Source organism: Vanellus vanellus (genome assembly GCF_965231255.1).
Source record: "Vanellus vanellus genome assembly, chromosome: 5".
Taxonomy (NCBI): Eukaryota; Metazoa; Chordata; class Aves; order Charadriiformes; family Charadriidae; genus Vanellus; species Vanellus vanellus.
In genome coordinates this window covers 59451830-59596008 of record NC_138910.1, presented here as the reverse complement: position 1 = coordinate 59596008, position 144179 = coordinate 59451830, and the positions used below count along the sequence as shown (strand labels likewise).

At 39.0% G+C, this 144179-nt stretch overlaps 3 protein-coding genes across 5 annotated transcripts; all 3 read left to right on the top strand.

The window, feature by feature from the left end:
• Positions 1 to 55259: 55259 nt before the first annotated feature.
• On the top strand, positions 55260 to 71085 carry RNPC3 (RNA binding region (RNP1, RRM) containing 3; the record flags this gene model as incomplete). The annotated part of the gene is made up of 15 exons (XM_082483685.1): positions 55260 to 55481; positions 56528 to 56575; positions 57726 to 57844; positions 58983 to 59063; positions 59560 to 59671; positions 60162 to 60230; positions 61677 to 61825; positions 62783 to 62908; positions 63802 to 63938; positions 64766 to 64927; positions 65105 to 65199; positions 65278 to 65336; positions 65855 to 65987; positions 66963 to 67035; positions 70881 to 71085. The coding sequence occupies 14 exons, from the start codon at positions 55260 to 55262 to the stop codon at positions 67020 to 67022; spliced, it is 1572 nt and encodes a 523-aa protein (XP_082339811.1). The 3' UTR covers positions 67023 to 67035; positions 70881 to 71085.
• A 2911-nt stretch (positions 71086 to 73996) lies between these two features.
• On the top strand, positions 73997 to 88711 carry LOC309672701 (pancreatic alpha-amylase-like). 3 transcript variants are annotated; one of them, XM_082484275.1, is made up of 11 exons: positions 73997 to 74050; positions 76554 to 76769; positions 78318 to 78464; positions 79951 to 80148; positions 81359 to 81589; positions 82501 to 82634; positions 82722 to 82844; positions 82990 to 83089; positions 83301 to 83422; positions 83532 to 83657; positions 88665 to 88711. In XM_082484275.1, coding segments are annotated over exons 2-11 (1350 nt in total). In that variant the 5' UTR covers positions 73997 to 74050; positions 76554 to 76601; the 3' UTR covers positions 88666 to 88711. The 3 variants fall into 3 exon arrangements, with proteins under 3 accessions (XP_082340401.1, XP_082340399.1, XP_082340400.1); XM_082484273.1 differs by lacking the exon at positions 88665 to 88711 and adding an exon at positions 84857 to 85755; XM_082484274.1 differs by lacking the exons at positions 78318 to 78464; positions 88665 to 88711 and adding an exon at positions 84857 to 85755.
• Positions 88712 to 92384: 3673 nt separating this feature from the next.
• LOC309672702 (pancreatic alpha-amylase) lies at positions 92385 to 98964 on the top strand (the record flags this gene model as incomplete). The annotated part of the gene is made up of 10 exons (XM_082484276.1): positions 92385 to 92552; positions 94298 to 94444; positions 94647 to 94844; positions 95572 to 95802; positions 97229 to 97362; positions 97450 to 97572; positions 97721 to 97820; positions 98032 to 98153; positions 98263 to 98388; positions 98698 to 98964. 10 exons carry the CDS (start codon positions 92385 to 92387, stop codon positions 98885 to 98887), a joined length of 1539 nt encoding a protein of 512 aa, XP_082340402.1. The 3' UTR covers positions 98888 to 98964.
• Between the last annotated feature and the right edge of the window lie 45215 nt (positions 98965 to 144179).

The window sequence follows — 144179 nt, the reverse complement described above, 5'->3', positions numbered from 1 at the left end:
CTATGGAATGACAATAGAGGTGATCCATAACTTGAAGTGGGCACTTGTTCTTTATTATGAAATACAGATATAGTGACACAAAACATTGCTTTTCAAGTAAGTGCAGTCTAAGTGCTCAGCGCAGTCTAAAAACACAATATAACTGCATGCCAGACATTGATTTTCTCTTGCCAGTGAACATCTGCTTGATATTCACGGACATCTTGTGATTAGGCTCCACTCGGTAGCTAGACCAGCAAATGAAAGGGGTGGAGGGGAGGAGGATGAACAAGCTTTCTTTCTGCAAGCAATAAACAAACCATAAATGTGTTTATTTCCATAAAGAGTGGAAATAAAGATTCAGACTTCAAAAAGTATTCGCTTTCAGCGCATTTCTTCACTGGAGCTGTCTGTTTACTTTTCATTGGCAGTCATCTGTAATCAAGTGTATTTTCTGAAGGAAAGAGATTTTCATCTGCTGAATTTGAAGACTTAATGAACAAGGAAACAACATGCATATTAATTTATTATATGCATGAATGACAAAAAACTGACTTATTAAACTAATTATCCATAGCAGGACAGAATAAAAATGTTGTAATCTATTGTTCTTAATAATCTATTGTTCTTAAGAAATGTTACATCTCACCAGGGTTTTTTAAATCTTCTAATGCCTGTGGGTTGTAATTTCCAGTTTCAGAAATATCTCCGTCAGCTCTGTACGTCATTGCAATAAAATCCGGTCGGGGCTAGATTTTACCATGATCCCAGTTGCTGTTCCTGAGTGATGCTCAGTGCTGCTAAACAAACTGGACACAGTCTTAATTTTGCAGGTCCAAACCAATGTATTTCAGTAACTATAGTAACCAAATTAAGTATCTACTATGGTCTGCTAGCTAATTCATACATCTTATACTTGCAAAGATCTATTAGCTAGCTTATTTTCCCTTTGGGTTTGTTTGCTACGCATTTTGGAAAGAGGACAGGAAATCTCCCTCCAGTTAAGGCATTGGTTAGAAAATTAGGAAGCGGGGGTTCAGTTCAGAGATTTGCTGAAGATTCCTAACCACAGTTTTATAGGCACATCATCCTCCTCAGTTAAATAACTGAGAAACTCTTTTGCTAATCTCATTTCTGCCTGGGGCATTTTTGCCACTTGAGAGGATGTTACATTCTATAGAGCCACGAGGGAATCTTTTGCTTATCTAGTCTGTCTTGCCACATAAAATGGCCAAAAGAGCTCCCCCAATTAATTCTGGTAGAAAAAAAGTTTTATTTTTAAAAATTCTGTAAGCACCGACATGAAGAAGTAGGGAAAATCATTCTATGCTAATGAGGGGCCTTTTCATTATTCTCAGTGTTTGCTGTCTCTGTACTCTCAATGTCTCTGTAGTTTACCATATGACTGGAAGAATCCAAAAGAGATTGAATTTATGTTTATTTCCTTGCTGAAGCATGCCCATCTAACTGATTCCTTGTGGTGGAAACATTGTATTTCTCCAAGTTTTTATGATTTGAATGCTTTTCTCCTGATATCTAACCAAAATCATCTTCTCTTTGAAACCAATTAGTTGTCATCTACCTTTTTGTCCCTTGCTGGTAAAAATGTTTAACGCAACATCAGAAACTGATATCTTAGCAGATAGCATTACCTAGTTTAGTAAAAGCCTATTGCCTTCCTAAGTAGGCAAATGCTATTGAATTTTTGGGTGTTTCTGGTAAACAGACATACGTCTTTCAGAAGAGGTATTAAATATTGAAGATCCAGCGTAGGACTATACATTTTTGTCATTTCAGTGTCATCTCTTCCATAATGTATGCTAAAAAACACCATTCTGCATCTCATTAATACTTTCTTCTAGGTTACTTTATATCACAGCAATGATGAATTTTGTGCTTACAGAAATCAAGGAAATTTTGTTCTACCCAATTGGCAATAAAATGACATATAAAACATATTTCACTGTCTATCAATTACTTGACTGTTTCCAGAAGGCTAGGAATGAACAGGAGAGGATTTTTTATCCCTCTAGGCAATCTCAAGGAGATATTGAGTCTCAAAGAACATTTGTTGTCTCATAAAAAATACAGCAAGCACCCGTGCCATACATAGCCTTTCTAGTAGTGACTTATGGAATATCTCCATATTATTCTACAACTGAATGCTTGGAACATAAAATAGAATGAAAGATGCCAGAACTTTATACGTGGTATCCAGAAAATAAAGTTTTAACAACTTGTTAGAGCATACTGCAGTGCATTTAAAAAAATCTTAGATTTACTACTAAATGTTCATCAACCTATGTAGCAGTAGTCTAAAAAGAACCCATAGAACAGTCATGTTTTAAATATATTGTTAATATTTGATGAAATTGCAAACCAGCCAGTGAACATATAAGATAATTATGTCCAGGTATTTAGTCTTGAATCTTTCTATCTTTTGGTTTTAGCCATCTCTGCACTTTTTCATGGAACATTAAAAAAAAAAAATTATGCACATTCAAGCAAAAAAAAATTGCACTGAAAATGATTTCTAAAAGATTTCATACTTAGGAAAACAGCACTGCTGGAGACTTGCATAGCATTTCTTTTTGTTTTTAAAGGCCTAATCCAAAATCTATTTAAAGTTGATGAGAATGTTTTTATTGAATTCCATGTGCTCAGAACTGTGTTGTAAATGCAAAAGAATTGCTTCCAACTAGAAAGAGAAATATTAGATACACATATATATTAACTCACATGTAGAAGTAAATATCAAGATTTTTTCGAAGAGACTCAGATTCTTTTTAATAGGCTATTTCATAGCAGCATTCTAACCAATTTCTCCTTACTAATTTATTAATATTTGGGTAATGAAACAGTATCTTTTCATCAGAAGAGCAGAGTATAATGTAAATGATACAATAGATAAATTACTATTGTTAGGTTTCAGAACATGTAAATTACACTTCTCTGAAATTAGATTCATTGTCTGTTGTGTATGGTTATATGGAACACATTCAGTAGAATCAATAAATTATTATTTTTTTATTTACAAACGTTGTTCTTGAGAAATTCCTGTCACTACTGCAGTAGTAATTCAATATGGATTATGAATATTAATACGTGAGTCTGTATTCTTATGAAAGATATTCATACTGCCAGTTAGGTATCTCGTCATTTATTTTGAATACCCTTTTGATGAGTCTATTCCCACTTATTGACATAAGAAGTCTAATATAACCCTACACTTGATAGCTATGTGCCATGTGTTTCATTCATGCCTTGGAGGGAGGGGGGGGAACCAAAGAAAACATAAATGTTTAGAAACATATCCAGTAATTAAGAGTCACAGGAGTTGTGGCAAAGACATATCTGGATGAGGCACCTCCATGAAAGAGGCACCTCCATGAAAATGGCACCTACATGAAATGATTATTTCTCCTTTTGTGAGAAATACCGGAAGCAATGGACTGTAGTCCTTTTTGTATTTTTTTCCTTGATGAATGGTTCCAATACCTGGATAAGCATAAATGTAAATCTGCCTTTCTATTATCTCCTTGCTTCTTATTCCACCCTCCATCTGCGCCATTCTGTTCATTGTAAGGTTAGAGCGTAGCTTCAATGCATGAGAGATCTCAGAGGTTAACTTTTGCTCCTTCTCCACGCTCTCATTCATCCTTGCCAATTTAAAGCTCCTCGTATTAATGTATCCTGAACATAGTTGGCTTTCAAAACATTTGTTAAAAATATTACTAGGCAACAGAGTTTCCTTCTAACAATGGAGGATAAACAGATATTCTCTGTGGAAGAATCACTCTTATAACATAAAGAATCTATAGACTTACATATGCATTGTATTATATCATACAGAATATAAAAAAAAATAACACAACAATGAACTGAGAGGAAAAAAGTATTCATTCTGAACTGGAAAGTGGTCTTACTAATTCCTGAATTCAGACTAACTTCAATCCAACGTTTTACTAAATAATAAATCAGTGAGTGTTTAAGGGCTAAGTAAATTGAGGAGTTGCTTTTTTCAAATCCGCCCCCTTTTTTTAAATAATACTGCACTTTTTGTTTTCTTAATACAAACCAATAGGCTGTAGTAAAAGCCTTTGTGCATAGTTATAATAGAAGCTCTTCTCACAGAACAGAAAAAAAAAAGATGGAAATGTTGATTCTGGCAACCGAGAATATGCATTTAATCTGTGACCTTTCAGGCAGTCGTCTATACAGGTTCAAAAGTATGTTTGTTGCCCAGTCAGAGACTGTGTCAAGTTCTCTGAGGTCCTTCATCTTTGGAGGCCTTTATCATGAAGACTGTTTTATTTCTTTTATCTTCCTAAAAAATATTTGTTTTATTATAAAACAATAAAACAATGCATGTTAGGGCACCAAAACTTTATGTTATTGTTCCATTATTGAACAACTCTCAATCCGGAGGAACTTGTCTCAACTTAAAATCTTAAACGTAAACGAATAGGAACACTAACATCTCTGAGAGAAAAGACATCGTGAGAAAAAGAAAACATTTTGATAGAACTATATCTGAACCAGAAGGTCTACTGTAGTTTTGCAGGAGTGCTAAAAAGGCCGTGCACCCTTAGATACATGTATTTGGGGTGATGAAGTCAGAAAAATGAGTAATGTGAAGCAAAGGTAGATGCTAGTAAGGACAGGTCAAATGCAAGGATAAATTCTGAGTAGGTAGTGTCTTTTACAAACATCTTCTGATGGACTCTGAAAGCTGCTGCCACAGAAAAAGGCTACTTGAGTGTTTTTTGAGGTAATCACCTCAAGGATGGGGAGAGGAAATTCCACTTCAAGGCTCTGGCTGTCTCAGGAACTCATCTGAGTAACTATGGGATTTGCTTAGACTTAAGTACAGTAAATTATATATTGTAACCTAATAGAAATACAAGTGTCCTACAAGCTTATTATGCAAATAACATTTAATATGAAGTTAATATCAAGTTAACGGTCATTGACTGTAAAGTATCTGGAACTGGAAATAGCACAGTGCCAAAGTACCGTACTATAAGACTGACCTCTGAATTTATCAGTGCAAAGGTCTACCTGGTCCCATTGGCCTATTACGTTGTTTTTTGCGTGATGCTATAAAACATGAAAATGATGACCCACAAACTGACAAAGTTAACTAGCACCAAATTTTAGACTAATTCAGGAAAAATTAACTATCTGTGATGGATTAGATTCACCAACTGTGCATCTGAGCATCAGACCTGTTTCAGACCAGGTGTTTCATGACCTAGAATAGTTCGGATGCCACAAAATTACCTGCAATCCCTGTTTATCTGTAAAGGGTGTTTATCTGTGAAAGAGTATGAATATCTGGAATACAAATACTTGGAGTTATATGTGGGTTTATCCTGGTTTTAATTTAAATTTGTTGCCACTTAAAACAAAGATTTACTTCACTGTGTCCAGAAAAGCGTCTGGTCTTAAGGCTGAAAATTATTGAGTGCTACTATACACCACTACACCATTCTTCAAGCTGTGCTGAAACCAGCGGAAGAACGTACTATGGGAAAGCAACAGATGTTAGCATTTGTAAATGCCAGTGTGTATTCCATGTTGAAGTGCGTTATTCCAGCCTTACACACTGAAATAAGGAATAATGTAGCCTATATGGATTTTGCCGTACGTGTTCTGACTCTCAAAGTCCCCATAAGTTAGGAAATGTATTCTGTGTCATTCTTAGAAGGCTAGAGTATGCTTTGCGTTTCCAGGTACTAAACTGCTAAGCAAACATCAAGAGAGAAAGTATTATCTCATTTCAGCCACAAGGGAAACAGAGGAAAAATACTGTGATTAGGCCTGAGCGACCAAAAAAACAGCAGGACCGAGACTGAATTTTAACAAACTTGAATGAAAAAATTATATGAGAAAATTTCATCACCTCTGTCTCACTGAATTCACAGAGTATTCAACAACTTGAGTGGAGGTAGACAAAAGAAATCAGAAATTTGTGGCTTGTACTGCTTGTAGCCTGGTTGTTCAGTGGACTGTGAGCACTACCATTGGTGGGGGCTGAGACTGATTCTCTGCAGTCAGAGGGAAGGAGCTTTTGCTATTGGTAATAGTTTTTGCACTTAGTGCCAACTGAAAGCAATAGTTGTGGCAGTAGCTAATGGCAGGTATATTGCTCTCTACCAGGGCACAGGCAAAAGCCTGTTACTGTTTATTGTCCATTTTCACCCAAATGCGTTGAAAGCTTTCACCCTGGCTCAGTGTTGATGATAGTAATGCTGGTTTTGCACTTGAAGTAGGAACTAATTCCCTATGAAGACAGGCAACAAATAGGAAACAGTGACTATATGGGAACAGAGGGCCATGCGACTTCTCTACAAAAAGAGAGTTCTCTGCTTCTTTTTACTGATATTCAAATATGCATTTAGCTTTTTGATGCTATCCAGTCTCACAAAATGTATAGCCTTTTTCTGCTTAAATTTATTTTGCAGTTTTACAGGTTGTTCCCTCACAGTGATACTAGTCTGTAGAAAACATTTGGGACAATACAGGTAATGGGACCTACAGTTAAAATTACCCAATGTTTTCCATTATAATTCCCTGTTGCTATAAGAGATTTTAGCTTTATTGTATTTCTGTGGATAGTATGGAGATTATTTATGCTGAGTATCAACAAACTGAAAGTGGTACAGTTTCTTGGAATGATATTAGATATCTAAGTGATCCTATTGGTGATAAAAGTTTATCCCTTTTATTGGTTCAGTTTCTTATTCAGAATCTTTTGGATACATCAAGGTAATAAGAATTGAATAAAAGTGCAATAGGTACTTATATATTAGTCCACTGGCAGGAACTGTGAGGTGCCTCATGGAAAAAATGTACTCAGCAACTGTGGAAACTAAAGCTTCTTTTTTTTGCTGATGGCAGCAAAACTGAATCAACTAATTGACTCCGTCTATATTTTTACAGTTGGCTTCTAACATATTCTGAAGTTGGTTTTTACACTGCCTTTTTGAATTTCTGTTTCTGCTTCAAGAATGCACTGCCTTTGAAAATGGGCTGATCACCGTCATGCTACAAGTAATAATCAATTTACGGTAGAATAGAAACACAAACAGAGTCTAAATATACTCTGCAGAAATATGGGAGTTCTCTAACCTGGACAGTTTCTCTGCCTGGAACTGAGAAATAACACACAAAAAAGAAACTGCAAACAGATGGTATTTGGCATGCCTTTAAATATAAAGATGAAGTAAACACAAATTATTCATGTGTAAAACCAGTGTGAAACTGGGAAATTTGACATTTACAAAGTACTATCTTTGAAATCACGGTAGGCTGTTGTTTTGGTTTTTTTTCCAATTCTTTTCTTTTAAGCATTTTTGGTTCAAAACAACGGAAAACAAATTTAATGGTGTGCCAGATTTTTATTTTTTTCAGAGCATTAAAATGACTCCTCAGAGATTCCAGGAAATTATTTATTCACAATAAATTAGAGCTGCTGAAACTGCCAGCCAGACTGTCTGCAGCAAAACTTACAAATGTTTTATTGTCTAGCATCATTGAAGTCTGCCAATAAAATTGGGCTTCATTCTACAGTCAGTGAAATATTTTACTCCCTCTCTATAGGGCTGTTTATTTAGTGTCCACTCACGTCGTGTGTGTTTGTGCATGTGTGTGCATGTACTCTGACAAATGTGTGTTATCTTATAAAGAGGAAAATCAAAACAGACATAGCTGAAGACAGAGTACGGGGACCTTGTATTAACATATTTTCATTCTGAATCTTATTTAGAGACCTGATAATACATATTCTCTTCCAGCATTTATGGTTTACAAACATATATAGCCTTTGCAAAGGTACAGTGGGCTAGTAAGCTGCACAAATGAACTTTTCTTGAAGACTTTTGGTGTTGCTGTATTTTTACCTCTGCATTCAAATAATGAAAAATTCATTTAGAAAAATAATTCGGAGAGTTCACAGAGGAACAACGAGGGACATCCACAGTATGCTCCCACATACTCCTTGGACAGAAGGGCTAGCCTCATCTATATGGTGTTTGTTTCAATATTTTTCTGGAAATATTACTTACAAATTGAGAGAAAGAGGTTTGCTCAGTCTTTAAAATAAAAGAAAAAAAAAAGAAGACAAGGCATGGAAATTATAATAAAAGTAACTTAACAAGCACGCAGATCAAAGTTTATGCCATGTGCCTATCTTTCAGGTAGGAAGCAGACTGAACACAGCTCATCAGATAGTAGAGATTTTTAACAATTATTGAGGCTTCTTCAAAAACACCCCTTGAAATGAACTGGAATCTTTTGACTGGCCACATCAAAGTAGTTTTGGATCAGGCATCCATTCCATTCCCATACTGGGCCCATACAGACCCAGAGTACAGAGGGAAAAGGTCCATGCAGTGTCTTCTACTGTACAACTACTTCTGATGAATTGCTTTCCTTTAGACATTCCTTTTTACCATGATATTCTCTCAACTCTTGGAAGCTTTTTCTCTTGAAAGCGTAGTTAAAGAAGTGTACAAATTTCACTTTTTAATCCTAACAGTTAAAAATAGGTGAAACTACAAGGCTGAGTCACAAATTTACCATCTCTGTTAGTGAAATTACATTTCCATCTCCCCGCTTTGCGCAGAGACAAGTAGATCATCAGCAATACTGAAAGGGTTATTGTCGTGGTTTAGGCCAAATCCACCACTGGGGACCCGAGGGACCCCAGATGGGACCGACAGATGCTCCCCTCTACCCCTCTACAAAGAGAGAGGCAGAGGAGGAAAAAAAGACTTAAGAGTTTAGAAGAAACTAAACTACTTTAATGAAATATTAATAATAACATAAAAAGAAATAATGAAAAATATATACAAAACCGTATCAAGCTCCCAAGATGACAATCACGTCACCGGCTGGCACTGGGGCAGTCCCAGGCTGGACTCAGTGGCGGACGGGAACTGGATTCCGGATCTGGAGTCAGGATTGGGATCACAGGCAGAGAGAGTCCTCCTCAGACGTCGGCCATTGAAGGAAGAGCCCGTGACCCTTTGATCCCTCAGCTTTTATACTGAGCATGAGGCAGATGGGATGGAATACCCTGTTGGTCAGTTTTGGGTCACCTGTCCTGTCCGCTCCTCCCTCCAGGTGGGACCCCACTATGCTTTTCCGCTTCCGACCCTCCAACGTGGCAAATAACAAAGTTGGTTGGCCTTGGCTGTTATGGCAATAAGTATAAGCAAGAGCCTCTCTGCATACCATGCCTGGGCATCAGCTATAAACAGTTGGCCTTATCACTCTGAGAGAGTGAACACTGTCTGCACAATATGCAGTTAATTTCAGTAGTTAGAAGAGGCCCAGCTAAGAAGCGAAGTTACTGAACAAAATTGGTTCTGTTTTACCTCAAACCAGGACAGTTATTAAACATTGGAATAGGCTGCCCAGGGAGGTAGTGGATTCGCCATCCCTGGAGGTGTTTAAAAAAAGGGTAGACATGGTTCTTGGGGACATGGTTTAGAAAGGGTTTTCTCAGGTTAGGTTAATGGTTGGACTTGATGATCTTAAAGGTCCCTTCCAACCTCAGTGATTCTATGATTCTATGATTCTAATACATTCACAGCACTGCGAGAATAAAAGTAAAATGTTTGCATTTATTACACTGCATGGTGAAATCTGTGGTTTCTTAAATTTAGGTCTATGACTTTCATAAACGGAATTAAGTGGAGGAGGGGATGAAGATGGAAGGGAGCCTATGACATTTTAAAATGTAATTTAAGGGAGTTTTCTGATTCTGTCTATGTCAATCAACACTCCTGTCTCCCAGGTACTGGAACTTGGTGTAGCTTTGCTGCAGTGTTCTCACAGAGTCCTCTAAAAGCCCAGCTGTGAACCTGATAGAGGAAAAGCAGTCTAAATTCTTCTACAACTCAGGCTGCCCAAAGAGTGTTCCCTGAAGGGAATTCCATAATGAACAGGACACATCATAAATACTTCCCAGGGTATTTGCTCTATTTTCCCCTACAGGTCTGGAGAAGAGTGAATCTAGAGATGCTCATTTAATTTCCCATTTCAGTGGATCTTTGCGAAAAGTTCCTGAAGGGGCTTTGCAAGACCTGGGTAGGCTGGGGAGAACCATGCTACATTTCTAGAAAAGTAGGTTTTAGCTTCCCCTCCTGGGATGGGAGGTCGTATACACTTATGAAGAAGAGGAGAGAAAGGGAATGAATAACAGCCTACCCAAATTCTTGTAGTCGTGACTCAATTAAAACCTTTTGCCTTGCATTTGTTGCTTAATTTCATACCTCAAAGGATTTGGGCCAAGAATCCCACTTGTTTCAGAGGTCAGACTTCCAGTTGCTTCCATTTGCCCACACTTATTTTTCTTTTTTTTAAGTTGGACATTATTGCCTCTGTGAACTTTCAAAGTGAATGGGATCAAGGCTTTAAGGCATATGTTCTTCTACAGTTTTCAATGGCTCTTAAGGTGATGGCAAAACATGATCTGAAAAGTCCCATTACTTTAAGATTATAATACCATGTTTTCTGAGGTACAAAAGTGAGATGGATGCTTAAAATACCTTTTCCAGAGAGCAACACAGGATGCTTAAAAGAATAACACAGAAAAATAGCAATAAAGGGGCATTACTCCTGTTTCCAGTCCAGTTCCATGCTAGCTGTTTAGTTCCAATTCTACTGACAGCATGTTTTTAATAGCGTAATCAGGTTTTTTACCAGTGATAGTGGACATAAATGTGGTCATAAGGTTAGAATAATGATCTATTTTCCTTCAAATGTGTTATGTTGAAGCATCTCTATTTCCTTTTTGTTAAAAGGTATGCATCACTTCAGGTTTTGCTTGCCTATGCATGAGGATATTCATTTATTTGCCACTCTCGTAGTTGGAATTATCTGGTAGACCATGTAATCCATCCTGTACGTACTTCTTGACTTGAGTCAAAAGAAGGGCCCTAATGACATAAAAAATTTTTGGATCTTTCTAAAAACATGTTTTGTACATGCATCATTGGAAATCAGTTACCATATTTCATTAATACAAATGATGCACGTTGAGTGATAATGTAATCGAAATGGGACTGATGTGAGTCAGAAGAAACTCCAGGCGTTATTTTTCATTCCTGATCTGTAGAATGTCAGAAGATACATTCCAGACCACGCTACATGTCCACCCCTCAACACAATGTTTCCTTTAAAAGGTGTCATTCATGACTAGATAATTACAGCAACCTTCCAATATAGTATTAACATAATAATAAATAGTCGAGAGCAGTGTTAATTGTTCATTCATAGCTGATGTCCTAAATTTCACATCCTGTCACATAAAACATAGCTGAAATTCCATGGAAAGAATGATAATTATAGAAAACTCAGGGAACAAATATACTACATAGAAAAATCCTTATCTGAACATTCTGATTACATTTTCTGTCCTTTTCAGGAGAAGATCAAAAGCAATTCCCACCCCTATTATCTTAATAAAGCATAATAAAATCTTAATGCAGTAAGGAGTTACTATTTAACTATAAATTTAAATGAGAACGTAGGATAAAAACTTCATTTTGTGAATATTTGTCACTCCTCTTTAATGAGTCTTCACACGCCAAAATTGTTAATCTGGGATGCTACATAGGATGCTACATGGACTCCATTCAACCTGCATTACAAATTTATAACAGATTGTAAACTCTATAGCATATGACTTACATAATGGCTTTGCACAAATTTGAATTACGTATAACTCTGCTAACTTCTGTGGAATTACTTCTATTTTACAAAGCATAAATGAAGGAGATGACTTCTATAGCAATTAAAATATGTCTGCATGTTTCTCAATTCATTACTGTTCAACCTTGGAAGACTTTAGCTTTAACAAAGGATTACTTGTTTGTTTTCAACAAACAAAATGATTTATGTTAGGATCGTATTTGACTATTAGTATGATGGAAATTACAGATCTCTCTAATTCAGTGCTGGACTGCTCATAATGTGAGATCCCATTAATACCGTACAATAACGTATCTTTGTCATTCTTTGGAAAATATACTACTTGTTCTGTGAAGCTAGCAAGAAATGTAGTATTTGATTTGCTGAGCCATTACCAGTATATTCCTACTAAAAACATGACTGGTGGTATAATAAGAATTCTAAATTGTTATTTTCTTGGACAGTAATGCAACTTTCCTTGTAGCTTTGTTATAATTAAATTTCATCCTAGCTATTTTGAAAAAAACTAATTATGAGACGGTTTCTGCTGTTGACAAAGAATGAAGTTCAGTCAAAATGTCCTTGAGCTTTTCTAATAAAGTGAGATTGTTTTACATCTTAAATTGATTCAGAAATTGTTTATGTATTTCATTCCTGCAGAGGGATAAGAGGATTTTAGTCTAATGTTGTTTGCTTGGAACTGATGAAGATTGCTCGGTGGATCAGCTGTGTCCTGCTAGTTCTTTCTAGTCCTATTGTCTGGGCAATGTCTAATTGCAGTGCACATCCTCTAACAGATTTCCTTGGGTTACCAACGGCTCAGAATTAACAAATTCATTTTTCTTCCTTGTTTTCTTTCCATTTTCTTGTTTTGTGAGGGCGTTGTTTTTGCAAGGCTTCATAGTTAAATCTGACCTATGAGATAGGAATCCACTTGTTAAGTACCAGTGCAAATCTGAATGGGAATTAGACAAAAAGCAAAAATACTCACTCTTGATGAAATGCTGTCATTAAAAGTAAACCTATATGTGCTAGATAATATCTACCCTGGTTCTATGCTGAGGGTGTAACAGGAAGGAAGTATTACCTTTCCCTCCTTCTCCCGTCCATGTTAATGAGCACTTGGCTTGATTCCTTTAGCACTCATTCAAGGAGACACCATACGTTTTCTTACCTATCCCACCCAGTACCGTGTGTGGTTACGATTATAGAATCTGCTGAGGAGGATACTAATATTACCTGTCCCTAAAAATATTATATGAACAAGAGCAATCATTCTTGTCAATAACTCCGAGTGAAACCCTCCAACCATAGAATCATAGAACGGTTTGGATTGGAGGGAATTTAAAGATCATCTAGTTCCAACCCCCCTGCCATGGGCAGGGACACCCTCCACTAGACCAGGTTGCTCAGAGCCCCATCCAACCTGGCCTTCAACACCTCCAGGGATGGGACTTCCACAACTTCTCTGGGCAACCTGTTCCAGTGCCTAACCACCCTCACAGTAAAGAATTTCTTCCTAATATCTAATCTAAATCTACCCTCTTTCAGTTTAAAACTGTTACTCTAGGCTCCCTTAAGTACTGGAAGGCTGCAATAAGGTCTCTTTGAAGCCTTCTCTTCTCCAGGATGAACAACCCCAACTCTCTCAGCCTGTCTTCGTAGGAGAAGTGCTCCAGCCCTCTGATCATCTTTGTGGCCCTCCTCTGGACCAGCTCCAACGGATCCATGTCCTTCTTATGTGGAGGGCTCCAGAGCTGGACACAATATTCCAGGTGAGGTCTCACAAAAGCGGAGTAGAGGGGCAGAATCACCCCCCTTGGCCTGCTGGTCACACCTCTTTTGGTGCAGCTCAGGATATGGCTGACCTTCTGGGCTGCGAACCCACATTACCGTCTCATGCTGAGCTTCTCATCAACCAACACCCCCAAGTCCTTCTCCTCAGGACTGCTCTCAATCCATTCTCTGTCCCGCCTGTATTTGTGCATGGGATTTCCCTGGCCTGCATGCAGGACCTTGCACTTGGCCTTGTTGAACTTCATGAGGTTTGCACAGGCCCATTTCTCCAGCCTGTCCAGGTCCCTCTGGATGGCATCCCTTCCCTTATGGCCATATTTAACTCTATCTGTGTTTCAACTCTCCTAACCTGATCCCTGGCTGCCCAGACAATTGTGCGGTATTCCTCCCAGGCTACCTGTCCTTGCTTCCACACTTTGTAGGCTTCCTTTTTCTGTTTGAGTTTGTCCAGGAGCTCCTTGTTCATCCATGCAGACCCCCTGGTGTTTTTGCCTGACTTCCTCTTTGTCAGCATGCATTGTTTCTGAGCTTAGAGGAGGTGATCCTTGAACATTAACCATCTTTCTTGGGCCCCTCTTCCCTCAGGGGCTTTATCCCACAGTACTCTGCCAAATCCTGTGTTTTCTGCCAGAAAACATCTAGAATCCAGCTTTGTAAGGGCTGAAGATATCCAGCAAAATTGGTAAAAGTTAACAGGACCATAATTACTGTACTCCCTGCCCTATCATCAGCGTTGATTTCTTGCATGGCTTCCAATGGGGAAAGGAAGGAAAGAATAGAGAAAGGACAAGTAAGGGAAAATTAGAAAGGCATTTTAAGCTTTAAAGCATCTCAGTAGGAAGGGAGCAGATCTTGTGAGCAGAACCATTTCTGTTCGCTTATGGCCAAAATGTTATACCAGCCCCAACAAACCCACATGTGAGTTGAATAATGGGCTTTCGTTGATATATCTTAGACTAGACACTTCTGCAGGACAGTCTTATTAATATTTTTAATATTGGTCACATTAAGCCTAGCTCTGCCTACATACGCATACAGGCAGGCACTATCCCATGATTGAAAGAGACTTTAGAGTAACACGTTAAATAATACACAAAGAGAAAGGGAGAGGGACAATTAAAGTGCAATGTACTGATGGAATATATAGTGTTACGTTTGAAAAATGACTATGTGTAAGTTCTAAAACATGATTGGAGAAATCTAATGGCAACTAGATCGAATGGGAGTTTTACCACTGACTTTAAGCCTCACAGAGGCTTAAAAAGTAATATACAGTAAAAGGGATGCCAGTTTGCACATGCAGGGTGTAGCTTTTTCATCATTAGTATGCTGGTTAGCACTGTAGGAGGTATCATTACATACCAGGAGTTTTTTATAACTTTCAAAATTCTTTCTCTGTCTCTGTTGTATGAATGGCCCTATTTACTCCTCCAAGAGTTGGGGAGAGCTGGGGAAGGAGGTGGGGAAGACAGGGCACATTTCAGGTCTGAGCAGCAAACACTCAGCCCTGGCGTTTTGAGGTTCTGTGTGGGTCAGGTTCCATGTGGAACACTTTTTTCCATGTGGAACTCTCTTTACAGGTAATGGGTACTACGAATTTAGCCCATCTCCAGTGGTTGGCACTTGAAAGTGAGAATAGCTGCTTTTGGGTAGCCCAGTGAAGGAAAAAGATCCAAAGTATTCACTAACAGACAGGCATTGTGTGTCTCACCGAGAACGCTAATATACAGTACATTCTGCCAAAGTTAGTACTGATATCATCAATGATATTTGTCTTACTCTTCCTATTTTTAACTCCTACAAAACCTTGAACCTATCCTTTTTGTTGTTAAAACTATTTTTCCTTCTTTTAAGGACCTCCCCCCACAGACACACACACTTTTCCGTTACTTTAGAGGAAGGAAAATGAAAAGGAAACCTGCATGCTGTAATCTGCTTTCTAAAATTTTTAATTTTTAGGATTTAATTCTATAATTGATGAGTACAGAAACACATAGCATGAAAGGAAGATATGTAATCAATTCCATGCTTCTGAAGTAGTGGGAACTTGTGAAAACAATAAAAATAGAGAGATAAATCAGTTCCTTTAAGCAAAGCTCAGCACAATCTTGCTGGTTAGTCTTGCCTGTAAGAAGGAGTCATTTAGATTTTAGCTGCTAATCAGGAAGATATATCATGGGATTTTTTTTTAAGCATCCTATGATGTTTATTTTCCCTGAAAAGAGTAGACTACAGTGAACCTTCTATTTCTGTTTCATCAGTTACTGGACCTATGTTTGTTCTAATAAAAAGTATAATGCTGCCAACACAAACAGCAGTGTGGTGAAACAGAGTTCCTTTAAATGAGCAAAAACCAACTTCCACACATACAAATAAAGGAACTGAATGGGACTAATGATACCCCAAATAGCAAGGTACTCCTCCTCCTGCTTTCAGTACTAAAAGGAAGACTTGCAGAAAAACTGAAAGGGAACTCCAAGGTGTGACAATGATGGAAAGGTCTTGAGGATTTCTTGTGGTAAAGCAAGACCAAGGTTGCCAGAAGAGCTATTCAGATCATTCTAAAGTCCTTGGTGTTACTCAATATCATAGTTATTAAATTCATTTCTATAACAACAAAAAAAATTAGTAGCCTTACACCATTCTTCGCCGCACATACCTCTCTGCAAGTGCTTCCAGCCTTTTCAGTCAGACTTGCCCCAAGGATAGCTGACCACCAACTAGTCCTTCCCTGTGCCAATAAGCCCTGTTTCTCTGCCAGTATGGGTGGAGCGCCTGTGTAAAGCAATCTTGTCCCTGTAGAAGATTGTACCAGTCTGTGTGAGGGTGGCATGACTGACCCACTTTCTTTGGAAAGCACCTCAGCACAAGTCCTGTGAGCACATTCCGGAGCTCCCTTGTTCCCTGTTCACCCAAGAAGCAATTCCTTGGCAGCTTCCCCCCGTGCTTCACCCTGCCCGCACTGACTGTCTCTCTCAGGGCCCCCTTCCGAATACGCTCCTGCTAAGCCTAATGATGTGGAGGCAACTGTCAATAATGGGAAAAGAAACCTGGGGTGTGACTTTCAGCTTTTTGGTGTCTGAGAAATTAGGCAGGATGCTAGATATATTTTTCCAGTAATGGCAAAATATGCTGGGAAGAGCTCAATGAATACAAGACCAAATATAATAATTTTCCAGGTATTCAGCGACAGTAACATAAGCACCACTGATAATGTTGCTGGTATCCTCACACCAGCAAAACTAACAGCTGAGAATTTGCAGCATAGGCCTAGCAATATTCTAACCCGTACTGTGAGGCCTGAGGCAGGGCAGTGTGCCCATGCCACGTTTACTGAAAAGTTTACATAGCAATGAGCACCAATGAACAACTCTGCCCCAGTGATTTTGCCTAAAAGAATCAAAAAAGGCCATATGCATGTGTGCTGTGAGAGAAGAGGAAATGAAGGATGGAAATAGGAAACAGTAAGTTATAGAAGTTTTGCCTCCCTTCAGAAATTCTTCTGAGTGGTTACAGCCCACTTTGGCTTAAGCATCTCAGTGAAATCACAGAATCATAGAATGGTTTAGGTTGGAAAGGACCTTAAAGATCATCTAGTTCCACCCCCCTGCCATGGGCAGGGACACCTTCCACTAGACCAGGTTATAAATAGCTATGTTGTAAAACCTAGATGGACTTAAAATGGAAAAATATCCTCCACATGCTAAGTACAAACCTGCACTTAATTCCTACAGGTTACTCAAGGTAATGGCTTCTCTTCTTAGTCACATGAACTATCTCAAATTTTAACTATTCCTTGATCGGCTTACCTATGAACTTGACTTTTCCCCGAGGAGAAAAGGGATTTATTCTGTTAATGATACGGACCAGAAAAACGAAGAGGTAGACCTTCATTTCGTCAAAGAGCAAAATTTGGACTCAAGATGGAAATGAAGGTTGGCCGTAGTGTTAAAACGCCTTTTATTGTTTTTCACCTCTCTCTACACTTGAGAAAATGTGTTTCTTCATTGATTCTCACAAAGAAACGTTAAACAAGACTCTGTTCCTTGGCAGAAAGTTGGATTTTTTTTTTATGGGAGAAAAGCAATGAAACACTTGTCTTCATTATGGTACACAGACAGAAAGTGAAGGAAACACTGAAGCAAGTTTCCCCTTGTAATACAAGGAAATAGCTGTTTCAAAATAAACATTGAATAAAACCAAGGCAACTTTTGCCTGCCTGGATGAGTTAGGTCAGAGGCATGTATGAAATATTGGTCTCTTACTTACTAGTCAGTCATTATTTAGCTTGTCTCAAGCATGTATATTGTCCCCTTGCTGGTACTTTTGCTTATCAAATGACCTGCCTGGTTAGTTCACCCAGGTTTGCTCTCAGAAAGTAGTTCAAATTTGAACTCTTTAATGAGTTTCAATATTCAAGTAACCTTCAAGTTCTCCTAAAAAAGTCAACAAGCATGATATTCCCTATAACATGCTGTAGGTAGAGAGCGCATAAGTTCTCTTAATTTTAGAGGCAAAATACTTCTCAATATAACAATTACTAAATGAAAGTGAGTTAGGTTCTTTTGGGGTTCTTTTGTTGTTTGTTTTGGTTTTGTTTTTGTTTTTTTTTTAAACTATGGGAAGAAAATAATCTCCTATAACATGAATTGTTGACACATTCCAGCTTAAGAACTGCTAATTCTGAATATTTACCTCCTATCCCTCAGATCATCTGGGAGGCTTCTGTCATTCTGCGGTTCTCTTCACAGAACTGAGAGCCGTTGTGTCCCTTCAGAATATTGTGTTTGGAAGTTTGAAGTAAGGGGGATCTGCAAATCCAATCTCTTTATGCTCTGAGTGCATTCTATTAGCAATAGAATGCTCTTGTACCACTCATAACATCCCATTCCTATGTTTTCTGAATATGCTTCTGAACGTTTACTGATGAATTCGATAACGCTGTTATAACCAATCAACTGGAGTTACTGTGATACGCTTGTCTTGCTAACGTAAGGCCACTAAAGAATGTTTCAAAAGCCTGAATTCACGTATGACTTGTAAGTGTTCTCCATACACGATACTATATCCCGGCAATGGCTTCCTTTAGTTTGTACTTTCTCAAAGTGAAGTTCTGGCTAAAGGAAGCATAAAAGCCACAGCTCCAAAGCACGTGCTACAACTTAGAGAGCTGTCTTCTGAGCTCTGTGGGCTGCGTAGCCCATGCTTGAAAAAATTTGAGAAAGAAGTTGTGGCATGAGGTAAAAGACAAGCTGATTTATGCTTCACAGGGCTCTCCTGAGCTGTGAGTCTAGGTTGCCTTTTTCTGTCACTAAGCAGTTTTGCCGGTGCTTCCATGATAGACTCTGTCTTCCCTTCTTAAAATGCTAACAGGGTCCTTGTGGATGGGATCAAATGACTGCCCTGTTCCCTTCACCTGTGAAATTTCAGAGACAACTTGAAAAGGGCCATTGTTTCCCAGGAATGCCAGGCCTAGTCCAGGAAAGAAAGTCTTCATTTCAGCAGGAATTTGGAGTCTGCTTGAGAAGGCCTTGCAGTTAGTAGGTGAAAGCTATGGCACATTCATTAAACAGCTGAACATTTATAGTGACTGGGCCTCACCCTTTCTGGGTTCTTTTGCTTACCCCTGCTGAGTGGGTGGGAAGGAGAAGGAAGGCTTCACCACTAAAACCATTGGGTTTGAACTATGATTAGCCCTCCACACACAGGTTTCTCTGTTCTTGGTTCTATCCTAAGCATTTATAGCACTTGCGTGCTTTCATGTGAATAAGCCTGTATGTTTAACGAGCGTTTTGAAAAACATTTCGAATAGAATATGCTTGTACTTGAATACAAGGAAAAGATACAGTGAGTGTATTCAAGTTCAGACAGATGTTGCCTGCTTCAACAAACTAAAAGTCACTTCTAGGGTGAAAACTGGGAATAGAAGCTGCGAGAATACTCTGGTATTTTTAAAACCATTTGAAACACGAGCACATAGGCAAACCACTTTTACAAGAATATGCTGGGACTGGCCAACAGTTTTACTAAGAGTCCTACTTGTTAAATTTCTGGGATATTTTCCGCCGAATGAGTTGAGAATGTTGCCAGGATGATGCTAATTAGGTGTATAAATTTTCATAATCCTTATTAGGATTGTTTGATCTGCTGTCATGAAATCTTCAATGCATTGCACAGTAGATGCAGAACGTGCAAATATGAAACACAAAGCAATGATGAATAATATTAGCAAATTTGTAACCAGATGGGTAAGAGGAAGATGGGAGAAGTCTTCAAAGGGTTTTTCAACCTGTTTTTCAAAGGAAGGAGGAATCTGACCTGAATATGAACTGATGATAATAAGTACTGTGCTCAGTGAGCCGAAGCGCTGGAAATTTTGTTTTTTGTACAAATACATTTCTTCTCTGTTTTGGTTTCAGACCTCATTTAATCTCCAAATGGTAACACTCTATTGACATTAAATGTTCAGATTATAATAAACTTACTGCGACTGTTTTCTGAAAGTATGGACCGGAATGTAATAATAAAGCTAACAAATAATGTATCTTAGAAAGCTCAGGAGTATAATTTATGACATTTTGAATTTTACTTCTTTTCTTTTTAAAGATGTTTCCTGTGATCTAGCTGAAAAAAAAATAAAAAAAAGTTGTAGCACTATGTGTCCTTAGACCCTGGTATAGATGGCACACAAAAGGAAGCTTGTCCTTTTGGGACCTGGCTCTGAATCAATTACAGACGACAGAGAAATACTCTTTTGTGGCTGCTAAAGTTCAGGAATGAATTCTGGCAGGCTTAGCCAATTCCCTAATGCAGCATCCACGTTACCAACATCAAATTGGCAGCTTTTGCCTGTCCCAATGGGGACAGGGTAATGAATGGATTTAGTTAAGGTGTCCTGACTCACCTACAAAGTGCCTGGTATATGCACCAAGGCTCTCCTGTATAACTTCCAAAAAGCTGTCATTCAAAGAAAAATGAAGTTTAGAAAGTTTGCTGGCTAACACTAGTAGAGCACACGACCGGATTTCAGTCTGCCCTGAGTGCCCTAGAAAAAGCTACTGTTCATTTTCCTTTTAACTGGTAGATGCTAAGGCACTATAAGAGAAGCGCGTTTGTCATAATCTATGATTTTTCACTACATTTTTAAGGAAGATAATTTCTTTCTGATCTTCACATTTTTCTTCCTTTTTTTCACCATCTCTTCAAAATAATTGACACCATACGAAAAGACCGCTTGGCCTAATGATAATTTTAAGTGACACTCCTTGGAATAAGGCACTGTCATTCTTGAGTCCCCAGGCAGTGTGTTTATGAATTTCCAGAGAGTGATACAAATACACTTTTCTGTGAGGCTCTTACCTCTACCTGACTATGCAGTGAAGATTGAAAATGGGTCCAAAAGTTAATACATCAGAAAGGCCACTGAAATCCAGATTCTACATGTACGATCTGCCTGTTCTTTTATTTTCTTTCCGTGAGTATTTCTAAATCTTTACTCTTTTTTTTTTTTAAGGGCTATTCTTAGAAATTCATTACATTTATTTTTAATGCAAACACGAAGAAATGGGGAAAATTTTTAACTCCATTGGTATTTCAGTTTTTCTGTCCTCACTCATGTCCCTAAAATCCATGCCAACATTCAGGGGAAAAAAGCTAATAAAACAAGAGTGGGAGTTTGTTCTCCTTATACAAACTTTTCTGTTTAACTTTACCTTTTCCTTCATTGAGAAAAATGAAATAGGAAAAAAAAAAAAACAGGTTAAGTTCACGTTTCCTTGTTTATTTTGGTTGCTTCAGCAAAGATTGGTAACATTCATGGACTCTAAATGCACAAGTGATCAAGTGCAGTAGAAAGATAATAAAAAAGTAAACTAATTTGAGTCATTGGAATGATCTATTTGTTTCTTTCAATATGAAACTCAACTCTGATGGCTTGTGTCAGACAGAAATTAATTCTCATCTTCACACTACTGTAAATCAGATTATATTTCACTGCACAAAATTGCATCGGACTGGTGTCTAACATGTTAGGAACTGAGCCCATGCGTACAAGTATAAATATGCATACATGTATGCATGTAGAGTTTCTATATGGTTTGTTTATTCTCTCAGTACTTTCAAATTAGTAATTGATTTGCTGCCGTGCATAGGTTCCCCAAGGAATTACATTGGAGAATGATTTAAAATACTTGCAGAACCTCCCAAGCAGAACATGTTATAAATGTTACATGCGTAGAGAGATATCACACATTTTTCACCCTGGCTGTGGTAAGCAATATGGAAAAAAAGAGAGAGAAAAAAGTCTCAATAACAAAATCCACATTGAAAAGTTAGGCACTTTGAACTTTCCCATCACCTTACCAGTGTTTCCCCACAGGCTGTCTAAAAGACAACTCAGCAATGTCTGAATGGAACTGCACACAATAGCTCCTTCACAAGTAGGTCTTTAATTGATTACGGCTGTGTTTATAGAAGCAGAAGAGAATTTACTCAAAATGACAGATTGCCTTTAGTGTTAAAATAGTTTAGTAATGTTAATGGTAAAGGAGGTCCCCGCTAGCTCCTCTTCAGCTGCATGAAGTCCTAAAGATGAGTGCTTTGTTACTTCAGCCTCCAATTGCTTTTTTCTTTCCCTCCTCCCCTCACCGCTTTTTTCATTCTTTCAAAGTAGTGATATTCCTAAACTCGTGAATTGCATGAGCTGTGCAAATTTACATAGAGAATAGCAACTGACTGACTCTTGTAAAGTTAAAATCCTCCAAAATTGCAAATTCAAATTTTAAATATGAGAAAGTAGAAGAATAAACAATACAAACCTAGAGGAACTCATCCTTGCTGCACCCCTGCCTGTGTCAATTTGCTCAGATAATCACACGGGCACTGTTTGAGAGTACAGTCAAAAGGTTAATCCAAATCAAGTAGTGGGAGTAAATTCTTTTTTTTTTTTCCTTTTTTTTTTTTCTTTTTTCCTATTTATATTAAAAGAAATTCCCACCTAACAAGTTAATAGTGCAGTGGGGGGAGGCGGCTCTGAGCCCCGGGAGCCCCCGCGGGTGCGGGGATGTGCGTGGTCCCCTTTCAGCGGGGTGACTCCCGCCGCGCTCCCGGCGCAGCGACCGGCCCCAGAGCCCGCCCGCTGGGGCCGCACAGCCCCCCATTAACCCCCTCTCCCTCTCCTCCGGGGGTACCTCTCATTTCCCTGTTAATAGTGACCTCTAATGGCTGCAGGCTTGAATATCAGGGGCTTTTTTTAACTGCGAAGGGAGGAACTCGCGGTCGCCCAATAAAGAAGATTATTGGACCTTCGTAACGCAGGGTTTAGCTTCAAGACAGATGTTTAGTTTCAGAACTGCAAAACTGCTTAAAGCCTTATCACAATTTCCAAGCCTAGAGAAAGATGTCATCTTTGCTTTTCTGATATTTTAAAAATATTTTTAATATTTTAAAAGATATTATAAAATTTAAAAAAAAACTGATATTTTAAAATCGCTTTTGACTAGGACCTGTTAACTTCTCAAGTCTCAGATTAATTTGACTGAGAATGATTCTAACCTCTGAGCCATGGAGTTCACATGCCTGCTTTCTTCATAAAGGGGAGATAAAAATCTAAAACAGTGTTTCTTTTGTTTCTGATGCAGATGAATTAGTTGGTGCTTGAAGTAAGCTCAGGCAAAAAAAAAAAACCCAAACTAACAAAACATTAGGGATGATGCTGTGCATTTACTATGTATTTGGAAGGCATTGTTAAAACTGTCTCATCTGACACTGTATTTGGTTTAACACAAAAGATACTTAAAATGGATTCTTTCTTTCACCTGTATGATTTTAAGTGTCAGGAGAGAGCTGTCATAAGTAAAAGACAGCATTTGAGAAACACAGGCATGAATAGATCAGGTGGATATGATCAATATCAAAATACCCGCAAGAAGACTCAGGGGTCAAATACCTTCTTAGCTACGATTTCGCTGAATGCCTCTTGATTGGAAAATATGTTGTTGTGATGCTTTTTAGTGAGATTTGTCTTTTCCAGGTTCTGAGGCTTGACTTGCCACTGGATGATTCATCATGCTGCCTGCTTATACTGTCATGCTGAAATATGCTACTAGTACAATTTAACAATCTTCTAGAGAATAGTAATATCTCCATTGTAAGAACCCGTTCCCAAAATTAGCAGAGAGAAGAAAGGGGTGGGAACAAAGGGACAGGAAGTTCTTTTTTTTGTTACGGTGCAAATTCAGAGCAAATCTCCTATCTGTAAAATTATTCTAGTTTTACAGAAACTAAGAAAAGAAGAGGTTTGGCAGATGTCATTAAAAATTACTTTTTCAGTGTCACTTTTAGTTTTCTAGAATCAGGTCAAGTATTTATGAAAGTGTTTCTACTTCTTATTAACTAGAGCTTTAAAAAACCTGAACTATCTGAAAAGTTATTCCTTCACATTTCACAACAAATTCTCTTTGACTGTGCTCTCAGCCATCCCACATCTCCTTTCGGTAACAGAAGATGCGTTTGCTCGGTATTCATGGAAGCAGTTGACTTGAAGTGAGCATTAGAAAATACCTGCAATAGCGAAAACTCTTTCATGAGGGATTTGAAAGAAAACTTACCATCAATTCAAGGTCTAACGACAGATGTACTCTCTCCTACTAAACAGTAAACCTTAGTTTACTGTTCATAAATAGGAAAGGGGGAAAATGCATTGGAAAAACTACATAAAGACAAAGAAGGCAGCAGTAGGCCAAAGTCTTTTCAGTCTGTACCTTTACAAACCTTGGGATGCAGGTGTTCTGAGAAGGATGGAGTGCTTGTGAGTGCTTGTCACCACAACAGGAGAAGAGGTGTGGCTGCTTTTGCCAGGACCACCTGCGCCAATGAGATCAAGCCCTGAGTGAGCTGCCAACCTAGGTGCACAAGAAAGCAATTTGGAACTATGAAGCAAACGTTGTCAGTGACATAATAAATAATTCATAAACAATACCCTTAGTTTTCAGATCCTAATCTCCTTCAGCTCCCTTTATATTCAGAGGAAAACAAGGTCACCCGGAAAGGTCAACTAAGGAAGCATTGCCTACTAAGCTTACAGTAAAGCTGTAAACTAACACATGAATATAGGTTTCAGCTCACTTCTCAGCTGTGCCATTAATGCACCACAAGAGCAACGTGTGGCTATAATGCCTTCCTACCCCTTTAACTGCAGCGTTGAGAAAGCAAATGGGAACAGTCCCTGTACAAACTCAGGTTCACGTGACTCTTCCAAGTCTGCTCAGGAAGGGAACCTTATTTTTGTCTTTCATCCTCCATTAATTCAGCTGAACCTTGTGCAAGGAAATTATACTTCCTAGCTCACTTCTGAGACTGAGGCATAATTTTTCTGAAGACTCAACAAACAACAGAACTACTTATATGAACCTGGAATACTGAAAAGATGTCTTCTTCTTTTAAAACTTTTCCAGTTGCCACTTTTGGAAAATGCAAATCACCTGATGCTGATGAAAACACGGACATATTCGAGATATGTGGGAAGGCCAAACCCAAACATTAGCAGTCAAGCAATAGGCTTACTGCAGTCTCATACAGAGTACATATTCATGCAAGAAATTTGTGATAGAAACAATACATCTTGTGCGAACTCATGGAGATACAAACACATGCTCCTTATTTAAGCCACAAGAAATGTCAAAGTTGTCAGTTCCCAGTGCAAAGACATTCAGAAATTCAAAAAATAACAATATGCAACATTTGCTTTTGCAAATGTACATCCCATTCAGGAGTCACCTCACAAAAAGTGGGACTAGCCCTCCAGTCATCAATACAGTACACCCAGGTAGACTGGAAAAATCAGGAAATGAAATGTAGATGTGAGTTTATGTGCCTGCTCCTGAGTGTGTGAGGTAGTGTGGCTCCATTAACATCAGTTTGGCTAATAACAAATTACTTTAACTCAGTTTCCGTCTCTCAACAAACAAAGTGGCCTTTGCTATATATGTGCTTACCATCAGTGTAGTTAATAGCCCAGAAAGGGAATCTGGCCTTTGATTTTTAAACAGTGAAAAGGCCGATAAAATCTTGTGTCCAGCATATAACTAAGCTATGAAATTAACTGGCACAGGCTACTATTCTGACAGATGCAAAAGCTGATTAAAAATCAAGCTCAACAAGGATAACACTTGCAGTAGCAGTAGGTAGGACAAAACTTATAATAAGATCCGTCAATCATGAGACTTTAAGGAACATATGTCTTCCTTTGCACGGAAACAGGAGTGTTTATACAGCGTTATACAATCTAATGCTTGCGACTTTTCCTTAAAAACCTGTTATTAGCTGGATACGAAGTGGTGAACAAGACGGAACAATTAGTCTGCTCTTGTTAGACATTTCTTACGCTCTTTTGCTGTTAGAGAAGACCCTGTAAGTGGAGTCAAAGAAGCATTGATGAGTTGCCTGGGGGCTGTTTTAAAATGCAATTAAATTCTTACAAGTGCTTCAAATTATTTTAGCGGATGCTAGATGATATGAAAGCTGAGACTGTATTTAGAAAATTAATTCTTACTTTTATTCACTTTATTTAGGACAGTATCTTCTGCAGAGCTGACTCGGTGTACCTGTACAGCTGGTGGGATTTTTCTGAACCATTCATTTTGTTTACTAAACATATCAAAGGCAGTAAACCTTAATAAAAACACAAAACCTCATCATTTAAAAAATCAATTTATTATATTTTACTTAAATAAAATAAATAACATCTGTAAGACATATATCACATATACTTTATAGATAATGTGAGATACATATATATATATACACCTGATATATATACCTTATCTATAATGTGATATATGTATACACAACTGATACATATATCATATATATCTTAGATATATTGTGACGAGTGCTGTTCAACATCTTTGTCAGCGACATGGACAGTGTGATTGAGTGCACCCTCAGCGAGTTTGCCGACAACACCAAGCTGTGTGGCACGGTCGCCGTGCTGGAGGGAAGGGATGCCATCCAGAGGGACCTGGACAGGCTGTAGAGGTGAGCCTCGCATATAGTAATATACCAGAAAGCAAATTATTCAAAGGAAATAAATAAAGACTTATTTGATATTCCAAGAACTTTCTGTCTGAAAAAAGTAATTATTATATAGCTATATAGGCCTCAGGACATAGCATGCTAATGGACTGTCCACGCTGTCACCAGAGTCTATGCAGGTATGAGACTCTGTGAACTACTACGACTATTATTAGAGTCTACCCATGCCCCAGAAAGAAGCATAACTTTCACCTTGGAGGCCACATAGAGAAGTTGTGTTTCTCTATAAGTAAGAGACCAAAGGAGAAAGACTTCTGTCTGACCACTTCGTCTTAAGTCAGTCTATTTGATTCATGAATTTAAACAAAAAGTCATGGGCAATAATAAGAAAAAGCAACAACAGCACAAACTAACTGCTTTTGCACTATGGTAATATCACCAAGGCTTCAACAGCATTAGGGAAATAGAAGTTTGCCAAAGCATTGTCCAGAGATTTTATTATTTGTAGTAGATGGAATTTTAAATACTGTTTTAAAGTATTCATACCTTTTTTTTGATTAACCAGTGTATACCTGGAAATGAGGCATAAACTGATCTTGGTAATCAAAGAAAATACAAAGGCTTTTATAAATTTGCTTGCTTCAAGGTGACTGCTTCAACAGCTTCTTATAAACAAGACTATTTCCTTTGATTCATTACATTATTAATATTTTTGTCTTTGCCCAGCTATAACATACCTAATTATAGGGATGTTATAGGTTTTCCTTATGTTAGAAAAAGCATCCAACCACTAAACTTGTTTTCTTTCCTATACATTGGTTGGTACCATGACACAGGGCTCATTCTGGTTGGAGAATAAAACGGTTTGGTACTTTCTTAACTTGAAGACACAGTACCTAATAAATGTTCTCACAGTAGACCTCTCTTAAAAGTGTCTAAATGAAGAGATACAGGAAAAAGAGTGGATACCCTTCTTTATGCCTGCTTCCATTCTCATTGTTTCATTTTTATTTTCTTTTAATAAAAAATAGGTAGTAATCACAATTATTTTGCCTTTATTTATTGCATTATTGAAGGCATGACAACAGTTTCGGGTGATTAGTACAGCTACCAGCACATCACAAATTAATATTGGGAAAAGCAGTAAGATCTGCCCTTCATCCCCTCTCTATTTAGTTACTCTAGCTTACACATTTTTGATAATTGGCAAGTGAAAATAATTAGCATTCTGTATATTCAAACAAGTCTTTCTACCTCACCTTGTACTTAATTGCAAAATATTGATTCTTGGAGGTACATTTGTATATGGTTAGCACTTTTATGTACTTCATGAAATTGTAATGATCTATATTCATAGTAAATTTAGTCGTAATTAATTTAAGGGTTCTGGTCTGACACTGTACGTAATGATAATATGTTTAATGATTATGTTCTGGTATTTTATGTTCAATCCTTGCTACTGATTTCTCATTTCCTACTCTGCTGAATCTTCTTTTCTTTCTCTTTTCTTTTTTCCTTCATATGTCATTCTTAATTCCTTTAGCTGGTTTTATCTGCAAATGTCTGCTTGGCAACTTTTACATACCAAGCATTGCAGTTAACAAATGCATTCATTTTTAAAGCAAAAATAGAAGCTCTTTGCTTTGGGTGCTCTGAACCAACATACATGCTCTAATCTATGCTGAATAAATACACAACTTGTAAAGACACTGACGTATGGTTTCTTGTGTAATCATGCCTCTACCTTTCTTCTTCTAAATGAAATCAGATTTATAACCGAACTGTATCTTTCTGCTACTGTCACTCCAATGTAAACATTTTAGACCAGAAAATTAGTAAGGACCTAACGTCAGTGAAAAACTAGCTGATGATCTGGACAGTGGACACAGTGAAGACTATGAAATAGCTTAGTAAGTCCTAAGTCCTCTTGGAACCTCAAAACATTTAAAAAAGAAATATTGTATCTGAGTACAACTTTATATAACGTATACAACTTTATACAACTTTATATAATGTATACAGCTATACCGTGTCTGACTTATTTCTTCTAAAAGTACAGTAGATTATAGAATTAGAAAATTAAATTAAAAACTAAGATGCGATACCCAGAAATTTAATTTTAAAGGTTGAATTTTGAACATTCTTATTGAAAAAAAAATCCCAGATTCTGCTAAATTTTAGGGCTTTAAAACTCAGCAGGGTGTCAACAGTCTTAAAAGATTTAATTTACAGTAACGTAGTTGCATTACAGTAACTTATATTTAATGTTTGAGCGACCTTCAAATTTCAATTTGCTTCTCCCAAACAAGGCTTTAATAATATAAACAAACAGGTTTGTCATTAAAAAATGCATAAGAACTGGTGAAATCTGAATACTTGCTGTGATCTACTAGATGTCATTTACCTGGACATGTGCAAAGCATTTGACACCATACCACACAACATCCTGGTCTTTAAATTGGAGAGACTTGGATTTGACCAATCGACCACTCAGTGGATAAGGGACTGGCTGGATGGCCGCACTCAAAGAGTTGCAGCCAACAGCTCCATGTCCAAGTGGCGAGCAATGACAAGTGGTGTTCCTCAGGGGTTGGTATTGGGACTGGTGCTGTTTAACATCTTTGTCAGCGACATGGAAAGTGGGATTGAGTGCACCCTCAGCAAGTTTGCTGATGATACCGAGCTGTGTGGAGTGGTCAACACGCTGGAGGGAAGGGATGCCATCCAGAGGGACCTGGACAGGCTGGAGAGGTGGGCCTGTGCAAACCTCATGAAATTCAACAAGGCCAAGCGCAAGGTCCTGCATGTGGGCCGGGGAAATCCCATGCACAAATACAGGTGGGGCAGAGAATGGATTGAGAGCAGCCCTGAGGAGGACTTCGGGGTGTTGGTTGATGAGAAACTCAACATGACACAGCAATGTGTGCTCACAGCCAAGAAGGTCAGCCATATCCTGGGCTGAATCAGAAGAAGCATAGCCAGCAGGTCAAGGGAGGTGATTCTTCACCTCTACTCTGCTCTCATGACACCTCACCTGGAATATTGTGTCCAGCTCTGGAGCCTTCCACATAAGAAGGACATGGACCTATTGGAGCTGGTCCAGAGGAGGGCCACAAAGACGATCAGAGGCTTAGAGCACCTCTCCTGTGAAGGCAGGCTGAGAGATTTGAGGTTGTTCAGCCTGGAGAAGAGGGAGGTCTCTGGGGAGACCTTATTGCAGCCTTTCAGTATCTGAAGGGGGCCCACAAGAAGGCTGGAGAGGGACTTTTTACAAGGGCATGCAGTGATAGGACGAGGCGTAATGGCTTCAAACTGGAAGAGGAGAGATTTAGGATAGATATTAGGAAGAAATTTTTCACTGTGAGGGTGGTGACGCACTGGAACAGGCTGCCCAGGGAAGTTGTGGAGGCCCCATCCCTGGAAGTGTTCAAGGCCAGGTTGGATGGGGCTTTGAGCAACCTGGTCCAGTGGGAGGTGTTCCTGCCAATGGCAGGGGGGTTGGAATTAGATGATCTTTAAGGTCACTTCCAACCCACACCATTCTATGATTCTATGATCTCTGTTAGCAGGATACGACTAATGAAAATGTATTTGTAACAAATTGAGCTTCTTGGCTTAACAAAAGCAACATACTAAATATATTAAAAATAACGCTATAACTTTAAAGATATGTGTTAGTCTAAATTCAAAACCAGCAAACCAGAACATATTCAGCTATTATGTACTTACGCAGGACTTCATTTTCATTGCAGCTTTACATCTTGAGTGCACCTGACGTTTGAATTTCCTAAAAAGAAAAAGATGAAAGACAAAAATATACCACAACTACAGTAGGGCCAGATCTTCTAGCAGTATTAAACTGGCACAGATCCATCGTCAAAACAATGTCAATACATAACAGCACTGTAAATCAGCTGAGTAACTAAGATTTTAAAGTAAACCAAATAAAACACAATATAGTTGTGTTTCAGTGTATAAGCTTTATGTATTTTGCTATGGTTAACGAATATTATAAAACTAACACTCCTGAAGCACAGCAGAATTATTGGCTGGCAACATACTTTGTATATTGTATGTTTAATTGATAGCTGCTGTGCATAAAACTAATGTCATTTTTATTCCAAACTGCTAGTATACTTTTACCATTATCATTAGAAATCTGTTATACAGCTTTGTAAGTTACACAGAGTGGAAACAGATAAAGCAGGAAACTTCACATGTCACAGGATGATTGAATTTGGTTTGCACATTGTGGAGCAATTCAATTTACTAGATTGGCACCAGTTTCATATCATTCGATCTGGTGATTGCACATTTGCAGTCAGCAGTTCAACTTGTGAAAAGATGAATACAACTACTTTTTAATCTAACCAATTAGAAAACAATGACATAGGAAAATTTTAATCACAGCTCATTAGGTCCTCAAATTCTATCAACAGTCCTGTGAAAAGGTGCAACTTCAAAATAACCAACATAGCAATCACCTGAAGGCAAAAAAGTTGAATGTAGACATATTCTTTCTTCCAAAAGGTCCTGAAACAAGATCTCCCAGCGCTCAAATCAACACCATAAGACCTTTACTGTTCGGATAAAAGGGTATAGTTGAGCAGGAAGCTCTGGTCCCAAACACAGAATTACATCCTGAACACAGAGAAGACTATAGGTTTGCCCTTTGGACATGCGGAAACAAATGGGTTTGCTGGAAAACAAAGAGAAATAAGTGTTTTCAAAAAGATCAAAGATCATTCTGAAGCAAAAGTACAGAGCATATAAGTCTAGTACAATGGTTGTATAGATTAGGCTATTAGTGGTAAATAAGCAGTGGAAAGTGTTACAGAACTCATCTATGATAAAATCATACATTTTTTTTCTAAGAATATGTCATGGTTGTCTGATGAAGATGTCAATTCAAAGAATATCTTGAATAATAAGGTTATTTTGGATTTAAATCTAACAGCATGGGCTGTTAGCTTGCTTCAAGTCCAGGATGCTGAATAACCTGCACGCTTCTCTGGGTAAGTGTTGAGATGATACACAAAACAACCTTGCAGAAGGTATGGTTACTTGTCCTCTGCCATCATAGTTGATGATGATGAAGAAAACAAATCTTTTTTATTTCTCTGTCATATATGTGTATCTGCTTGACTTGTTGTTCTAGATTTATAGGTTTTTTAAAGCCATATTTAAAGCAGAATGTGAGAGCCTGGATAGAACATGAAAGATATGATCAAAGACTAGTGATAACAAGAGTTCTGTCAGTTGAGAAAACTGATGAACTGAGAAAAAAATAGAAGATTACTTGTTTTCCCAGTCAGCACTTTTGCATACTTAAAGCAAAACTGTATTTCACAGAAGCTCTGATAAAGTTTTTAAGATAATGTCTTAAATCTTCCAGGGAGTAAAGATTAGCTTTCTTTAGGTAAGTTTCTCTGCTTATTTAATTCTATTAGAAATGAGCTGAAACTTATTTAACCCATATTTATACTAGTCTTCCGTAAAAGCTGGATCTTCTTGTGATTAGGAGCTTAAATAATAGTAAAGGTGATAAAGGTAGGAACAGTTGTCTTTTATGGACTGTGGGTGTCCTGGAACACAAACAGCATCCTCCAGTTTTCCCAGCAATATGCAAAGTGATGGTGCTCAATAAATATTTTTCATCAGTTATGTCTGAATGCTTGGTTCATAGAAAGCCAGTTGCTGTCAGAGACTGTGGAACACTTGTCATAGTCACATAAAGTTCATGACAGGTTTTTTCCCCTTCAGTTTCTCTGTCTTTGGCAGTAAGAGAACTCATTCAGACAGCGCTGCAAACCCTTCAGGGCTGTAGGTCTCCCATTCCAACAAGCAAGGCTGAGAAGCTATCACAGTTATGAAGTGATACAATATGTAGTGGAGTGTGAGCTGTTTCATAATAAATGGCTAATTTTGTGAGAAGAACATAAAAAAAACCAAACCCCTATTGTTTTAATAAGGCACTGATGTCCTCCCTCTCTAGATTAAATCCTGTCAGGAATGGAGCAACGCTATGGCACTCGCTGTTGTTCAACCAAAATTGAGCATGAAGAGAGCTACAGCAAAAAGAATTTCCTTGGGAAAATTTCTTTTCCTTGGAAAAGAATTTCCCTTCTGATCCAGGCAGTAACATGGGCGTGCGTTAAATTAGTATAATGTGTGGCAATCCTTTAAACCTGCTGTACTGGCATTGTAGTCGGAGCACTGCCCATCACTGACCCGTAGTGCCAACCTGGCAAAACAGGGAAGCTCTGGGACAGCTGGAATTCCATGCAAGTGGACTTCTGATTTTGGGTCAGAAAATAAGATTATGCTCACAACTACAAATATGACACAGCTAAAGAATATCTCTTACTAATCTCTGCATTGAGTTCCTCAGCTGGGCACTGAGCCTGATCCAGCTCCTGGTGACAGCTGCAGGACTTTTTGAGCTGATCTAAATGGATTATCTTTGATGTTAGGTGCTTAGGAGAGTAAGCGGGGATTTCACTGTTGTTGGGAGTGACAGTTTCTCATACAGTGGTTTGCATGGATTTTAGTTACTTTTGCAAGATCCCTTTAGGGGATAAGAGTTCCAGTGAATCAGCACAGCTTACTGCACCAGCACAGCTTGCTCGCAGCATCTGGGCGCACTTCGCCAATTCAGTGTCTCAGAGAAAACTCAGTCCTCATTTACTGTGCCTGGACAGTGCTCTAATATAGTCCACAGTCAAAAAACAATCAAAAAGAGGAAATGGCATGGGACAAATGTACTTTCCATACTGCAATAGCTTACAGTTAGTGATTGCTGCTCTTTCTTCTGTTACAGCTTTATTTTGAGTAAATGTTCATATTCAGTAAAATTTTAACACATAGGGCTTAGTTCCATTCTTAGGACTACACAAACTTAACATAAAGAAGATTATCTCTCAACATCTGCTATTTATAAGCACAGCTTTGTCAGAAGACTTTCGCTTCTCTACAGTACGTGCTGGAATTGATAATCGGGCTTTACTTTTAAAAAGTGGGAAAGCCTGACTCAAAAAAAAGTTCCATGCCTTGCCTAGCCTGACTCTCAAGAGCTGGTTTTGTAAGGATTGCATATTGCTTATACACACTTGACTAGTGCACCTTACATGTTGCAATACATGTACACAGCCTAAATTAGTCTACGTAGAAATCCTGCGGAAACTCATTGCTCCTTGTATTTACACGGAGCAGACTTCTGGCTGTGGCCAACATCCCCAGCATCAGGCATGTTCGTAGCAGCTTGTTTTAATCACCTTACTTAGATGCCATTTCAGGTGCTAGTTTCCCTATGAAATGACGGTCTTGTCTGTCCTGTAAAAGTGACTTTTTATTTCGTTGCCTACAAAGAATCCTAAGCTCCAAATGTAAGGACCTAAGGTGGACACATAAATGGAGGGGATAATGATCCCAAAGTCTGCCTCTAATAATGCAAGCTATTCCTTAGTGAGAATCTTTCTTCACATAATTCCCTGGTGTTTTCATAGTCTGAGATACTTATTTTAAACACCAGAGCAGTCTAAATATATCAGTGGACACAGATGTTTTCCATTCTCCGCATCCTCTGCAGGCTTTATTAAATTGTCTGTAACTAAACAGTAGGAGTGAGCCTCCTAGTTGTGTCACGCTTTTTGTTTGCTTGTTCTAATTGGCATATCTTGGTGGAATGCCTCAGTTAGGCATGCTTTGGGCAAACCCTGCAACACAGGGAACCCTGGTGTGCCCCTCCACATTTACTTTCCGCTTGCTGTATGCTATAGAGGAAATTTCAGGGCTGAGAATTCATATCCCAATATGCACAGTTTATGAGCATCATAATCCTGTTTTGTACAAAGCCCTAATTAAATAAAAGCTTACTGTTGGCTCATAACTACCTTGTGACGTCCTCACATGGCCATCAACTTACCTTCTCTATTTTGCTTTTATTTGCCTCTTCTTGCACGTTCTGCTTTGTCAATAGATGCCACTGGTAGCTTGCCAAATTGCTATTTGGAAATTGCATTTACCTTTTCCAAATTATACGTTAGGTTTTTGTAATACCTTAAATAGACAAACATTTGAAGAAAGTGTCAACAATACATTCTTATAATTTCCTGCCTAATGAGGTGATTTTGCCAAGTAAACTGGGGAAATACAAGGGTTTTGGATGCAAATCAGGTCTTCGTTATTTACGTAACTAAAGTCCTTGGTCCTGTTTTTCATGTAATGCCTGAAGTTATGCAGGCATAAAAAAATAAAGACAATAGGTTTCAGTGGAAATACACCTAATTCTAAGCACATTTCCAATGTAATGACATCTTGTACATGGAAGAAAGGGAAAGCTCATTTACCAATAATAAGAATATTTTATGTACATAAATCTATCTATACACAGTGTTACTTGGCAATTTACCAACTTTGATATGAATAGCATCAGATGAAGTAAAGCCATGCCAAGTATAGGGAGATTAGGACTGTAATAAATTTGCTAGAAAACATTAACATGAGAAATAAAAAATTTTGGTTCCTCATAATGAATGCAATCACTTATGTCCTGATTTGATACCACCAAAAATCACTGATATGGAAATGATTCAGGTCAGAAAATTCCAAGATAATTTTCTTATTCTGTGGTCTATAAGACTCTCATTTTTGGATCAGGAAAACAAATTCTGACAGCCTGTCTGTCCAAATACCCCAGGCAAAGAAATTTAATTTCTCTTTTGTCATTTTGACAGGTAAATGATTTTCTGTTGTTCTCAAAATTCTACTCTACTGAGTTGAAGAGCATAAAATGTGAAGATTATTACACTTTTACCTAACAGGACCGATTGTTCTCCTGCTATCATATATATGTGATACAACCCGTAATATGAGGGAGTTGGAATTTATAAATTATAACATAGATTTCTGTATGTTTCTCTATAAAGGAGTGAAAGACTTCATAAGGGGAAATAACGCTTATTTCTTTGTCAAAACAAAATGGGCAGAGATAAACCACTTTATGTCACCTGCTGAGATAATTGCAGACATGCTGATGTTTTAAACGCAACCTTATACATATGTCAGGAAGTCTTTTCTCTCTTAAAACTCTGTTTCTCTCTTATCACTCTGTTTTAACTGCAGAAACTTTGAGCTTTGTGAATATGGATGAACATGAATCATCCATGTACACGAGCCATGTGTATGTCCTTGTGAAAGACTGTATCGCAGAGACAGATGGATAATGAAACTGAATGAATAAGTGAAGTCAAACAAATAATGCAGGATTCTACAGTGAGTAGAACAGAGACCTACTGTTAGTTGAGAAAGCCAGTAGGGAGTCTCAAAAGTGGACTACCCTGCTGTGGCCTTCTCTTACCACTTTCTGTGCATTCCTCCCCTTTGGAATTTTCATCCTTGCTGCCACATACCACCAGTGCCAGCAACTGGTGTAGGCAGAAGTCTGAGACCCAAATGATGCGACGAATGTCTTTTAGGGCTAGGACAAGTCAACGAAGCTGTTACGGCATGTAGTCCTGCTCGCCTATAATTTGGCACAGGCTGGGTGACACGAGGCATTTCATTAATCAGAAATGTTTTGATGTTCCATCAGTTCCTGTCTTTGTCAGTATTCCCAGTTTTGTAAAGGATACATTATGTTCTTTCTTATATGTTCTGCAGTATCATTAGACCTCCTTCATAACAGGTATATTTCGTATTAAATTTGCCTGCCTATAGTCAGCAAATTCATCCAAACTGGAAATCTTTCTGGATCTGTATTGACATTAACAATCAGGCTCTGAAATCAGAATATATTCTGTTTCTTGTACAGAAACCATTCATTTTCAATGGTAGGACAGTTTTAAATAGGGGCCAATGAGATTCATTTAAATAGTGTTAAAATACTGCTAAGTAGTTTCTGCTAAAAAGTTTCTCAGAAGAGATTTATTTCACTTTCCATCAGATGTTGGCTCAAAGGCTGAAAAGTCATCAAAGTAAAGATTAAAGCAGAAACTTTATCACTTTACAGAGTGAAATTATACACTCTGTTCTCAAGCAAAGACAAGTTAATACACACGTGCATTCCCTTTAAGCACATATAATATCTCACTAATACATAATTAATTTCAAAGAGATGTTGCACATTGGTAGATTTGTTAAAGGCAAGCTAACATTTTCTTAGAAAAAATGGTAAAAAATATTCATAATAAACTAATTTAATTTTTTTTACGACTTCCCCAAAGTTTTATTCAATGTAGTCACACTGTCTTGATCTTTGGATTAGACTGGACACTCTGCTGTGAAAATTCAATATTGACAGCCTGGAGTTTAAGCTTCCTTTACATGATACTGTTCGCTTGTCTCAAAGCAATACCTACAGACTGTAACTGTCTGTGACAGATTCTGTAGAAACATAGTGTAAAAGAAAGTCTTGCTTCAGGATATTTAAAACACATACAACTTTTCCAAAATTAATTAAAACAAATGGAAGGAGCCTTTTATACTTAAACGGACAGTGGATGAGGCTCAGTAGCTTCAGTCTCACTATCCATAAATGGTCCTCTACCTCTGTGCTATTCTGATGGTAGGACTATGGCTTAATTTCAGATGTGGCATCACAAACTGGCAAGGTAAGCACGCCAGAGAAGAAAAGGTCTGATAAGAAAGTAAATATACAAGGACTAGATATGAATAGAATTCACAGGTCAGGGGTATTTTTACATTTACACTTAAATAAGATAAATTAGTGATAGCACCAGACTTAGCTACCTGCCCGTGGCATTTGCTCACACTTAGTGTGTCTGTCACAAACTCATTAGACTTGTTGTAAGTGCACTTGATCTGCACCTTCAAGACACTGATTCCCTGCTGTCTTGTACCTTGTGTAGACACTTGTCCCAGTGCCAACAGGCTTAAATTGTATTGGATTTGATGGATGAGCTTTATTTGCAGTAGCTCTGTCCAGATTGCTGAGACATCTTTGATCTTTGTTGGGCTGTACCTGGTCGGCAAAAGAGAAGCATCAGCAAGACACAACTTTGTCAGCAGACTTTCTAGCTGATGTTACATTTTAGAAAATGATATCTGTTATGTCTGGTTTCACTCAGATAACTGCTTCCTGATGCCTTCCTCAGTTCTTAGATGTGACGTTAGTTTAGGCAAGCCCACAGACCCAATATCCTGTCTTTTCTGGATGCCTGCAGCATAAAGGAAGGGAAAACCAGCTTTTTTCCTGGATGGACTAGAAAATATTGTTTAATTGGATTTTTGGAGCAAAAGCAGCAAAGTTCAGTGACAATTCAGTCCTATATTAAAGCAAGATGAAAACTGATTACAGACTTTGTTTCTGGTGACATGTTAGCTGTAGCATGATTTTGCTGAAGAACGGGAACAGGGACCATTTTCTGAGTGCTTTAAAATTAAATTATAAAAGTACAGACTGTACTGGACACTGTACAGGAGAAGGGCTTAGCACAATCCGATGATCATAGAAAGCACAGCTGTCCAATATAATTAAGAAAATCCTAGCAGATCTGCAGCATGGTCAGTCTAGTGTATGGTCAGGACATTGCAGTGCTGCATCTGAAGGTTGATCATGTTCGCACTCTTGTCCTCACACTTTCCGGCTAAATAGTAAGAGGAAGCAGAAGAGATTATTAGAAGATCGGAAATCAAATTACATCTGTCCCCCTGTTTTCTAGTAATATAGCACTAACATGAGACACAGTGCCTTCTAGACTCCTGCTTCTCTTTAATTTTCTGTAATAACAGCTCTCACGCTATAAAATAATGGGGAACTATACCATTTTTACTTCACTGACTATTAGGCTTCTGTGAATTACTTCTATTTCTCTCATCTTTGAATGAATTTGCCGTGTGCGCACTGTAAGTAATAAAAGAAGTACTTTTATATATCAAACTATTTGAAAGATCTTAATTTTAAATTTATTTTTATTTAACTATAATCATATGGAAGTATGATTGCTAAAAAAAAATTCCCGTAACTCATTTCCGTATCTTCTTAGTAAGCCACGCAAAACTTACTAAAATTATGTCTTTGATGGTAACATCTATAGTTAGCAGGTCCATTCCTGTTGTTGCACAGAACTACAGTGTTAAGTGCTAATGACAGATTTATTTCACGGTATAATACACCAGGGAATTACTCTAGTTCAGTGATATTCACTGGGAATTACTCTTTAGTAGTGAAGGATTTAAATGCAGAAAGTCTGTGTCTTACACCATGTTAATGAAGAAGATAAGGCTGGTACTAACTAGCTAATGTCATAAGATGTGCTACACCAATATACTCCTTAAGGAAAATATACACTTTCTTAATTTCAAACCTACTGTTTGAATTTAAAAGATCAAACTTATTCTAAGCCTTACAATGTCTGTGGTGTAGTGAGCTTTTTCTGTTTTTCCAACTAGATGACTTTTATAATGCTAGAATGAAACAAGCCAAATCAATGGATTCATAATGGGAAGGCATCTACAGAGAGTGCTGGCATAAAGTAAAAATATAGCTAACAGAGATTTTTTGTTCACTGGATCTCCACTGAGATTTTTTTTTTTTTGCTTATATTGTTTATGCATTGCTCTGAGAGATTTTTTTTTTTTATCTAAGACTAATATAACTTGTAAAAATACAGCTTGAGAACTAGCGAACACACTTGAATATATATGGTAAAATCTATATGGTCACTTTCTGGAATATTAATCTCTTAAAGTCTGTTGTGATACCTGAAAGCAATGAGACAACTCAGTCTGCAACATAAACTATGTTTTTTGGTTTTTCTAAGATAAGGAACGTGGTGTTAGGGACATATTTTAGTGGTGGTTTTGGCAGTGTTAGGTTGATGGTTGGACTTGATGACCTTAAAGGTCCCTTCCAACCCAGACAATTCTATGATTCTATGACACACTGCTATAACAAAGTCAGATAGATGTACAACAAAAATGTTGAATTATTGTTTATTGCAATCAAATACAAGGTCACCAAATTCATAAGTGGGTCTTATCCACAGTTATGGATGGAATCTAAGCAACTTGGTCAGTGTTTTCTTATTTATTGTTTGATATTTATTAAGGAACACTTGTATAGAGGTGGAAGGTTACCTCAGCTTTTTACATTTTTACTGTAGGATATGTTCCCTGTCTGGGAGACATTACAGCTTAACAGATGTCTCCCAGATGATCATCTGATACAAAGTCATACACAGAAGTCAGGTCAGCAACTTTGGAAATAAAATCCAACTCACAGGAAATATTTATAGTTGATTCAGCATGCAGCAATATGACCTTTATTAATGTTTAAGGAAAAAAAAAGAAAAAGTTTACATGCTTACAATAGAAAACTTTTGGTAAAAATGTCAGGGAAACGTTTAGTTTGGCATTCCTAAAGCCTACCCAAAGTTAAAAAAGAAAGAAAAAAAGTTTAACACACTTAGAATAGCAAACTTTTTGGTAAAAATATTAGTGCAACTTTTAGTTTGCTATTCCTGAGGCCTACTCAATGGAAAAAAAATACAGAAGAACTCATAAATATCATATCTGACATTTGCTCAAAACAGATGGTTCAAATGGATTGTAAAAAACTTATGAATTGGAAACAAAATACATCATCTTTCTCATAATCTAAGTGCCCACCCATAGTTATCCAATTATTTCTCTAAAAGCCATTCAAGTCTTTTGGATTGCTGACACACAATGACCTGTTATGTCTATTAATTAATAGCGAAGGATCATCCTTCTTCATGAAGGGAAGCAGAGGCTTACAGCATGAGTACAGCATGTGAATTGCCTGTGAAACTTTGATGGAAAACTGAAACAACTACCAAGGGATAGATGACATTAGCATAAAATAATTTTATCTCAGAAGAACTGTCTCTTTTTTTCAACATGTAGACACCACCCATAGGCACTCTGCAAACACTATATTCAAAATGACAATAAATATTAATGTTCATTGTTATCTATTTGAGGGATTATTCGCAAAATCTAACATTACGATCCCTAAAGCCAATGTAGAAAAAATCTTCTAACTTAAAAGTGGTCTGCATTACCCCCGGAGGGGTAATACTTCTCTTCTAGGACAGGGAAGATTGTTTTGTAGCAGAAGTGTCTCAGTTAACTGCCTAAAGTTAAACAATTCTGCTCTTGCTGGCTTAGCTTTCAGCCAGATCAGCAAGCAGAAACATGCAGTGGTAGGACCGTATCTGCAGTCTGCCAGCACAGGGTAGACAGCAGAACACGTGGCCTAAGGTGGAGGGAATGCCACTTCTGACAGCAGCATTAGTTAGCGCAAGCTGATTATGACACTATAACCCTTTCTTGCCAACCTGCCAAAACAATCATACAAATCACACTAGAGTACTTCCAGATAACACACTGGAACTCTCCTTTCAACATTAGAGATCCAGCCAGATTATTTGCTATAACATTTCCTTTACTCTGCTTTGGATTGCATAGGAAATTCCTATTTCTCTCCTGGCAGTTGTTTGTCACTAATCTGTGTAGAATATTTCACTCTCAAAACCAAAAGTGTATGGTGACTTCATACGTTTGAAAAATGATTTAAAGACTGAAAAAGGTGGATTGTGATTTCTAAGTCTGGTTCTAACACCAGTTTTGACAGTTTGCTATTCTGCACACAGTATAGTTTACCTCAGTCTTCTATAACTGCTCTGAAAAGCATTTATTAGGAGACTGCTGTAACACTATTTCAAGTGACAGAACTTCTTACTATGAGTAGCGTGCTGGTTTAAAGCTATGTCTGCACTGTAATGCAGTGCCTTCCTTGACTACAAAAGCCAGGTGGGCTGAATCTCAGGTGGGCACTGCCAGAGCCTTGGAGAAAATCTCTTAGGGCTTTCAATGCTTTTTAATTCTAAATTTGCCTTAATCTTATTTTGGGTCTGAAATAATTTATTTGTCACAATTTTTGAATTACAGAAGCTTCTAAGGTACTTCTAGTCATATAACTTTACTGCTCGTTATCTGCCTTTATAAAAGGGGCTACAGGATTTCAGGCACAAGAGGCAGTTTCTCAGGTTATCCTTTTGTGTAAAGTGCAGTGATCTGCTTTCTAGGATTTGGTTGAAGGATTTGTTCTGGTTCTGGTTTTGGTTTTTATTGTGATTTGTCAAATACACAGGATGTAAGTCAAAGTGTCTTCTACTTTCCCCAGGGAGACCATCTGGGGTTTGTGGCAGTCCTTGGTTCTGGAAGAACAGTATGTAGCACGGGCCGGACACCTGCGCTGTGTCATGACTTACATTGGTTTTGCTTATAAAGATTGCAGAATAGAATAGAATATTTCAGTTGGAATGACCATCTAGTCCAACTGCCTGACCACTTAGAATTACATAATCTGGTTTTACCATACAGACTCAAAAACATTAAGAAATATATTTGCCTGAGATTTACACATTTCAGGTCCAGTTCCACTGTCATTACATGACCTCAGTAGGAATACCTCCTGAATGAGGAGTGAAATCTTCAGCTTTCAACACTTGTAATGTATAGAAAGAAGACACAGAAGAAAACAGATGACTAAAACTTGCACTGGTATGCAGTTTCAGTTACTAATATCATCTTCAGTTCAATGCCATTTGATATGTGCTCCATTTTTTAGGATGCTTTGAAGCATTCTTGCTGCACACCAAATTAATTTTAAATTGGCTAGAGTGGTACCTATTAGTGCCTAACGTAAAAATTAGTTCTAAAATGGATTTTCATATCCTGAGGGTAGGTGGTACATTTTAAAGGATTTATAAATGTCAAGGTCACTGTAGCTTTTTATTTATCACAGTCACTTTGAGAAGTAGAACGTGTTTTCCTGGAGGTGTTACAGCTTTTCACAACAGAATTTTTGAATAGAAATTTACCTTTGATGTTATAAGATTCTATAAAATAGAAAGGAAAAGAAAATAAGTTTACTTCTTGACAGCAGAAGTGTGACTCGGGAGCTTGGCTATGCTACATCAGTTTAAATTAATCTTTCTCAGCAGGAATGTTGCTTGAAATTTAAACCAGATTTTTTTTTAAAAATCAAATTGAATAATCTTTAGAAAAACTGACATAATCCATAATTAACTATGGGACATATTATTTTTTAATCTGTTATCATTAAGGGGCAAGGAGGTATTTGTACAGCATTCAGGTGTTAGCACACAACACAATCCCAGTTCCATTTCTCTACTGTAAACTGCAAAGTTTTTCGGTTGGTCCACTTCAAGTATTCTTGAAATACTTGAACATGTTGATTTTGGTACTCAAGTAGAAAATGTCTTCTTCTGAATCAGAAAAATTTCTCTCGCACAGAAAACATCCCTTTAAAGCTGCCTGCCCAACACCTCTTCGATTTATGCAGATGACATGACCCTTCTGCAAAACTGGAGTCAGTCTAATATGGATCCACTCCAGATTGTTCCTCAGTTCTACCTGTTCTTGCCTCCACCAGGTGCATATAGGTTGACATACCGGTGCTGCACCGGTAAAGGGACATGTATTTTAATGTATTAAATGATCCATTTATCTCACAATATATGGTTTGAGAGTTACAGTTCAAAGCTCAATAAATGCATCCAAGATGGGTATAGTTTACAATTCTAATAATTGCAGATACCAAAAAAAACCAGGAATGTTTAACAGCTGTCAAACCTTCCATCCAGTCTAACTGATTTGCACGTATGGTATTGGTCTTGGTATTGGACTTTGAGAGGGTACACAAATATGAGAAGCTTGAAGAAGTTAGCAACACGCAGCTGTTCACCAATGATCACTGAAAACGTTAACCATGTGAGCTCTTGGTTAAATGAAAAGCCTAATAATCTGCCTCTTAAACCACAAAATAAAGATATTTAACAGAGAGTAGATTTATTATAAGGAAGATCCAGAAGAAGAAGAAAATACTACAGAAAATTTAGGATTATGCATATCTCGGAGGCCATCATAAGCAGGTGGCGTAAACCACTGCAAGGAAAAATAAAACAAGCATAATCTTAGTACATATAGTTTTAGGGAAATAAGGTATCTCACAACTGACTATATTAAAAAAAAGTCATCTAAAGAAAAAGCAGTAGTAACAGAAAATTCTTGTTACTAGAATACAGAAACAAATGCAAGGGAAAGATTCCATGAGAGAAATTCATGTAAGAACAACATCAAAGATCTTCTTTTTGTATTCCTTCCTTCCTTACCATGCATCTTCCACTTCCCTCTTTGAAAATATTTTTACACAACTTAACAGAAAAAAATAGATGTTAATAAGTAAAAGAAGAAATTACTGCAGTTTTCCCTCATGAAATTTCCTTCCAAAACTTCATGGATGATTTTTGCACTAAATTCACCTGCAGTTCTTAAAAAAGACAAGTAGAAAATATGCAGGCAGCAGTTCATTGTCAGTAATACTCTCTAGCCTCTATTAACCTTTCCATTACTGTGTAGAGTTTCAACTAGTCACATCTCAGTCAGCCTTACTCTTCACACTGTCACCATGCTCTCTTTAGAGAAGAAAGAAATTGCCTACCCTTACTGCCAGAGCCCTCAGGGCAGTAATAGGCTTTAATGGCTCTGACCAGCCTCAGCTGGAGCCTCCACTCACATCCCTTGCCCATGGGCCCAAGCGCTCTTTTTAAGCTCAGCTTTGGTCCTTCAGTGGCCTGAGCCATTCTGGTGGAGGAGTGCTGGTCTCAGTTTTGTGCTAGTCATACATATGCTCGGCTATTGAGCCCCTTGATTCAGGCCTTGACCTACAAACTGACTTCCTGGCTTCACCTTGGACTACCATGCTGCTGTGGACCTGCTTGGCAGCCACTGGAACAAATCCTTATGCGTATGGATTGACTCTCTCCCTTGATCTCAGACCTGCCTCATCACAATGAACTTGTCTTGTCATCTGTACTCTTGGTTGGGTATGATGACCATCTCTGGACGTGCCTTGCTTACCTTACTCAGGTACTGTGGGGCTGGGCCCTGGCTGTTGAGGCTATGACAGGAATCAAAGCACAGAAGCTGATGTCTTTACAGTTCCAAATCTCTTTCCACTATCATTCTGATTGTCAAAATAGCTATTTTTATGACCTGACTGCTATCCTTCCAAGGCTGTGTTCAACAGTGCCTTTTTCCCATTCCGTTTAATTCCCACTTCATTTCATTGCTGTCTCCCTGTAGCAGACAAAGGTCATTTGAGTATTAAAAAAGGCAGTATGTCCTTTCTTTCTCCTAAGCTCAGAAGCCAAGAGTAGGAAATTCCAGTGATTCCCTACATGCACATGCCATATGCACGTTCTCCTTCAATATAGAGTAAATTTAAATTGCAGTTTTCCCAGAGGGTTTCAAAGTCTGAACTATATTGAATACTTAGGCCTCAATCCTGCCAGTGATTAATAAGACTAACATGCTTACAGCTTGTGCTTAAAGTGCTTTACTTGAGATAGAGTGCTCAGCACCATACATGTAGAAGCTTTTAAAAGGCAAAGTGAGCAATCCATGCGTAACGCATTGCAACTACAGCGGTTCAGTGAAAATGCATGGAACGGCCTTGGCCTAGGGTAGCCTGGTCCAAAAAGCGTTAAGCTTATAGGAAAAAAGGTCTAGTAAGATGATGACGACTTCTGCCAGATCATTCTGAAAGGATACAGATGAAGGCATTGTGATGCTTCACTGCATAGATTTTTATCAAAGTTACACTACAAAAATATTGTTCTGAATGTATAAAATGCTTTGTTAGCCCCATAACTCTTTTTAGCTAGTGTGGAAAAGAAAAAGAGTGTTTGTCTCAAGGGGAGAATTAATACTTAAATATGATCCTATAAACATAAAAATCATTTGCTTTATAAAAGCCAGAAAAAAAACAAGTCAACTTATGAGAGTGTGCACTTGAAAGCCTTCCAAAACAGTCATGCTCTTATTTAGTAGAATCAGAATAATAATACACTAGATAAAAACTCTAATTAGGGTACAACAAGGAGAAGAACCTAGGGGGAAATACAGCTTTTTATAGTTGTGTCTTAAATGAAGTAGAGCTGCAAAAGGACTTTTATAGACACTCTGCACTGGAAAGAATTTAACCACTAGTGAGTATTCCTTATGTTTTGCAGTTTGGCTTAAGAAAGTGTTCTTTCATTCTTTTCTGTTCTTCTTCTTAAATATGACCTGACTCCAATCTCAGGCTGAGTTTCGCACCAATACATAAAGTAGATGTACACATCCAATATTAATGAGTGTTTGAGCTCTTCCATTTATCAGTGACAATGGGTGAAATCCACTATATTCCCATATGAAATTTGTCATCCTCTTCTGTGATTTACACAAAGCCTTAGTAATAAGTGAGCTGCTGTAATTCAAGTCCATAGATCTCCAGATGACTTTCTAAAGTTATCAAATAAAATACTTTTTGCAGCAGGGAAGCTTCTTCTGACCAACGAAGTTCTCCCAGAGTAGAAACAGATATACCTGCTAGACCTGAGACACAAGAAAAAAGTTGGTTGCTTTAAAAAAAAAAAAAATCACTCTTAAACAAAATAAGAGTCTGTTGCAACCTAATACTCTTCAGGGTTTGGGAAACATATAGATTTATTTAAACGGAAATTCTCGTGATGAAACCTCTTGTATCAGTTTTAATCCTTACAGTTGAATATACTCTGTGTGTGGGGGTATATATATATATATATACTGAATAAATAATTCATGCAGTCCCTCGACATCAGTGGGACCATTAGTGAAACAAGGGTCTAAATTGCCCAGTCATGGGGCGGAAGAAGAAAAACAAGTGGCTTTCAGTCTTTACTCTAGGTCTCTTAGAAACTAAGACTGGCCTCTTGTTAAGCCTGAAGACAGCCTTATGATTCTCTGTCGTTCTGTCTTGTTTGAATGTGCTACTGCATGAACACTGCAACTGTGTAAGCATGCTCTATAGATTTGAGGACCCTAACACTGTCATTATAGTGGCACAGAATTTTCAACAAATTTTAATGGCAAACATTTCACTTAAGGACTTTTACTTCATGTACTTATTGCCTATATATGTATAGAATGACTTTTTTGGAAGGCAGTTTTAGATGTCTTCGAAGGTGCCAGTAACCTTATACCTGGAAGGAAGATGAGTAATATCCTATACATTTAACATAACTACTGCAACTTGTTGTCCTTTATAAATAATAAAGTAAATTAGTAAAAATAGTGAAACGAGAGTTAGCACACTTATGTGACAGGAGCTCAGTTTCGGTATAATTGTTAATGAGTTCGCAAAAAGGAAGCTCACTTTTAAATTGAATGTTGAATTATACCTCAACTCAGTGCCTGCTGTGTATATAGCAATGCCATGGTTAAGTTGCCACTGTAGTTGGCAACGTAGCCATTTCCTGATTAGACCCCAGCGTGACTAGCAGATGATATTTCAGTGAGAGCAAAATAGCCTTTATGTACTACTTATCTCTCAAAGAGTGTAATTTCCTCGCTTACATATTGAAAATAGGATCCAGATCTCTGACTGGCAGAAGTATACTACATGCGTGTCTAGAAGTGGGAAAGGCTGATATTAAGCTAGTTCCAAACCTCTCTCATGCTGGAACTGACAGGCACTGACCTTGCTTACAGGCTGTTCTGAACTGTATAACCTGTTTTCATTCCTGCACTGTTTTTGACATATGGGGATCACCTGAATGGAGCTATGCCTTTAACACTCCTGTACAGGAGGCGGCTAGCTGAGTATGTATGCTTTGCCTCCTGCTGTCAAATTAACCTTATTGTAGTTAACATTTGCCATAAGAAGATGGGAGAATTACTCCAGAAATTAAAAAGTGTTTGTAGGAGTTTACAGAAATGGCAAATTGTGAGAAACAATTAGCTCACATGAAAGAATGTTGTTCTTTTGAAATCGCTTTGAGAACATCATCAGGAAAATAGTGCCACCTTTGAAAGTCCAATGAAGATCCTGGCTAAGAGACCCAACAGGGTGGATCAAACCACTACACTTTTTAATATAAAAAGGGGAAATGACTTATGGCAACAGAAATCAGAAATAACGCCTATGGAAATAAGTAAGATCATCTCGTTTTTTAGCAATAGTTGCAAAATAGAAATGTCACCCTTAATTCTAGATGCTGTTACAACATAGAAAAACTAATTTCTAAAACTGAAACTAAAAACACCATTCTAACTAATTATGTAAGACAGATAAACAGAATGAAATCTAAATATAAAACTGAATTAAATATATCAAATATCCTCTCAGTATACTTTCCACTTTTTACAAAAATCTTTACTCAAAGCAATCCACATATGCATCTATGGACAATATATATATGCACAGTTTCTAGAATCATATGATATTCTCAGTAATAGCAGTAAGAGCTATTGCTAAGGTGTGATCTATACAGATTTGTATCAAATATAACTAGTCTATACATCATAACAGCTACAATGCATGTAAGAACAAGTAAGAAAATACCCGTTCTTCATATATGAAAATGCTACAGAGTTCTATAAAATGAAAGAATAACAACAAAATGTTAAAAGTACAGTATCATTTGCAGTTAAGAGTCACACCGCCATCTAGTGGTCAAATATGAAAAGCAGAATTCTAAGTGAATTGGCCATTGTTTCGGTACTTTATTCAGACAGAAAAATTAAAAGCATAAAGAAAATGGCTACTTACACTTTAGGCAGCATTGTAGGCAAAGCCCAGGAAAGCAGTTATCTGCTGACTTGAGGCTTTTTTAAATATCTACTTTCTCTTTGCTTTTCATTGACAAGAAATTTAATAAAGCACACTAATAGAGGAGACATCATGTACTCTTACTTGTTTTTCCTTTAACTGTATTCAGATACATGCTGAACGGAAATAAAATCCTCCAAAAAATGTACAAATCAAGTGAAATGATGTTTAGCAATCATTTTGCGGTCTCTTTGAGGTTATATGTGTGCTTACATAGTACCTAGCAAAATACAGCTCTTGTCCATGCCTGAAGCTTCTGGAACATGTATACAAGATTCTAGCAGCAATAGATAACTATCCTGTCAGTGGTATTCTGGTCCTTCTGTGACCTTATGTCTAAGGCTACTTTGTTACATTACACCATTCATATTAATATGGAGAAAGCTACAGAACCGCCACCATGGAAATAAATTTTTCCCCAGCAGTTTTGCCATTTATGTCTCAAAGCTACTCTTGTGGGTTTTTTTTTTCTCCTTAGCAATTAAAATATTTTCTCTTGAGGCTTCTAAAACTCTTATCAAACACCTTTCTAGCCTTGTCTAGCTCACAAGCAACTAGGCAGAAAAAATATATTTTGGGAACTGAATTTGAGTAACATGTAATACCACCTATACCTCCAATATTTTTGATCTACAGAGCTGTTATTGCAATAATGACCTAGTAATATAGGATGTTACCCTGTAGGCCAGTAAATACAGTATTGCCATCACGAATCAGGAGCCACAGGCTTTCACTGAGTTTGCAAAGCCTCAGGACTGAGGCATGTCAAACTTGCTTTGCTTGAATTCATCGAGGCCTGTCTGAAGCTTTCTCTTAACTTGTTTAGATGTAACATCAATTTTTCTTATCAGGTGGCTATGCCTAATTTCATTTACTTTTGTTTCCCTCTGTACTGAAAAATAGATTTGATATATACTGTAGTAACAAGCAGTCATTCTGTATAGAATGAAATACTTATCGCTCTAATGCAGGAATACAGGCATAGTATGACAGCAGAGGCCCTGAAATCAATGAGGTGTATAGAGACATTCTTATCCACCTCTCAATTTGTATGCAAACATACAGGAGCGGCCATAGAAGCTCTGTAGAAACTGGAGTGCTACACGGTATTTGTAACCTGTATTTTGACTCTATCAAGGAAAAGTAAAAGCAGACTTCACTGAGAGAACCAGTCGAACAGTTCTGGCTGCACACTTTGCAGTTCTGCAAGTCACTGTTGGTATAGTTACAGATCAGCTGTTTCATGTGGAGTTTGAGAGCTATGACAGAACCTGTACTTTTACTGATATTAACCTTTCTTTGACACTAGTTCCAAGAATAAGGCTGAGTCCCCTGGTGTTGGATATGTTTTGATACAGAGAATTCTACTTGTGATGAAGGTATATTTGAGAACTAACTACATGGTTTATTTTCCCATGAGGTACTCATGCTCTTCCACAGAGGAAATATATTTACTCATCAGTCAATTGATAGAATCTACTCTGCACCATGATCCACAAACTGAGAAGTCCTGCTTTGAAGGATGCAATCGCAGAAACAGCAAAGTCAGCATTGATACCATCCTAAAGAACAGCTAATGCTGAACAGGTCAATGTTTTTGATATTTTGAGAAAATCTACGTATCAACACACAATGGGGATGCAATGAAATTTAGGTATAGCTTTGAATGTCTTTGGTTTCTTGTGCCAAACACTTTGTATACAAATATTAAGTCACTAGATACTTTTAACACTGAAGTCAGAGTAATGATGTCACCAAATCCTATATGACAAATTAACTCTGATTTACAGGCAATAAATGTCCTATACTAGACAGTCTTTGATTAAACCAAGTCTCTTTTGATTACTTTTGAAATAAGGCAGAAAAATACAGGAATTAAAAAAAAAAAAAAAAAAAGATGAGAGTGAAAGAATGAATTTTGGCAAGTGCCAGATTTGCAACTCTGGAGAACTAAAATGCTATTCCTGTGGATGTTATCATTCTAAAAGCCATTTGCTTGTTATACATTCCTCCTTCTGAAGGAAAACAAAGAATCCCCCTCTCCCAGCTACTTTTTGTCACCTATAATTATTTCTCACATAGCTATAGACATCATTCCAGAAGGCAGGAGGGACAGAAAGAGAGGAAAATGCAGATTGCAATTGTCAGATCTTGTGGTGTCAAACGGCTTGCTGAAAGTAAAATGTCAATTTCTTCTGGAATGGCAGCGTATAACTGAGTGTATAGGCTCTTCATTTCAACATAAGGCAGCACGTCTGAAATTTCATAGCCCAATGATCTAGAATAAAGTTGTACTTGCATATGAAGTATTGGTTGTATCTAGTGGAAAAAGACACTAAGTGTCTTACATAGAAGTATAACACACACTAAGGCGTTAGTCCTGAACCTGAGCCCCTGTGGGTACAAAAAAACTTGGAACTCAGCTTACGCAGAGGTGTATTTTATGCTTTCACCCAAAAGGTCGTTGACCCTTGCTTTAGGATATGAAACACATCACCTTAGCGTTAGGCATGGAACCTGAGAACTGACTTTGAAAACTAGTCAAAAGCAGCATGTAGTTCTTCTCCCACAACATATTGAGTGGAAGGTAATTTGCTTTGATTGACGCTTCACTGTTAAAATGTAGCACTTTATAATAAAGAGAAAGTGCTACAGTAAATGGTTTCTTGCTCCTGTGCTGCAAGACATGCTTAAACACGCAGATGCTGTTACAAAAATTTTTATTCAAACAAAGGCTGGTAGGAAAAGCAACCAGAGCACAACTGTATCGGGAAAGAAAGGCAAAAGGCACCACTGTTAGTACAAACTCTGTAAGCTTTGTTTAAATAGTAAATAAATCATTAGAACTTGCTGCTGAGGCTTCTCAGTGTGCTGGGACAACACTTTCCTTATTCTGATATTGGAATTCCAGTTGCTACAGTCTGAATAATGTACAGAATATATAGAGTACCAAAAGTCTTTCGTGTGTTTCATTAAAGAGAGAAAAAAAATTATCATTTGAAAAGAATAACTGAGGAAAGCATTTTTTTCCCTTTAGTGCAGAGACTGTTTTCTTTAAAAAAGCCTTTTCTGAGAGCCTCTCAAATTGTATTAAAAACTCTAGCTGTTCTTTCTGGGGGAAAAAATCTTCAATTAAGGTTATTTGGAGTTGCTGCTGTTGTAATAATCTGAATGATGTTTTTCTTGTGTCAGTAAAGGATGAATGTAAAACCAGAAGAGTCAGTAAATTGAATTGTACAGTCTTTCTGTAGTGCTATCTCTAATATGCAATTTCATTAATGAAAGAATGCGAACCCATTATACAGTGTTGTTTATTCTGTGGATTGTGCAACCACTTTTGGGGGCCGTTTAAAACTCTGCTTCTGGTGGCCTTTCTGGTCCTACCCATACAAGAGAGTTCCAAAATGTTAGGTTGTTCTTGGAGATTCATTTAAGTACATGAGTATACAGTGTTTTGTAGACAAGGTAAAACAAGCCATACTACCTTGAGCTTATCCTCTTGCTAATACAGCTACTTGTTACCTCACTCAGGGCTTGCTTGTGAAGATCTACTGGAGACAACAGAAAATACCTAGAGGCATATTAAAAACAAACAAACAAACAAACAAACAAACAAAAAACACACAAAAAACCCCAAACAAACAAACAAACAAAACCCAACCCAACCCAAAAACATGATTAATAATGATAACAGCAGGGTCTTGAAATCCCACACTGCAGCTTTTCTTTAACATTTAGCCTCTTTCTGGTCTCATTTTATCAGGATGATAATCTAACAGCATCTTTGTGTATCTTAATTGATCCAAGAAAAAGTAGTATTGCTGTTGTCGGAATAATGCTCACTTTTCCCTGTTTAAGGATGCAGATAAGTACTTTACAAAAAAATGTGAGCCTGCTAACCCATACCATCCAACAGTAAAATCATCTATTTCAAGTGGGCACTTACATTTTTTTTTTATAAATTTAAATAAACTAGTTTATCGTTCAACGTGTCACTAATTTGTTGCTTTCATAAATAACTAAAGGACAGGCTAAGTTGGACTTATATTACTTTGGACAACTGTATCTGCCCCGGCCACTGCTGATTTGATGGCACTAATAGACAGCTTTATGGGGTGGGTAATGAACAGTGTACAACAGTATTCTGCAAAGCTAGATTTCTTGATTTTTTCAAACTTCTATTTCTTACCAACCCAATAAATTTTAATCAGGAATTTGAAATTTTGTCTTTACGAAACTACCACACATATATACAAATACAGACACTTCCAACTAGATAAAAGAGGAGAAAAAAAAATCCATGAGGTTAATTAAGGAGTGAGGTTAATTAAGGAGTGGAAAAGTTTGTCTGCGGAGGCTGTAGAATCTTAACCCCCTAAAGCCTTTTGAGACCAGGCTGGAGAAAGTCACGAGTGATGTGGTTGGAATTCAGTGTCAACCCTGCTTTGAGTAGGAGAGGCTGGACTAGACATCTCCACAAAAGGATCTCCTTCCTTTATCACCTGAATGAGTCTGTAGTTCTGGTTCTTACTGGTATTACTAAAACACTTGCATTGAAATTTCTCTCTCTATAAGCAAATAACTCCTAAACCTAGAATTTCAACACAAAACTATGATGCATTTGTGTTAAGGAATGCTATTGTTCAAGTATCTACAAATTTAGCATCTTAAAAAGTAAAAAAATAAAAAATATTAGTCATCAATTTTGAATGTGGGCATGAGGGGGAAAGGAAGAGAAAAAAAATTTTTTTTCTTTCTAAATCTTAGAAAAAAACCCTGCGTATTTTTATCGCCTTGACTTGGATGACTCTGTTAAACCTCTGCTCTAGAAATGTTCAGCTTCAGGGGCCCAGTCCATTACGGTGAACAGACTTTAAAACAGCTTTTCTCTTTCTTTGAGGGGGATTCTGTGTTGAAAAGGACAGGTGGGCTGAACAGCCATGAGATGTTAGAGCTGTTTCCAGTGAAATTGGTTTTGTCACTTTAGTGTTCAGCGTCGCTAGAAAATACATATTTTTATCAGCCTACCCCAACTGGAACTGAGAACAGTTTTTCTTAGTTCTGAGAGGAAAACATATTTGAAGTTATATCATTATTTCACCATCTGGTGACAGATGTGCACACTAATAATTGGAATGTACTAGAGATCTACAAGGGAAACAGGGAAGTTTGGTTTGCCTACAAGTTTCACAGACCTGCTGCATAAAAAGTTCTCCTGTGTCAGTACCCTGGAGTGAACTAAAAGTCAGGCCAATTTAAACAGGATGCAGCAGCACAGACACCACAGACTTGCTTTTGCAATCTTGATGCTCTCATCTGCTACAATTGCATGTTGACCAGCATATCCCAGAAAGTCTTCCGGACTTTATACAAACCACAAGCCACACACAGAACTTACTAGGCCAGCCAGTATTACTTTTAAAGTTCCAACAGCCTCAGAAAAAACAGTACTGCTAGTGTCATCAAGAGAGAAAGTATGCTGCCGCTTTGCATACTGTGCCAATTTTTCCACCTGTTTCCAAGTTCATAAATATTTCCTAGCTTATACCAATGACAGCAACAAAAATGCAGTAATGGATCCTGTAAGAAATTTCTGCTAAATTTCTGCTTTTCTCCTAGATCCCTTTTGAACATCCTGTATTTCCCCAGTCGTTTTTCTCAACTTCTTCCCAAACCCATCTGGATGAACTTGGACTGTCATACGATCTATTCAGTGAGACCACTGTGACCACTCACAATGGCCAGATCTTTTTGGCAGACTACCAGTCACAAAACGAGCATGGCCTTCAGGTGCCCTGCACATACAGTGCCAGGTCCATCACGACTCTTCAAGGAAAAGAAGCGGCCTTGAGGACGTTGTGGACTGAAGCCCTTATTTTTTCTATTTGAAAGATACAATAATCATTCTCTGTTCACCAGGTACACTGCACAGCCTGCAAAAAATGTTTTCTCTGTGGCTGGCTTCAGACACCTGTGGCACCCCAAACACCAGCCCCAGAGTGTGGGTCTCCCTCAGTGCTCTTACTGCACGGTGGCATTGGGTGCTATGGCTCAGTCGCACCCAGCGCCAGCAGCAATCTATGCAGGTGGTGCATTTGCCAGTTGGCAACCAGCTCATTAGGTATGGTAAAACCTGAGATTTCATCAGTCTAATTCGGGCCATTTATTATTTCCCCCCCTTCTTTTGAGATCTGGCCTCAGAGAAAAAGGCTGGCTCTGGGTCAGTCTGTGTGGGGTCAGCAGGAGCTGGCTGGTAACTGCCTCTGCACGCGCTGCTCAGGCTGCAGAATCCCCTCTCATAATTACAGGTTGTAATTATGGCTGTGCTTCACCCATGCTGCTTGCCTTGGCCAGGCACTTGACAGCTGCTATCCTGGAGCAGCATATTAATGTCTATACCAGAGAGATGTTAATAACTTGCTGTTCAGGCAAAGTGGCAGGTGGAAAAGAGGTTGTCTTCAGGTAAAGGCTAATGAGAACGGTATTTTGAGAGCCTTACCACTTCTTACAATTTAGTCTGAAGACAAGCTCTTAAGGGAGGGAAAGAAGGGAAGGGTCACCTCTCCCTTTGGAGCGTTATTTCAGATTTGACTAAGGCAGATTTTGAGTACCATCTGTCTAAGGCATCACCTGACAGAGACATGGCCCTAAAGAAGGGCCCACGGGCAGCCCACCACAGCCCTTAGGAGAAGCCCGGCACCAGCCAGACCGGGGTGGGGGTAGCAGACGGCACACGGCACACGGGCCAGAGGAGCCGCAGAGCCAGCGGCAGCAGCCTTCCGCGGCGCCCATTTCCAGCGTCCAGCTGGAAGCAGATCCCCAGGCACGGCACCACAGCTGGTAGGCAGCATCAGGTCTCGAACCCGCAGCCCCACCGCGCGCTCAGGGGGCGCTTCCCGCCCTTCCCGCTAGCGACAACCCATCCCAGGCCCCCGCCAGTCTCGCGAGACTTGAGGCCCAAAGCAAGCCCCCGCCTCGGCTCTCGCGCGATTTGTCCCACTGCTTCCGCGTGCGCGCGGCGGTGGCCCTGGCCCTGCGCGCGGCGATGGCGGCGCCGGGCTGTGAGGAGACGCGCGCGGCCGGCCTGGGGCCGGGTGCCGGCCCGCCTCAGCCCGGCGTCCCGCCTCACCCCGGCGTGGCGCGGCGGAGGGGCCGGACGCTGCTGGTGCGGCACCTGCCCGCCGAGCTGACGGCGGCGGAGAAGGAGGATCTGCTGAAGCACTTCGGGGCGGTGTCTGTGCGCGTCCTGTCGGACCACGGGCGGCTGGTGAGGGCCGGGGCCTGGGGCGGCGGCGGCGGGGGGGGCGGAGAGACCTGCCGCCGCCCTGGGCCGCTTGCTGCGCCTCAGGGGTGGGGCAGCGGGCCGCAGGGAGGGGATGAGCGTGGTTGCCGGCTCAGGGATCTTCCTTTTCCCCTTCTGCAGTGCAGAAGTGTCTGTTGGAGGTGTAGGGGTGCAGTTTCGCAGTTTTATCTCTTGAGCTCTTTTTGTTATTTAGACGAAGAAAAAAGTAAACATAGGACCGTAGGACTGTCTGTGTGGTGACGAATGCTGTTTGGGAAGAGCCTTGTATTTCTGCAGAACTGCAGATAAACGATGTCTGCAACTTGTGTCAGGGTCATGCTTTCTTTTATAGAATATTAAAAATACTGACTTTGTGACGATTTTCCTGATAGCAGTATTAATGTTTTTGGTTTTTAATACCCCATCATGTAGTGGCAAGGTGAAGTAATATGTGTTAAATTTAAGTTTAAGGTGAGCTGCATGTTCTGTGAGGTTTAGATCTAATTTGAAAAGTTTAAGGGATTGGGGTTTTTTTTGTACTTAAAAAGTAAAGGAAAATGTTAGTTAGAAACCATCCAAACTTTCAGAGCACAACAATAGTTATGACTTTTGCAGCAGGAAAAGTAACACTTTTAGGAGCTGCTTTGATGAAAATGTTCCTCTGAGAGGTGCTGAAATAAATTTTCTTTTTTTAAAAGAGGTTTAAGCTTTTTTGTCAATATGTACTTGTTTGCAGTTTAGGATGGCTTTTGCTCACTAGAAAATAAATAATTATTTTCATGTATTCCTCAAACAGCTGAATTCTTATCTTAATTTTTGAATGCAGGAGATGCTTGTCCTAAACACTTGAAAAATATTTCCTTAGTTCTTCACCTTTGCCCCACATAGGATTTAAATGACTACTATCTGGAAGCTTCCAAATATGTAAACTTGAATTCACTAATTACTTGTGGATATATGTTTTTAATGCAATTTCTTACCTTTTTTACTTGAATTCAGTATGACAGGTTTTTCTTTTGTTTCTTTTCTAGAAACACACTGCATTTGCTACCTTTCCCAGTGAAAATGCAGCTATGAAGGTTTGTATTGAGTTTGTTATTGAATGTTTTAGCAAAGCACTTTTCCGAGTTGCCAGTTCTGCTCTGAAATGGTTTACGCATCATCTAGTACTCAGTGTTGGGGAAAAAAAATGGAAAGTAATGTAATATTAGAGTTCTATTTCAGGAGGTGCTTGAAGGGCTTGATAAAATGAACATTTCTGTAGAGTCATAAGAAAGGTGGGTTGGAAGGGTCTTGTGGAAGTCTTCTGATCCAACCTGTCATTTAGAACATGGCAAACTTACATGAGTTGAGACTGATCAGGGCCTTGTCTAGGGTCTGTGTGCATTTATATGTAAGCTATAAACCAAACATAATTTACTTGTCTCCTGCATAATTGCATATTTGCCATAAAATTCAGACATAGTGATGTACACAATTAAAGACTGCCTTGAATGCCCAACTTTGGTAAGAAAAAGAAAACTGCCCTGTTGATGGGGGACATGGATGCCAAAAAGGTAATATTAATAATGCTTTTTAAATATGAATCTGGTAAAAAGCCTGTGTCCTGAAGCTCCCTCTTATGCTGGGGTTTTTTTTGGTGTTGCTTTTATTTTTTAGGTCATGCTGTAAAGTACTACTCAAAAAAGTTACGAAGACTGCATGAGGTGAACAGCTGTGAATTTAGGTTACTTTGTGTCAATTGTTAGCAGCCTCTTAGGATCTGGAATTACAGAATGCTGGAGCTTCCTAGTGTCGCTGTTAAGAATCTTGATTTTAAAATTCCCAGCTATTACTAGTGGACTTCAGCATGTTTGTAGTTCATGAACAAGAGGCTGGTTACTTGAAATCGCAGATGTTTACTAGGCTATCTACTATGTAATATGTATCATTGTTAAGGCTGCAGTCTTGCTACTGTGTTCAGATGACCTAAGTCTCTCTAGTGGTTCTAGTTGCACAGCCTCATCTTTTTCCTTCCTGCTAGCAGGAAAGAGGCTGCTAAAACCAGGGCTGCAAATGCAGGAATGGTACAGAGCTACCTGTGTCTGTACTGGCACAGACTTAGCTTAAAGCAGTTGGGACTGCATCCTATGGTGAGTTTGCCCACCAAAATAAAAACAGTTACGCTTTGAAATAAGTCTGATATTTTTCCTCTTCCCTTTTTCTTTTCTCTGTTATAATTATTTGAAGGCTTTGGCAAGACTACATCAGCTGAAACTTTTAGGTCACACCTTAGTTGTTGAATTTGCGAAGGAGCAAGATAGCGTGCAGGTACTTAGCCAGCCTTCTGTCTCAGAAAAGTGTAAAAGGTAGGTGCATAATGATTTCGTTTCTGTGTTTGTAGTCAAGGAAAAGAAATTACGTATTCATGATGCTTTCATAGTACTGTTAAGTCAAAGGATAAATCATAACCATTTAGAAGTATTAACAGGCAGTTTCAGATCTATAGATAAGTGACTGCATTTCTCCCATTGGTATTGTTTCATTCAGTGTCATCACAATTCCCATCTGTATTTCTGTAGTTATTAATATCTTTAATGAGCAGATGGTCCTATTTGTTCTCATTTACAGAGCAAGACTCCAGTCTGTGTAAGCTGACTTCTGTGTTGCACAGGTTCCCTGTGTTTAAAAAAACTCTTCTTTTTTTTGCGTGTCAGGATTATAATTTTCTTTTGCTGTTAAACAGTGCAAGCAGTGCTATCCTGATGTTTCTTTCTAGTCTAATCGGGAGTCAGGCACCTGCTAGCATAAATGTATAAGACTATACCATTATAGCCAGTGGCTTCTAGGCTGGAACTAGCTTGAAGCATGAGCAGAACAAACAAAACTGTCCAAGTCTCTCTCCAAATAGTTAAAGAATATTACATATTTAAAAAAAAAACAATCAATGAATCCTAATGCTAGTGTGCCCAAAGACTGTGATAGTTTGGGTTTCAGTCATCTATCAAGTATTTAATTAAAAAAATAAGTTGCATAGTTAGGTTTACGTGTGTAATATGTAACTAAGTGATAGAAGCTATGTGACAGTGCTTAATTAAAATCAACTATAGAGGTTTTAAGTCATTTATTTCACTCTGAATAGGAACAAATCAATATTAAACACCTTTGATTTTATACGGTCTCTGAACAAAGAGCAACATGAAGTAATTTTAGTTCTTTTCCTGTGAGTAGATTTAAGTCAGAAGTATTTAAATATAGGGAGATTTAAGTAAATCTGCCTAAATATTTATTTATGTAGGCCTTAGAAGTCTGTCTACTGTAAGTATGTACATGTATTAATTCTTAAGAATTAATAATGGCTGTAGTAATGCCATTGATAAAAGATGTTAAAAATACTATACTAATATATTTCTTATAATTTTAATATATGAAGTTAAACGTATTTCATACATTATGTAAGGCACTTAAATTTTGCCTTGTTTTAATTAATGCTAAATTACTTTTCAGTTCAGAAGAACCAGTGAAAGAAGAAGAGAAGAAAGAACCAAACTGTGTTAAAATAGAGAATGGAATTGCACCTAATCATGGGTTAGAGTTGTTTTTTTTGTCATTATTTTATTCTGTTATTTTTAAATAAGAGTTATGCACTGTTGAACAAGAGAGAATGCAGTATGCTGCTTTCTCTCTTGTTTTGTTTTATAGTAAGCTACTGTTCTACATGCATAGCGCATTGTCGTAAAGATGAAATTTTAGTTCTTCAAGTTTAGAACCCTCACAGTTGAGTAGCAACTTGTGCTTTGAGCTGTGAAGTTGTGGATTGCATAATAGCCTTCTAGTATGAGGCATTGCTTTCTCAGGAAGAGTTGGAGGACTGGATAGGTTATCCCAGTGGTAACAGCAGAATACTGTTGATTTTTGTTTTTCCTGAGGTTTAAGTGGCCTGAAACTGTTATAAGGAAAAAAATAATATTTCAGTGATACTTCAGATGTAATGAATAGTTAAACCTCTAGTAATTATTATTTTTTATCATTCATTACGTGACAATAGTGCTAATATTCCTTGTTTTTAATATTTTTTCCTCAGCCTCACCTTTCCCATCAATTCTTGTCTCAAATATTTGTATCCACCACCTTCAAGTACAATTCTAGCAAATATAGCAAATGCCTTGGCAAGTGTGCCCAAATTTTATGTCCAGGTAAGTAAAAAAAAATGGCAAAGAAAAGAAAGTATAAAAATAAAAAATCTCCTTTTTCCTCTTTTAATTACCCATAGAAATATTTTTTGTCATAGTAAATATTAAGTTTTCCTGTGATAGTGTTAACCAATGTTAATTTTTTACTATTTTGAGATAGTAAGATTTCATTGATCAGAAGTAACTGTTAGTTCATTGATAGGAACTTCCTAATTAGATATGACTTGAGTACTTGGAATTTCGTTCTGAGACAGTGCTTTACTTATTTTTTTATTAGCCTTTTTTGCACCCTAAAAAGTGCAGTTGGATCTCAAGTAGTGTTGGATCTCAAGTGCAGGCTTTCACATTGTTTAATACCCAATGTAGTTGTGTTTTCATTAAAACTATGCTGATTTACATCTGCCAGAAGTTATTGGCTATGCTACCTAGCAAGGAACTATTTTCATTTAATTGTTTATTTAAAGGAAATCTTACTTATCTTTAATGATTTCAGGTACTTCATCTTATGAATAAAATGAATCTTCCTCCACCTTTTGGACCAATTACTGCTCGCCCTCCCATGGTAACTTTTTTAATATATGTTTTAAGTACTGTAAAACGGATTCATAGTTTTAAATGTTAGCAACATGATCGGAGATCTAAGTTCAAACTTCTAAAAGTTGGAGAAATCTCTAGACGATAGGAAATACTGCTGCATTTCGTTGGGTAAGATATGCATGTTAGTCCTTTAAATAAATCTTTTTATCCATAGTTAGAACAAAGAAATATATATGTATGACAGTAGCACTGCTGGAATATGTCAAACTTGAGTATTTTCTGTTACAGATACAGCAAATAAAGAATACCATTAGCCTGTTGCCTTACAAAGATGTGTTAAGTTCTTTTGATCCCTCTGTTTCTTTGGAGTTCTGATTAGATTCAGATTGTTAATAAGATTACACAGTGCTTTTGGATTTAACTTGCTCTGTCTCCAGAACGTTTTTTAAAAGAGGCAGGGTTGAGGGAGACTGGCAGAGGCTTAGGGGGAGCTGTTTCTGAAGACAAATAGAAATACCGACTCTGTGGTCTCAGTTCTCTGTTGCTGTGATAGCATAGTTTAACTGACTGCCAGCGGAAGATAGAGCAACTGAGGACTTGCATTAATAGTGATAACTACAGTATTTGGATATAGTGAAGTTGTGCTTCACTACACTTTTTGTTTTGCCTGACAGAACACCTGCTTCTAATAATGGGAACTAGCTGGGAAGGAAAAATATGAAATAAATCTATCCAATAAATGAATTTACACTGATTTTCTGGGGATAGTTTTTCTTGTTGCCTAGTATTGGGCCAGATTAAGCACTATGAATGTAATGGTCAGGCAAAAAAGAGTAGTAAGGCGAGAAGCCAGTCCTTGAAATTCATAGAGCAGTTTCTAAATGGCACAGAGTATTTCTAATGCCAGGAGACATCAGTGCCTTATGGAACTGATGGTGTGTAAAAGTACCTGTTAAGTATAGTAAGATTGTTAATACAATTGGCTGGAGATCATTTTGTATGTCAGGAATTCCTTATATGTGGTTTTAGCAGTTTTTTCATTGAGACTGCATCCTTTCATGAAATCCTCGCTCCTTACAGAAATAGAAATGTAACTTTGATAGGTGGTGGAACGTTCAGCGTAGAAACTGAGATGGCTTGGGAGCTTAGGCCTCCTCCCATATGTTTTGACCACATTGCTCTCAGGAAAGTCCTTAAAGCTGAGTGCAAAGTAAAAACCTAGGGCCATGGTTGCTACATGCACTGTTACACTTCAGAAAGCAGCAAATTGTTTTCTTGTGGAAAGTTTTCATTAGTAATGTAGTTTAGCAAAATAGCATCTAGATCCCTATAAACATGCTTTAAAATATGCTTCTTGTAATTTTCTAATTTATTGCTTTGAGTGTTTTTGTTATGTAAGGGAAAACAAGATATGTAGTTTTTTTTCTTAAAACATGTAGTTACTTTTTTTTTAATTTTTCCCCACAATTAGTATGAAGAGTATTTACCAGTGCCTGTGCCACCTCCCCCAATCCCACCTCTGCCTCCCGAAGAGCCTCCTTTGCCTGAAGAGGAAGAAGAGCAAGTATCTAGTGGAGATGAATCAGAATATGAAAGCGATAATGAGGAGGAAAAGGAGAGGTATGCATTTTAGAGTAATCTGCAAGCTTTTGGGCTTTTTTAAAGTGGTGTTTTTACTTTCTAGCTTCTAGTTCAGCAAATGGTGGAATCTGTTAACATTTGCAGTATATAGATAATATTTCCCAATGCTTAAGGAAGCTCCAGAGTGACTTAAAAACAGGACAGTGCTGTTTAGAATCACAGAAAGAGATGGCAAATGGCCAAATGATACACAAACTATAATTTGTTCCCATGTCCAAAACCCCAACAAAACAAAAACTCAGAATGCAGAGAGAGTGGAGATGGAAGGAAGCAATAATTAGTTTGTTTTCTGGATTCTTCATTTTTCCGCATCTTTACTGAAGTAAACTACTCAGCCTGAGTCATATGTTCCAAAATGTTCTTTGTACATCAGTAGGTATTGCTAGGAGTAATAATAATGGGAGGTTGTATGCTTTGAGGATTCTTTTACAGTTTTGGGACTGAATTGCATTATAGCTGGGGTGGTTTTTTTTTGTAATCTTTAATACTAAATGAAGAAGTGATTTTCTTGCTATTTAAACTGAAAAGGAAATCAAAAAGCCCCTATGCTATATTCAGAAAAATACATGCACTTGGAAAAAAGCACTCCTGTTGACTGGAAATAGTATTATAAAAAAATATTCAACTTTGGGCTTCTTAGCATTTCTGCATCTTCAGTGTCTTAATTAGGTGCATGCTTGGGGAAGGAAGGGGCATCATTGAACTCATTACAATTTTGATTGGTCGCCTAAGTGCTGTGTGTGTTGATTTGCTATGTGTATTGATTTGCTGTGTGTTATAGTTTATTAATGTAGTTTTGGTCTTGAGGTAGCTAGATTTATAGCCATATTCTGAAAAGTTGTATTTCAAGAGCTTTAAGGAAGGGGGAGGGCTTTCAAAATCAGTATTTTCAAATAAACTGTAAACCACTTTGGTTTTAAATTTTGTTTGAAATAGAATGACCAAGTTGATGGAATTAGCAACGCTTCAGCCTAAAAGACCAATAAACACAAAGAGGCGTGGTGTTAGAAAAAAGCAAAGAATTAAAGACTTATTGAATGTTCCTGTGTGTACTCCCCACAGGTTTGTATTATTTCTGTGTTTTTTGCAATTTTCCGGAAGATTAGTTCTTTTATGAAATGATGTTCTCTTTATCACGTTTGCTTTAGTGTTGCTGTTTTAAAACAAGCATTCTTCACTGATGTAAATTTGGTAGTAGAGTTGGTCTTCCTTTATCCTCACACTTGACTTTATTGCTCTAAAGGTCCAAGTTTTAATGTAATTTCAGCTCAAGTCTGCTCAACAGCCTTAATGTGTAAAGTGTGCCTGGTTCAAGCTCTGTGCTTCTCTTGCTTTCAACCTAATACAAATCCCTTTTTCATAAAAAAGAAAATCAATTTCATATTGCAGCCCTGACAGAAGCAATCTGGATCTATTGTTTGGGTTACTTCTTAAAATTTAAAATAATTTTTAAAAAGGATGATACTGGAAGAATAAAAACTGACTTGGTTTTAAATTATGTTTTTTGAAACTGCAGTACTATGGCACAGTAGACGGCAGTGCAGTATTTCTATGTAGTGATAATCAATTGTGAACACATTTTTACTAACAGCCATCTTCCTCCAAGTGATTTGTTATATTTTTGGAAAATTTGGTACATCTTATACACTACGTGAGAGCAGCAGCAGCAAAGCCAGTTATTTTTTTTTGTATTTCAGTTGCTGATAAATTTTTTCATAAGTGCCTGTCTGTACTGTCACGTGGTATGTAATTCTTGGTTTTGCTCTCACTGACAGCCATGCCTACTGTATTTGCAATGTTTAATCAACTTGAACTGTATTGGGTGAAATTTATGAAATGGAGAACTCATGTTTGTGGTAAACAACAGCATAAAATCTATTTGGAAGAAATCTTGTATTTGACTATGCATTCATCAGTGTCTGACTCTTTAGTTAACATGTTGTTGTTTTAAACAGTAATTTGCACCCTACGCTGTCACCTTCAGATGTCTTTGAGCAGCCACAGCATGTAGGTCATAAAAAAATTGAGTTCCATATTACTACTGACATCCCAGCTGTTCTTCAGATAAACTCAGAAAAAGAAGAAAAAAATGGTAAGAGAGATTGTACTTCAAATGTATTTAATATTAAATTTGTATGGTTTCAGTGTGTAGAAGGCTGCTAAAATTTAGTCCAGGGAATTCTTTTCTTGTTTTATATTGGATCTTTCATAAATACTATACATCAGGGTTTAAGAACACCAACTTGCATCTTGTCTGCATTTGCTGTTTTTCCCATGTTAAAACACAGAAGTCTGTGTTTTGGTACAGTAAAGGGTCTGGAGGATTTTAAAGGTCTGTGTCTCTCCTATGTAATCTGTTTGTTTCTGGTGAATTGCACTCTCTTAAATGCTAAGGTGTTTTTAGAGAGTATGTTACAAATGCATTCTCAGTATTATATAGTGTAACTGAATATATCAGGCTAATTTCAGATTTTCCTTTTCCAGCTCTTAGAGAGCAGCATTCAAGTGGTTGCCAACTCCTTCTCTGTGATGCACTGATTATCTGCTATAAAAATACTGGGCAATAATAGCAATGAGATGTGATGGTTTCTTATAGGGTTATGGTCAGTCAGTGTTTCTTGGTACTTTATAGTAATATACAGTTTCTTTGAATGAAAATTAGATAAACCATTGAAATGGCTAGTTTTACTTTAACTAGCATGTGCTTTTATTTGTAGTACAGTTGATTTTGTAGGACCATATAGATCAGGTGTGTTTGTCAAACCAGGGATTAAGACACATTTCTTTAAGGATCTGTTCAAATTGCTTTGCAAAGTCTACTATATTAAAATGTTACTGGAAGGAGTATACTCTTTGCTCGCTGTTGATGCTATAGTGAATAAACATACAAACCTCTTGCATAATGTGTTGATATTTCAGACCTTTATGCAACCACAGAAGAAGTCAATAATACAGGCTTTGGAAGGATTTTTCCAGCTCCTAGCTCAAATGATAAAATGGAAACTGAAGAGGAGGACGACGAAATACCATCAGAATTTATTTCTAGAAGGGATCTCGAAAAAAATAGACTTTCTAGAGAAGGTATAGCTGTGAGAATAAGTTATCTAATAATACCTCTTTGATTTGTTGAAATAAATAGTTTAAATAAGTATTCCTTTATTAATTGATCATATATTCAATTCAATTATTTTATACTGAGCAAAAATACAAAGTAATTAAGTGACCTAAAACAGTGTCTGTTTTTCTGTCTTCTTCAAGAAATGGAAAAATTTTCTGTTTTCAAAAACTATGAGCCAGGTGATCCAAATTGCAGGATATATGTGAAGAATTTAGCTAAACAAGTTCAAGAAAAGGTAGGTAAACAAGCAAATTAATACTTATCAAAAGGGCTTTTTATCAGCTTTCCTCTGATACCTACCTTTTAATTTCAGGATCTCAAATTCATTTTTGGAAGATATGTTGACTTCCAGTCAGAAGTAGAACGAAATATGTAAGTTAATTTGATACTTGGTTAAAATTAAGCCCTTTATGTTAACTTTTGTAGTATTGGTGAAAATGGTGATTTAAAAACTAGTCATCTTTACTTTTTTCTTTGTGCTTCTGCATAAGGAAAAAATGTGTTCCATCTGAAAATCTTCATTTATCACAAGTACAGAAATAGAATTATTTTTTGAAGTGTCTGAAGACCCTACTATTTTGCCCTTATATTTTTGTTACCAAATTTACTGTTTATTGGCTGAGAGACACAGAATTAACAGTGTAGATAATTGTGTGTATCTGATTGTTTTACAACAGTTGCACCCCAATTTGCCATCCTGTGGTCTAACATGATTTTTACTAAATGGTTTTCCCAGGCAAAGTGGTCTCCAATGACATAATTCCTGCTTGTAGGCTTTGTTCTCGTTTCTGCATTTTCTCCAGCTTGAAGCATAAGAATTTTATTTGTACTGTGAAATATGAAAGTGTGGTTAAACATGAGTAATTCCCAATTCTCAATTTTGCCTCTAGGTTTGATATACGTTTGATGAAAGAAGGCCGTATGAAGGGACAGGCTTTCATTGGACTTCCTAATGAAAAAGCAGCTGCCAAAGCTTTAAAAGAAGCAAATGGATACGTCTTATTTGAAAAACCCATGGTGGTTGTATCTTTTTCCTCAAACATTTACATTATATTCTTTATAATCTGTCTGTCAATTTCTAGTTTTGCTGTCATTATGTTCTACTTATTAGAAGTCTATGAAATAATACCTTAAGAAAACGAGGCAGCACAGCATATTGTAATATTGTTAATTTTATAACAGAAAAATATAAAGAGGCACCACTTCTAAAATAGGAAAGTAAATGTGCTTTGTTTAAGACAATAAAATTTACTTCTGGTCTTAGCTCTTTGATCCTGCGAACTCAAGGCAAAACATAATGTAGCTTGTATGACCACTGTATTTCAATTAAGTAGGCTTTTTGACTTGCTTAAGCCTATGTTTGCAGAATCAAGAACGTAAAGAAATGTTCCTATCAGGGTCAGTTGTCTCTATTTAGACTGCTTCTCCAGCTGGATCTGTCAGTTACTGTTTGGGCCTGTGTAACAAGTTGGGATTTCTATACTTTTCGATTGCATTGCCCTGGGTTTTGTCTGTAAGTTTTAAATCTCTTCTTGTCCTTTCTTATTTTTCACTTAAGCGTTTCATAGTTTATTTCCTTTTCTTTGTACTCTTGCTTACCCCAACCTCTGTTCATTTTAGCTTATTTTCTCCCAAACACCCACTGAGGCAGACATCAAAGTTATGGAACTAACCTGCTGGGATGGAGGATTAAATATCAAGCATTTATCCTGCTGCAGTTACTCTGTTTGCACCCTACCCATTCCTGGTTACTTCTCCTTATTTACTTGGTACTGGAAACTCTTGAGCAGGTTCTCTTAAAATTTTTTTGTACTGCAGATGAGTGAGGTCCTAATCTTTGACTAATAGACACTATTGTTATAATAATTAATACTGTAGTAGAATTGATTCACAGATAAAGGCCACTTCTTAAACTATCTTTTGCTGAAATAATACTTTTTTGCTTCTTGATTGGCTTCTGTTTATCATTGACACTTGTAGTCCTTAACAGAATCTCAGCAATTTGCTCGTTCAGCTAGACCAAAACAGGATGCCAATGAAGGGAAAAGAAAAAAGTAGAACACTGCACAAGGTATGGATTCTCTGCCTCAAAATAAAAATAAAGAAATAGGCTGGGGGTTTTGGCCATTTGTTTTGTTGGTTTTTTTTTGTTGTTTTTATTTATTATCTTTTTAATGGCTGCTTTAGAAATAGCGATGGTGGAGGGGGAATGTTCCATACAATTTCCTTTTCTTTTCTTAAATGTGCGCTTATATCAGAAAACCAGAATGCAAGTTGTATAGTTGGTGTATTTAAAATGTTGCTTCTTCCTCTATTAGAAACTCAGAGACTGCCATTTCCCTAATCCTGATATCCTAGGGTAGTTGTCAGTTTCTCTGATCCTTGGTCTGAGGAGCTGGGGAGAGTAACTGTGGAATCTGATCACTTACCCTTTAGTAACATTCTGGGGCTTTGGCTTTGAAAAGAGTTGCCTCTTTTCCCTTTTCCTGCCGTCCCTGCCATTGTAAAGTGATCCTGAAGAACTGTTTCCAGCAATCGACTCACTTCTGTTAGCTCTGTAAAGGACTTTTGGCTTTTCTAACTTTAGAAAGTTAGCACTTGGTACTGTGGCAGCATCCTTTAAATTTGCCTGATTTAAGAAAGGATATTGTGTCAGAAAGTGCTACTTAATGTTGCATTAATCAAGGCTTCCTTTGTGGAATGCTTAGGTCTTGGTTTTTGGCATTATTGTCTAAACTTGATGGGAAAGTATCTTTTAGCAAAAAGTAATCACGAACTTTATTTCCTATCATATAACTCTACTTCACTACTGCTTACTTGTATTTGCTTCATATGAGAGTAACTGAAGCAAAATCAGCTCTGATTTAACTGTGAGGGTTTTCATGGCCTAAAGGCATTTGAGTAGTGAACTGTCTCAAATTAGTGCTTGAAGTAACTGGTACAAGAATTAGAAGCATTTATTTCTCAAGCTGCACCCTCTGATAGATCAGCTATCTGAAATTTAAAGGGTATTTAGCTTAATTACAGATTACAGTTGGGCATCACTCCAGTTATGCCTCCACCCGAGACCAAGTGAACTGAAAGATTAGGCTGAATGCTTCTGAAACATTCTACTTACTCTATGATGTGTTTTTAATCTGGGTGTTTTGATCAGTGTTACTTTGGAAAAAAAACCTGAAGTTTGAAATAAAGGATGTGAACAGCTGGTTTTGATTTTGTAAAAACTGATTGGATACCCCATAGTATGATTATTGTGAGGGTAGTATTTCTATTTAGAACAGTTACTTTAATTGTAGGTTTCTTCTTCTGTCAGTTGTCTTAAGGATTTTTTTTCATCAGATTATATTTCAGCTTGTTTCCCTTGCTTTTGAGATGCTCTTTGGTTTTACCAGTTCCTGTTTTCAGTTATTGATTTGTGGTTTGCAAAATCTCTATTTTATTTTATCAAATTAAAGATCACTTTTTTTACAGGAATTCGTCTGTATTGATCATTGAAAAGAGACAAATGAGCCTTGTCTCGAGTATTCTTTTAAAAATAAGGGTTTATGGGAATGTTTCAGTCGTCTTTTTTCCTTCCGTGTTAGAAAAAAACCTTGTATTTATATTATTTTATCTAGTGTCTACTAAGAAAAAAATTACTAAGTTTTTTTTTAAATGCAAAAAAAAAGAAACTTGAAGTATTTTAGCAATTGGTTGGAAAGCCTTATAAATGAAGTCTGAACACATTTATTCTTTTAGCAATTCCATATCTTTCCAACTAATTTTGTACATTAAATCTAATTCTGACTTCAGTAAACATGCTAAATAATACTTGAATTACATAAAGAAAATAATGACATGTTATTTGGTTATTGTGTTGATGGTTAACTCGGAAGCTTTTTTTAGAGTGAGTGAAAATGAACTTATGCATGATTTAATTGTGCACCTGAAAGTCTACATGAGTTACATTAAACCAATGTCAACAAAGTTATCATGGGCAAAACTTCTTCCTTACCTTGACCATTTGTATGTGAAGATCACAGAATGTGCCAGAGTAATAATGATTTCTAGGGATCTATGAGGTTTAATTACAAATATTTATTTCACTTCCCAACTAATGATGAAACCAAACCCTATTTCTGCATGACTATTGTTTCCTGATCCTGCTGGAATACTCTGGTGGATGCTGATTTATGATGCAAAAATCCATTATAGAAATGTGAATCTGTAAGGAAGAACAGTGTCAGAATCTCATCTGAAAGATAAATATGAACATAAAGAAGTTTATGCAAATACTTGAGGGACTTCAAATTTGATCTGTATCCTACGTCTCAATGTCGTTGTTTGTTGGGTTTTTTTAACAACTAAATTGATATAAGTTAAACTTGTGATTATTTTTAAACAGGAAAAAGCTGTGTTAAAGTAATGAATGCTATTGCAATTTATTTTTTTTTTTAGTATTTTGTCTACAAAGGTTTTATCCTTTGTAGAGAAAATAATACATATGGTTTATAAAAATACTATGTAACTCCTTGCTGGCTGAAATGTCTTTTTTGTGATGGACTGGCAAAAATTTCAGTTGGTATTTGGGGTGACTATTTTTTCTGTAGCAAAAATACAGCTTTTTGGGAGAAAGGTTATGTAGAAGAAACTGATGCTGAGAGGTCCCTGCTTCTTCATAGGGAAGAAGTGACTTGAAAGCCTGCATTGAATGGAAACATGATTGGGTTTTGTACTTGAGGTAAAAAGTGAGTCTTTAAAATGTCAAAGACTTGAAGGAGAATTAATGAGACAGAAAAATCTGGTGTTGTCCTAATAGTTCAAGTTATCAAAAAAATGTATTTAATTTTGAATATGAAGTTTAGTGTTGGACTCATCAGCTTTCATTAAATCCCGTAAGTGGTCAAAACTGTGTTTTATCAAAGAGGCATATTTGCTTTTGATAGGTAGCATAAAGTTATGTGTATGCAATACTGAGAATCAAGTGAAATTAAACCACATTCTGCTGTTCTTCTTTAGAAACATTCCTGCGTAAATACTGCAGTAATACTGTCATGCAGAGTGTATCCTTTCTTGTTGTATCCTTTTATTGTGCAATGTTTCCCGTAGCACTCAACTACATCTAAGTTTTCATATAGAGTAGGTATGGGGAGGAGTTTATGTGTTTTAGAGCTTGAGATAATCTGGTAATTTTAAAGGGCACTTTTTTCAGGGGGAAAAAAATATCAATGAGTTGTTTGTGTTGTGTGAATAGACACAATAAAGGTTCCTAGTCTTAAAACATGGCTTCCACCTTCTTCCTCAAAGGTCATATAACTTGCTAATTTGTGGTCCAGTTCCTTAGCTTGTATGAGCTGGAAGTGTTCCACTGATGTGTGTGTGAAGCTGTGCTGAGTTTACAATGAGGATTTTGTCTTGTTTTTCTTGAAATAAATATAATACTACTACTATATTGGTTAAAATATGTTTCAGAGCAATTCTTAATAATATTAAAGGGTTGACCAGTATTTTAGATTATTTGATGAGTACTGTTGTCCTGGTATATGAGAAACAATTTGTAGTTGACTTGGTATACCTTCCTTTTTCTTTTTTGAGTAGAGAAGAAAATCTAACAATGTCTTGCAATGAATTATCTGGAATTGAACTATTAATCAACTATTAATCACTGCTACCTTTTTGTTGGTTGTTTTTGATTGTTCTCTGCATTGAGGTAGTATTGCCAGTGACTAACATTTTTCTTGTGAGTTTCATATCACATTATTGTTTAACTTATTGTAATATAAAATTAATGTAGCCTGTATCTATTAAGTCAGATTTTTTCAGACATTCAGCACTTTTCTAAATACTAAGCATCTTTCAATTTAGTTGTCAAAAGAAAGCATAACACTACTATTTTCTGGTTGTTCTTACTTTTAACATGCCTTTGTGATGTTCCAGGTCCCTTTTGTGTTCCATCTCCATGGGGGAAGAAGCAGTGTAATCATCAGGACTCTTGAACTGTGCGTAGTAGCATTTCTAAAGTATTTAAGGCAGAGTATAAACTTTCTCATCTTAAAGATTCCAGATATCTCTAAACTGTCACAAGACTTATATGATAAATGTATGTTAGTTTGCTTGTGAAATCTCTAATAAATTATTTCCTTTCTCTTCGTTTTGCCTTTTTCTCTTCATTTTGACTTTTGTTTTGATGTAGGGTTTTGGTTTTGGAGTGGAGAAGGAGGAGGAAGACATGTTTGTGGGTGGGGTTGGGGGGATTTTTGCCTTTTTTTTTTTTTTTCTTCCAAAAAGGTGAACAGTCCAATTGTAACCAGTGCAGCATGTTCTAGGTGATTCAGAGAATATATTCATATGCACCTCCTTGAGTGTGATGTTTAGCTGTTAGTGTTCCAGGGTTAAAAGATAAGAAAAATCTAAGGATAATCTCATTTTAGTGTAAATCTATTTCTTGTTGTGGAGACTAAGCAGGAGGACTAATGCAATGGCATGAATTTGTACTGGGAAATTAGGCACTGTTTTTCCCTCAGTAATCAGCTTTAATTGTTCATCCCTATCTTGAAAAATATCACTAGTGAGACCAAAGTCATTAATACAAGCTTAGCAGTTAAAACAATGTTAAACCAGTGTAGGTGTGGTCCTTGCCCTGTTGAGCTGTGTTTAATAAAAATCAGTACTGTGGAGGTCAAATATTAAGCTTTGTTACATACTAGGAAGTTTAGCTTAACTTTACGAAACCACATGGGAAACACTGCAATGATGTTTACTTGGCAAAAGAGTCCAATGGATTTAAGGAGAAAATTATTCGATAATTCATAGTTGATGGTGTGGTAACAGGCTGGTGTGAAGACTTTTGTTTTGTCTTCATTTCAGCTGCTAACAGCCTAAATCACTAGTATTGATTGCTGGACCAAAACAAGTGTCTCTCTGATGTTTTTTCTATATGAAGTGGCTTAGCAGATTACTTTAAAATGCTTTTACTGGAATTCTTAGCTTATTTGCCTCGTTCCCATGTGAACTGTGTAGTGTTTCATTAGTTTATCTTACCTGTACTTGGAGTAATAGGCCAGGAAAAATACACTAGGGAGGAAGTTCTATGAGAATTTTTGAAGGGTTTATGATGCTTAGTGAAGAAAAAGTGGCTTAAATTTTTTTTTGAGTGTTCTGTGTAAAACATACTCCCCACCATCCAATACTGATAATCTATCAAGGAAACTTCTGCAGTCCGGTTGAGAGAAATTTTTTTGAAGTCAGAAGGCAGAGCTTTCATTCCCTTTAATCAACTGGGTTTTGTATACCCATTTCTGCTGGTTGTTTTTTGTTTGTTTGTTTTCTTTCCTTTGGAACATTTGTTCTGTTTGATCTGACATTTCGGGTCAAACGCCCTCTATTTTTTTTAACACATCATTAGTGCCAGCTTCCAAGATCGCACATAGGTGGTGAATGCAGGCTTGTTTCACAATTTTTCTTCATTAGCTAATGACGTATAGACACACCAACATTTCTTATTTAATTAAACTTGTGAATATACTCACATCACTATAATTCTCAAGGTGAGGCTGACTCAGAGAATCTAACAATCATGAATTTTACTATAGTGCTCTTGTATAAATTGACTCCTTGATATAGCAAAGATCTTGTGATAGCAGAAGCTAAATTAGATTTATTTTCTATATGTAAATATGAGTTGCGTGGCTTGTCAGAATTTTCTTTGAAAGCCAAATTCAGAAGGTCATTCTAAGATGCTTTTAATTCGAAAGAGATGGATTTTAAAAAAGCATGCACATTTCCTCAGTGTGAGTTTGATATATAAGGTTTATGTTCAGTTCCAGTCTTTTGAATTTTTATTTTCCTCAAACACTTTGAATTTTAGGGACTTCACCATATGGTATTGAAAAGAAATTTGGGGTTTGAGAAGGTAAAAATAATAATTTCATCTGCAAAGTGCAATTAACATGCATTCAGAAATGAACGGTTTCTAGCTAAATTATCCTTATGACAATAGCAACTTCAGAAATTCACTAAGACATTTCACATGTTACACAGTTTGCATCTTTGTTATCCCTTCCTGTCTTTGGAAGGTGACAGCTAGGAGGGTATCTACTGTAAAACTGAGACTCGCTTTTCCTTTATTATTTTCTAGGACATTTTCCAGCTACTTCTAGTTTATTCTTTAAATGTATCTCCCTACTTGATACAAGATGGATGAGAATGCGTTTGCCGTTGTAAATACTTTGGTTTCCTTAAGTAGCTTACGTTGTTATTGTTCCTGTTGTAGGACAAACACTTGAGTCCTGCACCTCCTCCCTGAGTCTTTTACTCCAGCCTAGCAAGCAGCTCCTGGCATGAGATCTTTCTGTGTTTTATACACAGAAATATTTACCCTGGTTGTGGCTTTGACTGTTCCCAGAGAAAAGAAACATTATTGTGATAATGACAAACTCTGTTTGTTACTTTGTATGGCAAAGCCACTGTAGCACCATTAAAGTAGAAAACACTAGGTCATCTACTGTAGCCTTCAGAGATGTGGAACACTTCCTGGTACTGCCACGTTTTTAGGCTGCATCCGGATGGAGCCACTTTACAAAGCTTTGTGACTCAATTTATTGCACATAAAAAGGTATATAATAGAGGAAATGTGTAATACGTCTGAACACCCACGTTGAGTTACAAGTACGCAACCAAGCTATTAAAATATTGCGTAAAAGGCCAACTCAGTTTTCAAAGCAGGGAGGTAGGATAACAGCAAGGTGGTGCTCTACTCAAAGACAAAAATACTTAACAAAAAAAAAAAAAAAAAGTGAGAAGTGTACGTGCAGACGGATTTCCTTTCTCAAATCTCGAGAACAAATATATTCCAGAATGTGCAATATCAAGCTTTTAGATAAACCAATTTAGTTTACCGTGTGACCGTTTCCCACTGGCAGACCTGGCGCGGCGCGGAGGGGTTGGACCTTCCTTCCTCGGCCGCCGGGAGCGCTGGAGGGCAGCGCTCCGCGCCGCGCCGCGCCGCTCCGCCCCGGCGGAAGGGGCTGAGCTCCGCTCGCTGCTGTCCGGTGGGCGGGGTGATGTTGCTGGAGTCTGCTGAGGATGACGCAGCCTAGCGCCAAAATGTACGTATTGATTGTGCTGCTTGCTGGCGGTGTGTTTATTGCCTGTATGTGCTGAAGAGGCACGGCAGGAGTTGTGGTGGGGTAGAGCTGGTCCAGACGAGCGCTGTGTGAGGGGCAGTGCCGCGGCTCTAAGGAAGGTGCCGAAGCTGAGTTGCTTCGTCTGTGTGAAACTGTAGCTGCCGAGGGAGGTTCTGTGGGGAGCGGCTAGAAGTTCACATGGGGAACTCCTTGCCTTTAACAGCCTTTAACGTCTGAAACTTCACCAGGCCTGTGGCAAACCTGTCGCAGATTTAAATGTTGTTGCTGGTATTTTGGAGATAGCAGAGTTTCATAACGCAGACTTTTAACCCAGCAGATGGCAAGCTGACCTGAGTTCTCACATAGTCCAAGACAACAGTGGTGTTCTTCAGAAACAATTCTTTCCTGTGTTCTTTGAATTGTAATCAGTTGTGCTCTCTTTTCTTCCATAGAAGCATACAGGTCTCTTTTTTTCCCCAAGTTTCAGAAGCATTTTTTAGCTAGAGCCTTCAGCGTGTGTTGGGGATTTCAACATCTCCATTCGCTTGTCCTTGCTTGTGCTGGAGCCAGCACAACTGTAAAGCTATTTCAAAGAGTTGAAAAACTACATTGAGTCTTCTCTTCAAGCACTAGGCCTTGGAGGTGGTTGGGTTAAAATGTATTATTCTTACTGTTTTGTGTAATTTACTGCTTTGTGTGCTTACTGCTGTAAGTAAAAATTGCCAATCTGATAAATGGCTTCTCTCATCAAAGAAGGTGGAACTTTCTTAGCTCGTTTTCTGTTAATGTATGTTCTTCCTATGAGGTCAAAGAAGCATTCTTTCATGAAAATGGAAGCACACAGAACAACGGTTTATGGCTGAAATTTAGAAGTATAATCTACTGAAGATTACAAGTAAATAATTCCATTAAAATTATTTTGTTTACAAGAAGAAAAACAAGCTAAATTTACCAAATGATTCATTCTAAATAACTTTGGCTGCCTGTGAAGTATAGTGACAGCTGATAGCAACAGGCTCTGGAAGGCAGGTTCTGCAGTTTCTAAACTGGCACGTTTTAAGCTTGAATTTGCTCCTAATAGTACAGCTCCACTGACTGAGAGATATGGATTATCCTTTCCTTGAAATAAAAATGAGGGTCGTTTTGTAGAAGGCACGTAAGTTTTTATATTAACTTTTGTTTGGGTATCTGTATTAGAACGAGTTTTCGCCAGTGCATTCCCAAATGTGCATTAAATCAGGAAAGGGTGCAGGTTTCTTTCGTGTAGCAAACCTGAAGGCCCTGTGTTCATGTTTAAGCCTTCACTGAAGTGTTTGGTGTCCCCTATGTCCCTCTTTGCCCTGTGTTGTTTCTGTGTTAAAATAGTTTTTTATAAAGAATAGATACTTAGAGGAAAGTAACAAGATTCTGTGTTTTGTTATTTAAGGGAAGTTAGTAGTAGTTCAGGCTGTTATTTGCAAAAGATCTCCTTGTAGGACTTCTTTGTGTATATCAGACTCTGTAAATCAACTTCTAAATATGAAGAGTGCAAAATGAGGTCCTAAATAGTGTAATGTAAACCTTGATAGCTGTTTAACTTCTGGTTTGTTATAAGTTGTATCTCTAGATGACAAAAAGGAGAGGTAACTTTAATATTCTTGTCACCTGTGTTCGTATATAAGTAAATACAAATGAATTGGGAAGTATAGTTCCTAGCCAAGCTTATCAGATGGCAATGCAGCAGGTTTTCCTCCTCTGGAAAGCTGCTTCCGTGCGTTTGCAGTACTCTGTACCTGGGCACTGAGAAAGAGACTTCTTGGTGATGGAGCTTCACGGCACTTCTAACCTATGTGTGCCGTTGCGTTATATTCTGTGGGAGAATAATATCTCCACACAAGTTGTACAGGTGTACAGAGATTAAACAATTAGTTTTTCTGGTTTTGAGTCAGTATAGTCACTTCTGTATCTGACAGATCTTCCAAGATTAGGGCTGTTGTTTGAATGACAGAAGTCATGGTATCGTGAATGACAGACTCGCATATGTTAGACCTCCAAAATATCTGGGGTTTCATCGCAACTCACGATAAGAAACATTTTGCTTCTCTAAGGCTCCTCTGAATACGTACAAGTCATAGTAATACAGACTGAAAAAAAAAAAATGCCTCTCAAGGATAAATAGGAAAGTAAAATTCATTAAAATGAGAAATTAAATGTCCATTTCAGTCTATATAAGTACTCCTTCACCTTTTAGGGTTTGGGGTTTTTTTTTGCTTTATACTAATAAAAATACAAATTTTGTACACTAGAGACAGACTGTATTAGGCAATGTCTGAATTTTAACCTCAGAAAAACAAAGTTACCATTAGTATGGGAGATTGACATAGCTTAGGTAGAATCCACTTCTCAAACAAAATGACAATCAAATAGAGTTAAATAAATATGATGCCAGAGATGGGCATTTACTTTTAAATGCGTATTTTGTAATGTGTACTTTACCCTCTTGCAGGAACTCAAATAGCCAGTGAGAAGAGCGCAACTGATCACAGAGCACAGAATGGGTATCTATTTTCTTCTGTTAATTGTAGGGTTTTGCTGGGCACAGTACAACCCTAATACTCTCTCTGGGAGGACGTCTATTGTACATCTCTTTGAATGGCGCTGGGAGGATATTGCTCTTGAGTGTGAACGCTATTTAGCTCCTAATGGATTTGGAGGAGTTCAGGTATGTCTGTTCCTATCAGTAGGTAGTAAAATTGCTACATAGATGATAATTTGTTTTTCAGAGAAAATGTTCAGTTCACCAAAGGACAGGTACTGAGAAAGAACAATACAAATTGGTAATGGAAGTAGTAAATGCTGACAAATATATTCTTCAGCCGTCATCGTGTAAGCGCGAATTTATTTCATTGCTCCAAAGTGTATGTTTTGCACTCTGCTATTACATTTAGATGAATTAGAATTGCATATCACTGGCTAAATCTTTTTTTTACTGCTGTGAAGAGTAACCTATGTTTATCTGCTTAATATTATTTAAATCAAGGGAAGCTCTTAAGAGCTAGGTAAACATAAATTGAAACTGTGACTGAAAAAAAGGGCTCCCAAAGAGAATACCGAAGTGCTGAAGGCTTCAAAGAAATAAATATAAAAGGCTGTATTCACCCAAACTGGCAAATTTCTCTCTGTAAAGCCTGGTGTCAGAGTAAGCCATTAAGACACACTTCTTTGGAGGAACCTGGTGTGAGGAGGCAGAAATGAACTGAACACAGGTTCTGGTGGAGGTGTGTCCGTGTGAATCTGTTCCATCTGAACAACAGACACGTGTTCCTGTGGAACCACTAGTGTCAGATGGGTGGGGTCGTACAGCTGGAGAGCAGTGACCTATTAAACTATTTCAGTTGGTTTGTCAGATTGCTCAGGAAAAACTGGTGAGAGGAGTCTGCCTGTTTCTTGTAGCCCAGGAGTTTGCAAGTTGGCCTGAGTGAGAATTTTCCCATAATTTTCAAATAATACCTTTTTAATTTGCAACCTTCTTTCCAGGCACGCAGGCCTGATTGATTTTAAACTGATTTCTCAGACTATCGTATACGCTTGGATATCTTTTTAATCCGTGCTGTGACAGGGTCTCAGAAGGTAAGCTTTTTTGGACGCTGACTTGCTGAGCTGGTCACAAGGGCATGGCAGCTAAGTAGGCAGCAGCTTAGGGATCTTTGTTACAAATGGTGGCATCAGGTGGTTGTGCCCAGAGACTCGGAGGTAGCAGCAAAAGCTTGTTGCCTGAAAAGTATCCTGGAACGACTCTATAAAAGGAAGAGGTATAGCTTATCTGAAAACTGACAAATCTCATGTCAAGAATGTTTTTCTCCAAAACATTACAAAAATGGGAAGTTGGATAAATTGTAAGGGTGGGATGTTGTTCTGCAGTAAGTTCCTTCCCGATTCGGGGCTATCTCTACTGACCTAGTCCTTCAGGTCTCAGACCCTCCTTTTGATCTTTGAGGCCTGAATTGATGAAGATAATTAGGACACTATATCCATGGACATAATTTTTGTAGTATGTTTCTACCTGCTGAAGGCCCTGGCCTGTCTTTTATTTTCAGCCCACTCCAGTGTAAGCAGAGGATAATGAGTATCTACGTGAGTTAGGTATTATGGGTGTCTTCCATTAAAGGGACCTGATTTTCTATTTTTATGTTCTTTCTCTAACAAAACTGGGCAAACAAATAAACAATTATCAGTATCCTGTCACCAAGAGAGACCATCTTATTCACAGATTTCACCTCCAAATGAAAATGTTATCATTACTGACCCCCGGCAACCATGGTGGGAAAGATACCAGCCTGTCAGCTACAAGCTGTGCACACGATCTGGAAATGAAACTGAATTTAGAGACATGGTGACCAGGTGCAACAATGTTGGAGTAAGTGCTTTGAAAACCTTCTAGTGTTAACAATGCAAGGATATAGATAGCTGGTTATTTAGAAGGGAAGACATGGTAGCACTGGAGTGAAGATGTTGGGATTTTTTCATAGAATCATAGAATAGTTTGGGTTGGAAGCGACCCTTAAAGGTCATCTGGTGCACCTCCCCTGTAGTGAGCTGGAACATCTTCAACTAGATCAGGTGGCTCAGAGCCCCGTCCAACCTGACCTTGACTATGACCAGGGATGGGGCATCTACAGCCTCTCTGGGCAACCTGTCCTAGTGCTTCACCATCCTCGTAAAAAAATTCTTCCTTATATCCAGTCTAGATCTACCCTCTTTTAGTTTAAAGCTATTACCCCTTGTCCTGTTGCAACAGGCCCTGCTAAAAAGTTTGTCCCTATCTTTCATATAGACCCCATTTAAGTACTGAAAGGCTGCAATAAGGTCTCCCAGGAGCCTTCTCTTCTCCTGGATGAACAACCCTAACTCTGTCATCCTGCCTTCATAGGAGAGGTGTTCCAGACCACTGAGTGTTTTTGTAGCCCTCCTCTGGACCTGCTCCAACAGGTCCATGTCTTTGTTGTGCTGAGAGCTTCAGAGCTGGATGCAGTACTCCAGGTGGGGTTTCACCAGAGCAGAGCAGAGTAGAGGGGCAGAATCATCCCCCTTGACCTTCTGGCCACGCTTCTTTTGATGCAGCCCAGGATATGGTTGGCTTTCTGGGCTGCAAGTGCACGTTGCTGGCTCATGTCCAGCTTTTCATCCACCAGTACCCCCAAGTCCTTCTCAGCAAGACTGCTCTCAATCCCTTCATCCCCCAGCCTGTATTGATACCAGGGGTTGCCCCGACCCACATACAGGACCTTGTACTTGCCTTGTTGAACCTCATGAAGTTCACATGGGCCCACTTCTCGAACTTTTCCAGGTCCTTCTGGATGGCATCGTATCACTCGAGCATGTCAACCACACCACTCAGCTTGGTGTCACCTGCAAACTTGCTCAGAGTGCGTTCAATCCCACGGTCTGTGTCATTGGTGAAGATATTAAACAGTGCTGGTCCCAGTATGGACCCCTGAGGGACACTGCTTGTTACCAAACTCCATCTGGATATTGAGCTGTTGACCACTACCCTCTGGATGCGACCGTCCAACCAATTCCTCATGCACTGAACAGTCTACCCATCAAATCTGTATCTCCAATTTAAGGAAGGATGTTGTGGGAGATGGTGTCACATGCCTTACAGTGGTCCAGATAGATGACATCTGTAGCTCTTCCCTTGTCCACTGGTGTAGTCACTCCATCGTAGAAGGCCACTAGGTTGTTCAGGCAGGACTTGCCCTTGCTGAAGTCATGCTGGCTGTTGTGGCAAGCAAGCAAGCAGAAATAGGGGGATAGGGCAGGAGGTAAAAGAGAAAGAACATTAATTAGTGGTGCTGTGGGAAGTAGCTTTCTCAAATTGGAATATGGATACTGTTCTCTAGGTACATATTTATGTGGATGCAGTGATCAACCATATGTGCGGAGCTAATGCTGGTGCTGGCAACCATGCTACTTGTGGAAGCTATTTTGATGCAAAGACTGAAGATTTTCCAGCTGTGCCATATTCTGGCTGGGACTTTAATGATCGTAAATGTAAATCTAGAAGTGGAGACATTGAGAATTATCAGGATATATCTCAGGTAAGCCTAGAACTATAAATATATTTTTCATGTACATCCGTTACTGGGCTGTGGTTTATTTGTTTTTTTACTGTCAAATATTTTTTAAAAACAAAACAAAAACCCTCACGGAAAACCATCCAAATTGGTAATGGAGGTTAGTGTTGCTATCGGGAACACAACTACTTAAAGGGATAGCTCTGCTTGAACTAACGGCTCAATTTCAGATATAGGCAAATGTGCTCAGGTATTTTATAAAGACTGTTTTAAATCTGTTTAAGGGTTATCTTGTGTGGGGATTTTGTGTTTAAAAAAAGTAAGCGTTATTATTTGCATTTTATCTTAATTTGGAAGTTTTCTTTGGTCTCAATTTCAGAAGAGAGAGATTAGGATTTCATAAAGAAAAATAGTAACGCTAAAATCTTGAAAATCAACCCTCTGTTGGAGTCTATCTGTTCCTCTATATCAGATTACGAGATCAAGAGTTTACCACAGAATGAAAAATTATTTTATAAAAATAAATACTTATCTTGAATAATGTCTTATGCCTTCCAAATGCATTTGATCTTTCCTGAATCTAAGTTGAGGGGAGAGGTGTTTTCAAGAAATGGCAGAAGAAGGGGAGACTTTAAATGTCTCTGAATACTTATGCAGTTCTAAAGGAGCATCTTTGTAGCCAATTCTTTAGTGCAGTTTGCAGCATAGGCTTATGCACCTTGCTCTCTCCAGGCAGATGTGCATAGCCATGGAAACCCTTCGTAAGAGGTATTAAAAAATCATTTCAGTATATTCAGTTTATGTTTAAAAAGGTTATAATAGCTCAAGATTTAAAAAATATTTAGAAATAAAATTTCTAGAAATCTTTCCTACATCAGAGAAGAAATGAGTACACTTGAAATAGTAATGAATCTGTTCCTTAATGCACTGGAGTAATCGTATTTTTGCTCTATACTTGTATCAGAAAGCTGATTATAGATTTAATGGTTTGACTCTGTTATAATCCTTCAGCCCCTACAGCTCTGTGAGCAGGGTGAATGCAGACTTCTTAATGCTCCTTCTGTGTAGATGACTGTCCAAGATAACTGTCCAAGGCAAAGATATGTATGGTGAATAATGGCTGGTGAAGGTTTTATTTGGCATTGTAATGTATGAAACAAAATTCAAAATGTATGTAGAACACAACATTTAGTTTATTAGGTGAAAAATGTCTCATTTCAGAATTTTTATATAGGTCCGAGACTGCCGCTTGGTTAGTCTTCTTGATCTGGCCCTGGAGAAGGACTACGTACGCTCAAAAGTTGCTGAGTACATGAACTACCTCATTGATATTGGCGTAGCAGGCTTCCGAATGGATGCTGCCAAGCATATGTGGCCTGGGGACATGAAAGCATTTCTGGACAAGCTGAAAGACCTAAATACTAAATGGTTTTCTCCAGGAACAAAACCTTTTATTTACCAGGAGGTAATCTTGATTATTTTTTTAATTGTACTTTACAAACATATTTCTTGTGGCCACAGTATAGACTTGGTCCCACACTGGAAGCGATACTTTGCTTAAGCTGGGCCCGAGCAACTTTCAGACTCAAGATCTATGGAAATCACCATCAAGATTCAAGATTTAATAACTGTAATTTACAAATATCTAATCTGCCCCCAAATAGTAATAGACATGCAAAATACCCCAGTTGTTTTGAACCTGCTAGAACTTGGTAACCTGGAAATTCCACTTGAGATTAAATTTACTGCATTGAAGTTAATGTAAAAATTCTATTGTTTTAAAAAAGACATTTCACTCCCTGAATTTTAAATTCTGGATAATAAATTGCAACAGAAGATATAAATTGTGATTACGATCTGAACCTTTGTTTTCCAGTGGCATTACCAGTGTTACTTGACATTCCAAATATGTGGTTTATGTTTGAATAATATATTCTAACAAGACCTAAGAAGCAAGTAATTGTTGGTTTCAGTCAGCAGAAGCTAAAGTCGCTAGACACATTTTATTAAATCAGTATGTTGCATGCAAAGTCTAGGGCAAATAGTGAAGTATTTTTGAGCTAGAAAGTGAAATGAGGTTACCCAAGTGCTTGGAAGCAGAGGCACTGGTGACTAGACTAAAGCTGGTACAGCCCAAGCCTTAGTTATGCGGTAGCGATCAATAAATGTAAGGAGATTTAGGAGGGAGACAGAAAACAAGTTCACAGCTAGGCTGAGATAAAATTAAGAAAATAGCTTTAAATAGAATTTTGCAAGTAGGCCAAAAAATATACTTAGCTTAAGTAGTGCCTCTTCCTTAATACCATGTCTAGAGCAATGCCTTCAACTTGTTTGTTTGTTTAAGTAGAATGGAATGCTCTGTCTTTCCCCTATCAGGTAATTGACTTGGGCAGTGAGCCGATCAAAGGCAGTGACTACTTTGGAAATGGACGAGTGACGGAATTCAAATATGGTGCAAAACTGGGGACGGTGATCCGCAAGTGGAATGGGGAAAAGATGGCCTACTTAAAGTAAGAATGAAGACACCGCGATTTACCTGGGATACGCTGGATACAGCAGTTGGCAGGGTAGCTTCAAGTCTTTGTGTTTTTGTCTAGGAACTGGGGAGAAGGCTGGGGCTTTGTGCCCTCCGACAGAGCCGTGGTCTTTGTGGATAATCATGACAACCAGCGGGGGCACGGGGCTGGCGGAGCTTCCATTCTAACCTTCTGGGACCCCAGGTAAGGGATTGCTCTTGTCTGGGTGATGGGATGATGCTTCTTCCTTTTGCTCTTTTGCTTGTTTGCCTATCTGTTCTCTGGCATGCTTTCCCTTTCCACCTCTCATTATCTTTTTTTTTTTTTTTTTTTTTTGTCTAACAAACAGGCTTTATAAAATGGCAGTTGGTTTCATGCTTGCTCATCCATATGGGTTCACGCGTGTGATGTCAAGTTTTCGCTGGCCAAGATATTTTGTAAATGGGCGGGTAAGCTTGTAATGCTGAAGATACGTTCATGGTGAATAAGGATGAGAACAGAGCCCGAGAAGCAGTCCAGTGCATTTAAATTTGTTAAGGGATTTCTCTGTGCCACGTTGGATGTAGCAGGTGGAAATGTGATGCTCCATCTAGCTTTTCTCTACAGGTAGGCTCTCTGCCTTTTCATTAAGAAGCTTTAAACTTCTCTTTTTAATTACAGGACATCAATGATTGGGTTGGACCACCAAGTAACCCGGATGGATCAACGAAGCCTGTCACAATCAATGCAGACACTACCTGTGGCAACGACTGGGTTTGTGAACATCGCTGGCGTCAAATAAAGTAGGGCACCGTGGAGAAAAAATGAGTAAAAGCTGTTGCTTTTGCTTGATGTTCCCTGTGTCTTTAGAGCTCTTGCAGGCACAGTGACAACTGTTCCTTGCATTTTCAGGAACATGGTTATCTTCCGTAATGTGGTGGACGGTCAGCCTTTCTCCAACTGGTGGGACAATGGCAACAATCAAGTAGCTTTTGGCCGTGGTAATAAAGGCTTCATCGTTTTCAATAATGATGACTGGTAAGTAAGAGGGGAATAAATTGTAGTTCGTTTAGTTATCAGAGAAAGCTTTTAAGGAGTTGCAGGCTCCAACAGATCTTTGTAATAGATCCTTCCTCTGTCTTGGTTGGTGGTTTAAACTTAGCATTCTCCACGTTGCCAGGAGCACTCTTCACTGTCCGAGGTTAGACCTTGTACTGTGCTTTTGCTATTTTCGAGTTCCTAGAGTTGTCTGTATCACTGGGGAACATGGTCAGCCACTGACGTCTGAACTTATAGAAATGAGGGAACTTGGACACTCAGGGATATGGTCCAAAAGGGACAGTTTTATAAACTGTTTTGCAATCTTGTATGCAAGAGTGGGATGATTTAAGAGAACAGGATTGTGTCAGATCTATAACAATTAGAAGTAGTTTGGAGTGATGAGCAATTTGAAGATTGTAGTGGTTGAGTTCTCAGTTAACTTTCTTTTCCAAGCTTACTGTGCTGTCCATAACAACAGTTCATTTTGGACATCCTGCAAAGACTTGAGAGGATTTTTATTAGGGCTGACAGTTTTTTAGGCTATTTTGGTATGTTCTTGTAGCGTACCATTGTGTCAGAAATACAATATCTGTGTGAAATCTGGCATTTCTCAAGTAGCTTTAAGCTCCTTAAAAACAGGTTACTAACAGGCATTTCTGAGAACTTGTAAGAGGATAATCTAAAAAAGATAACTGTGGTTTAGTAGGAAAAAATTAAAATTGCACTAGAGTGCTATTTGAAGTTTTGGAATTCAAGTCCTAAAGTTCCTGGCGAGTGAGAACACCCAAGCTTTCTGTCATAGGTGGTAAATACTTAAATACTACTATATTAATTAATTTATTTATGTAACTATTTTTCTTCATTGTAAAGGAGTGTAATCCTGTGAGATTAGAACCAAATTCCTTTAAGTGCCCATAATATAAAAGAGCTATCATGAAAAATTATTTTAACTAGTGTGTGTTGACCAGCCTTACGATGCCTAAGCACCGCGTGAACCTTTGGTGTTTTTTCTAGGCTCCTCACTCAGTAGTCCTAGAGTATTGTCATTTTGTGGGAGAATAGATTCTGGAGTGTCCAGGGAAGTGCTGCAGAATAACCGCTCCAGAATTACCTAACATCTGAGAAGGTCTCTAGCATGGGTTGCAAAGTATTTGAGAGCCCAAATAATCCTAATTGCATTTCATTATTTTCCAAAGGTCTTTGAATGTAACTCTGCAGACTGGTCTGCCTGCTGGCACTTACTGTGATGTCATTTCTGGGGAAAAGAAAGGTGACTACTGTACAGCAGTTGAAGTTCATGTTGCTGATGATGGCATGGCTAATTTCCTGATTAATAATGAGGATGAAGACCCATTCATTGCAATTCATATTGATGCTAAATTGTAACCAGATCTGTTGTGCATGTGTTGTTTCTTCCCTTCTGTATTTTTGCTAATAGCATACAAGGTGGTCTAATTGTCTTGGCCCCCCCAGCACCAAATGAACTGTGATAGAGCAATGTGTGTTGGTTATATTAATGAAATAACGAGTAGCTGCTACACCAAGACAGGAGCTAGCAGTGCTAGTGCAGACCTGGAAGAGGTGGTATACGCCTGTTTGCCTGTGTAAGTGGGCTATATTCAATTAAAGTACTAATAAAGAAAGAAAAGAAAGGAGAAAACTGAAATAACTTAATTTTAAATTGTGCTGCTCTGTGCATAAATGGAAATGTAATTCTCTATATAGGGAAGCTGGACTGGGAATTAAGAGAATGTCCAAAAATCAAGAGGAGATACCTAGACAACTTTGTGCTGAAACATGGCACAGTTCAAGTTGATGCCAAGTTATAACTCAGTTGAAAAGGTTTCTTCCATTGGTCTTCAGATTTACTGTTTCCCCCATATGTGACTCCCTGGTATTTGAGTATGACTTGATTCCCTGTATCTAGTGAATAATAAATGGCAATCAAATTGAAAAGAAATGCCTTTTCCTTAATTAATTGGATTGTAACTTTGTCATGTCATAACTAGTGGCAATGCAGTGGTGGGTTTTAAGGCAACACAGCACTCCATTTCCCAGATCACAGAAACGTGGTAGAAAATAAAATAAAAAGAAGGCAAACCAACACCTGGGTAAGTTAAAATGCAGCATTTCCAAGGCAGACACATAAACACAGGTCTGCATCCCAGAGCAGCCACGTTGTGGGCAGTCAGCTATGAGCAGTGCCAATGCCCGCAGAGAGCTTACCTGTTTCTTGAGACAAACTAAAGGCGTGTTCTGGGTCAGCAGAGGAAGCTGGGCCGTGCCGGTCAATTACTGCAGCCTATGGCGTCAGTCAGGGCAGCGGGTTGCCTGGTTCACTGTCAGTTTGTGCCTGTGCAAATCAAACCCACAGATCTCCCATCTTTGGTCCCAATGGCTTGCTGCAAAGGAACGTTCGCTGTGGCTTTTCCAAAGGTGTCTGAGGAGGGTGCTGTATATGCAAGCATCACTTAGACCTCGTGACAGTGGCAGAAGCACAGCATATCCTTGTCTCTGTGGTGCGTTAGGCTCACTTACATTACAGAGCCAGAGCGCAGCCTTGTTGGCTTTCGCAATTTCATCATCAACTGTGGGAAAATGCTGCGGTAAATGCGAGAGTGCGGCCTTTGCTTTAAGTCAGAATGTACTGCTTGGCCAAAAGTACTTGTTGTGACCCAGCGTGGAGGGGCAACTGGAAGAGGAATGCCCAGATTTATTATTTTTGAGGTCAAGGCGTACTTTTAAGGTCTGTTTCCCATTTGTGGTGGGAGAGAGAGTGGACAGGTGTCGGGGGCGGATATTGGCTCTCAGTGTGCCCAGAGGCTCAGAGTGTCTGTCAAGGCCGTCTTGGTGTCCAGATGCTGGACCTGCCATCTGCCTGCCTTGCTCGCTGTGGCCAGCACCACCTTGCTGAGGGCAGGGGCCTGCTGGCAAAACGCAGCCTCTGGCTCTGCTCACTGGAGTGGTGTCAAGACCTATGTGGCAGGATGTTAATAGCCATTGCAAACCCGTTGTTTGCCCCCAGGGTCAGGTCAGGGAGCCCTTGTGCCCCTTTGAAATAAATTGGCTCCACTTGTTTATGCAGCCTGGGGTGGCAAAGGGATGAGTTCACTTCTGTGTTGTGCCAGAACATCCCTGAGGGCTATTTTCAGGAAAGCTGTTTTAAAAGCATGGTATCTCATATAGTGTGTGATAGTGGCGGTATCCTGGCAGCTGAAAATTTACAGTCAAGATGATGAATACATCTCTGCTGTGGAAACTGGCATGATTTTTTAGGTCCTACAGCTATGACAGCTTAAACTTTTCTTGTAGGAGCTCTTTTTCTGCTTCTCTGAAACCACCGTTTGCCACCCTTCCTTGGATTTGCAGTGGATTTGCTATGGCAGATACCACTGACATTTGAGAACTGTTTCATTCCTGAGAGGAGGACAATCTCAACTTTGTAGTATGTTACGATACTCACTTCTGTGGTGACTAGCAATAAATGTAGATATGTTCTTTTTTTTTAAAGATGGTAATACAAGTCAAATATTGGTAACTGAGTGTCTTTAAGACTGTCTTCTCCCTTAGTCATTTACATTGTTTTTAAGAACCTGTCTGGGAATGGTTGAATACTGTGTTTAATACACAGGCACGCTTAACTGCCTTTTCATACCCTTCAAGCCATTGTTTTGGCAGAGCACAACAATATTTACTGTTCATTTGGTCAAGCTAAACAGCAGTGAGGCAACCGATTGCATTGAGATTGCTCTGACTGTATCAGAGTCCAGTACTCGCTGACCAGTTTCTTTTAGATGTTTGGCGTGTGGAGGATGTAATCACAGAATGGCCAGGGTTGGAAGGGACCTCTGGAGATCATCTAGTCCAACCCCCCTGCCAGAGCAGGGTCACCTACAGCACGTTGCACAGGGTGGCATCCAGGCAGGTTTTGAATGTCTCCAGAGTGGAAGACTCCACAACCTCTCTGGGCAGCCTGTTCCAGTGCTCTGCCACCCTCAAAGTAAAGAAGTTCCTCCTCATGTTAAGATGGAACTTCCTATGTTCAAGTTTGTGCCCATTACTTCTTGTCCTATCACTGGGCACCACTGAAAAAAGACTGTTCCCATCCCCCTGGCACCCTCCCTTAAGAGAGATGTTCCAGTTCCCTGATCATCTTTGTAGCCTTTTGCTGGACCCTCTCCAGCAGTTCCCTGTCCTCCTTGAACTGGAGAGCCCAGAACTGGATGCAATACTCCAGATGCGGCCTCACCAAGGCAGAGTAAAGGGGAAGGATGACCTCCCTCGACCTGCTGGCCGCACCCTTCTTGATGCACCCCAGGATGCCATTGGCCTTCTTGGCCACCAGGGTACATTGCTGCCTCATGGTCATCCTGTTGTCCACCAGGACTCCCAGGTCCCTTTCCACAGAGCTGCTCTCCAGGAGGTCAGCCCCCAACCTGTACTGATGCACGGGGTTATTCCTCCCCAGGTGCAGTATTCTACACTTGCCCTTGTTGAATTTCATAAGGTTTCTCTCTGCCCAACTCTCCACCCTGTCCAGGTCACGCTGTATGGCGGCACAGCCTTCTGGCGTGTCAGCCACTCCTCCCAGTTTTGTGTCATCAGCAAACTTCCTGGTGGGACACTCTATCCCTTCATCCATGTCATTGATGAATATATTGAACAGGACTGGACCCAGTACTGACCCCTGAAGGACACCATTTGTTACTGACCTCCAACTAGATTCTGCACCAGTAACCACAACCCTCTGAGCTCTATCTGCCAGTCTCTGTTCAATCCACCCACTGTCCATTCATCTAACCCACACTTCTTAAGCTTGCCTGTGAGGATGATGTGGGAGACGGTGTGGAAAGCCTTGCTGAAGTCAAGGTAGACAACATCCACTGCCCTCCCCTCATCCACCCATCCAGTCACACCATCATAGAAGGCTATTCGATTAGTCAGACATGACTTCCCCTCGGTGAATCCATGTTGACTACTTCTGATAACCTTCTTTTCTTCCAGATGCTTGGAGATGACGCCCAGAACAAGCTGTTCCATCATCTTTCCAAGGATGGAAGTGAGGCTGACCCGCCTGTAGTTTCCCGGGTCATCCTTCTTGCCCTTTTTGAAGACTGGAGTGACATTGGCTTTCCTCCAGTTCTCAGGCACCTCACTTGTTCTCCAGGACCTTTCAAAGATGATGGAGAGTGGCCCAGTAATGGCTTCCGCCAGCTCCCTCAGCACTTGTGGGTGCATCCCATCAGGCCCCATGGCCTTGTGGATATCCAGTTTACCTAACTGATCTCTAACTTGTTCTTCTTCAACCAAGGGAAAGTCTTGCTTCCTCCAGACTTTCTCTGTTACCTGCGAAGTCTGGGTCTCCTGAGGGCTGGCCCAAGCAGTGAAGACAGAAGCAAAGTAGGCATTCAGCAACTCCGCCTTCCCTGCATCATCTGTCACCACAGTGCCTGTCTCATTCAACAGCGGGCCCACATTTCCCCAGTTTTCCTTTTGCCTCCTATATACTTAAAGAAACCCTTCCTATTGTCCTTGACAACCCTCGCCAGGTTCAATTCCAAGGTTGCCTGGGCTTTCCTCGTTAATGTTTAATATCAAATTTACTTATTTGAAGATAATTGATGCTAGATACTTTTTCTGACTTATCAGAGTGATACAAAATATACTGAAATCACAATAAAAATGTAAGTTACACTTAGCAAAATATAATAATTGCAATATACAGTTCAGCCACAATATCGACGTGATCTCCATTACTGGTGTCTAGAACACACTCCCCATCAGGATGCTGGGCGTCCCCAGTCACTGGAAAGAAATATGTGGGCTGAAAACAGCTAAACACCATTGCCATCTTTCAAAATCTCTTGTTAGCTGTTTAGCTTTTATAATCTCTGTTGTGCTGAGCTGTGTGTACACTGCTGCCTGTGCTGGTCTGACTGAACCAGGGAGACATTCGGACTCTTTCAGTTAACTCGGGGATAAACTGTTATGCTACCAGCTGATGCACTCAACTGACATAGCTATTTATCTAAAATAAAGGCTACCCTCCAGCCCTCTTTGTGTTGAGATAAAGTTGGCATTCTTTGCAACACCTGCGGACAGTCACAGCCTGCATTATCCTCTGAGCTTCACGGGCAAGTCACTCTTGCATGTCTCCTCTGAGCCTTCTTCCTTTGGAGGGGTTTATTGGTCGGTCACATGCTGGTAGGTCTTGTGAACACATTGACACTGCAGCAGCATGTCATTGTGAACACATTGACACTGCAGCAGCATGTTGGGAAAATGCTGCCGTTGCAGCGTGCTATCGATTGTGTATTCAATTGACAGAGCTCTGCTATGACCACATAGGGATATATAAAGAGCAGGCTTGCTTTTTTAGGTTTGCAGTATAAAAACTTGCAAATAAAATAGCCTCACTTCAATATCTAGAACCCGTATCCTCCAGTTCTTCACAGCCAGGTTTCCAATTATGCTGGGGGGTCAAATGGATTAAAACAACATTTCAAAACAAAGCCAAACCCTTCCAATGTCTTGTCTGCCCAAAGCTTCAACTCCCCTATAACTCCCATGAAAAGCGGAGCCAATTTGTTAGGCGTGTGGTGTTTTTACCATACTGAAGGAGATGCTGTGTTTGAAATGGCACATTTAAATACTTTCTACTTGGGGTTATACTTCAGAAAGACTCGTAAATTATCAGTCCTGGATGGCCACTTTCTCTCCTGCCCTCACGCGTTTCCTCGGCATGCTAAAATACTGCAGCCTGTTCAGCTTGAGCTGCTGAATAACCACGTGAGGGCTCCCAGTCCCCTTGCCAGTGGGTTGGCCATCCATTGGATCAGGCTATCAAGGATGGGTCCTTACTCTCCTTGGTTGATAGCAGTGGATTTCGGGGGAAAACACATGTCATTAGAAACTGTTATGCAGTGGCTTGCCATCACATCAATGGAACCCCAAAGGGAATGGCGGTGTAAAAATTAAACTTCAGGCATATTTGGTTGCTCAGTGATATTGAGGAATGGGGAGAGTCTGTTCTCACAAGGTAATCACAAGGTGCAAGCATCTCATTGGTTCCTTGCTGTTAGTGAGTAGGCAAGGTCATCTGCAGTAATTTACTATTTCATTGTCATAGTGGAAAACAAGACCTTTGATAAGGTTCGTTATATGAAAATGGACAGGTGGGCAAATGAGACCTGCTTCTGCGTTTCGTCCTTCAAGACAAATTCTGGGAAAGAGAAGGATGCATGTGACATATTCATTGGCATGGCTAATTTCAGAAAGAACATACTAGAAGCAGTTCAGGTACAAAGGGCACTGTGGTTTCTTTTCTTTTGGCGTAGACGTGCCATTTCGTTGACTTTTTGTTTTTCTCACAGATATTTTTCAAAAGTCAGGGATTTTCTGGTCTTTGTGTTCTCTCGGAGTGTTGTTTTATCGTTGGCATGGCTTGAGCTTATTCATGGAGCGTTCTTGCTTGCACGTTGATCTTATAAGTCAGTTCCAAATGAAGACTTGAAATTATGTCATGAGCAAAAATCAGAAGGTTTTTTTGAAGGAGAAAATTGCAGGAAAGGCCAGAAGGGCCTTGGGCAACAGCTGTGGCTTTCAAATTCAGTTTTATGTTAGACAGCTAAAACTCATGTGCATTATCACTTTACATCTGATTTTGGGTTTCCTTCCTTGACTCAGATGAATCAGATGTGGGGACTGAAGCAAAAGACTGGTTGAGTGTGGTAGAACTAATAGGCCATTAGCTATGGGAGGAATAAACAGCTGCAGCTGCTGTTTGGGCAGAACGAGGGAGTTGTGTGAAGCTGCTCCCTAGATAAGGAAGTGCTGTGGTGGGAACGTGACCTTGTAGGGTACGCGACGGTGTAAACAAGTAAAAGTAGAAAATTACTGGCCTTGGTAGAAAAGTATATAAAGAGCACGCTTGCTTAATAAAGCTGATTTTGATCCTGCATATCAGAGTCCGTGTCTTTCAATCTGCCAAAAGCATTGGTCATTTAAAGTCAGATGAAGCCTTATGCAGAGTCTCTGTTGGAGTGGAAAACACTTGCAGCTCAGATCACTTACAGTCAGGTAGTTGTGTACAGTTGCTCTGCACAACCATGTGAAGAAAACACACAGGTAGCAGTTCCTAGCAGGGACTGGGCAATCATGCTAGAAAAACTTTAGGCATGAAATAAGGTCAGTTATAAGTGTGATTCACCTGGTGAAGACCTACGTGTTGTGTGATACATCTGTTACTGACTGAGAGTGGCTGATCAGGTGCCCTGGTTTGACCTCAGACTAATCCTGACAGCTAGGTGCCTCTGTGAAATTCACTTTCCTAGAGCTCTTAGATTTTCAGTTATCTTTTGATACCTCCCTTTCCTTTTACCTTCCAGACATCCCCCTTTGAGGGTCCGTGTGTTATGTTTTGGAATACTTTTGATAATGTATCTTGGTTTACATGATCGGAAAGAGTACAATTCTGAATTTTGGTGCTCTGCTCACAGACTGCTTGGTTTATGGTAGTGTATAATCCTTGTGAAAGGTATTTTATCTTCAGCTGTTGGGCAACCTAGGAAAAAACAAAACAGAAGAATGATATTGAGCTAGCTAGCCAAACAATAACTGATAGCGTTGATCTGTGTGATTTTTGACAGCTGCAATAGGAACTTTGTCATCTTGCAGGAGTATAAATTGTCAGTAGAGAGACCACAGCTGTATACCGAAGGAATCATGCAAGTCCTCCTGCTACTCGCAGCCGTAGGGTTTTGCTGGGCACAGTACGACCCCCATATTCAGGCTGGGAGGACATCTATTGTGCATCTCTTTGAATGGCGCTGGGTGGATATTGCTCTTGAGTGTGAACGCTATTTAGGACCTAATGGGTTTGGAGGAGTTCAGGTAAGTTGTTTCTTGTAAGTAGGTAGGAAATGGTATTGTAGCATGTGATTAATAAATCAAAATGCCTGAATCAGTGTATTGGGTTTGCGTGGCAAGGTGTTGGTAGTGGGGGGGCTACAAGGGTGGCTTCTGTAAGCAGATGCCAGAAGCTTCTCCTATGTCCAACAGAGCCAATAACAGCTGGTTCCAAGAGAGACCCACCCCTGGCCAAAGCTGAGTCAATCAGCAACAGTGGTAGCACCTCTATGATAACATATTTAAGAAGGTGGGGGGGAGGGGAAGACTGTGTAACTGCAGCCAAAAAGAGGAGTGAGAATATGTGAGAGAAACGACTGCAGACACCAAGGTCAGTGAAGGAGGGCAAGAAGGTGCTCCAGGCACTGGAGCAGAGATTATTCTGCAGCCCATCGTGAAGACCATGGTGAGGCAGGCTGGCCCTCTGCACCCATGGAGGTTAATGGAGAAGCAGATATCCACCTGCAGACCATGGAGTAACCCACGCTCAAACAGGGGGATACCCAAAGAAGGCTGTGACCTCGTGGGAAGCCCACGCTGGAGCAGGTTTGCTGTTAGGATCTGTGGCCCCATGGAGAGAGGAGCCCATGCTGGGGGCAGGTTTGCTTGCAGGACATGTGACCCCATGGGGGACCCATGCTGGAGCAGTCTGTTGCTGAAGGACTGCACCCCCTGGAAGGGACCCATGCTGGAGCAGTTTGTGAAGAACTGCAGCCTGTGGGAAGGACTCATGTTGGAGAGATTTGTGGAGGACTGTCTCCCATGGGAGGGACCCCACACTGGAGCAGAGGAAGAGTGTGGGGAGTCTTCCCCCTGAGGAGGAGGGAGCGGCAGAGACAATGTGTGATGAACTGACCGCAACCCCCATTCCCCATCCTCTTGCACTGCTGGGTGAGGAGAGAAGGTAGATAAAGTCAGGAGTAAAGTTAAGCCTGGGAAGAAGGGAGGGGTGAGGAGAAAGGTGTTTTAAGATTTGGGTTTATTTCTCATTACCCTACTCTAATTTGATTGGTAATAAATTAAACTAATTTCCCCAAGTCAAGTCTGTTTTGCCTGTGATGGTAATTGCTGAGGGATCTCTCTGTCTTTATCTTGACTCATGAGCCTTTCATTATATTTTCTCTCCCCCATCCAGCTGAGGAGGGGAGTGATAGAGTGGCTTTGGTGGGCACCTGGTGTCCAGCCAGGGTCAACTCTCCACAATCAAAGACAGCCAGCTCCAAGTAACCTTGGTGTTGGAAAGGGAGGATGGAAGTAGTAACTGCTGTTAGACGCAACGTTAGAGCCTGCGGGGCCAGTGAATGATATGGTATCTCTAGCAGACCATTTACAAAGGGGCACGCTTTCCTCTGAAACGCTTCCCCTGCAAAGCTACAGTTTCCTCTTTACCTTGTTCTGAGGGAAGTGCATACGCCTTGAGTTCCGGCTTTCCTAAGGACGTCACTGGTCCAGGTAAAAATAATTCCTGTGGCTTCAGCCCTCCCATGCATGTGTCCTTGAAAGCAGGCCCGTGTGGGACCTGGGCAGCCCACAGGAACAAAAGAAAACGTCTTTCTTGCCAGTCTACAAGACGGACATCTCGCAGACCCAGGCTTATGCTGTGGGAGAGAGAGACTGGGTTGGGCGCTAGCCTGCCCCTGAGGGCAGAGGCGCTGGGTGCAGATTTTGCCCTTAAAACATTGAAATAAAACCACTTGATTTCTTATCAAAGGACATAATTTCGTCTGCAGGTTTCGCCTCCAAATGAACACATTGTCCTCAGTAACCCGCACAGACCCTGGTGGGAAAGATACCAGCCCATCAGCTACAAGATCTGCAGTCGATCAGGAAATGAAGATGAATTCAGAGACATGGTGACCAGATGCAACAACGTTGGAGTAAGTGCCCTGAAAATTTCTGTCTGATAGGGCAAGAAGCGCTGTATCAGCCGAGGGAAGTTACTGCTGCTGTCCTAAAAGGAGACATAAACTGAGAATGAACTGAGGGGGAAAAAAGATTGAATTAATAGTGCTGTAAAGCCCTGGCTATCACTTCACCATCATTATAAAACGTACTAAAATGCACTTGTTTCTTTTCTAGGTTCGTATTTATGTGGATGCTGTTGTCAATCACATGTGTGGGGCTGCGGGTGGCTCAGGCACGCATTCTGCCTGCGGAAGCTATTTTAATGCTGGGACCAGAGATTTTCCAGCTGTGCCATACTCTGGCTGGGATTTCAACGATGGCAAATGTCGAACTGGAAGTGGAGAAATTGAAAATTATGGTGATATGTATCAGGTAACTTTCTCTAGCAAAAGTTTGAAATCTTTTTCTTTTTCCTTTTTTTTTTTTTTAACCTGTTGTATAAACATTGCGGTAAGGCCAAACAAAGGGACTACTTTCTCACAAAACCTGTGCTTAGTCACCTGCGAAGTGAATGAAGTAGTGAACACAGGTACAGTAAAGGTACTCATGGTGCAAAATATTCTAAGTACTGAGAAGTCAATTACGCGTGTTTCACGTGGGTGTGTGGAGGAGTCCGCTCCTGAGCCAAGCCCAGCGTACCTGGCACAGCTGGTGAGCTCTTCCTTACAGCTCGTAAACTCAGCTGATCTTGTTAAGGAGCCCCCTTGGAAAATTGACAGCAGTGCAAGATGGTACCCTGGTTGAGCGAATTACTCTTTTTTTTGTAGATGGAATGTGTGGCAGTTCTTTCTCAAGGTTACTGCTTTTCCTTCAGCTACATTGCAACAATACACCATGCTGTTTCTCATCCTCAATTCTGATGACATCTGCACAGGGAGGTGATATCCCTCACTGGCTGTCCTAACTTGTGTATTGAGATGTACACTAAATTTACCCATGTCTCGTTGCAGACCTTGGCGTAACTCTTCTATACAAATTAGATATCCAAACAGAAATTATTTTATGGCTCAAGACATGCAAACATTTCACTGAAAGGTTTTCCAAGCTGACAGAGTGTCACGTGAAGAGTTTTTTGGTTTGTTTTTTTTTCATTACCCAGGTCCGGGACTGCCGCTTGGCTAGCCTTCTCGATCTAGCCCTGGAGAAGGACTACGTACGCTCAAAAGTTGCTGAGTACATGAACTACCTCATTGATATTGGCGTAGCAGGCTTCCGAATGGATGCTGCCAAGCATATGTGGCCTGGGGACATGAAAGCATTTCTGGACAAGCTGAAAGATCTAAATACTAAGTGGTTTTCTCCAGGAACAAAACCTTTCATTTACCAGGAGGTAATGCCTATGTTTTTTTCCTTTGTCTTTGGTATCTCTTTTACCTCCATCACTGTGTGACAGAAGTCAGAGGGTTGTGATCAGCAGCACAGAGTCTAGTTGGAGGCCTGTAACCAGTGGTGTCCCCCAGGGGTCAATACTCGGTCCAATTTTGTTCAATGTATTCATTAATGACTTGGATGAGGAGACAGAGTGTATCCTCAGCAAGTTCACTGATGATACCAAACTGGGTGGGGTGGCTGACACCCCAGAGGGCCGTGCTGCCATCCAGCGTGACCTGGACAGGTTGGAGAGCTGGGCAGAGAAGAACCTAATGAGGTTCAACAAAAGCAAGTGCAAGGTCCTGCACCTGGGGAGGAAGAATGTAAAGCACCGGTATAGATTAGGGGTGGACCTGCTGGGAAGTAGTTCTGAGGAGAAGGATCTGGAGGTCCTAGTAGACAGTAAATTATCCATGACCCATCAATGTGCCCTTGTTGCCAAAAAGGCCAATGGAATCCTGGGCTGCATAGGGAAGAGTGTGGCCAGTAGGTCGAGGGAGGTCATTCTGCCCCTCTACTCTGCACTGGTGAGGCCACAACTGGAATACTGTGTCCAGTTCTGGGCTCCCCAGTTCAAGAGGGACAGGGAACTGCTGGAGCGAGTCCGGCGAAGGGCAACTAAGATGACTGAGGGATAGGAGCACCTCCCTTATGAGTAAAGGCTGAGAGAGCTGGGACTCTTTAGCCTGGAGAAGAGAAGGCTGAGGGGAGACCTTATTATGGCATACAAGTATCTAAAGGGTGGGTTGAAGGAGGATGGAGCCAGGCTCTTTTCAATGGTTCCCAGTGACAGGATGAGGGGCAATGGGCACAAGTTAGAACATAGGAATTTCCGTTCAAATACATGGAAACACTTCTTTACAGTGAGGGTGACTGAGCACTGGCACAGGCTGCCCAGGGAGGTTGTGGAGTCCCCTTCTCAGGAGATTTTCAAGACCCGCCTGGATGCAGTCCTGAGTAATGTGCTCTAGGCAATCCTGCTTTAGCAGGGGAGTTGGACTAGATGATCTCTAGAGGTCCCTTCCAACTCTGAAACTCCGTGATTCCGTGATCCTTCAGAGGAATGGTGGTAATACATCTTCATCCAACTTTACCCCAGAAAGAACTAGCCATTTATTTGAAGCAGCTCAGCAGACATAAGTAGTTTTGCATTTTAAAAATGCCTCCACAACACAGTGTCATTTATCTTTTTTTTCTTCAATCGTGCTTTTACACGTGTCCATCATGTTTATACCAACTTTGGGTTGATATACACAGCAGAATTAAACATATTTGAATATTTTTTCTATCAATGCAGAGCAAGAACTAATGTTGAGGAATGTACACTGCATTTTATTTTCTCTGTGAGACAAGAACAGATGCACAGTTTTTCCTTTGTGTACCAGGTAATTGACTTGGGTGGAGAGCCAATCAAAGGCAGTGACTACTTTGGAAATGGACGAGTGACAGAATTCAAATATGGTGCAAAACTGGGGACGGTGATCCGCAAGTGGAATGGGGAAAAGATGGCCTACTTAAAGTAAGAATGAAGACACCGCGATTTACCTGGGATACGCTGGATACAGCAGTTGGCAGGGTAGCTTCAAGTCTTTGTGTTTTTGTCTAGGAACTGGGGAGAAGGCTGGGGCTTTGTGCCCTCCGACAGAGCCGTGGTCTTTGTGGATAATCATGACAACCAGCGGGGGCACGGGGCTGGCGGAGCTTCCATTCTAACCTTCTGGGACCCCAGGTAAGGGATTGCTCTTGTCTGGGTGATGGGATGATGCTTCTTCCTTTTGCTCTTTTGCTTGTTTGCCTATCTGTTCTCTGGCATGCTTTCCCTTTCCACCTCTCATTATCTTTTTTTTTTTTTTTTTTTTTTTTTGTCTAACAAACAGGCTTTATAAAATGGCAGTTGGTTTCATGCTTGCTCATCCATATGGGTTCACGCGTGTGATGTCAAGTTTTCGCTGGCCAAGATATTTTGTAAATGGGCGGGTAAGCTTGTAATGCTGAAGATACGTTCATGGTGAATAAGGATGAGAACAGAGCCCGAGAAGCAGTCCAGTGCATTTAAATTTGTTAAGGGATTTCTCTGTGCCACGTTGGAGGTAGCAGGTGGAAATGTGATGCTCCATCTAGCTTTTCTCTACAGGTAGGCTCTCTGCCTTTTCATTAAGAAGCTTTAAACTTCTCTTTTTAATTACAGGACATCAATGATTGGGTTGGACCACCAAGTAACCCGGATGGATCAACGAAGCCTGTCACAATCAATGCAGACACTACCTGTGGCAACGACTGGGTTTGTGAACATCGCTGGCGTCAAATAAAGTAGGACACCGTGGAGAAAAAATGAGTAAAAGCTGTTGCTTTTGCTTGATGTTCCCTGTGTCTTTAGAGCTCTTGCAGGCACAGTGACAACTGTTCCTTGCATTTTCAGGAACATGGTTATCTTCCGTAATGTGGTGGATGGTCAGCCTTTCTCCAACTGGTGGGACAATGGCAACAATCAAGTAGCTTTTGGCCGTGGTAATAAAGGCTTCATCGTTTTCAATAATGACGACTGGTAAGTCAATGGGAGAAAACCGTGTCCCCATAGGGAAGCATAGCATACCTCAGCAGCAGTACAGATGGGAAGGGGAATGTCCTCTTCTCCTGATGAGAGCGATCACCACAGCCTGAGCTAGAGTCATTCAATTGCATGGCAGGTCTAGAGAGGCAAAATGGGAGCAAAGCAGGAATAGGATCAGTAAGCTCACACTTTACATTGCCCTTCAAAGAAAGGGAGTAACATCAGGTTCAGATATCCTATAATCAGTTTGAAATACCTGTTTTGAAAATAATGGATAAAGAGCGTTCACTTATTTTCACATAGGAATATGAACGTCTATTTGCAAACTGGACTGCCTGCTGGTACCTACTGTGATGTCATTTCTGGACAAAAGGAGGGCAACAAATGTACTGGAAAACAGGTGTATGTTTCTGGTGATGGAATGGCTAACTTCCAGATCAGTAACAGTGCTGAAGATCCATTCGTTGCAATTCACGTTAATGCCAAGTTATAACTCAGTTGAAAATGTGTTTCTTCCATTGGTCTTTAGGTTTACTGTTTCCCCCATATGTGACTCCCTGGTATTTGAGCATGACTGATTCCCTGTATCTAGTGAATAATAAATGGCAATCAAATTGAAAAGAAATGCCTTTTCCTTAATTAATTGGATTGTAACTTTGTCATGTCATAACTAGTGGCAATGCAGTGGTGGGTTTTAAGGCAACGCAGCACTCCATTTCCCAGATCACAGAAACATGGGAGAAAATAAAATGAATAAAAAGAAGGCAAACCAACACCTGGGTAAGTTAAAATGCAGCATTTCCAAGGCAGACACATAAACACAGGTCTGCATCCCAGAGCAGCCACGTTGTGGGCAGTCAGCTATGAGCAGTGCCAGTGCCCGCAGAGAGCTTACCTGTTTCTTGAGACAAACTAAAGGCGTGTTCTGGGTCAGCAGAGGAAGCTGGGCCGTGCCGGTCAATTACTGCAGCCTATGGCGTCAGTCAGGGCAGCGGGTTGCCTGGTTCACTGTCAGTTTGTGCCTGTGCAAATCAATCCCACAGATCTCCCATCTTTGGTCCCAATGGCTTGCTGCAAAGGAATGTTCGCTGTGGCTTTTCCAAAGGTGTCTGAGGAGGGTGCTGTATATGCAAGCATCACTTAGACCTCGTGACAGTGGCAGAAGCACAGCATATCCTTGTCTCTGTGGTGCGTTGGGCTCACTTATTCCGTAATATCTCAGAGCATTACAGAGCCAGAGCACAGCCTTGTTGGCTTTCGCAATTTCATCATCAACTGTGGGAAAATGCTGCGGTAAATGCGAGAGTGCGGCCTTTGCTTTAAGTCAGAATGTACTGCTTGGCCAAAAGTACTTATTGTGACCCAGCGTGGAGGGGCAACTAGAAGAGGAATGCCCAGATTTATTATTTTTGAGGTCAAGGCGTACTTTTAAGGTCTGTTTCCCATTTGTGGTGGGAGAGAGAGTGGACGGGTGTCGGGGGCGGATATTGGCTCTCAGTGTGCCCAGAGGCTCGGAGTGTCTGTCAAGGCCGTCTTGGTGTCCAGATGCTGGACCTGCCATCTGCCTGCCTTGCTCGCTGTGGCCAGCACCACCTTGCTGAGGGCAGGGGCCTGCTGGCAAAACGCAGCCTCTGGCTCTGCTCACTGGAGTGGTGTCAAGACCTATGTGGCAGGATGTTAATAGCCATTGCAAACCCGTTGTTTGCCCCCAGGGTCAGGTCAGGGAGCCCTTGTGCCCCTTTGAAATAGATTGGCACTGCCTGCTCTTTCTGTTTTACTGTACTCTTGTTTAAGCCATGTGTTCAGCTCTGACCCTCAGAAACTGCGTGATTCTATGCTCGCTATTATTCAGACATTACCTAATCCCAAATGCAACAGTCAGTGTATCCTTAAAATTACAAATCCACCCCCACGGCCTCCAGCTATTGTGGCAAATGATTGAAATGACACACATTGATCTGAGGTGTCCATAAATAAACAGGAGGTGCTGAATATGGAGGATATGTCTGTGCTTGTGAACATATGTGGTTCTGCTTTTCAATTACGTTGGAGTGCAGTGACTGTTTTGCCTGATATAGATTCAGCTAGCTCTGCATTTAACAGTGGAATTAAATACAACATGGAGAAGAAGAAATCATGAGGCAGTTTCCTTAGGTGTAAGTACAACTTTGTGGGCCAGATGTTCACTGCTTCGAAAGGACCAGACCTGCATCCAGACTTTGGTTTTTTGTTCCTTTTATTTCAAGATTTCTGGCATATTGCCTTGTAATTTGAGCACAAAGAAGATGAAGAAAGCAACACTGTCATCTAGAGCAACACCAGGTCTTGCAGATGAGCCATGAAACCCAGAGTTACAGTCAGTATTACTGTTGTTCTTTAAGTTTTTACAAAAATTATTGGCACTAGGAAATTTCTAACATTAATTTTATCATTTCTATTGCTACTATATGTAAAGTGATGTCACTAAGGCCTTAATTTTGCATGCCAGTAATGAAAGAAAATTTGAAATCCTGTTTTGAAATTTATCAAGTTTAAAGTAATGTACTTTCTGGAGCACAACAGGATGTTTAATCAGTTTGCTGAATTGTAAGATTTTAGAATTTTGTTGGCATTATGCAATATTTTCCATTGCAAAGCAGTGCTCACTGTCATTGGCCAAACAATGAGTTTAACTGAGTAGTGCCAAAACATATTATAGGGAAATATTCTATATTTTGTTGCAATATTGCCAGTCTCAAGCCTTCCATAATAATATCTCAAACCCTAGAAATTTTGAGATTTAAAAGAAAGTAATGGTTTAAATTAGACTTGGTTTTTATTTTAACTCCAAGTTTTGAGTCTTCCAGGTACACTCTCTTCTTGATTTTGTATTTTATATTGATATTTAGTTTACATTTATATTTATATTTTGGAATTTGGTCTAGAATTTCATAGAATGGTTTAGGTTGGAAGAGACCTTGGAGATCATCTAGTTCCAACGCCCCTGCCATGGGCAGAGACACCTTCCACTAGACCAGGTTGCTCAAAGCGCCATCCAACCTGGCCTTGAACACTTCCAGGGATGGGGCATCCACAGCTTCTCCAGGCAGCCTGTTCCAGTGCCTCACCACCCTCACAGTAAAGAATTTCTTCCTAATATCTAACCTAAATCTACCTCTTGGACAATGTAGAAAACAAACAATCCCCAAAGCAATGATGATTCTATGGAAGCTTTTGCATTTATGATACACCAAACGGTAAAGTAACTTAGCTACCAATGATAAGTGTTGAGGAAACATTTAAATAAAAACCAAGTTGGATATTTTCTTTATACTGTGCTGGAGCAATAGCGGAATGAGACTGTAATTACCTTCTTCAAGCAATATGAATCCTATAATCGTATGATTTGGAATAGGTACATCTCTTAGATACTATAATTCACACTAAGCAGAACTTTGTGTATATCAGTATGTTGTTCAAGCGTGGTTTGTTTTGTGCCATACAACATATGGAGGCATTTAAGGGAAGTACCCTGGAACAGAAGGAAGATCAATGAAGACATAATTAATTTGCAGTGTAGGTGTGAGAAAAATTCCTTAACTTATTTCACCCAGATGGTCTATAAGTATCCATTATTGGCAATGATATCCCTTAGAGAACATTTTAGGGACATAGTTAAATGGTTTTATAGAGAAAGTTTAAGGCTACCAATTCTTGTTGTAAACTTTATTATGGTCCTCTAGTTGACCATCTTAATTTCTGTCATTTCTACACTAAGAAAGTTTTGGGGTGGATGTTAGATCCTGAACAGTTAACACTTACAAAAGCAATGAGGAGTAACTTATATTTTTCTCATTTAATTAATTGTACTTCTGTTTAATTGGCTGATAAAGAAAGAAATGTCCTTTGCTCTTTAAATAAATGTTGTGATTGTTTTAATTGTAGTGGCATGGGAAAGGCAATGGAATGATGTCAGTTTTGTAAGTATAAAACACTTGTTATTCACTTAAACTTCTGAAAATTAAAACCCAGAAAAAGAACAAAAACTGAAGCATAGCAATAAATGTAATTTTCTTGCTATGTCCATTTGTCTTGGCCATGTGTTCTCTGGATATGTGTAAACAAAGCACACTGCACTGAATTAAGCAGAACACAGTGTTTTACTAGTGGATAAGCTATCTAGGTAAGTTATAAATTGGATATCTTTAATGTTATCAGTAGATTATGTGAGGAAAGTAAAGTATAGAAATGTCCTTACAAAAGGAAAGTTCCTCAGTCCCCTTAGAACCTAACATGAAATGTTGAGCCTAGAGCTTATATGACCTGTTATGCTATAAATTGTCAGCTGTTGTGTTGCCTGATCTAGTCATAGCAGTCTATAATATTTTCAGTGAATGTTTATAGTAGAATACTTTTATTTAGGCAGACTAAAACAATAGTAATCAAACTGAACGCATCAGCATCTGCAGGCATTTCCTTTAGAACAGGGAACAATAATTCACTACTGAGCTGTGCAACTTTTCTGAACTACCTGCATCGCTTTCTGTGAAGACTGGCTAAACATGTTCTCAATAAGGTCAGTTTTAATGACTCAGTGTCAAATCCCATATTTTATCTGACTGCAAGGGAAAGGAAAGCAAAGTATCCAAAGTGGCTCAAAGACAATGGTGTGGCTCAAAGAAAATGTCATATATTTCACCTTTCTCTATTTGACTACTGTGGCACTGTTTATACCCAAATAATTAATAAAATTTGAAGCATGTTTTCTATTCCATTTTTTGTAACTGAGAAATGCAAAACCAATAAAACCAGCAGACGGTGTCTTTGTGGCCTCAACCATGTCCCAAAATGAGACTGACTAAAAGACCTTTTAAAAATATGGTGTGGCATTTTAATAATGTTCTGTATATCTATTCACCCAAAAGTAAGAAAATGAATAGGTCTTGAAAAAATATACCCTGTCAAAAGTTTCACCTACTTTGAATAAAGTGTTGCATTCTTGAAGTATAAGTCAGTGACACAGTGCCACGTGCTATATTTAACCAAGATGTCTTCAGTTTAAGTAGCCATTTGACCATGGCAGAATCTCAGAGATTAAGATGGCCGGTTTCTCTGTTCATTCAAAAATATATTGCAAGTAACACCATAAAATACAAATTCACAAACTTTATTCATTTAAAATAATACATACTTCATGGCTTCATTTGTTACCCTATGCACTGAACATAGTTGGTTCTTGCATAACTTTTTGTTACTAGTCTTATCCGTATCTAGTAGAACTGCACACAAAAGTCAGATTGTTGTAATGATAGAACATACCGGTAGTGTGAAAGCTGACACTTAAAGGGACTGACTCCAGGCGATAAGAATTTTCTGATGATATCTTTTATCTTCTGTAAGTCATGCTAAAATCACCAGCTTTGTAGTTGAATTTGTTTTGCTCCAAGTTTTCAGTTTTAAGAAAGTTACTTAGAGCTGGTTTGCTATGCAATGTGTCAGGATGTCATCTCACAGCATAACTGTTATGGCCCATAAGCAGCAGTCACTGAGAAGAGATTAAAGGAGCTAAGCAAGTAAGTTGATAAACTGAGTTGTCTCAGTCTAAATTAATCTTTGATTCTATAAAAGAGTAGTAAGTTTGTACGTTTGTTCATACTTTTCCTTTTTCTTTTTTCTTTTTCTCACCGTAGTTCTCTATATGTAGCTTTCAGCATAATAGTGATCAGAATTTAATGGAAGTGATGCACAGTAAAGCAAAGTGAATGGCTACTTGTATGTGCAACTGCTTATGAATACTTAAGTTATATAGAGAGACGCATTTATGCAGTAAACACTTTCACATTCACCCGATCAGAAAAGAGAAATGATGGGTCTGATTCATCACAAGATGATTTGTCCTTTTAGTGGTTTTAATCCACAGAGGTAAAATTATGTATGTCAGATAAGGTGAAATAAAAAGTGATATTAGAAAAACCAAGAACTTCCAGTAGATTGTCTATGAGTGGACCAGAAGGTTAATTTTACCAAATTATTCACGGCAATTTATTTTCTCAGCTCAATGCAACTGCAAAAATGGAAACTTTTGTTCAGCTCTGCATGCCTCTGTGTCATCTTAGTATTTCCCTGAATCACTGTTATTTTTCTAACAGACGAAAGAGTTCTGTAAAGGGAAGCTAGCAGTCTATTGTCTTTTTTATAGAGGCTTTGAACATTTTATTCAAGTTATCATTTTGTTTTAAAGGGAAACAAATGAAAAACTCATAACACTAACTTTGTAATTGCTGATCATGTGTTTGGTTCCTTTATCTGCAATCTGTGTTTTTAACAGTCTATTAGTCTCACGGCACAATGTATGCTGAACAATATACAGATATTTCCTTCGCCAGTGTTTTCATGCCATGACAATTTTCTCTTTGCCTTAATGTTAAATCAGAATGGTGGTAAGAAAGAATGCTACTAGAAAAAATGCTACTAAAAATGTTGCCTTTCAGATGACACCTAATGCAAAGGTCTTGGTTGTAAATACTCCAGTGACACCGTTTGAGATGATAGTCGTGAATTATCTCCAGTTACTAGGGTCAAAGTGAAAGTTTTGACGCAGCGGGCACACTAAGCGCTCTGGCATAAATAGCCAGAGCAATTAATATACACGATTAAGAAAGTGACTTACACCCTGTAGGAGAGCAATAAAGTGTGAGAGATTCTGTGGCACTTGTGAACTGAAAATGGAAATACCAAACATTTGTCGGAGAATGAAATGCCATTGTCTTCCTTGATCCTAAACTAAGAATCAGATTGCATTGTCCAGCCTCAAAGACTGAGAAGTAGCCACCTTAATTAACTTCCTTATTATTCCAATGATTTACCCCCCTCCCCCTTGAAAAAAAAGTTGATGTCATGGTAAATATACACCACTACAATCATGACTGATTTTTCATTCCAGTTATGAAGAAAGCCTGTGGAAGCTTAGCAATTCCTCTGTGTTTGTAGTTGAAACATGGTAATAATTGTAGATGCTAATTTCTGCAGCGTTCTGAATACTCTGTAAAGCATGAAGTCAGCCAGACTTCAGTCAGTCAGTCAGTCAGACCCTTGAAGAAAGTTAACCTTTAGAATTTGGGCAAGATGACTCCAGGGAACTCATTAAGTTTACAATAATGAACATTCAGATATTGGCCAAATTTACATTTGTATTATTCCTGAGCTGTTCCCTTATAGTGTGTGTGAGAGGTCATCACTGAAATTTTTATTCATTATTTTACAGAACCTCGTGGCAGGACCTCGTGGTATATTTTAAGTATTGGAATTTTTCTGTATTTATAATGAACTATTTGTGACAACATTATTGTCCAAAGCCTTCTGTCTTTAAGATTTTTCTAAGCATATCTGTTTCTTGGGAATTGTCAAGACTAAGCTCAAATAATTGCTGCCTGAGCTCATAGGATAAAAACATTGACTTGCAGAATAGCCATTGACTGACTTTAGGTCATTTAGATACTAATCAAGTTGAATCTCAGCAGTCATAATGTTTCACAACAACAAAAAGAAGAGGGAAAGAACATTGAGCCAGCCAGATTAACACCAGTGCAAAAAGGGTAATTTTGGCTGCTTTGGTTTTTTTTTTTGGTTTGATTTGGTTTTCTTCCAGGTGATTTCTTCTTGGTTTTTCCTGTGTCATCTTTTCTAGCACTGAAACCAAAGTGAATGTGAAAAGCCTCTTGTATAGCCTTAGCTAGCAAGAAAAGTGAAGGAAGCAAGCATTTGTTAAGAAGTCATGGAGTCACAGCGCACTGTTAAAAGCACAACAGCCTTGGTCTGTAGACTTACCCATGCTTCCCTCAAAGCCATACAATTGCAAGAATAGCATTTTCTGAAACTGAAGTTCTTTGGAAATTATGGTAGCTTCACAAATATATATCCACACTTCTCTACGGACATCTGAATATCTCTATTTTTGTCTTTTACTCTTCTGCTTTTCAGCGTTTGTGACCATTTATTTAAACATATATAATTTGCCTGGTCTAGTAGAAAATGGCAGCACAATATCTCACTTTGAAGCTGCGGCAAGAGAATAAAGAGATCGACAGCACATCAGAACCTTCCTGTTGAAATAAACCCTCGGATAGTTAAACTGGTACAGAGTGAATGTGGATTTCCACGGACTAATCTCACCGCAATTCAAACAAGTTCCTCTGAACAGAGGCCAGAGAGTGGGGTAAAGCAGCAACAAAGGCAATAAAGAATAATAACACAGAAGGAAAAAAAAAATTAGCTTTCTCGATCTGGGTTCTGTGCACATTTCTGCGTTCGTACAAGTACTCCTTGAATCTACCCTTTACTAGACAGTGCTGTTAGCGACGGACAGCTGATGCACACAGTGATGACACTGCCAGGACAGAATAGTCAGTGATGGACAGACAGCACAGCAGAACAATAAGATAGGCGCTAAGCTAGAATGAATACCAGTGTCGACAAATACGATATTCACAAGATGAATAAACACAAATTATAGATAACAAGATAGAACACAAACAGAGAACAGGCAAACTTCTGGATGGCTTGTCCAGAGCACCAAACTGTGTATCCAAGGGGAGGAATTACAGATGATTGAAGCAACAAAAAGACAGGACTAGAGGAAATGGATCACCAAGCACAGTGTTTATGTATTGTAGATAGGACTTTTATGCTTTAACTGGGAAAAGAAATTATATCTTAGAACAGCTATGGTAGAACTTCATGATGCTGTAACCTGTAGCAAATTGTCTATTTACTCTACAAAAATAAAAGTAGTTTGCTGACAAATAGACTGCCACATTTTGCAGGATTGCATGCTGTGTAAGAGGAATGGGATGTTAAAACTTCTTGATAGGTGACCTCAGCAAATACAAGACAAAAGGAAAAGTGGCAGAAAAATTTGAGTAGTGGATTTGGATCTAGTTTTCTACTTTTCTTTGGAATCCATTTCAGTATCTGCTTCTACAGATATTTTTTTTTTAAATTAGCCATCTTTTACATATGATAGCTACCACATTCATCGCTAGCCTCAATATCATAAATTAAATTGTGATCTCTAATAAGTACTCTGTTGCTTGCCAAGGGAGGGAACATAGCAGCTCTGCGTAAGAAGTCCCTACATATGCAAAAACAAAAGTCAAAATGGCTGCAATAAAAATCACTTTCCTGATTTTCTATAAATGCCTTCTACCTTTCTTCACAAGGAAAGCCACCTATTGGCTCGGCTGGTATTCCCTTATGGCACTGTGTGTGTATCACGATCTCATTGTACAACCAGTCAAGTCATTTTCTCACCTCACATGAGATTGGAGAAGGTTTGTCTTAACAAGTCTGCAGCTTAATTACAAAGCTGGAGAAGTGATGAAACTTCTCTGTGGAGGCCTGTGTTTTTCTAAAAGAAGGAAATATCACGTAATCCAGTCCTGAAGTACTACTCCTGTCTTCCCATTTGTTGTGGGTGCACTACAATTGCTCTTTCCATGTCTGCTGACTTTGGAAAAATATTCATCTTCTAGTGTCTGTCAGAGGTGGCTTTCTGTTCATTCGATCGTCACACTCAAATGCCATGTTCTGTTTATCCCACACTTAGAGATCAGAAGGTTGGATAAGACCATTGGAGTCATTTCAGTTGCACTATAATTACAACGCAATCCTCTCCACTTATCTCTTAAGTGTTTTATCTCTCTGGTCTACTTTGAACATAGCTTTTTTGATGCATCAGTGACTTCTTTTGAAAAGCTACTCAACTGCCTAATGGACTTTATGGGCAGATTTCTTTTTATCAGTAGGTTAAAATTTACATTTTTATATTATAGTTCATGACTCTTTAATCACCTTAAATAACGCCTTGTCTTTCCCCTGCCAATATCTGCTATCAGTAGCCGAGAAACTAAGTGTATGCTGAATGTCAGTGTAGCGTAGATTAATTAGAATTAAGTCCACTGTCACAAAATGAAAGCTACTTTCATTTTTCCCTTCCTCATTTTTATCTAGGTAGACACAAAAATCTCGTAATAGACTTTTTCTAATCCTGCATGATTCAGTAGATTTTTGGCTTCACGTGGTCTGATACTTATACACGTAGAAACTTTGTTAGCTAACCTGTAATCATTGCAGGTATAACCTTGTTTCAATGTATCTGTCTACCCTGAAAAGATTAGGAAACAAGTGATCTGACTAATGTAAAATCAAGTAGCATGTAAGTGTGTGTGTATATATATTGTATATAACTGGGGGATGTGTGCCTGTATGGATATAGGCACTTAGCTGGAAATTATATGAAATATTTATAGATCCCATTATGTTCAATTTCTGCCATAACTGTTTAGGGATATGAATTAGCAAATAATGTTTTATTTCTGGGATAATCAGTGGTTCAGTCTCATAATTCTTGTGCATCCAGAATTTTCATTGAGATCAAGTAGACATGAGTATGAAAAAAAAAAAACCCAAAGCCTAGCACTGTGGCTGGGTTGATCAGATACAGTAATCTTTTTGGTTTATGCATATTTCCCTTAAAATGATTGAATTAATGAGTCTTATTTTTATATTGAGTTCTAATCTCAACTTTTAAGATGCTTGCACGATTTTGTGGTGAGATGGAATTTTAATTCATGCTTATCCTAACATATGAGTGAATAACTGGAGAATTTTTTACACAGTAAAATACCTATAGTCTGAACTCCCTACTCCCTCTTCTATTCCTCAAAAAATGATGGAAATGGCAGTTCTTTTTCAAACTTGTACTTATTGGGTCCTTTAAGCAAACCTAATCTCTGTCCTTCTTCCTTCACTATTTTTGCAGGTATACGCTCTGTTTCTACGTGGCTACTTGAAATATTTACTGTAATGGGAGGTGACTGCCAATTTGGAAGCAGGAAAAAGAAAATAGATTCTAGATGATTTTTCTCATCTTCTGTATACTCTGATGGTGGACTCTTAAGGATCTGATGATGAAGCTATGGTATCATGAGATGACTCAGGGGCCACGGACTATGCTGCAGGATGCTTTCGAGCCCAGGGATGGCAGCAGGGGACAACACCGCTACTGTAGCACTAAGCAGTGTCATGGCTCATTCTGCTGTGCAGCCTGGAGCCAGGAAGCTGCTTTGCAAGCGCTTAAAAAGCTGGCACCGTGGTTGGGGAACAGCACAGGGACCTGATCTGGAAGACTCTCATAAAGAAAGCACGGGAGCTGACAGGTCTGTTTGGCGTCTGATTACAAGGCCGTCAAGCATGGAATTAAATAATTACTTTAATTAAAGTAATACTGATCCTAAACTGAGGTCAGTTTAAGGCTCAGAGTGGAATAAAGCCACTTCTATTTATCTTTCTATTTATGCCTCATCCTTTCCTTCTCCTCCTAATACAAAAATATCTGAAAAATATGAACAAATTTATCATCATGGCAACATTCATTGGGGAAGAGTTTGTGTTACGCAAAGGCAACTGAGGCATAAACAGCCCAGACCTGCCTGGCCTTCAGCCTGCCAAATTAAAGACTTGGTCGGGACAGACTCAGGAAGGAACAGGGTAGTGTCACGAAAGCCTTAGAACAACTCACTAAAGGCCCAGAAAATTATTACCTATTACAGGAGTCATGGGTGTTTCCGTAGGTCTCTCCCACGTTCCTGAATGTGAAACTGGGAGCCACACATCTCTTCTCAGGAGGAAATATGGCCAAAAATTATTCCCAATAATTCCATGTGAAGCTGGAGTCCTCTTAAAGGAAACTGCTGTTTATCTCCTTTAGGCACACAACCAGTCTTACTCTTGCTCAGTCGTTCTCTCTGTTGCTGAACTTTGGACAGTCAGTGGCACAGTTTCAACAAAAGATAAAGGACACCTTTCCGGCCCCTCCCAAATAATCTGCAGCCTGGTAGCGCAATGTCTTAAAACATAGGAGCAGAGCACCGATGCCCCTCCAAGTCTGAAATAAGCCTTAGACAGGGCTAAACCCCACCCCACATCCACACCCCAACACATATACACACACAAACTTCCTTGACGAGTCCTCTACTCATTCATCTCATGTACCAAAGGCACACAGCAACTCTGCTGGTACACCCTGCATTCAGAAGAGGACCTCAGATTGAATGAATCTAAGCTCAAAATGGAGGACAGGAACACAAACCAGTCTGTTTCCAGTCCATCTTGGTGGAGCACTTAAAACCGAAAATCCGAGTCATGCCTAGGCTGTATACCCGAGACCAAACAATGTTAGAGGCCTGATTCACACGTTCCCTTTCGAAAATTGTTAAGAATTAAGAGTGTAAGATAACATTAATGCGATTGTATTAATTTTCCTTTCTTATACTGAACCCACTGCTTTCATGGAATACGTGGAAGAGAAGATATTTGATAGAAAAGATTTCAACTGTGTGTGTACCCTGTTTTAAAACGTAATGATAAATAACTCAAAGTATTTTGTATCCTCAATGGCAAGATATTAGCCATATCCATTTCAACAAAATGTTCTTTATTTTTAGGGAATAAACGTTCGGTAAGTTGATCACAGTGATGGATGAAGCTGCAATCTAAACGCCAAAGACAGCAATAAAAAATAAACATCAACTCAATGTCAAGAAATTCATCTTATGAGAATGAGCCAGTTATTTTGTCACAATGGTCTATTCTTATGACTTTATTGCTTTTTGACTACTTGATTAACTATATATATAAAACCTTGTGTTCTTGTTCCCACATTCTTAACAATGCTTCTAGACACTGTGCCTTTTTATGCTTAACTGTTGTGCAATAAAGTGTATATTTTCAAGCAATATTTAGAGTAGATCTAATGAAAAAAATGGAAGGAAATCTACAGCTCAATTCTTCTGTTATTGAAAATCTGTCTTCCGATTGAAAATAAAGATATTTTATTGGCATTTTTGCCCACCAGAAAGTGGATAATTAATAAACCTATTATTTTACAATTATGTTTCATAAATGAGCTAGGTGAAGAATTTTGTCTCCAAGCAATTCTTAAGAAACACTACTCATTTGGTTTATATGTGAGCAAAGTGACCACTAATTAGTATTTGCAGACTCACAATAATACTGTTCAGCTGTTCAAAAAACATTTGTGCTGCTGCTAATTAAAATTACTTTGGAGTTTTAGGAACATACTGCTGTAGAGCACCTTGGCAACACCTCTTCAGTCTATGGTTCCGTGCATTTTTTCCATCATTCTTGAAAAATAATAGGCATTCTGCTCTCAAAAGAAAAAAGCCATAAAAAATTTCCTTGAGTCATGTCATTAGAAAACTATTTTGTTCACAACTATGTTTAATTATTACTATAATGACAGTGATTACATGAAATTAAATCTGCATGGGATTTCCAAGCTACAGTATCTCAAACGTGAACTGAATTTTCTCAGTGCTACAATATATAAAAAGAGAAAAGAAGATACTCTTTACATTCATGACATCTTTTGCTTGTTTTTAGCTTGCAGCCATAGCACACAGCTCCTCAAATGCTTGTATCAGCAAAACTGAAGAATACCCAAACTTCTAATATGTGGGAATGAACAAATTTTCTAAAACAAATGTCTAGAGATTCTAGAGAAGTCATCCGTGCTGCCATTGAGGTCATGGTCACAATTTTGCTATATCAAACCATGCTGTTATTTACTTTAGAAACAAAATGCACTAAGCCAGAGATAAAGAGAGTAGAAAAATCACAGTTCTGCTGCTCTCTAATTTTGAAAGTATTTAAATTGTGCAAAATAAATATATTCTTACCCTAGCTACTGATCTGTATGTATATTGTATATACTCACACCTATACACAAAGGCAGTGTTGTATCTGTATATAGATGCCATCATCTGCATGTTCAGAACACACCGCATTTATATGGAATTTAACAGAATTGTAAGCTTTGCTGAGTATCTCACTGAATTGAAATAAATAGCTTAGGCTCTTCAAATTCCATTTTTATGCTCAACAAACTGTCACCAAGGAAGTAGTTTGGCATGGTTTATGACAGCTTCAAGAGATTTGCAGTTGTGCCTTGAATGCATTCAATTATACTTAATATCAACCTGCAAAATTACTTTTTACCATTACCTGGACAACTTCAGTGCAGAGGAAAGTGCTTTGTTCAGGTATGGTATGCTAATGTCATCTATTTGAACATCTGATATATTCAAACAAGCCATTCTGTATGGAGAAAAAATTGCATCAACTATAATATTAAATATCATAGGCCTTTTTTACTCCAGTATTATTCGGCTGAACAGTTAACTGCCGTGACTCGGCAAGAGGCTGAAGGGGACAGGCTGAGCCCTGGGGAAACCCCTGCTGCTGTGGACCCCAGGGAGTGCCCACGGGCCTCCTACACCAGGGACTACCTCTTCTTTGTCACTTGGCCATGGCTCCAGTCTCTGGAAAATGTAAGAGAAAAACAGATTATTAAAACAGTACCTGGAAAAAGCATCTAGGATTTCTGCCTCCCCCTGTGTTGGACGAGGCGGATATCTCTCATCGTTTGCCTCTCACCACGGACTTCGGTTGGAAACAGCTCCACACGTCCTGTGCTTTCATCACGAGTAAATATCCTCTTTAATCTGTTATCTCTACTAACCTACAGCCTAAGTTTGCATGTAGTAAAGCATAACTCGATATTTTTTTTTTTTTAATCATCTCTACTCCTTGAATGCAATCCTGTGAGTGTTCAATTAAAAAATATTTCAAAAACTTCACGTGTGACTCAGAGACAAGGCCCGATCGCTAGGTGTTTCTTGAAACACAATGTGATGTGTCAGCAAGGCTAATGAGTCTCTAAGAAAAAAATTTGAAAAGACTATCTACAAAAGAGCAATCTTACATAGCCGTGCTGATGTGCCTAATTAAAGAAGCTCTATCATGATCATCAGGATAATGTAAGTACTAATAACGTAATAGTTTAGCTTAATCTAAATTGGACTGTTCTGGAAAATAACCACTAATTGGTATTGAGAGAGACTGGTGAAGTCATGTAATTTTTGCTGATTAGTACTATACTTAGCTCACAGAAATAAGTTCACTTTAATGCTAGACAAAACAGTTCTAGCGAATTGCGAATAAGCACATAGCATAAATGCTGCCTTTTTGCTAAGTGCTGTGATCAACACCGTACCGTTATCTGCAGCCTCAATTAGAGAAAACTTTGGGTTTTGACAGCAGTAACAAAACATTGTAAGTGTCGGCAGCAGTCTGGAGGCCCACGTTCAGCCAACCTGGGCTGCCGTAACACGTGGAGATTCCTGCTAGCGCCGCTCCTCCAGCAGCCTGAGCCAGGGGAATCGGTCCCTAACGGTTACTGGCTCTGGGAGATTTCCTTCTATGAGAAACTAACACTTTACTGAAGTCTTTACGGTCCTGCAAAGCCTCCACCTTCTTCTTGTTAAAACTAACACAGCAAAGCTCTGCAAGGCCAGTGATGGCTGTGCAAGCAACGTAAAAGTCCATTAACTAGGTCAAATGGTATGATAACACCCTCTTCTCTAAACAAGAAAAAAAGCACAAAATGACATGTACCAGTTTGTAGTTTGAGCAATTATATTAAAAATCAGAACATTACAAAACTCAGTTTCTCCAGCACTAATTTGGCAATTTGTTGTATTATTGTATTACATTTTCTATTTAAGCAGTGATAGAATCTTTGTGTTTTTAAATGTGTACCCTGAAATATAAAGAGAATACAAGTTCAACAGTTTCACTGCAGACTTTAGCATCACCTTGAGGAAAATTTGTATATTTTAACTTCTGTGTCATTGGCTTTTATAGGTGTCTGAAGATTCTGTATTACAATTATAGAGAGTGACTGTTTTAAGCAGTACACCCAATTTCATGCCTTTTAGTTATTGATAGAGTCCAAACACTTTAATTGCCATTCTGCTTACTACAACTCCAGCTGCTAATTTTGACTCAATGGGAACGTACCTGCTTCAGGTCACCATCTTACCTACAGATGGATACCATTAAATTTTTTTTGTGTTAAGTGAGAACAAGGTGCACAAGACAGGTGATCTTTTGATTTAGCTTTTAGAACAAGATCTTTGATGTTGATAGAGCAGATGGTAAACTTTGTTGAAATGTAGACTTAAAATAACTAGATAGATTTTAGCAGATGTTCAGTACATTCATGCATAAATAAACATAATCCTCATCCTTTATCTCCCTAATCTGGATTCTAGGTGTGAAGGATGTGCAGTACGTCACATGTAGAGTATTCTGAAACCTGAACCGTGATAACTCTTAATTTTCTAGTATCAACTAAAGTGAAAGAATGATGTCTGTTTTTATCCATCAGAAGACATAACGATTGTTAAAATCTCAATTTATTGTCATACGTTTCCTTTACGGTTTATTACAGAGGGAAAGTGTCCTACCAATCAAAATGGTATTTTCAGGATAGGCTGCTCATCTTAGGAGTACAAATAAGAACTATGTAGCGTGGGTCCTTTAGCAGTGCTCACTGCTCAAGCATAAAAAAAAGGGATCTCAATGAGTGTTACAACTCAGCCCCGGAAGTCATGCGTGCATACAGATCCTGTTGTTTGTATTTAGCTTACTTCCATTAGAAGGCTACTCATTTTGAGACTTTCCAGTCTGAAGATACTACTTCCACAAACTCATCTTTTGAGATTTATCATCAGGAAAGTTAAAACGGAATACTTCTGTTTGGGTCAGCTTGACCAAAAATCAACATGGCAAGAGTAAAGTGACTTATCACTATGGTGTAGGATTCGTATATACACTATACAGTGTTTTACATAAGTGGGATTTTCAGAGGTACCTGCTCAATATTTGGTAGGTTTCTACAGGACCTCAAATCCCGAATATTGAAAACTACTGACTTTATACCAAGCAGAACAACTCCAAGATGAGTGGGAAAGAGCCAAGCCCCAGGGAATCCACCGCTTGTGTGCAGGGCCTTGGCTTCAGATATGGAAAGTCCTGGCTCTGGGCGTGATGGGTGGCACTCTCTTGGGGTCACCAGAAGATTTAATACCAAGAATATAAGAAGTTCTGAGATGAAACTTTCTATTTTCTATAAAAGTTTGAGCAGGCAATCAGCAGCTTGACATTTTTCATAGAAAAGAGAAAAAAAAAAATCCTGCATGTCTCTTAAGTTCCAGCAGAAGTCACAGCAACTTTCTTTTAGTGGGGCTGTGTAACATCAGGTGCTCAGCAACTCATCTGACAAGGCAGAGGTCTCAAGTTATCTGCCAAATGACTGGTGCAGTGAAAAGGCTTGACCCTTTTCTGTCACCAAAGGTAACAAAGGCATCGTATCTTCAGTCTTCTGGACCAAGAAGCTAATTGCATTCGCTCCTTGAAGTACTGAGTGGTCCCATCCGCTGCCAAATGGGCTGCATGTCTTGAACTCTGACAGGGCATCCTCTGAGGCAAGTGACAGTGGTACATTATTATTGATTAACATTGTCCACAAGTTAGCCAGAGCACGGTCCCTTAATTCTAGCACTGTGCAAACACAGAAGACAATTTATTTTGAGAAATAAAATAAAATAACTGGACTTCTGCCACTGTGAATTCAGAACATTTTCTGAGCCCTTAGCATTAATCTCTGTAATAAAAGTACTCTTAAGTTAGTACAGGTCTCTTTCTGGATTGCAGATGATCTTGTGGACTATCAGTGGTCCAGGAGCCACACACGAAGAGTTCAGACACTTGCTAAAGGATATGTGTCTGGATGAAACTCCATATCAAAAGTGGGCAGCTCTTACAATCAGGTGTCTCACAATCATCCTTCTAATAAGAACCTTAACTTCCTTTGAGTGGAAGGAGATAAAATTATCTTGTTGAAAGACTGATGAAACTGTTTATGACATTCAGATATAGGATTTAATTTTTTTCTGTGAAGGTTTTACAACTGGGGCAATACCAATTCTGTCATACGTACCATGGCATTTCAGGGATTCTTGCCAACACAATAAAGAAAAAAAAGGGTTGCAAAAAGAAACAGAATGATAAAACTTGTCAGAACCACAAGATGGCAATACTGTTTAAAATATAAAGCTTATTCAACTAAACCAACAGTGTTGTGACCATTCATAGCAGATAGCATGCATACCACTTGTCTACAACTACAGTGTAAGATGGCTATTTTCAAGGAAGATAATCACAAGTTAAGGGTATCCTCAGGCTTTGTTTCAATTCTCCTTTTAACAAGTACTGTAGAACAGGTTCTTGTTCAATATCGTGGCTCAAACTCCAGTGGAACTATGCTGCTGGATTTCAACACAAAACCTGTAAGAGATGGTAAGAACATATTGCAATCAGTGAACATATTGCGCCCTCGTTTTCTCTTTCATGTCCTCAGTTTCTGGAGAAGAGAAATTTGAGGCCATTAAATAGTGTCTGGCAGCTATTTTTGTTGATTAGCTATCATGTTAATAATTACAGCCACTTTCAGGCAGCAGAGAGAGCAGATGCAGGAAGCTGCTGTGGCACTGCCTCATCAAGATAAAACGTGTTGCATACAAAAGGTGTCATTCAGAGCAAGCAGATAAAATGTTACTATATACTCAAGGGTAAGCATTGTATTCCCATTTCTGGGGCGCTGCCTGGTTATGTTATTAAATAGTTATTGATGTTGTCCCTTACAACGAAACAAAGAATCACACCAAACCAGAGTGCTTATGCAGCTCAAAGAAGATAGGTGGCGAGCTTCACAAGTAGTGAGAGTAAGGACTAGATGGCCTCACAGCCAGGCAAAGAGGTTCTCCGAAGGCGTATGAACTCCTTGAGAGATGTGCATCAACACACACATGCATGCTCATGCAGTGCTGAAAGGAATGATGGAAATCTATAAAGAAATTCGATTCCAGGGACATACGGAACGATATAAAAATAGAAAATCTTGTCTCGTCTGCACACTGTATAGTGGCAAGAGGGGTCCTAGGTGCACACACGCCTCCAGAATCGTGAGGGAAATCACTTTCAGCAGACAAGCACTTGCTGGTTTACCTGTCTCAGGCAGGACTCTGCTTTGGAGCTGGCAGTTGCAGGCTGCAGAACTGCTGATTTGCCACGCTAAAGATTTGTCATGGCACGGGAAGAACCTGTTGTTAGTCTACCGATTGCCATGACAAACTCAATATATCTATTTCCGCTTACACTGACAGATGCAAATAACTACACAAATCGCTACTTCAGAGCCTTGTTCAAGGTATGTTTTTCAGCAACGCGAACACAGTACCCGGTACTGGTCTATGAAGAGAAAAGTTATTATATTTAACTGCAGGGTATATCTTTTTCCTTGATGCATACTATAGCATGTAACTGCCATTAACTTTAAAGGGTTATAGACTCTCAGAACATCAAAGTAGAACGTACCCTGAAGAAATGGGGTCTGTGGATGCTCATGCACAGCTCTTATATTGACATTAATATAAGAGTGCAGTTCTTAGCCCTAAGTGTGCCCATTTCTACTGGAACTGGAACTGAGGTCTATTCTCATGGAAAAGTCTTACAGAATTTACAGAAAATAGCAACTGCGAAGAATATGTTTTAAACCAAACTATTTAAAACCAAAATCTTATTAGGCAATGAGACACTTAATGCATTACACACAACTAATTTCAAAATAAGCGACAGCAAGTATCTCACCCTATTTATTTCTGTAGGTCTTATCTGTCTCGTATCTTGAATGGCACAGTCTCACTCTTGCAGCTATAATTCTTTTCAATGACTTGATATAAAGTGGTAGGTGCATCCACCTTTGTTACTCGCTGCTTACCTAAACAATCAGGCATTGTGGACACACAGCTCAGGCATGATTTTTAGCCTAGGTTATCACCAGCAGCCATTAATAGCGACTCTTCATGAAAGCAACAAATTAACATCGATCTCAACACAATGTCTCTGTCATAATTTAAGTTTCCCTGAGAAAGAAGTAACAGTTCCCTACACAGGTATTAGAAATTGAACTTTCTCCTATATGTCTAGCATTCAGGTTAGACGTTCACACCTAGTTACAAGTTTACATGTCCTATGGGGAATTCTCCCTTTACAGGTGACTGGGCGAAGGCCTGTCTTTGCTACCTTCTGATTCAAATTCTCAACTAGCATGCAGCGCCATAGGGATGAAGGCTATGTGTGCAGCAGGCTGAGAACATCAAGCCCTTAGCATCAAGTGTATGGAAAACTGCGTGGCCTTGGTACTTAAAAAAACCCCTTCCATGATTTATTATAACAGGCCATATCTGCTACAGGTCAGGATGCAAAAAGGTCCACTGAATCAATGGAGATCTGGAAGGTCAGAACAGGAAAGGGTTTGTCAGAACTTTTAGTATTTTCCTGTGCAAGTATGGAAACACACTGCGGGCCAGACTCAGACTGTGCATCTATTTGTGTGTCTTCAAAAAACAGTAGGAAACACACCAAAAAAGATAATATCTGATATTATTATTTTATTCAGTCTGCACTGAGATGTTACCTAGCTCTCCTAAAAATCAGAATCTCTCTGCTGCAATTTTTGTAGCATGACAGTGTGGGAAGAAAGCATAAATAAATAATAAAGTGACCTGTAGACTAATAGGCTCCCTAGTTCCAAAGTATTTTCAAGTATATATTTTAAGATGACATGCCATTAAAATAAAAAATTAATAAACAGAAGTAACAAAAAGCAACATATTTCATTTCACATTAAATACATCTAGGTGACTTGTCACTCCGCCATACCTTACCAGAGGATGACAGAGGGAACAGGCTACAGGACTGAAGGACAACAGCTGTGCCATAAGCCACCTTGAATTTGAGCACTGAATCTGTTGTGCCAGAGCAGAAGCACCACGTATCTTGTCCAATATTCCATCTTTGAAAGTGACCAGCTTCTACAGAAAGTGCAGGAAAAGGATGTAAGGGAAAACTATGGGATAACTTCTTTAGAAGGAAGGAACTGCTAAGTTAAGTAAAACGGTAGCTGATTTATGCCTCTAAGCACAAAGTTTTCTAACCTTTACGTTTCTTTATCCTATCTTAAAAACGATCCAGATGATTCCTTCACAATGTTTTCAGGTTAAAGAATCCTTACTACAGCAACAAACTTTTTTGTTACCGTTTTTATTTGCCGTTACCGTTTATTAAAGAGCAACAGTGCTGCCACAGAGGCAAGAAACACCGGTTTTATTTTTGTCTTTGTTTTGAGAGGTGGGAGAAGACACTTGACCTTGAAGAAAAAAACAAGGCAGAGTAGAAGGAGACCAGAAGAAGGGTCAAATTGTCTCTGCTTTTGAGTGTCTCATCCTCTGGAGGTCCCAACATACTGGCTGGAAAATGGATGGCTGTGTATTTGTGTTTGTGTGTGTTTCTTTATGTGCATTCTCTTCAGGTAACATGCAACTCAAAGATACTCGAGGAAATAAAAGCTTTAAGCCTTGGCATATATGAAAAATCAATATCCTAAGAAGGTTTCCAGCAAGGCATATATCTGGAAGGGATCTCAGAATGTACCCATTGCCTAATGTTGTAGCGCTGTTTTGGGAAGAATTGTCTTTTGCAAAGAGTACTTCTGGGAACCATGACACATCCCATAATCTGCTCTGTCTACCCTACAGTGAACAGGATGGGCAAATGTAGAGAATGGATAATGTAGCATGGAGAAAATAAGAATCAAGCCATCCAAAATCTAAATCGAGGTTTCTGTTGTAGTGGTGTTGGTAGAGGGGACTGAGTTACTAAAATATGCCACTATTCGCTGCTTCATAGCACCAGCAGAAAATTAGAATAATGCTAGGGTCACGCCACCGGTCTAAGTTACAAAGAGTAACACAGGTGTGGGCGTTAGGGTATGGAAGAAGGCTGTTATATCCATCCAACAAGCAACAGCTACTCCTTGTGGGCTAGCGTTGAAAGTGGAATTGGTTACTTTCTGCTTTTTGCCCACAGGTAGCCTATATAGGAAATTAACGGAGAAAAGCCCACCGTACTACTGTATTGTACCTTTATGTTGACCTTGCAGTAATTTCCTATATAGACAAAACCTAACAGTCCAAACCCAATATTGCTAAGAGACTCAAAGCTTTCAAAGACAACAATCAGCAGCAAGAACCATTCATAGTAAGTGGTTTACAGCTGAAATATTATCTGTTAAAAGACGGCTTCTGAGCATGTTTCTGTAGATTATTTCACCCCAATCATTTTAGGAAAACCTAGCCGAATCTCATCTACATCGCTCCTGTAGACCCATTTTTTCATCTTGCAGAGGCTCTGCAAGGCTTCATACTCTTTCCCCTGGTGCTCAAATCTATTTTCTGCTTTTCAAAGACTGAATTTTTGAAAGTTTTCCTAGCGAAAGAATGGCAATGCTGTATACACGGCTCCAGTCAAATGTGCTGTTCTGGCAGCATTCAGCATAAGTGTGGGGTCACCATTGCACTCCAAATTCAACAATCCCTATCCAATGCCCTGTTAAAATCTGTTTAAATTTGGTGGCATTGCAATATTTGGAATATCTCCACAACCTGTGTCCTTCTACTCCAGAGTATTTTAAAAACTTCTAATGGCAGTGTTTTTTTTTTTCCTCCCACAAAGTCAGAGTGATATAAAACTGCTAGTAGTAGAAAGAGTACTTGGTAATGAGCAGGACGACATGGTCAATTGTTCAGCAGCCTCTAGATAGCACATCTAACTTGACCTTTAAGTATAAAACATATGCCTGAGAACAGTTCTCAGTTTTTACTCCTCTCACTCACCCTCCCCGCTTTTCCCACATTACCTGAACTAAATCCATTCTGGGGGTAAATTAAGATGCTGTAGGGACTTTACTACAAATATGCCTCTCTTTTGCCTTTACGCCTATATATCTTCCTCTAGTTTTCTTGTCTTCCTTTTCAGAAAATTAGGAGACCAACAACAGGAGAGATGAATTTTCAAAACCCACAGAGGGGACTTAAAAATAGGCAAAAAGAGGTTCAGCCAAAGCTCTAACATCAGCACATTTGATGAAGGCAGAAATGGTCTGATTTTTTCATACCTATTCAAAAGTCAATAGACAATTATCTCATAATTTCAACATCTTTGCATGGTAAATGATTCAGTAAGCAAACATTCTCATTTTATAAAAGAAAATACAGCACTGTAAATTTAATTTCTCGACGTGTTATTGAAATCATGACCAGAAGAGTAAAAAGACAGATGAGTAAGTGAGCAGATTTCCCAGCTCTTTGAACTCCCAGTACTTACACTGAACAGACCTACAAAGGTATGCCGGCTTCAAAAGTTTAACGCGCATTTGCCAAATGCATAGTCCAGAGAACACTTCAGACAGAGCTCTCCAGGGGCTACTTTTGTGTTTACAAGTATTCAGCTGAATTTCTAAACCAGAAGAATGGAAGCTTACATTTAGCAGAAAGGTTCTCAAGAGCATGGACATTTTTAAGCTCAGTCTTAATGATTAAGCGAGAAACTTTGTGGAAATACAGAAATCTGCTATGGCGGTTTTACCATCCGGTTTCATAAAACCAAAATTTCATCACTTCATATTTACACTAAGGGAAATAGCTTTAAATCTGTTTAATGTGTTTAAAGCATCAAAGAGATTTAATTTTAGAGCCCTCTTACTCTTCTTTTTGTAAAAGAAACATTATGTCCTTTCAGGAGAAAGTTTTAGTTCTAGAAAATCACAGTAATCACAACATTAATTTGTTCCTGTTGTACGTCAGATGAGCTCTCTAAGCTCTTTCGAGCTTTTGTTAAACATGAGCACCAGACTTACAAAATGTTTATTGACAATATCTGCTTTAACAGAAGAAAGGTGAGGAAAAAGGCAATCCATATGAATAAGAAAGAAGGTTATTTTCTATTTTTTTTTTCCCCCTAAGGCTTGGGCCTATTGGTTTATAAGTAGTGGAGAGGATAGGAAGCGCCAGAATAGCATTGTTTCCTGCAGAAAACAGGTTACTGACAATATTCCATTTATGGAAAGGCAGTGTAATATCCCTGCATTTATCTGCATTATCATGCATAGAAAGCATGAGAAAACGCTGCTTACGTCATCGAAACAAACTCTCATAGAAATTTTATAAGCCAGCAAAGCACAGATGGTTGAAGGCATATGTTAGAGTGTTATTATAGTTTTATTTGCTTGGGAAGACTTTCTTATCTCAGGTCCTGAAAAGTTTCCCTTAGAACTCCAAATGAGCATGCAAAACAAATTACGTAGCAAGTCTTTATATAAAAGCCCTTTTAGTCCCGTATAAGTACTTGCCCATCTAAAAATGAGATTGAAACTTCTTTAGAATATTAAAAGTATCCATTATTAATACCTGCTTCTTCTAGTTTCTTCTGTAGTATACGTTTGTTTCAATAAGCAACGTCAAAGTGCAAATCACTGAAGTCAGTTTATATTAAACCCAACACACAAGTTAAAGAAGCATGAAATCAAGGGCCATTTGTTTTAAAGATTCTGCAATTTTTTTAGTAAAAAAAAATAATTTCTGTGAATGAATTTTTGACTTTGTGTGCTGTTTCATAGGTAAAAAAGACAATTTGAAAAACAAGCTTTCACTTTACCATTTAGAATCGTTCTTGCACCTTAGTTCTTATGGATTTGCACATGCAATTCATGGGTTAAAATACAAAAATGTTAGCCAGTGCTATTTTTCCAGCAAGCAATATACGATGTGTGATGGTAGGAGGGGGAAAAATCTTGAGCCAGTTCATGGGCCAAACAGGATCCAGGCCAACCTAGAATACCCAAGTGTCAGTTTGGGTGCCAAAACCGATCCCCTAAATCTGGAGTTTCACATCTATATTTATCCAGCAAGTTGCAAACCATAGTTTAAAACTACATGGTGGCCTGAATTTAGGGAAATTATTTTTATTTCAGCTGTGTAGGTCTTCAGGGGTCTCATGTCTGACTTACACCTCGACACACATTTCCATTACACACCAGTAGTCCATCAAAAATCTCACTGCTTGAGCCAAGAGCCTTCCTGGGACACAGCTGAAACACACTACAATTCCTCATTGTTACTATGCAACTGTCAACATCAATATACTTTGGATAAAACCTCATAAAGTTTTTTTTTTTTAACCAACCTTTCAAGAAGCTCTCGGTGTGCAAGTAGGTTAACTCACAACTGAGGAAGAGGCAGTTGCAAAAGCATCTTAAAACTCACCTCCTGCTGCTGGTTTGAACACAGCAGCCCCCTGGCTCCAGCTGATGGTTTACCTGTCCCAAGAGGCCCAAAGCATAACCGGTGTCACCATCAGAGAGGCCTGAGCACTGTTCCTGATTACACCTTAAGTAAAAGTCCTGAGCTGCCACAGGGCATTTGGTCACTTTCCATCATGAGGGGATCAACCTCATTCCTGCAGGAACTCCCATGAACTACTTTAAAATACACATAAGGCCAGCTGCTGCCAGTGGTTTTACTCCAAGCAACTATACAACAGGAGAAAGCATGTCCTTGCATGTCTACCACTTTCACTTGTGCAATCTTCATTACTGTCAGCTAGTTTCTCATGGTCTCTGAAGTGGAAGACACTTTACAAATATTTGGGGTTTAAAACCATGTCTCAACTGCAAAACATCAGTATTTCTTGTAAGATCAGAGTTCAAACCATATATTGTTGTTGAGTTCTTGGTAAAGAAGCAGATTGTTTTCCTCAGCTTAGCGTAAAAAGCAGCCTAGATGCGAGGTACCCTGCTCATGCTCTGATGAGCTTTTTCTCCCCAAAAAGTAGTAGAAAGAAAATATTTTAGAAGACGCACAGAATACGCATTGTCTGCTCTGAACACAATCGGTAAGCGACAGGTTCAGCTCGTCTTGTTTTCCTCTGCTAAAATCTGAAATGTTTTGATTACAAAAGCATGGATCAGAATTTGGACACGTGATCATCCTCTCCCTTCCCAGGACAATATTGACATTATGTTTTAATCTGTTTTTAAAGGAAATACTAATATGCATCCAAAGTCAAACAGATTCTGGCTAGAAGATCAATAGATAGCTCTTGCATTACTGTTGATTTGCACCAATGACAAGAAGATCAAAAATATGCCCACTCCTGACATTCATAAGTAACGTGATCTTTGTATTCCAGTAACTATTGAAGACCTTATTAACGCGAGATTATTATATTCACCTTCTGCATCAGAAATAATAGAGGTAAGTGCTTCAGTAACTTACTGTACTACAGTAATATTGTCTATAATATAATGAAAATTCATAGAAGTAATATAATAAAGCGATAAATAGTTCCTATTAAAGTATTAAGGACAGTCAACCTCTATAAGAGCACCAAAATTTAAGAGTGAGATATAGAGGAAAATCAATACTGAGTTAAATTGGTAGAACAGTATTACTGTGTTGTGGTTTAACCCCAGATGGGAGCTAAGCACCACGGAGCTGCTCGCTCACTTTCCCCTGGTGAGATGGGAGAGAGAACTGGGAGAGTAAGAGTGAGAAAACTCTTGTGCTGAGATGAAGACAATTTAATAAGTAAAGCAAAAGCCCCACATGCAAACAAAGCAAAACAAGGAATTAATTCACTACCTCCCATGGGCAGGCAGGTGTTCAGCCATCTCCAGGAAAGCAGGGCTCCATCACATGTCATAGTTACTTGGGAAGACAAACGCCGTAACTCTGAATGTCCCCCTGTCGTGGTTTGGCCTCGGCCAGCAACAAAGAACCACGCAGCCGCTCGCTCGACTCCCACAGCCGTGGGAAAAAGCGGCAGAAAAAGGCAAAACTCGTGGGTTGAAACAGTGTAATTTAACAGAGCAGCCGAAGGGAAGAAGAAAGAAAAACAATAACACCGATAAAGGAGTATAAGAACGCGGTTACAGTACCTCCGCGCAGCGCCCCGACTGGACCCGCCCCGAGTGGCGACTGCCTCTCTCTCCCCGGCTATCGCCTCTTATAGCTGGGCATGGGGCACGTGGGATGGGATACCTGCCTCCCCTGCCGGCTCCTTGGGGAAATTAACCCCATCCTTGCTGGAACCAGGACACCCCCCCTTCCTTCTTCTTCTCCCAGCTTTATATACTGAGTGTGATAGGTTAGTCCCACAAATTGATGCGAGGAGATGGAGCCAATTAAGACTGAAGTATTTATTTAGCAAGCGGCAGCAAGCAAAACAGCGCTGGGCGGCCCGGGAGTCTCACTCTGCCAACGGCTCGCGCTCGGTTCCCCAAAGTCCCTGGGTTTATACTCTTCTTTTTCCGGTATAAGCGTACTCTGCATCTGCACGACACGACTTGTTGCTAGGGGGTCGTTTTCTGCTTTCCTTTTCCTCCTGGTGGTCGCAGGGATGAAAGATTCATGTCTTCCTCACATCATGTACACTTCATCTTCATGAGCCTCCCTCCCCTCCTCCAAGTCTTTTTCACATCCTACTTTGTTTGCATAACCTGACCTTTGCAGTTTTAGCCTTGCTCACTCAACAGGATGCTGGCTATCTTGCAACACCCGGTTCAGCAATTGCCTTTTTGTAAAACAATGTAACAATGTGTGAGAAACGGGCTCACTGTATTGAATTTTAGTCTGGGGCAAATTCAGTGGAGCAAAGAATATTTATTACAGTGCTGGGAGTTACACAGGGGATTTCTCCTCCTGTGGCTCACTTTTCCTTTACAAACGCTTGTTTATATTTTGTTTTCCTTATACTTATTCATGTTTCTTCTTGGAACATAATTTGCATAATCCATGAGTTTTCGGAACACAACCAACCCTCAATTACATGATCAATGAGTTCTTGGAATGCAACCCACTCCTGAGCACGCCCCCTCCCTTATAGCGGTGCAGGCGTTATATTTCTTCAGGGGTCTTCCTGGTAGTCGTTGGAGGGAGGCTTGAAGTCTTTATCACCATGTCCTTCTTGTGGCTTCTTCATTCTTTACACTCCTGTGGTTATCTTAGCTAACTACACCACTCTTTGTTCTGCAAATTTTCGGTAATTCTAACTGTTGCTTTCGTCTGATATCCTATTTAACACTATCCCTTTTCCAAACGCATAGCAAGCGCACACCCATCTTAGCTGAAGCCATAGCGAGCACACATTCATTTTAGCTGAAGCAAAATTTTTGCCAAATTACTTATTACAAATGTAAGTTTCTAGGTTTGGTGAACAAACAATGCTGAGCATATCACAATTCCCCCCTTTTACTCTTTACTATTTTGTTCATCAAACCGCTTAAGCGCTTGTGCTTGAGCTTTTATTATGCTTGAGATAACCTACTGTCCAGATGGTCCTTGAGCAACTGGTTGGATCAGCAAATGATCTTCTGTTACTTATTACACTGAGCATGACATCATATCGTATGGAATAGCCCTTCGCTCAGTTGGGGTCAGCTGTCCTGGTTGTGTCTTCTCCCACTGTTTTTGTGCGCCCCCAGCCTAGTCGCTGGTGTGGTGAGCAGCAGAAAAGGCCTTGACTCTGTCTAAGCACTGCTCAGCAACGCTGAAAACATCTCTGTAATATCAACACAAATGGAAAACACAGCCCCATACTAGCTGCTGTGAAGAAAATTAAATCTACCCCACCAAAACCGGCGTGTACTGGACCTTAAAATAATAAAGAGCAGATATTGTCAATCATGGCATAGTATACAAGACCACCTCTTAGAAAGGATTGTTAAAAAGATCACATCAGTTTATTAAAAGCTTCCTATTATACTTGAGTGACAGTGACTAAATGAACAATTCGGTATTGGTGAAATGCAGTTCTGAGGTGAGGACCGTTCATTACAGGGTATATAGCGTTGCCTCAAACTTGGGCAAAGGTGCCATTTGTAAAACCTGGAAGCATTTTCCAAGGTTTGTGCTAGTCTAGAACATTATTCTGCTCTGGCAAGACAGTTTTAACAGTTCGAGTCACAGGCACTTGAACCCAGATCATCTTATTTTTAACAGAAAAGCAAACAGCAAAAACGAAAAATAACCAAAATCCCTCTCCTCCTCCCCTGCCAACCCCCAGTAGCCAGACAAACAGAACAAATTCCATCTCCTACACAGTCAACAATTAACATGGTCCCATGACAACTAATTTGCTGCAGGTTTTTCTTTCCTTCTTTTTTTTTTTTTTTTTTTTTTCTGAGAGGCAGTACACAGGTCTCTCTGGGAAGGATAGTCTGATGAGAAATAGTATCATACTCTGACTAACTCTCATGCATATACTAGAGAAAGACTGAACAGTTCCCAGTATTGCAAAATCTGGCAATATGCAGAAAGCTATGTTGCAAAAAAGCGTAGAAGAAGGAAGACCACAAGATCTAAATGGCCAAAATTTCCCATCAAGGCACGTCCTTAGACAGACTTAAAAACCAACTTGCTAAATGCAGTGTTAATGTGACTCCCTGTTGGGACTGAGAAGATGACAGGTATGCATGTCTTCCCTTCTAATTCACCTCAATTGGCCATTAGCAGTTATTTCTAGGTTGCCCTCCCCCCCCCCCCCCCCCCCCGCCCCTGAATCAGACTCTTTCCTTTAACTGGAAGATTATAAAGAACAAGAGCATTTGCTCCCTAGATTTTTGCAGACGATATATGTTTATCAGCAACCCATTCTTCTTTGCACTTGAGTGTGAAGCGTCCCAGAAATCTCTTGTGCAGTTGAACACCGTACTGCCAACAGACTCTCATTGCGCAAAGTGCGGTTCCTGTACAGATATAGTCATCTTTCCTTCCCTACTCTTTCGGTATAAGGACAGGACACAGAATTTCTGGATATCCCTCATTTGTTTACAGAGCTGAAAGCCGAGCATTTGTTTTCACACACAACATTAAGTGTTGAACATAGTCTGCAAATAGCTTAAGCCTTATGCTAATGGATGGTATAATTGGGTAAGATTAGAACAAGGTGGCTAATGATATAATTGTTCACAAGTGTTCGTGAATGAATTTTCTTTAGCTGAAGTTTGCAGTCCTTTTGTCCTTGTTTCTAAGTGACAGCTGGCTGATGCCCTTTCCTGGTACTTTTGCCCAAAGCCCGTTTCAGTGCTCTAATCTGAAATTTGCGGATGATCACCTAATGAGCAGCTGGGTGGGGAAAAACTCCAAAGCACTGTTTGGAATCTCACAGCTAAACAAAACAACATGAACTGGAGGTCACATGGAAGAGGAAGCAATTTTGAAAAATACTTGGAGAATACATTTGGATATTGAATAAATCTGAGAAAAATCCCTATCTCCTTAAGAATATTTCTTGAGCACAAATAAGCTATATGAATCAAAGAAATAGTTGAGAGTGAATTATCTGCTCATTACTAGGAAAAGTAAAGGAACTTCCTCTTCCAACTTTTCATAAATAACTTACTGTGTAAATGTATTTTTCTGACTGTCTGTCTTTCATTGGACATCTAACTATAATCAGATCAACATAAAAAATACACAAAGCTGTTCTCATGCTTAAATCACTCTCTTTATAAAACAACATCAATTTTAAATTGAAGATGGGGATAGCAAAGTCAAAGGCAAATGTGTCTTGAGACATTGACAGTTTTTAGCTTAATATTTAACTGTCCCTTCAGATGACTGCCCACAGAAGTCTCTGGTCTATTTGGCTCTGACTTTTTACAGATAGAGATAATTAAAATTAATTAAATAGGCCTCCTGACAAACATAAGTAAAGCACCCTGAAGATCTTTTTTTTTTAAGATAGCACTATGTGGTTTTGTCAAGGAATTAAAAAATAATAGAAGGATCAACCATTTTAATCAGTCTCTGAAATTTTGACTGTATGCCCAAAGCATTATGCTCCTTAATTATCATAGCTTCAGAACAGCATATATCATCAATACTGCGGCGATCACCTCTACTTAGTAACTAGGTCACAAACTCATTTGCCATTCCAGGAAGGAATTTGCATGGCAGAGATTTTCATTCATCTATTATTTCTGCAGTGCGGGAAGCACATGAAAATCCTGCTTGCATCATCAGGTACAACATCTGAACTCTCATATACTGTAGCAGTTTGAAACGAATGGGGAATTCTCAAGCTAAGATCACTTAGTGTTGAATACGCTGGTGGATGTTGTCTGCTATAGGATAGGTACTAACTATGCCAAGCAAAGCAAATTAGAAGTTTACAACTTACAAAATAATTTCCTTATAGATTTGGGGATAGGCTAGGTCATTGCACATTCCCTTCTAAATTACATTGTAATCTGTGGCAAAAGACGAAATATTTTCTGTCTTCCTAAACCTTATTTTCATTCTTATTCTTACAGGGGTAGCAGGAGCACTACCTGATAGAATGGTAGTTATGAAAAAAAGCCCTGTGCAGAATATTTGCTCAAAACACCAAATATTGCCTTGAATGCAGCTCTGTGTCAGCTTGTTAAAGGAAAACTTTTTTTCAGAATATGTTTATGTTCACAAGCTAAAAGTTACAGCTGAACCATAATATCTATTCCGCAGAGGAACTAATTTTTTCAAAGACTTTTATTCCAAAATGCAATGAAACCCACGAAATTAATTACAAAAAAGTTCCAAAGATTTTAATAAAAGGTAAGTCTTCTCTGTTGTTAGTAATGTATTATTTTATTTACTCACATTTTTTTGACGTATATATTTTTTCCAAAAAAACTGAAGTAGATCAGGAGCTTTCCATTTTGTTTTCATTCTGAAACACATAAAATATTTTATTTTCCAGCAGATGTCAATTAATATTCTTTATATCATTGATCTGATCTTTAGAAAAAACCCTAAATAATTAGCCTATATATCCAAAAGTATATCTTTATATCAAAATCTCTCTATATAATATGTATAAATTTGTATCTTTATATATAAATCCATATATCTAAAATCTATATTTGTTATAAAAATCTATATGCCATGCTTTAAATAAACATACCTTAAGAAAAGCATAGAAGTTATTCTTACATTTTGCCCTCCATATAACCACTAGCTTCCAGGGTTCTGGGAGTTTTGGTACTCTGTTTTGAAGGGCTGGAAAATTTCTGGCAGGACTAATACTTTTACATATAAATTCTTCATGAATCCAAGCTACACTTTCAGGGATGGCTAAATCGGAGTCCATTTTCTTCCAAATATGTCCTCTGTACACAGAAAGCTTTGAAAAAACACACACATATGACATGGAGGTTACTTGACATCGGATCCAAGTTCTTTCAGAACAGGAATAAAAATCCACAGCTACGTTAGGAATCTAGCATAACAGGGTTCAGCTTGAAACACCCACTGCACTGGCTAACTACCTGCAAGAATTTGAAATAATTAAAGTTGTCATTTGGCTGAAAACTTTCCCTGAGCAAACCCCAACTTGCAAAGACAAAAGTCTGTTTTATCGCTTTCCGTTAGCAGAAATGTGTCATTTGCCGAGCTTGCAGATATATAAAAATGAAAAAAAGGAAAACCTTTTGACCTGAATGACTTAATCATCATCTCAGGTGGCAACCAGCTACTGAGCGGGCTTTCCTGGATAGCGCTCTTAGTTTCTTGATGTTTTCCTCAACCCTCTTAGATGCTACTTTAATATCTTCATTGTATCAAATTCAGACTTAGTGTAAGTCAATAGTTCTCTCTTTATTTGTTGTGTGTTCAGTAGGAACGCATGTAGGCATCCAAATTTTGGCCAGGAGAACACCTACTGATGTTATGTTATATGTCAACTTGACAAAATATCACAAAATGTTTCCCAAACGGGTCTTGATTTTTTCTTAATAGCTTTGTTCATGTCCAGACTTTTCTTAAGTTTCTTACTCTTAAAGATATTTATCACTAAGAGCCGTAACAGAAAGCGTAAATATTAAATTAATTGCAATTTTGTAGTTTTAGATATTTCCATCTAAGGAAAATCTAAGGCATAAATTCTAACCAATGAAAGACACGTTTGTCTACTTAGCTAGTGTCATCCAGCATAGTCACAATGAATTTATCATAGATATCCTACTTATTCAAATTATTTACATATTTTTTTAGTCAATAACACCGTATAACAGATACATGTGAACGTTGCAATATTTATTTCAGATGATTTCTCACCAGAACAAGTTTGAATCTTACACCTGATTACTGAGTGTTGATTCTTCACCCGGCTATGGTTAGAAAGAGTGAAATGCATGTACCTAGGCACGCATACGCAGACTGTACCTACACACACTATGTATACGTTGCTTCATGCAGAGAAAGCGCATAGCTTTCAGATTCTGCCTGGCTTCATCCTTCTGCTCAGCTTCCTTCCTCCCTTGTCTTTTTTCTCTATTCTTCTATTCTCAGTTAATGCCCCGAATTTATTTATAACACGACTGAAATGAAAAAGCAAGAAAGGTTTCTACGAACCAAAATGAACTATTAATAACATCTTAGTTAACAAGAGATGTTCAGTTCCCTCCCTCCAAGTCCTTCCCCACAATAGCCAACTCCTTGGAAGAAGACGGCACACCAGATGAGCAAGTGGAAGGACAGTGCAGCAGAGTCAGCCAAGTTTTTCCGGGAAGCCTTGTAACACACTCATGGTGTTTCTTACAGGAGGAAACTGACTCCAAACCAACACAAAGGCACATTATCAAAACTTGTAACACCATCATTGTTGTAGTGCTTTCATTTTCAATATTGCCTGAAATACTGAGAGATTGTAGCACATTAGGATCTTTTGTGCTACTGTTCCCCTAAGGTTTCAGTTTCTTAAAATAAATCATTGTTAGAATGGCCATAATAATCCAACTCTGATTTGCTTCTAATTATATCTCATTTATCATCATTCAAATTGCACTTGAAGGCTGTAGAAGTAATATGGAATTCACATGTCCTTTGATGTGCGTATCACTGCTACTAAGCTATCCTAAATTCCACTTAAAAATAGCTGTCAATAACAGTGGTACACCAATCCAATATAATAATGCCACCGTTGCCACTCTTATGTACAGAAATAGTCTATGTATATTCATGCACAGAACATTCGCAGCACATAAACTGTTGTAGAAGTACTTGGTTCCATTCAAGTCAAGATAAAACTCAAGATTTCTATAAGTCTGTGATTCTGGTTTATGTATCTCTACCTAATTTTCATAGGAAAACGACCATCTTAAAACAAACAATCAAGAAAGAGGCATTATGGGAGGTTACTCTTAAATTAAATAATCAACATTTAATAAGCTTGTTCTGATTTTCCAGCTATGAAGATCAAAGCACTCCAAACTAAAAAATACAGTCTTCAACAGTACGTAGTTTTTTCTTTCTTTTCTGTAAAAGTCTGTGAAAATAAGCTTAGCAACATGGCAGCTTCTCTCCACTTAACAACACACTTGATGTATTTAAGACTGTTTAACAGAGAAAAAAATACATAGCTGCCGCACAGCTACCAATCTACCAATCTGGTGAGAGGGAGTGCAAGTGGAAGCAACACAAAGTACCGTAAGGAAAGCAATCTGAAAAAATGCAAAGAAGCGTTGAGTAAGTAGAGGTGAGAGGAGTACCTCTGTATGAAAAAATGTAAGAAATGGACTGCAAAAAAGGCAAAACGTTTTGTTGTGTTTTTTTTTCAAAGATGACAAGAGGGGTTTGAACGAACACGTTAAGTCTGAACAGGTGAAAATGCAAATTGCACACACCTGATTAAATAGCAAAAATGCACTGGAAGTGAAAAGCAGGTAGTTTTAGCAAAACGTGTACCTTCTGGGAGGCAGGAAGAGTAGGAAAGAAAGACACCCCACTCCCCAATTTAATAGATAAATACATCTAAAAAAGAACTTCCTAAGTTAAGAAGCTGAATGTTTTAAATCAGCTTGAAAAGGCTGATCAAAAATGCCTACAATGGAGATAAATGCTTTCTCTTTAAATACACTTGAAAGAGACAGTAAGGACAGAGACAAAGGATAAGAAACTACAGATTTATTAAACATAATGTTTTGCTTCTGATTTTGTTGAGTTAGAAGTAAAAATAAAATGTGCCAGGAACCATATTTCTTCATGTGATAAAGCTGAAATTTGGAAAGGTTTCAGGTACGAGCATACATCTGTGAATTTTAGTTAAAATATGTAGGGGGAGAATGACAATTAATTTTGTCTTGGAGAGTCTTGAATTCACATGTACTACATTTCAAAATACTTCATTTAAAAAAAACCTTCTTGTGATGCTTAAAACTGTATTTAATTTGCTTTTCCTAATTTCTTATTCTCAAGGTCATTTACACTCACAGACATAGACATACGCACACATTCTGTTGCTTAAAGCTAATTTACTTTTGTTGATTATTCAGCAGAGGAAGTCATATACGTCTCCCAGTAGCATCATTACCATGAATTAATAGCACTGTTCACTGTTATTTTTATTGGAAAAAATGACTTTCAACTATTATGTCTCAGCTGGAGCAATCATATGATATCTTACGTTATCTTATTCATGCCACATCTTAAAAAAAAAACAACTTGAGTGCTAACCTTAATTGGATGAATATTGTAGGATATAATAAGAGAACATAATGAAACACTTTATTTCTTTAGACATTTCCCAACATGGGTTTAATTAAACTCCCTTTTTTGTTGTTGTTGTTAATTCTGATCAAGTTTTATGAATTAGTCTTAAAGAAAAGCTAAAGCGGGGACATTTTGTGTCCTAGAGGCCCAATTCTTCATTCATTATTTGTGACACTTCTATGGTATACTACCTGAAATTTCAGCGTGTAGGAACAGAGGGATTGTGCCTTGGCAAAGAATAGGCAAAGATAAATCGATTTACCTCTCCCGAGGACCTGATATAACAAGACCTAAGAATATATCGATTGTTGGAGCACGGACCACGGCACAGTACGGCAGCGGGGAAGACAGAGGCTCACTGTCACCACGCGTTCCCAGGGATGCCTGGACCTGCTCCCCGGCTGTCTCCTGCCCGCAGGCGGGGGGCAGCCCCTCTGCATGCCCCCTCAGCCCCAGGGCCTGCCTGCCTGCCACAGGCGTGCGTCAATGGGGAGGAGCTGCCTGGATTCCCAGGACCCTGGCCTCAGGGCTTGCGTTGGCAAGGGTTCAATCTGGCTTAGTCTCATTTTATCACGACCTTCTGCCTAAAGGATTGAGGAAAATTATCTGAGAGTAAAATAGTACAATATAACAAGTCACATCGGTCCCTACACTTATTTGTAGCAACTAAAGGGTGGATGGGTTTAATTTCTATCCTCTGCGTGAGACGAAATTTGCCCTGATGACCCTTGGACCGTGGAGGTAATGGCTTCTTTCTTGCTGGAGCCTGTAGCAGTGTATTCTCAGTCCGCTGCCTGTCGCAGGAGTAACCATGACAAAAGCCGGATTAATGCAATCAACAGCCAGGAACAAAGCAAAACAAGGCAGCTTTCCTTTCCGGCAAAATGAAAACAAGCATTTGTTTTTCACCTTACTCTTGGGCTCTTCTTTTTATAAAGTGATCACAAGTTGAAACACAGAGGAAAATTGCTCACAAATCCAATAAAATTTGGAATCCACAGCTACCAGCAATACCGGGGGATTTCCACCCAATATATTTGCCAACAAATCAATAACAAGAGTAAATCCTTCTGCATTGAGGGCAATCAAATGCTCACTAACAGGTACTATCACCTAAATTAATATAATCCCCCAAGTGCTCTGTATGTGTCAAAGTTAATACCAAAGGAAGCTTATGCTTCACATGTGATAAACTGAAGGATATTTCTTAATAATGGTTTAAATAAAAGGAAATTACGTGGAGATTTTGAATTAAATGATCCTGAACTGACTTGGCTCCATTGAAGTTTCTTCTTTCCAGAGATGATGTTTTCTTATTCCGAAGAGCATGCTGGGCCATCAGGACTGTTATGCTAAGCCTGAAATGAGTTCACAATGCTTTTAATCTAGAGGCTGTCTAAAAGCGCCTTTCTGCTGTTGTCAGGAAGTTTACATGCAAATTCTTTCCTGACCTGCGGAAGCTGTTCATTCTAGTTGTTCATTCTTTCACAACCAGGTAACTATGCAAACTTCTAACTCTTCAGCGTGGATTTAATATTAGTATTTAGACCAAAAACTTGCTTATCATTAATAATTTCCCATCTGGACTGTGGTTAAATAAGAGTAACGTGGGAATTTAAATCTCTTCATTTGAAAGAACCCACTGGGGATATGTTGTGGTGTGGTTTGGTTTTGTTTTAGGGGACGCAGTATTTGTTGAATTTTTACATTTGTACATAGCTCCAACTGCAGAGTGTGGCCAGTCCCTCTGTTTCTCCTCGGCAAGTTGTCTTTGGGATGTTCCTCTCTCCCAGGCTGGTGAAGTGCCGATTCTTGTATCAAAAGGCATGTAACAAATAAATAACATAAAACCAGCTAAAATAACCCTGACCTACTGCCTGATGTCTCAAATCAGTTAGAGATAGGTAGATGAATTTGCCTCTGCCTTTTCTGATTAATATTTTCTAGCAGTGAATGACCGGCTTAGAGGCTTTACCTTTTCAGGAGGAACAGTGTTGCGGTTAAGACATTTGCTGGGTTTCAGGATGTTCGCTTGCAGACTTGCTACAGGTCCTGAGAAAACATACCTGATTTCTCTCTGTTTTGCTGATCCATACTTATGGAAATAAAAATACATAAACTCCTCTACCGCTTAACAAAATGCGTGTCTAAGTGCTGGGATAGGCTCCGTAAGTTAAAGATAGCAAGTGATATTCATCCTGCGTATTCCACATCACCCAGTCGGATTCAGGAGCCTTCAAAAGAACATTCAGGACTTTGCAGAGGCATGTGAAAAACGGGCTATGTGCAAACTGATTTAATAAGCTAAGTGGCAGAAAGCGATGAAACACGAGACATCGCGGTTTGCCAGGAGAAGCAGTATTCTCTTCCTAACTAGGTGTTATTGTTATGGTGGTAATGAGCAAGATCAGTATTTTGTAATTAGCAGAAGGGAATTTGATATGCCAGACTGATGAGTCACAAGTTCAAAGAGTGGGCGTTCGAAGGATATTTATGATATATAGCAATAACAAGCTGCCTTTCGCAAAATGGTTCACACCTTAATAATGGCACTCTAAAATTGGTATAGGGTAGATGTTTTTACTGAGCAGTGCATTAACAAATTGAAAGGTGTTTCTCAGATACAGTCAGAAAAGGGGGTATGGAAAAGAGCTGCTCCTTTGCAGTAACACCTTTCTAAATAGAAAAAAACCCCAAATTCTGGTTGCAGAAGGCAAGACAAATAAGGTGGGGTTTTACATGTACACCGGTGAGGACAAGTAGCTTGAGAGAAAAAATCTGCTATTTAAGGAAGAAGACGAAAAAATTGATCACGCTGATTCTAAACTGACTGTGCTGGTATGTGTGTCTCTAGCACCATGAGGGAGAGGGAAAGTACGACGGCTAATTAAGAAACTATGAAGACTTTGCAACCGAATCCAAATCGTCTGAAAGCATACGCCTGTCAACGTGCTTCAGGTTAACGCTGATTTACACTGCTCTTCATATTGTCAAAAATCTAGTGCCTAGGGGATTGATAAAAAGCTGGTAAAGAAATGCATGGAAAACCTTAATACAAGCCTTAATACAATTAACACTTCTGCATGAAACACATTGCAGTGTTTATGCTAATTACTTTATGCAATTAACCAAAGAAATCTTTTGAAAGTATTTCATGGCCTGGTCCTGTAAGAGTTATCTATATGCCCGGCTCAAAAAATATGAGCAGTCTCCTTTGCATCATTAGGATTCACATACTTAAAATTAGCCATGTGAGTAATTTTTTTTTTCCTTTGTAGGCTAGGGCTTTTGCAGAACTAATGAGACACCAGATGGCTGGATGGCACTGAACTTTAGAAGATGAATAAAGAGTAATCGTGAAAATTATCGTCTGGTAAATTACATTACAATCCCTAGGAAAATAATGGAAATGAGGTTTTTTGTTGTTTTGGTCCTTGTTTTTTTTTTTTTTTTTTTTTTTAAGGCAAGTAAGCAGCTGACAGCAGAAACGAGCAATAAACAGCAATGAGTGAAATTATGATCCTAGACATACGTGCCGAAACACAGGGTGACTACAGTGGGGGGTCACAAATTTGCAAAAAGAAGCAATTTTTGTTCTTGTATCAAGCATCCAGTAGACATCAGATACAATACCTCAGAAATCATACTTGAAAAATTAATCTCAGTTGGGTAGGAAATGAGCACTGTCTCATGGATTTAAAATTGGCTGACAAGCTATAAAAGAAGGGCAGTGATAGATGGTGAGATATTGAGCTTAGGGGGGGAAAGAAAAAAAAGGCAATGCTAATGTTTAAGCACCAGAACAATTTGACTGATGAGGAACATTTATGAGAATTATGTAACGTAGCTGAACATTGACCGAGGGTAGTCCGGTAACTATCACCATGTTGGGAGAGGAACTTAAGAGAGTGGGCTGAGAGAATAATGGAATACAGAAATTAGAAATGATGAGATATTACAAAAGCAAATGAGCATGAAGCAAACTGCCCTAAGTAGGAACCCTTTTTAATAAGGAATAGTCTCCTGAAAGAAAACTTGCATGATCCATAGGGTGGTTTTAAAAATTTTTAGATGCCAAGAAACTTTGTGGACCAACACCCTTTACAGATGGGGAAGCTGAGGCAGAGAAACTTCATTCCGTGACATGTCATGACATGCCATGCCATGATGGCACATTTACTTGCCTGGTGACATTTTGTGTGCGTAGCGTTAAATTTACCTCTATTCTAGAATTATTAGTTCTTCATCTGTTTTTTTTTTTTGTTGTTGTTGTTTTTTTTTTTTTCCATTATGTAACTAGTCATGTGAGCAAGCAAAGAAATTTAGCTTTGTGCAGTCCACTGGCCGTGTATCTCTGTGTGGCCATCCACTGTTTTCTGCCTTTCTGTTAAAAAAAAAAAAAAAAGTCTGGCTGCAATGCAAAGGAGCCCTCTGTACCCACACAGGAGCAGGATTTAACTCAGTCATGCAGATTAAACAGAGAATGAGCATGCATTGATTAGCCATGTCATCGTATAATAAGTGCATTGACCCTTTCTCTTGTACCTTATTCCACATTGATAAATAATTGCCCTCCACATCCTCTGTCTTCTGTTCATCATATTATCATATTGTTGGCTTAAAACCACTAAGGTTCAAAAAAACCCCTATTATTAAAGCTGACATAAAGCCACTGATGTCTACTTTTGTGTTGCAAATAAGTGAAGTAATATAGCCATGGTTTCTGGTATTCCCATCCAATGATATAGGAGGACCTTCATAACCTAAGGACTTTTCCAAACATATCAGGTAGCTCTGATTCAGGCCCACAAGTGCTGCCAAGGTGATGGTATCTGGTCAAACCAGGAGTCACAACAACTTTTACAATTTAAAAATCTGAGGTAAAAACAAATCAATAAACTGACTGAGGCTATTTCTGAGAAAGAAGAAAGAAAGAAAGGAAGAAAGAAAAAGTACAGAGGTGAAGATTTCACGAGGTACATTAGTAATAACTACAAGGCAGCTTCTAGCTATTTTTTATCTCCAGCTGCACTTCCTCAATTCTGCTAACTAATACTGAAGCACCATTTGACTCACAGATTTTTCTATTTCACTATAATAAGAAAAGTTCATTTAGATTTAAAATAAGAGCAATAAGATCACAGGTTACACTTCCCTCTCTAATGATAATAAACGTTTCTTTCTTACCGTATTTCAAAAAGTAAGTGATTTCAATGTCCAGTTGGTCCGACAAGTACAGGAAGACCACGGTGGATTTGAAGAATTACTTTAACTGGCCAAAAGTCAAATTCTGTTAATCTAGCATAAAAGTTGGGCACTCTGTTTTTTTCTTATTGCATGGCCACGCCCTGAGAGTGTATCTGTTATTATTACTAACTGGTATTTTAGTTTTAGGAGGGTACTAATACTGCCCAAAGACTCGTTTTTCAGGTTCTGAATCTAAATGCAAACAGATCTAAATAACCAGAAAGTCTGAAAGACTTAAAATTTTGCTTGCCTCCAGAAGGCTGAATATTTTACTGGAGAGAAGTAAAATTATATTTCCTGTTATCCATGTATCCCGAAAACTTTCACAGCTGTATTAGTTTTCAAAGAGGAAATCTGACCGGTTTATTCTCAACATCTGTATAAGTATCAGCCACTATTAAAAAAGCTTTTATTGACTAACTGTTTGCACAAGAAATCTGAAGGCCTAAAGTTGACAACAGGCATGGATCATCAAACTCAGCCCAGTCTCCAAGTACTTCTGGTTTTTATTCTATTACTGTTTGCTATTGACTGGGCAGAATGTGGCCCAGGGTCAGATGATAATTTCTTGCCGGAGGAAAACGGGCTTGGGGCAAGTTCTTCCCTCTTCGGGATCACCACTGCCACTGCCACTGCCACCTCTTATGAGTCCGGAGGAGCCAGACTAGGTTTCAAAATGGCCATGCAAAACTCTCAGACCAACCACAGATTTTCTCATCTAAAAAGCACCATGCAACACAGAACAGAAGTTTTTCTGCTAGCTGTGAGGTGTGCCTGCAGCATAACCCACTAATGAAGTAGTTTTCCCTCACGTTTTCATCCATCCTGATACATCTCTATGACGTATTTTACATTCAGCCCTCCTATTCTTCTGTATTTGCTGTTCTGCTCTGTCCCCCCATTTTTAATGAATTTCTTTCAGTCACTCGGAGTCTTCTACCTTGCATGAAGTCAGAAAGGAGCACTTCAATAAGCCAACCCCACATAGCCATCCATGTTACATGCACAAGTTTTGCAAGGAGCCTGTCCATAAGCCTTCTGAATTCAAGATGACTTCTTCCCCGACGGCTCTGTCCTGTAGTGGAAATCAATCACCTGTTGTCTTATGAGTCCACCTGGACGTTTTGGATTCCAAAGATGAAGTCCTTGACTTATATTTACGGGGGCTACACTGTGACCAAGGCAGGTAAAGCAGCCACCAGTGTGCCGGGTACCGGATCCCAGCATGATATACAATAATGACCTGTCAGGGAAGCAGACTGTGTACCACCACACTGTGAAATATCCTGGGGGACTCTCTTTATGAATTCAGCATGCCTTCAGGCAAGAACGAAGTCAGACATCATTTAAATATTGTTTCATGCTTGCCTTTTAGGGTGTCTCATCCCTTTCTTTGGTCTGTTCTAATCTATATTTCTAAAAATTTTCAAAATAAAGAGAAAGCCCTGAAACGACCATTCCAACCTTCCCACAAAAGGGCTGTGTCTTGGAGGTTTCAGATTTTTTCACACATCCCCCCCTTTTATCTCAGTAGGGGTTGAAAAGGCAGCCAGAAAAAAATGTTTCTGCTAACTATTATCCGATCATTTTAAACAGGAATTGATTGCTTTGTTTTCCTATCTTCCCAATTTGGCCGCCGTTTCCACGTAAGAAGTGTATGTTGATGTGGGTCTCAGCAGCAGCTTACAAATAGTCCTGGAGAAGAAAGGAAATTTAATTTCATACCCTTTGTGTAAAAAGAGGGTGCACAACACAAGGACAGTGAAACCTCCACAAGAGGTAACAATAACCCCCGAGTCCTTTACTTGCCAATACCTTTGTTTGCTGATTTTATTTTTTCTTTAAGCAAACATAGTAGCTCTGCCATTTTAGTCATCTTGTGTCTTTGGGGTTTTTTTGGTGATGGGTTTTTTTGGTTGTTTTTTTTTTTTTTTTCCCTGCAGTTTTTTTCCTGCATGGTACAAGGTACAAGGTAGATTGCCAAAGTGTTGTCTCACAGGGTTCCTAATGATCTCTGTCCCTCTGTCCTCCCCACCAGCTACCGCTCCGGTACAGAGCACGGCACAGCCTGCGAAGGGCTGAAGCAGTCCACCCCGCCGCGGCGTGAAGCCTGGGACTTTTGTTCAGCTCTGGGGCCCTATGAAATCTTATGGTTGCCAAGATAACATGATTTGTCAAGGTCACACAAGAAGGGGCAAACCGGATTTCCTTACTTATGATGAAATGTAGTAAGAGGTAAGAGCCTGCTCCTACTTAGAAATTGGTTTTGGTTACAATAGGAGGAAGGGATTTCTGTTTTCTAAACATCATTGTAATTTCTATCATTGTAGAGCATTGTCCAGCAGAAACTTTTGTTCCGTGTGTGCCCAGCCCCCGTTAAAAAGGAGGGTTTAAGTATGCTCAAAGGAGCATCATAAATAGCCTAAAAAATCTCTCTCTGAAAGTAGTATAAATGACTCACAGAGACATGAGTCAGATGGAAAAAAATACAGTTCAGATATCTGTGAAGGCCTGCAGCGGGGCCTAAAATGTTTTTAATTTCCATGGAATACTGAATAGACGTGTAGGCATGCACTTCATTTTCTCAGCAAGCTCTCACTGATAGCAGCAATTCTTAAGCTTTGTCACTTGGAGCTATACATTGTTCCACTCACTTGAGAGCTAAGAACCAGTGTCATAGACAAGAGCCACCTCTACCAGAAAATTTGCCACTCTTTTTTTTTCTCCATCATTAGAGAGAGTGCCATTAAAAAGCTGATTTGCTAGCCTTTTTACAGAGAGCTGCAAAATAATGGTTACACAGGGAATCAATACTTAAGGGGAAAAAGTCAAACGAATTTGATGCAAAAATTCTGTGTCTCCTTTTCTTGAAATGGGCTCATGGGCCAGGAATATATGGCTTGTCAAAATAAATATATATATTTGATTGAACAGAACAGTGTAAAATCTACATATCTTGTTGAAATATTCACTGAGTCACTCCTGCCCTGCAAGTACATTATTATATCCTCTCATCCTAAATACAAAGACAAACAGCTGCGGAGAGATTTTTGCCACACTTCACATAGATCAAGCACAGCAGATGTAGCAGCCTCCTTTTGGTAGCGTACATTCTTTCCTGTGTCTGAATTGTCTCTCAGGTATACAAATGAAGATGGGATTGCGTCTTTGCTGGAGCAGCAGGTGAATGAATCACAAAAAAGCCCCAGTCAGTCTGTGGATAAAACACGATCATTTACCAGGCTTTGTGTCTAAATAAAGAGCAGCAGAGAAATGCCCTGATTTGAGAAAGCGTCGGAAAGAAAGGAATTGGTGGAGGGTTGCTAATTTTTTAAAAATAGGGTCTTAATCCATTGATTCACCGTCTAATTTAACTTTTGATAGGTGCTCATCGCTATTCTTGTCTACTCACATAAGCAAGCAAAAGCATGATTGTGAAGGGGGTAAGGATGACAGTTCTGTTCCATAATATATTCAGCCAAGGTGCCCTTATTCATGTATTATACACATGGGCATTTTTAATATGCAGGTTGCAGCTATTTAAAACCTTGCTAATGCTTCATGGAAAAAAAATTGAATCAGTCTTCTGAGATTTCACCTATACAGCATGTCTTTTTCCCCCTCTCTATTTTATAACTAGTGGCATTTACACTAACGTTGAATCTTTGTCACTAAAGAGTTTGTCTGATTTTGCTCTGAGAGGCTTCACTGGAGTTACAGCCCTCGCTGACATCTCTCTTTGTCTGTTGTGATGTTACAAACTGGTTTCCATTTTCAGAGAGAGCGCTTTGGGTTTCTGAAGGTGGGAATCACGTCCCACTCTGTCTCAGGCTGAGCAGTGTGGTTGGCAAGAACTGTGGGTTTTGTCCACTCTAAAATTCAGAAGATCTAAGTCCTCCAGATTTATATTAGTGTTGTACTCACATTGACTGCATCTAAAATGAGCATTGAAATTGATGGCTGACCGGCCCTTCCCAGTACTGTTTAATCAGAATGGAGGTTTTTTCCTTGCTTGTTGTAATCCACATTGCATCAAATTTCTGAAAACAAGAATACTCGGACCTGGTCTGTTTGATACTGTTACGGATCAACACATACACATACAGATACTCTGTTTAATTTATCTGAACCATTTTCCAGGCACCGGGTACTTGCTTACTGATTCTCTTTGGCAAGGTGATTAAAACATTTGCAAGTACACATCACCAAACTTCGAAACTATTCAAGATTATTAATATTGTATCCCTTTTCAGGGAATTACTCAGATACAGAAATAAAGACAATGGTTAATATTAAAGACATCACATAGCTGAAGAATAACAGGATAATATGTACCGAAATGGTTCTCATCCAGTTGCAAAGACAAACAGTAACTCGGCTCTTACATGAAAGAGCTTTGGCTCATCAGCATATGAATTGTGTTAATGTCACAACTCCTCTGTCCCTTTGACTACCTGCGGGTACTATAATACCCACAAGAAATAAGATACCGTGACCTATCTTCAATTATAGGTCAGATATTCACTGTTTGTTTGAAGAGCAGCAATCTCCTGGGTTCAAAGTCTTACTCATCTCTGCTTGCCCTCTGCTAAAGTGTCCTAAAAATAAATGCATTTAAAGTTTGCCATAGCCCTTGCACAGGCTTTTCCTTTTAGGATAGTAATTTGAATCCAGCACGGGTCAGCAGAAAGGAGCTGGAATTATCCTTCTAAACAGGCAGTTGTTTGTAGCTGCTGGAAGAAGGAGGTCACAGGTCTCGCTCTGCTTCCCAGGCTGCCGCTACTCCTGTCACCACTGACCATTACCAATTAACAGACTTACCGGGCATCTCAGCAGAAGGGTTAGAAAGTGAATTAGAGGATGACCGAGTATTTATCATCTTAGGAAGGGTCATTCCCTTACCCTAGACAAGAATTGGTAATACTGCTGTTTACACAGTTGCCAAATAAATACAGGGTGCACGTATATAGCGCTTAAATAAACCTGCTGTTTAGATGAAAGCTGTAAATAACTTTACTATCTTAACACGCAGAAGCTATAATATGTGCAAATTTTCAATTACCGCTGTTATCATTATTGAAACATTAAATATGAAAAATATAAGACATTTCACTCTCTGGCCTGCAAGATTTATTAAAGAACTATAATAAA

Coding starts and splice junctions, on each gene's coding strand:
- LOC309672701 (XM_082484273.1), top strand. CDS start 76,602: ATGGGTATCTATTTTCTTCTGTTAATTGTAGGGTTTTGCTGGGCACAG. Junction 82,635..82,721: donor GAAAAGATGGCCTACTTAAA/GTAAGAATGAAG, acceptor GTTTTTGTCTAG/GAACTGGGGAGAAGGCTGGG. Junction 83,090..83,300: donor GATATTTTGTAAATGGGCGG/GTAAGCTTGTAA, acceptor TTTTAATTACAG/GACATCAATGATTGGGTTGG.